The sequence below is a fragment of the Panthera pardus genome, unplaced genomic scaffold, assembly GCF_024362965.1.
Source record: "Panthera pardus isolate Hobbes unplaced genomic scaffold, ASM2436296v1 HiC_scaffold_9, whole genome shotgun sequence".
Taxonomy (NCBI): Eukaryota; Metazoa; Chordata; class Mammalia; order Carnivora; family Felidae; genus Panthera; species Panthera pardus.
This window is the reverse complement of record NW_026527024.1, coordinates 7658332-7780227: the sequence shown is the minus strand read 5'-3', so window position 1 is coordinate 7780227 and position 121896 is coordinate 7658332. Positions and strand designations below refer to the sequence as shown.

The window sequence follows — 121896 nt, the reverse complement described above, 5'->3', positions numbered from 1 at the left end:
CCGTGTGTTTGCATGTGCCTGTCACATGCATGTGTGTGCATACATATGTGTGCTATGCGTGTGCGCATGCACACACATTTGTATCTACGTCGTGTGTGTGCGTACGCCTGTGTATTATGTGTGCACATGCACACACGCGTTTGTATGTACATGTCGCATGTGCATACACATGTGTATTATGTGTGCACACACGTGTTTGTATGTGCATGCCACGTGCATGTGCGTACGTGTGTCTGCATACACGTGTATTGTGTGTGGGTGCACTTGCGTGTTTGTGTGTCATGTCACACACATGTGTGCGTATGTGTCTGCATACCCACGTGTGGATGTGCATGTGTGGGTACGTTTAGATCTTCCAAGATCATCTTCTCAAACTGAGTTTGAGCCTAGGTTCCCCTGAAAGCAGAGCCTGAGGCAAGGCTTGCGTGCACATGGTTTATTTGGGATTGTGGTCCCGTGAGGTGAGTCTTTTTTTCCTTTTGTTCTGTTCTCGGAAACAATTTGTATAGATAGCGATCATCTGTTTCTTGAAAAGCTGGTGAAACTTGCCTATAAAATTTTCTGAACCATTACCCTTTGAATAGGGAGATTTCGATTAAAATTTGTTTCAAAATTTTGTATTAGTTTATGTGTTTATTTCTTACCAAATCAGTTTTGAAGAGTATCCACTTTATGCTTTCAAATTTATTGCAAAAATATTTCTTATGAATTTAATATTTCTATTATATCATAGCTGCATTTTCTTTTAATTTCCTAATATTGTTTATTTGGTTTTTTTACTAACATTTTTTTAACATGAATTTATTTTTCAGAGACAGAAACAGAGCATGAGTGGGAGAGGGGCAGAGAGAGAGGGAGACACGGAACCCGAAGCAGGCTCCAGGATCCGAGCTGTCAGCACAGAGCCCGACACGGAGCTCGAACCCACAAACTGTGAGATCATGACCCGAACTGAAGTCAGACGCTTAACTGAATGAGCCACCATGCGCCCCTAATATTATTTATTTGTATCCTCTATTTTTTCTTGATTATGGAACCCTACTAGAAGTCAGTTTACTTTATTGGTTTTGTAAAGACCCTACTTTTTAGTTTATTACACCAACTGTTTCTCATTTTTGTATCAGAATCTGCTTGCTTCCTTTCTATCTACCTCAGGTTTCCTGAGCTGCTCTTTTCCTAGCTCCTAGAGTCAACATCGAACTTATTTTCAGTATTTCTTTTAAAAGGTTTATATTTATTCAGTGAAGCGAGCAACACCTGCTGTAGCTTCACTTCCCAAGTGTGTTAAGTACCTTCCCTGCCGTTTAGATCCAAGTGTGTTCTAATCTCCACTGGGACCGACTCTATTCCACGAGTTTTTCAGGACATTTTTAAGTGTCCAAGAATGTTTTCCCTTACCTTTTTGCTGTTGGTTACTAATTTAAATGCACTGAGGCCAGAGAAGATGGTCTACAGAATATTGATTATTTGGGGGGCAACTAAGCTCATCCTACCCCCTCCCCAATCTTTGCCCTCCTAATCCCTGGTCCGGAGCAGGTCTTAAAGGACATTCCGAGACCCCACTCCTTGGTGATACTTGAGATCTGAGACAACGGCTCCTGTATCCAAGTGAGAGGGGACTTGCTGTAGCTGCTGGTCCCAAGCTTACGTCTTGGCCCGTGGCTCCCTATTAACTGTGCCATAGGTACCAGCTTTCTGAGCTTGTCAGCGTCTTTTCCTGGACAAACAGGTCCAGCTGGCCCTTGGCTGTGGGCAGTGAGCCCAGACCTGGTCTCTGTTCTCTGTGGTGCACGAATAGCCCTTTTGCCCTCTGGACGCACCTGCCTGTCTGCTGACTGCAAACCCATGTCCTCAGGATCCTGTTCCACATATGCTCCGTGGGGCACAGCTATGCATTCTTTGTTTCCTCTTTAAATCTCATCTTTCAGAGCTGTGTGGAGTGGAGGAAGTGAGTGGAAGCACGCGTTGTGACCAAAATTGCCCTTCAAGTGTGTGTCTTCATGTGAGAAAGGAAATATGACATGAGAATCCGCTAGGGGTCACCTGGCCAGTCCTTGGACAGCAGGCTGACTGACGCCTTTTCTCACCTCAGGGGCCTCAGTCCCACCGGGCGGCACCGTAGCCACGGCAACACGCTGAGGCTTTTAGAGGTTTGATGTGCCGTTTCCTTCGTTTCGGCACATCTTGTACAAGTTTAGAGCTGGAAGGAGCCACTAGCGACCTTAGCGCTACCTCTCCCGCAGGAGAAGAACCAGGCTCTCAGAGAAAATGATTTACCCACGGTCTCAGGGCTGGTTATGAAGCCGGGGTGGCAGGAATATAGGCAGATCCCACCAGCATGTTCTACAGACTTCTCAGGATGAGGAAAGGACTGAGGTGATTTCTAAACCAGCACAGTTAAATGTAAAGACAGCAAAATAGGGGCGCCTGGGCGGCTCAGTCGGTTGGTGTCCGACCTCGGCTCGGGTCATGATCTTGCAGTTTGTGGGTTTGAGCCCCATGTCGGGCCGTTGGGCTGTCTGCTGTCAGCGCAGAGCCTGCTTCAGACCCTCCGTCTGCCCTCCTCTTTCTGCCCCTTCCCTGCCTGAGCACATGCACAGGCGTGTGCCTGCTCTCTCCCCCCTCTCTCAAAAATGAGCAAATTAAAATAAATAAATTAATTAATTAATACAGCAAAATAATTACTTTTAAACCATTGTTATTAAGGTTAAATGTGGGGTGCCTGGGTGGCTCAGTTGGTTGAGCCTGAGGCCCAGGTCACGATCTGGAGGTTTGTGAGTTCGAGCCCCGTGTCCCACTCTGTGCTGTCCGTGTGGAGCCTGGAGCCTGCTTCGGGTTCTGTGTCTCCCTCTCTCTCTGCCTTCCCCCCTCTCAAAAATAAACATTAAAAAAAAAAAAGATTAAATGTATTGGGGCGCCTGCGTGGCTCAGTCAGTTAAGTGCCCGACTCTTGGTTTCGGCTCAGGTCATGATCTCACGGTTCCTGAGATCGAGCCCCGCTGACAGCGAGGAACCTGCTTCAGCTTCTCTCTCTCCCTCTCTCTCTGCCCCACCCCTGCTCATGCTCTCTCTCTCTCACTGAATAAATAAGTAAATATTAAAAGGAAAGAAAGAAAGGAAAGGGCATTGGTTCCTGACTAAGGGGTCAGGGGCCACATGTTTTGTTTTTTTGTTTTTTTTTTTTGACATTTATTTATTTTTGAGACAGAGAGAGAGCATGAACGGGGGAGGGTCAGAGAGAGAGGGAGACACAGAATCTGAAACAGGATCCAGGCTCTAAGCGGTCAGCACAGAGCCTGACGCGGGGCTCGAACTCACGGACCGTGAGATCATGACCTGAGCCGAAGTCGGCCGCTCAACCGAATGAGCCACCCAGGTGCCCCAGGGGCCACATGTTTAATAGAAGTTGCCAAATGTGAATGACATCCTGGGGACACTCAAAAGGGTGGGCCCTGCTCATGATGACACCTTTCCTCCTGCGAATTGGACACCGGCTGTGTCTGATTTCTCTTTCAGCTCCACAAGGGGCCTCAGTAGGGTCACCGCCAAGCCCTGTGGACACACATTCTTCCATGCATTCAGTGAGCGCCTACTGTATGCTGTGTGCCGTGGGCGGAGTTCTGTGTCTAGGAGGAAATTACACTAGCTGAGCTCTGCAGGGCGTGTGAGCCATGGGCAGTGAGGGGGAAGGGAGGGTTCAGGCAGGTGGGGTGAAGGCACTGAGTGAGGGACCCTGCGGGGTCCCCAGGAACGGACAAGTCAGAAAGGGGCGCAGCCCAGGCTGAGGAGGCAGGCAAGGGCCGGGCACCCTGGTGTTTTTCCTAAAGCAAGGAGAAAGCACTGAAGGCTTGCAAGGAAAGGTTTGGTGATGGTCAGGGTCTCCTGAAGAGCAAATTGTTCCAGGGACATTGTTTAGAAGGAGAAGGAAGAGGAAAGACATATATAGACACTTTAGTTTTTGTTTGTCGTTTTTTAACAACAGGCCCAGCACGTGCTTCAGGCCCAGCACGGAGCCCAATGTGGGGCTTGAAGTCACGCCCCTGAGATCAAGACCTGAGCTGAGATCCAGAGTGGGAGACCAAAGGACAGAGCCACGCAGGCGCCCTCTATAGACATTTTATGGTTTTAGCTTTAATGGGGCTCTCTGATCGACTTTGAGTGAATTTCTGTGAATGGTATGAGGTGGGGTTCATACTTCTTTTTGTATGTGCACCCAGGAGCTTTCACAGCACGCATAGGGGCAGCCAGCTGTCCCCTGCCACCCCTAGGGCTCCCCTAAGGGGTCACTCAATCCAGGCCCGGCAGGTGCCCTGTGGGGCCTGTTGGCCCAGTTCCCACGGGTAGAGGGCAAGGGTGGGCCCTGAGCTTCCAATGACTTCTGCTTTTTCTTTAATTGTTGTTCGAATATCCACATCCACATTTCCCAAGTTCAACTTTTACTTTTAGAGACGCTATAGTATAAAACCACAAAAAGGAAGGAAATGTTTCTGCAGCTGCCTCTTGATTAGTCATGAACCCTCCCTCTTTCTTGGAATCAGTGACTCAGGGGCTGGAGGGCGTCCAGCTCTGAGGGCTGGCCCTGTGCTCTGCTCCACCCAGAACAACCGTGAAATGCTCCTTCTCATCAGCCCCATGTTCAAGTTCCTAGCCAGTGATGTCCTCTTGTTTAGGTTATTTTCCTGGTTATAAATATTATAATGAAGTGACAAATTTTGTGTTTTCTTCCAGAAATATTCTGGAAGGATACTCAGGAAAGTGGTAAGAGTGGTTTCCTTTGAATTTGAACAATGCGATTTGTGTTATTTGCCCAATACAAAATTAAAAAAAAAAAAAAACCCTGAATTTTACAGCTGGTCCTTTATTGAAATATTATTTTAGCCTATATGTTCCGTCCCAAACGGCTTCAGGCTTAGTTTATATTGCCTTGCCATGGGGCCTTAGAACCTTACCACGTGGGAAGGGAGATCACCCTCACACCTCATTCGTTCATTTATTCAGAAAACATTTTCTTCAAACATCTAAAATGTGCCAGGGGCAGCCTGGCTATCTCAGGCAGAACATGGGACTATTGGTCTTGAGGTTGTGAGTTCAAGCCCCATGTTGGGCGTGGAGCTTACAAACAAACAAACAAACAAACAAACAAAGTGCCAGACTTAGGACGTAGGGCTGAACAGGGCATAGTCTTGACACGGAGACGCAGACAGGGCTGGTGGAGAGGAGGGTTCAGAGGCTGCGTCACACGACAGGGTTGAAGACAGAGTGAAGTTGTACGGGGTTTGGAGGAGGCCTGGGATTCATTCTGTTGAGGAAAGGCACGTTCATGCATTGTGGGAATGGCCTCCCAGCACTTCACTCACTCAGACCATCCCAGCCCCCATTGTATGGATGAGGAAACTCCAAGGGAAAAATATGTAAATCAGGAGATAAAAGCTTTTATGTTAAAAAATAATATCAACAAAAACGCCTTTAAAATGAAAGAGTAAACAATACACTGTAATGAATAGTGACTGAATGTACGTGGGCAAAGATTTTTGGCAAACTTTCTAGAAACTAAGAAAGTGAATGACTCCAAGTGACTGGATAAAAACGTATTTTGAATTTCAGGTGTTGAAAGTCTTTGCTTTCACCAAAAATTGAAGGAAAGCCCAATCAACTTATTAGCTGATACAAATTAAAATAAAAGAATTGATGGGGGTAGAGCTCTGGGTCTGTGCGGATCTGACAAAATCAAAGCTTCCGGGGAGTGGACAGCGAGGTCCAGAGGGATGGCAGGGCCTTGATTTGATTGACGATGCTCAGCAACGAGCCGGGTGGTCCGAAGAGGACTTTGCGTTCACTGAATGAGGTTCCTGGACCTGACAGGACAAGCGTGGCACCGCAGAATCCATTAAAGAACAAGAAATGACGTCGGCCAGCTTAGCCTTAGGTTCCTCCATGAGAACATTCCCCCTGTAGGAAACCAACACCTGGCTCCTTTTTCACGGATGGATTTTTAAAAAATACATAGATATAAAATGTAAAGAAAAAAATTGATGATATGTTTGTGATCAGTATGTGACTTTTGGCATTTAACTAAAATATGTTCAAGGAATAGAGTGTCATTACTATTAATTTTTTTCATTTTTTTAAGTTTATTTATTTATTTTGAGAGAGAGCAGGAGGGGAGCAGAGAGAGAGAGAGAGAGAGAGAGAGAATCCCAAGCAGGCTCTGAACTGTCAGTACACAGCCCAACAAGGGGCTCAAACCCACAAACTACAAGATGATGACCTGAGCTAACACCAAGAGTTGGACACTTAACTGACCGAGCAACCCATTCATCCCATTTTTTTTTCATTTGTTTATGTGAACACATTTTCTCAATATTTATGTCTATAAACACAAAAAATCAGAATAGAATATTCATCCTTGGAAACATGAGTTAACTGAAAAAAGTCTTAACCATAGCATTAAGATGTGTTTCAACAAAATTGTATAGTTTTACAAGTACTTGTCAAAACTTTTATAATTTTTTATATGGTTTTGATCTCTTTGTATCCCTAATAAATGTAAAAGTTTTAAAATCTAGAGCTTTATGGCCACAAAATATTTAAGAAATCTGTATCTTGCTGGAGATGTGACCCACAGAAACTTCTAGCAAAAACAGATTTATGCTAGGATTGCCTAATTTGGGAGACTGGCTGTAAACACTTCAGGAAGACCAGGTGACCAGTTGCTATAGTATTGATTCCATTGGATATTTATAGTGATGTGACCGTTTCTAAAAGTCAATCTTTATAATTATGTTGATATTGCAGTCATTTCAGCCATTTAGGCCACATTTATTTTTCAGACTAAAAAAAGCCAGGGGTGCCTGGGTGGCTCATTCTGTTTAGAGTTGGACTCTTGATTTCTTCTCAGGTCATGATCTCACGGTTCCTGAGCCCCACATTGGGCTGGCTCCGTGCTGACAGTGCAGAGTCTGCTTGGGAGTTTCTCTCTCAAAATAAACACTTTTTAAAAATTAGCATACAGAGAGGCGCCTGGGTGGCTCAGTCAGTTAAGTGTCTGGTTCTTGATCTCAGCTCAGGTCATGATCTCACGGTTCCTGAGTCCCAGCCCTGTGTGGGGGCTCTGCGCTGACAGTGAGGAGCCTACTCTGGATTCTCGCTCTCTCTCCCTCTCTCTCTGTCCCTACCCGGCTCACGCTCTCTCTCAAAATAAACTTTAAAAAGTAAATAAATATAAAAACAAGCCAGATCTGCTCTCCCGTGGGAGGGGCGTGGCCCGGGCGGGCAGTGGCCTTCCAAGGCCTGGACCCGAGCTCGGAGCAAGAAAACGCAGGGCGGGACCGGGAGAGCGGGAGGGGCCTGGGGCGGGGCCCGGGCTCAGAGCAAGGCAGGGCGGGGCGGGGTATGCAGCGTAGGGCGTGGTCGGGACGCCGCTGGGCGGGGCGGGGCGGGGCGTGCAGCGTGCCCTCCGGCGGCCCCGCCCAGGTGTGCCCGGCTCTCGCGAGAGCGGCGCGTGATGACGCGCAGGCGGGCGGAGCGCGTCGCGGGCGCGGGCGGGCGGGTTTGAATCTGGTCCGAGCGCGGGAAACGGCGGGTTTCCGGGACGAGGTGAGCGCCGCGGTGCCGGCAGGCGAAGGGCTCCGGGCGGGGGCAGGGACCGGGAAGCGGCGGGGGTCGGTCAGGTGGAGCCCCCAGTCGCACAGCCTCCGCGTGGGCTCCACGGCCCGGCCGGTGGCTCTGCGGCGGTCCTGGGGCGGCGGGCACCGGGGCCTGAGCGCGCCGACGCCCCGACTCCGGGGCCGAGTTCACAGAGGACCCCGGCCCTGGACCCAGGCTGCCCGGGAACCTGTCCCCAAGCGTATGTCGTCGTTCTGACGGGAGTGCTTTGCTCCGGGCGGGGGCTTGTTCGTGGGGGGGGCTGGAGCGCAGCCCCACAGGTGGTGACAAGGCGACAGGCGCCTCCTTTGAACGCTCCTCCTAATTCGGTCCAGGCTCCTGTGTGAAGAGCGCCCTGCCGCCGTGGGGACGGATAACTGCGTGTGCGATGACGCCTCAGCCTGCAGGCAGCATCTGGCCGGACGGGCGCGGACGCGGGCACGAATAGTACGAGAAGCCGAAGGTGGCCCCTGCGGGGGGGGGGGGGGGGGGGGGGGGGAGTAGCCTGGGAGTTGGAAGCAGCTGCAGTCACGAGTGTCAGGAGATGGGGCGTTTGGTGGTGAACGCGGTCAGGACACGTAGATTGCCGTACTTGAGGCTGAGGTGCCGCGGGTGCCCTTGGGGGCGGAGCACGCCAGGGGCGTTCCCACGGGTCCACGGGAGGGGCAGAGTTCAGAGACCCGCGCGCAGGACGTGTGAGTCCGTGTCGCGAGCGCACCTTTTCGGAGTGTTTGTTTTTAAACCCATGGGCTGCTGCTGGCCATTATTAGTCGTCAAGCTTGTCGCCGGCCACCCTGCCTGCTGCCGGGCCAATCGGAAGTTCTGTTCTCTAGCTCAGCCCGCAGAGCCGAGGAGTGAGGTGGCCAGGCCCCAGTGGTACGCACTGGGCACACGTTATTTCCATTTTTGTGGGTTCAGCTTAGACGTTAAGACCTGGAACCCGAGGTTTGCGAGGACTTTCTGTCCCCGAAAGTGTTGTCATTGGTGCCAGTGACTTTCCAGATTGCTCTGTCTGTAAGGCCCGGGAGGTTCTCATTGGTTTCTGGAGCGAAGGGTCTGCTTGCATGTGTGCTCCATCACTTACCTTGCCCGTTGGCTGCTGGCTTTCGGCCCCGGGGTGCGAATGGGAAGTAGGGTTTCCCGGGGGAGCCGCCGCGGGCAGGGCGGTTGCACGCACTCCCTGGAGCTCTGGTCCCGGCGCGGGTGGGAGCGGGCTCCTGTGATTGGGCGCCTAACGGTCTGCTCTCCCTCCAGGCTCCCGGGGGGGCCCAGCGCCTCGCCCAGCAACGGGCGGCTGCGACTGCGTTGTTTTTGCGGAATGGCACTTCGGAGAGGCACAGTCTTCAGGATCTAGCGGCGGGGCTCCGCTTTCATTCTTTTTCTTCAGTACTTTCTTTGATTGTTCCCAAGGCACTTTGCCCCATGTTTTCATGGGATCAGCCTTTTGTTGAACTGACTCAGACCTGCCTGAGCATCTTGCTAAGGCACTAAAGGGAGAGGAGGCGAGCCTCCTCGAGCCGTTTGGATTTCTTTCCTTTGTTGGTAACTTCATTGACAATTGGTAATAACATAGTGTTATGTTGGTACTGTCCTCAGTAAAGAAAGTAAGGGAATTATTTTGTAGATGTAACTTGTTTTACGTCCGAATATTGTTAAAAACTGTCTACCATAGATGGCACAGGTTTTTGTTTTTTGTTTTGTTTTTTTGCAGTTTTGGATGTTAGTGCCAAATTATGTCGCGTAGGAAAAGATATATTTGCAAATTCAAGTTTCAGTATGACTGTGTTTTCTGCTTAGGGTTACAGAATAAATGCCATATGAAAAGCAGTTTCATCTGTCATGGAAAAACGAGAGACATTTGTACAAGCAGTGTCTAAGGAGCTGATTGGAGAATTTTTGCAGTTTATTCAACTTGATGTAAGTTTTATGTTTAGCTTCATTGTAATTCGGCTGTTAACATAAGACTTTTTTTAAAATCAGTACACAAATGAAATCTCGTAGTCTCAGTGAATCCTTAGGAACCAGGATTTATTTAAAAAAAACAGGACTCTACTCAAATAGACCTGCTGACGGCAGGTACTCACAAATGGTATTTCCCGCTTCTTTTAGGAGAGTTGTAAGAATGCTGAGTGATGTAACACAGTGTGTTTCTATACACTTAAATATTTAGAGATCTCTTGCTGTGTGGGTGGCATAGTGAGGAAGACATATTCTTTTGGTCCTCAAGTTATTTACAGTGTTGTTGTGGATTCAGGTCTGGAAATACAGCAGAGTAAAGACTCAGCTGGGGCAAGGGCATGGGAGGGTGCCCACATCCAGCCATGGACTCTTTCCTGTCCCAGTGGAAAGGCTATGGAGTAAACAGAAGTCAGCCAGTCAAGGAGGGATGTGGGGAAGGGTCTCAGAGTGAAGGGGATAACTTTACGGACCGGAGAAGGCACGTTGTGTTTGAACTTGAAGGCGTTCGGTAGGGCTAGGGTGCAGAAAGCCAGGTCAGGAAGACACAAGGGCTGACACTTGAATTACGTCAGACTTTCTTTATCATTTTAAGGAGCTGAGACTTTATCCTGAGAGGAGTGTGGGTTTGTATCCGAAGAATAGATGGAAGAGGGCCACATGAAAGCCTGGAGAGGAATGAAGAGGCCGTGCCCTGCGCGAGCTGTCAGTTGGGGGGGTGCTGTTGACTGGATGTGCGCCAAGGAAAGGGTGAAGGCAGATCCCAGGTTTTGACTTGTGGTGCCTTCCAGTGAGATCTTGGATGTGGGAGGAAGGCAGGTTTGAGTGGGAAGATAGGCTCAGTTTGGGACGTTCTGGATGACTGTCGGGGGGACAGGCACAAGTTGGTGTCCAGCAGGTGGATGGATAGTATCTGAGGCCCAGGAAAGAGGCCTGGGGAGAGACAGATTTGGGTGTCCCCAGTGGCACTTGGAAGCTTCAGTCATGGGAACACACGGGATCATCTGTAGTGTAATGAGAGAAGCCTTGGACAGAACTCTGAGGAACCCAACACTTGAGGCACCACCTCTAAAATGCTCGTGACGTTGGGGCAGGAGACACATACCTCATGCAGTGAAGATTAAGTTAGTAGTCACTGAGAAGTAGAGAGGAACCTAACAGTAAATTTGTTGCTAGCAACATTCATGAAGTTATTTTTCTTTATAGGAGAGAAATGAGCTTATGAGGTGATTTTGTATTGTAAAATGGTACCCTGTAAACTTACACATAACCAGCACACGTTCACGAGCAGCACATCACAGAAGTGTCTGTGAGAGCCAACTATTTAGATGTTACATTAATGTCTGCTTTAGTAGGAGTGTGGGTGATTTGTATTATATTAGATGTGCAGCACACATATAGTTTAAAGTTCGTAAGACTTGTTGCAAACTAGTATCGTAGTGTTAACTAAAATCACTAAATTGATGGTGATGAAGCTAAATGATAATGATCTGAAATCAAAAGGCAAAGCCAGCAACATTTGGGTGGCACAGTCCATGCAGGGTCACAGAGCACTCTCTGAGGTGCTTCCCTCCGGCTGTCCCCGTCACGTGCTGGAGAGCCTTGAATTGTCGCTCAGCAGCGGACATCTCAGTAGGATGCCGAGTTAGTCCTCGTATTAATAGCCATTAGTTTTAGTTCATGAATAGCACACCTTATTCACAGTAATTTAGTATGTCAATCACCACGTAGCTCTTAGTTAAACAAAAAAATGAAAATATGCAGGATTGTACATCACTTGTTTTCTTCAAGTTGAATGATACAAAGAGCCATTCTGTAGGTTTCACATGGTCAACCAAGCAGTTAAGTCTGTTGGAAGCCTGCTAGGTGGACCTCCCATCAATTCTGCTATAATCTCAGTTCTGCTATAATGCAGTATCACACATTGCTAAAAATCACGTACTCTGCCGAATGGGCAATAAACAGAAGGATTATGGGAAAAATGGGGGTAAGGGCAGAACACTCAAAAACCTCACCAGTGACACATTTAAAAAAAGAGATAGTGACCTAATAAAAAAACAGCATTTTATGCAAGTCAAATCACTAAGAAATACATAAATATGGGAGTAAACATGACATTTGCCTTGAAAAAGAGCCCGAGTTTGCGGGTGGAAGTGAGTTCCTGTGCTCCCCGGGGCTGGCCTGCTGACCCTGTGTGAGAGGAAGAGAACAGAGGAGAAAAGTACAGTCCAGGCTGGGAGGACTGGAAAGGTTGAAGAGAGGCCAGGTGGACAGAGAACTGGTCGGAGGGTTGCAGCACATGTGGGTTCCCAGGAGCTGGCTGGTGTCTGAGGTGTGTTTTGCGTGACTCAAGCTCTGCTCAGCAGGTGCGACTTTCTGCATTCACCTAGTGATGAAATCCCACATAGGCAAGCCAGAAATTTCCTTTTGCTCAAATTGTTCCCTTATGTATTAATTGCATTGGGACAAATCTGCATTTCAAAATAAGCATTGTGGAGCAGCACTGTCTGTGCTGTCAGTAGTTCTTTGAGATTGGAGGGTCAGCGTTTAAGGAGTTTGTCCTGAGTGCCGTCTGGATGCCAGGCTCTGCTCTTGGCCTTGGGACACAGCATATACCAAGTTTCTGCCCAGAGGGAGTTGGTTTTTGGTGGTGGAGGGAGAGGAGGAAGCAGGGTAGGGGATGGGTGTCCAGGTGTGATTTTGGTCAGAGATTGGAATGGGCCCTGTGGAGACTGAGGGAGGAGAACTCTGGACAAGAGGGATGGGGACGGGGAGGCCCTGAGGCAGGTGCACACCTGGACAGCCCAGGTGGGGCTTTCCTGGGAGAGGAGGGAAGGTGGTAGGAGTTAGGGTGGGGAGGTAGCCTTGTGGGGGGGGGCCCTGGAGGGGCTACCTGCTCTCCTCTTTGCTGCTGAAATGACTGCAGAGTTAAAGGAAGGTTACGGGAAGAATAAGAATCCTGAATCTCCTGCACTTAGACTTGCCACTTGTCACCTGCCACATTTTCTTTATCATGCCCCACTTTTGCCTCTTCTTTTTGAGTCATTTGAGAGTCCATTGCAGGCATTTGTCTCATCCCTGAATATTTCAGCGTGGTTTGCCTAGACAAAGATACCCTCTTACGTAATCACAGCAAAAATCCTACAAGGCTATTTGACATTGGCACAATGATACTGTTACCTACAGTACACGTTTGTGTTTTTTCCCTGATCCAGGACCCTGTTCATGGTCACACATTACATTGAGTTGTCATGACTTGTTAGCTTCTTTAATCTAGAGAGTTTCTCAGGCTTAGTTTACTTTTCATGACATCGATGGTTTTGAAGAGTGTAGGCAGCTATTTTGTGACATATCCTTCAGTTTGCCCTTACTTGATAGTTAGATACACTTGATACACCTTATGCATCTTGGCAGGAGCTGCATAAGTGGTGTTCTGTCTTCCTCAGTGGAGGCACATGGTGTCAGTTGGTCCTGTTATTGGTGAAGTTAGTTTTAATCAGCCACTCGCTCAGGTCGGGTGTCTGCCACATTTCTCTGTTGTGAAGCTGCTGTTGTACCTTCGTAATAAGTAATCGTAACTTGGGAAATAAGTTGTAATTAGGGAAATAGTCAAACTTCTCCTCATCAGACTTCTACCCACTGGTTTTAGTATCTGTTGATGATTCTTGCCTGGATCAATTATCACCACAATGTTGGTAACATTTGACTGTTTTGGTGATCACATTGGCTACAGGGAGTTCCTTTCAGATGGATCCTCTACCCTTTTGATAGTGGTTTCTATTTGCTGTATCAAAGAGTTGGTGAGGTCATCTGCTCAAAGTGAGACGAAGTGGTTGGCTCAGGGGTTTTAAGGATAGTTGAGAGGATCTGATGTAGTCTCATCGGCTAATGGGAGGATGATGTCTAGAGACGAATAAGAGGTTGAGGGCCCAAGTCAGGTTAGAGACCAGAAACTTCAAGTGCACTCAGTTGGCTTGGCTGCATTATTATTGTTGTTGTCGTTGTTATTGTATAGCATACTTTTGTAACCTGATTATAGGCGTGGAGATGGTGAACATCTGGATGGATTGATTTCAGAGAGGATTTTGCTAAGTGGGTGAAATTTTAAACTCCGAAGACTAGGATACTAGGGTGGAATAGGTAGAGGAGGAATCTGTTACTTTTTGTCTCATGATTCCTATACTTTTCCCTTTAGGAATGTATTTCACAAACTAAACCCAGCTCTTGAAATAATAATTAGCACTTAACCTTTTTTTTTTTTTTTTTAAACATTTATTCATTTTTGAGAGACAAAGTATGAGTGAGGGAGGGACAGAGAGAGAGAGAGGGAGATGCAGAATCTGAAGCAGGCTTCAGGCTCTGAGCTTTGTCAGCACTGAGCTGACGTGGGGTTCCAACTCATGGACCACAAGATCGTAACCTGAGCTGAAATCGGTTGCTTGACAGACTGAGCCACCCACGCGCCCCTAAACTTTTTTTGATGCCTGTTTTTAAAAAGGATGAAACTAAAATTTTGTATTTGAAATATAACAGTTGCTATTTATTTTTCAGAAAGATGCTTCTGACCCTTTCAGCCTAAGTGAATTGCTAGATGAATTATCAAGGAAACAGAAAGAAGAGTTATGGCAAAGGCTCAAGAATTTATTAACAGATGTGCTATTGGAAAGCCCGGTGGCTGGATGGCGGATGGTGGAAGTCCAGGGTGAAGACAATATGGAAACAGAGCAGGATTCAAAAATGGTAGTATTGGTCTTTCAGATATATAATTTGTTACCTTTTCTTTGTTAAAAAATAGTTATTGTATATAATTTTAAGTTAAAAAATTTAAAGCTAGAAGTCTGTTTATTATAGTTTTACCTTTTCCAATCTTACCATTATTAATCTGCCATTCAGTGTTGGGTGTTCTTTTTGGACAAGTGACCTGTATTCAATTTTAATTCACTTTTTAGAGTAAGCTAGAAGTGTGGGTTGATTTTTATAAAATTAGTAACCTTTTTATAAAATTAGTAACTAATTTTTATAAAATTAGTAACATTTAAAAAAAATGATATTTTTTGTTAGAGAGAGAGAGAGAGAGAGACAGAGAGAGACTGCACGCACAGGGGAGGGGCAAAGGGACAGAGAGAGAGAGAGAGGAGAGAGATGGAGAGAATCTTAATCAGGCTCCATGCTCAGTGAAAGGCCTGATGCAGGGCTTGTTACCATGACCCTGGGATCATGACCTGAGCTGAAATCAGGAGTCAGACACTCAACCGACTGAGCCACCCAGGTGCCCCTAAAAATTGTATTTTAAGTTGATTTTAATTCACTTGAAATTTGAATTTTCTCATTTGTAGAAGAAAAACCTAGAAATAATTCATGCAATTACATCTGTGATTCTTGCATCTGTATCTGTAATAAATGAAAGTGAGAACTACGAAGACTTATTGGAATGTGCAGTCGTGTTAAATGGTAAGTTGCATTTTTGATAATGTGGCATATTTAGAAGTGGGTATCAAATGATTCTCGGTAAAAGGAAGTTGGTCATCGTGTAGAAGCAGAAGGTGTTAAGGCATAACTTTGCATTCAAGCTCTTTTATTTAGCTAGATAAGGAGCAAAGAAGTACTCTTTTTAAAAAAAAAATTTTTTTTTAACGTTTATTTATTTTTGAGACAGAGAGAGACAGAGCATGAACGGGGGAGGGTCAGAGAGAGAGAGGGAGACACAGAATCTGAAGCAGGCTCCAGGCTCTGAGCCGTCAGCCCAGAGCCCGACGCGGGGCTCGAACTCACGGACCGCGAGATCGTGACCTGAGCTGAAGTCGGATGCTCAACCGACTGAGCCACCCAGGCGCCCCGCAAAAATAATTTTAATTAATGAGTTTTAAGACAAATCACCCAAGTGCCCTCACCCTCACTCTGTGAATAAATTAGTGACACGTGACACTTTCCTATCAGACTGTTCATTCTTAGTGTCTCTTGGATTTATGTATCTGTTTTATCCAGAATTCTTGCATGACATACAAGGTCTTACTAAGAAGTTCCCTCCTGGGGCGCCTGGGCGGCTCAGTCAGTTGGGCATCTGACTTCGGCTCAGGTCATGATCTCAAGGTTTGTGAGTTCGAGCGTCGGGCTCTGTGATGTCACTTCGGAGCCTGGAGCCTGCTTTGGATTCTGTGTCTCCCTCTCTCTCTGCCCCTCCCCCACTCACAGTGTCTCTTTCCGTCTCTCAAAAAATGAATAAATGTTTAAAAAAAAAAAAAGAAAGAAAAGAAGTTACCCCTAATCAGTATATAACTAGATCCGAAATTTTGTGAACGTTACTACAGTTTATTTTCAGTTCCCAAATAATTGTTGTATAAAATGAGTAGCACTAGTATTGTAGTTTCTCCTAACTTCCCATTAATTCAGGGATTGTACATGGATGTAATGGCATTCAGATATCTATGGATTATAATTATGAGCGTAATATTAGTATTTTAATTTTATTCTTGAGCTTTTCTTTTACTAAAAGCACTGAAGTTTTTATGTTCATTATACTAATTGCTTTTACTGTTTTTCACCAGTGAGCCAGAATTTGAGGCCAGCCTATCGAGGGACAGTTGTAGTGCATTCGTGGTCACTACCCCTGACCTGGCTTCAGTGTCGAGTGTTAATAACCGTGGGTGTCGTTGCACTTAGGTTCGGGTAGTTTTAGTACAAGTTTCTCTTAAATTACGGTTTGGGGCAGTGTGACCTGAGTCTTCCAGTTCTAAAATTCTGTATTCTGTTGGGTCTGCTCTCACAACAGTAGTAAACAGTTTTTTTAAGTTAACATCATTTGTCTTCTATAAATAATGTTTATAAATTTTGGCAACTTAAAGATAAACTGATACTTGCTTAGTGAACATTTGTAAGTCATAGTACCTTACAATTTAAAGTACATGATACTTTACGTAGTACTTTACACAAATACTGGTTTGCTGTACTAACTGGACATATCCTGTGCTCTGTGTTAGGTATTTTATATGCGTTACCTGAATCTGAAAGAAAGCTGCAGAACGCCATTCAGGATTTGTGTGTCATGTGGTGGGAGAAAGGCCTGCCTGCCAAGGAAGATATGGGAAAGACTGCTTTTATCATGCTATTAAAGAAGAGTCTGGAGACTAAAACAGTATGTTTACTTTTTAAAATGCATACCTTCCTGGGGTGCCTGGGTGACTCAGTTGGTTAGGCGTCTGACTTTGGCTCAGGTCATGATCTCACAGTTGGTGAGTTCGAGCCCCACATCGGGCTCTGTGCTGTCAGCTCACAGCCTGGAGCCTGCTTCAGATTCTCTCTCTCTCTTTCTGCCCCACCCCCGCTCGCACGCAGTCTCTCTCTCAAAAATAAACATTAAAAAAAAACAAACATACCTTTCTTTAAAAGCACATGTGTTCATATCAGTTAGGAATTATGTTTGCTTGTAAGTGGCCTGACTGCAGGTCCTTCCCAGTTAGGGTCTTGGTCTTTTTTTTTTTTTTTTTTTTTAATTTTTCATTTTTTTTATGTTTATTTTTAAGAGCAATAGAGACAGAGCATGAGCAGGGGAGGGGCAGGGAGAGAGGGAGATACAGAATCCGAAGCAGGCTCCAGGCTCTGAGCTTTCAGCACAGAGCCTGACGCGGGGCTTAAACCCACGAATCGTGAGATCATGATCTGAGCTGAAGTCAGACACCCAACCCACTGAACCACTCAGGTGCCCCCCACCCCAGATACTGTCTTTTTAACTTAGGATGTTCAGAGGTGGGCAGTCAAGGGTGGGCAGGGGTGGTGGCTCCACATATCGGTCTCATGCAGGCTTTGTCCATCTTCTGGGGTGTATGGCCCCCATCCTTCCTCTTACCACTGCATGGTTGCAAGGTGGCTGCTGCACCTCCACTTTCTGGTGTGAGTTCCAGGCAGGAAGAAGAGGCAGGGAAGCAGCAAGGCGAGATCTTCTCAGAAACTCTCAGCTTGTATCCAGCATACAGAACCTGGTCACATGGCCACATCTCTGCTGCAGATGGGGTTTTTGAAGGGATACATTGCCAATGTTAAAAGTAGAGATATTTTTAGTAGTGAAGAAGGGATGGGATGACAGATAGGTGAGTGGGAGTGGCTGCCTGTGTCAGTGCGGTCCCCTGAGAGGCAGACCCCACCACGGACTGCCCAGGACTGCATGTACGCAGTGAAGGAGGAAGGGGGCAGGAGTGGTAGGGAAAGCCTTCAGGCTTAGGTGCAGGTGCCACACCTGTGGGAGGTGGGGTGTCAGACTGCAACCTAGGCCTGAAGAGGTTTTGGGAACGCCAAGGGAGAGCAGGGTTGAGGATTGGATTGACTGAGTAGAACTTCCATACAGCACCCAGTGCTCCTCATAACAACTGCCCTCCTTATGTCTGTCACCATCTAGCCCATCCCCTGCCCACTCCACCAACTGAGGATTGAATTTAACTTGGTCCACTTCTCAGCCTTTAATCTTTGGTGTGCACTTAAGAAATCTAGAAAAAGAACAGTTTTTTCCCCTGATCAGAACAACAGATACTTAGGTTCATCTTAAGACAGTTGGGCAAGTGAATAAAAGGGAAAATGAGGAAGATAAAAATCACCCATAATTCCACTACCTAAGGTGATCATTGCTATTTGAGGGATATTTAGGAATTTCTCTTTGTCTTTCTCTCCCTCATATTTTTACTTTCTTATGACAGATTTCTAGAAATGTAATTCATAGGTCAATGGATTTGAGCTTGATGTACATTTGGAGCTCTTGGTACACATTGCCAACAGCTTTGTAGAAAGCTTGCACTTAATCACACTCTCCCTGTCCTTGTGTCTGTCCCACCATGGCCTCCAAGGATCCACCAGTTTGGTGACAGAAAAGACCCTTTGTGGTTGTGCCCTCAGCTTGCCATAGGATTGAAGAATGCTTGTTTGCATCAGGATTTATCCTTAAGCCGTTGTCGCTTTATCTTTTTAAAATCTGTTTTAAAAAAGATCCATTTTCACTGCCTTTTTATCTTTTTAATAAAAAAAATTTATTTGTTGATTCATTTATTTAAAGATTTTAAAGTAATCTATACACCCAATGTGGGGCTCAAACTCATAACCCCAAGATCCAAGAGTCACACGCTCTACCAACTGAGCGAGCCAGGTGCCCAATATGGGGCTATTTCAATTTAACTTGTAGTGAAGAAACTAAAAGCTGGGTCCCTCACCAGCTTGGTCCCTCACCAGTCATGGTTCTGTGCTCCGAAGCCCAATGGGGCTGGTGGTCGCCGCAGTGCTCGCTACAGACTAGGGCGTGCACAGCGCAGAAACTGGACGGCACTGCCTGTCAGTGCTTCCGTTTGCTTTTGCCATTTTTCCCTTTTTGATGAACAATCCAGAGTTGTAATAATTTATAATATAAGGGATTCTTATGACATATTTGAAATGTGACTTTATTTATTAAAAACTAACGTTTTTGTTTTTTATGTCATTCCTAGGGTGTAGACATATGTCGGCTTTGGCGTATTCATCAAGCTTTGTATTGCTTTGATTATGATTTAGAGGAAAGTAAAGAAATTAAAGATATGCTGCTTGAGTGTTTCATAAGTGTTAAGTATATCAAGAAAGAAGAGGTAACTGGGTTTTTCTTTTTTGGTGTTTTGTGAACTGCTTTTTAATGGATGTTTTTCCTAAGTTCATGTAGTTGATGATGTACCATGCTCAGTGTTTTAATGAAGGAGTCAGCCTAGCCATCAAGAGTTACTTTATTTATTGCACATTTTTACTGCATAGCAGTATGATGCAAACACTTTACAAATCATTGCTTATTTCATCATTAAATGAGACGGTGATAGGTGGCTGTGTGAATCGTGGGGGAACCATGGTTATAGTTTAAGTCACGAATGATTAAAAACAAGTTTGAGAATACACTTCCTGGTGCATCAGACCCGACCCTCTGCCCTAATTCCAGGTTATTGGCACATACTGAGAACTGTTGTCAAGTGGTATTCTTGATTTCTTCTTTCTAGCCATCCAGTAAATCCAAAGAGAGGCTTCTGTTCACTGCTGCACTGTCCATTTTGGTGGCCATTCCCCTATGTCACTACTGAGCACATGAAATACAGGCAGATTGTGGCATTAAGTGAAAAATATGTGGATTCAAAACTTAGTATGAAGAAAGAATGTAAAATAGCTCATTAATAATTTTTATATATTTATTATATATTTAAATGCTAATGTTTTGGTTGTACTGGTTTCCATAAATACATTATTAAAATCAATAATAGGGGCACCTGGGTGGCTCAGTTGCTTAAGCATCAGACTTCAGGTCATGATCTCATGGTTCATGAGTTTGAGATGCATCAGGCTCTGTACTGACAGAGCAGAGCCCATTTGGATTCTTTGTTTCTTGTGCGTGCGTGCGCACGCTCTCTCTCTCTCTCTCAGCCCCTCCCTCCACACTCATGCTCTCTCTCTCTCTCAAAAATATTTAAAAAAAAATTACTTTAGCCTTTTTTACTTTTATTAATGTGGCTATTAGAAGATTAAAAGTTACAGAGAGGCTTGCATGGTTTTATTGGACAGTTCTGATTTGTTATCTTAGTATTCTTCTGTCGTCTTATTTTATTAAACATTGACTATATTCCCATGCCAGAGGTGCAGAGAAGAATATTGTTTTTGTTGCAGAGTATAGCCTTTGTTTCTGTTTGCTTGTTGCTTGCAGACGTATATGAGGCAGAAGGAGGGAGTCCTCACTACTCCCTGAAGTAGGTGGGGAGGGACTCTCAGAGGAGGACGAGTACCAGTTCTGAGGCCCTTAAGTGAACAATTTTTTTCACGGTCTTGCAGCTAGTCAGGGGCAAAGACACGGTCTGACCCGATTTGCCCACTCCAGGACACCCTCTCCCGTCAGCTAGGTTAAAGGACCATATGTGATTACTGACTGTACTGACCAAGGGTCAGAAAGGCTGTTTTTAGATCCCTGTTTGTTCACTTACTAGGTGGTTGATCAGACTACCTGGAACCTCGTGTTTCCTTCTGTAAAATAGGAACAAGGGTGTTTCTCTCTCAGGATTCCTGAGGAGCACACGAGGTGATGTGCATAGAACCTTTAGCACAGGTGCTGGCAGGGACTGAGCACTTGGGAGGTTCCCTGACTGTGCTTACTGCTTTTACTGCATCATCGTTGTTGGAAAAGGCACTAGACCTGAGGCCTGTGCCCTCAGCATCTCCAGGACTGTGGTTAAAGTTAAGGACAGTAAAGCAGCTGAGAGTGGGTTCAGACAAGTAAACTCTATTTAGAGTGACTTGTATACAGTACACGGTGACCTGCACATCAGCTTATGTGTGTGTAAGTGCACGTAGGTAGTATAGACGTAAATTTTTGTGTATGTTAATGCTCCTCTTTTATTTAAATTGATGTCTTTTGGATTTACAATATCCAAACTTAGTTTCTTAATCAGTCATTGCTTTAGTTAGGTCAGTTTTGTCATTCTCAGTAAATGACAAATATCTTGTGCTATAATGGCAAATTACTTCCGGTAAATACTTTTTGTTTTTAACTTGCCTGTTGCAAGCATGGTCCCCTGCCATTTATATCAAAGTGTGTTGCATTGCCATAGGATTCCAGAGACAGTAGTGGTAGACTGGTAAGCAGTGAAGAGATGATGGTGCTGTTCACTGGGAAAATTCTTGGAGGATGTATTTTTTGTGCTCTATGGAGTACAAGTATCATTACTGCTTTTTGGGTCTACGTGTAATTTAGTAGTATGTGTATAAATTAACATGGGCAATGTGTGTATTTGAAAATTCTAGTTTGGTAGATACTTAGCCTCTTAACTTTACAGATCCTCACTTTTCTCATTTATAGAAGGTGATAGCAACTGATGTTCAATTCCCTCCCATCTCCAAATGCTAGATTTCAAGCGTACTTTGATTTTACGTTATGCAGACATCCGTGCCAGAGCCAGAATGAAATGTTTGTGGGCTAATTAGCTACTGGGCAGCATGGTAAACGCGGAATCCTGTGGTCCAGCAAAGGAGCTCAAGGGTGTCTTCTGGCTCTTGCCCTGCTGCTCAGCTGCTTCACTCCAGGGGCTTCCACTGCTGTCCTGAGTTACAGTTATGGATGCTTCCTTTGTTAGTGTTACTAAACATCCAAAGAATTATTTGTTTTTTAGTTACTGCAAAATTTTTACTTGGTTGCTATTTCAACATTATGTCTTTTGGTTGCAATTTCAACATTGTATCTTTTTTATCATTTACAGGGAAGAAGATTTCTTAGTTCTCTCTTCAGTTGGAATATACATTTTATTAAAATGATCCATGAGACCATTAAAAACCAGTTACAGGGATTACCAAAGTAAGTATGAAAGGTAATTAATATTTTGTGCTGTCTTTTTTTTTTTTAAATTTTTTTGTGTTTATTTTTAAGAGTGACGGAGAGCGTGAGCAGGGGAGGGGCAGAGAGAGAGGGAGACACAGAATTTGAAGCAGGCCCCAAGCTCCGAGCTGTCAGCACAGAGCCCGATGCGGGGCTTGAACTCATGAAACGTGAGATCATGACCTGAGCTGAAGTCAGACGCCCAACCGACTGAGCCACCCAGGCGCCCCAATATTTTGTGCTGTCTTAATCTGATTATGAAATCGTCAATTTGGCCTGACTTTTTTTTTTTTTTTTAACGTTTTTTATTTATTTTTGAGACAGAGAGAGACCGAGCATGAACGGGGAAGGGGCAGAGAGAGAGAGGGAGACACAGAATTGGAAACAGGCTCCAGGCTCTGAGCCATCAGCCTAGGGCCTGACGCGGGGCTCGAACTCACGGACCATGAGATTGTGACCTGAGCTGAAGTCGGACGCTTAACCGACTGAGCCACCCAGGTGCCCCTGGCCTGACTTTTTAAGTTATAGTACTGTATTGGAAACTTTAGAAACTATCTCTTATTTATTATGTACTGTTTTTATTGTGTACTGTTATTTTTTTTAATGTTTATTTACTTTTGGGGGGGGGGAGAGAGTGCACAGTGTGAGTGGGGAGAGGGGAAGAGAGAGGGAGACAGAGGATCCTAAGCAGGTCCCATGTTGCCAGTGCAGAGCTTGATGTGGGACTCAAACTCACGAACTGTGAGATCATGGTCTGAGCCGAAATCAAGAGTCAGACAGATGCTCAGCTGACTGGGTCAGCCAGGTGACCCTGTATTGTTATTTTAATTATGTGTTCATTATGTACTGTGGTATCACTGGATAGTTTTTTCCTTGCTATGGGAAATCATTCTTTTTCAGTAATGACGTTGAAATTAAGATTTTTTTTTTTTAATGTTTACTTATTTTTGAGATAGAGAGAGACAGAGCATGAACGGGGGAGGATCAGAGAGAGAGGGAGACACAGAATCTGAAGCAGGCTCCAGGCTCTGAGCTGTCAGCACAGAGCCCGACGTGGGGCTTGAACCCATGGACCATGAGATCATGACCTGAGCCAAAGTCGGACGCTTAACCGACTGAGCCACCCAGGCGCCCCTGAAATTAAGATTTTAATTTGTGTTCATTCTTTAGTAAATTATTTGCCAGTTAAATCTTAGCCTCATTCGCAGTAAATTCCACGTCACTTGCACTTCTGACACCATGAGTGTAACATCTGCTCCCCAGTTTACCGTGATTGAGCTTTGTAGTTTGGTGGGAAGGGTCCTGCAGGGTAAGAGTCTAGGCATACGTGCACGAGCCTGAGTGCCCAACATCTTGGAAACTAACAGCAGTCGAAACTGTCACGGCAAATGTTTGAATGTTTGCTGTGTGGCAGGTAAAGAGCTCAGTGCTTAATCTTCTCTGCAACTGAATACTTAGTGTGCGTTTTAAAACTGAATTCTTAAACCCTTGAGGTGGGCTTGGTTACTGAGTTTCCCTCTGTCAGGCAGCGTGTGCAAGTACTGAGCTGAGCTTTGACTCTGAATCCCTATCACAAAGCCCCTGATGTTCGCAAGAATGCTGTTTCCTCCTGTTTCCTCACTGGCAAAATATTTGGGTTGAACAGTAGATTTCTAAACTGTGATTCTAAAATCAACTCTGGTATTTTAGGGCTCCCTAAACTTGAGGGAATTAGTAGTCTGGAAAGTCCAAAATTGACTCCCAAGTCGAAATTTTATTTATATTTAAACATTCTTTACCAACCTTGACTGAGAAGGAAGAAAATTGATACTTCAATTCCCCTTCTCAAAATCCCTTCCCTTTTCTTCTCTCTACTGCAGGTAGATAACCTGTTCCTGCAGGTACTTTGCAGAGCACTAGTCTGTGGTGGGGTTCCTCCTGTTCTAGGATAGGAGGGGACCTGAAATGATACGTTAAAAGTGTGATTGTTTGGGGGGCGCCTGGCTGGCTCAGGTGGAAGAGCATGTGACTCCCCATTTCGGGCTCGTGAGTTCAAGCCCCACTTTGGGTGTAGAGACTACTAAAAAAAAAGAAATAAACTTAAAAAAAAAGTTTGAACTTTCACTAACTTTTTTTTTTTTTTTTAAATAGATCTTTGATGGTACACATTGCAGAAATTTATTTCAGAGCTTGGAAAAAGGCTTCAGGGAAAATATTGGAGGTATTTTCTTTCCATTTTATTAAATGTTAACATTTATTTTTGTCGTATTCTAGTTACCAAATAAGTCATCACAGATAGTCATTTAATATCTGTGTTGATGCTCTTTGTCAAAATAAAGGCAGATAATGAGACTTTATGTGATGGGGATTCACTCTCATTCCTATAAATTTTCGTGCTCAGCCACAGACCCAGGACTCTCGCCACCCACTGGGATGTGCAGTTTGAGTGAAGTCAAGATTTGCCGAGTAGCATTTTGGTAGCTTTGTTAGGTCTGTGCTGTCCAGCCACCTGTGGCTGCCATGCACTGGGAATGTGTCCAGTCCAAACGGAGACGTGCTGTGAGTGTCAGGTTCTGAAGATGTAGTGGGGAAAGAAGGACATGAAATATCTCATGAATGTGTTTTTGAAACATTGTTTGCAGGTTGAAATGATAGTGTTTTATTTATTTATTTAAAAAAAAATTTTTTTTAACATTTATCTATTTTTGAGACAGAGACAGAGCATGAACGGGGGGAGGGCCAGAGAGAGAGGGAGACACAGAATCCGAAGCAGGCTCCAGGCTCCAGGCTCCGAGCTGTCAGCACAGAGCCCGATGTGGGGCTCGTACTCATGGAGCGTGAGATCATGACCTGAGCCGAAGTTGGATGCTCAACCGACTGAGCCACCCAGGCGCCCCGAAATGATAGTGTTTTAAATATATTGGGCTGCACAAAATATATTGCTAAAATAATTATACCTGGGTTGTTTTGTTTTGTTTTTCTGTTTTTAATGTTGCCACTAGAAAATTTAAAATTGTGTTTGTGGTTAGGGTTCCCATTTCTGTGCCTATCTCAGACTACCTCATAGCTTTTAGTTACACTGTTTTTGAGAATTTAAAGACATTTGTTTTGAATATGGCTTCCCTTTAATGACGACATAATATCTGCATTGTGAAGATGTGGCTGTGTAATTCACAATTACAATAAGACATTCAAAGGCCTTTTTGAAAAAATATCAAAAGAAAGTGTTTTTGGCTGATATCCCTTATATTTTTCTCATACTGGGTTCTTAAATGTGTTTTTTTTCCTTCTGAGAATAAAATTTTTACTCTTGAGTCGAAGAGGGGTCTTTGCTTTTTGGGGAGCAGGCCCTGAGCTGGTGGGTAGGGAAGGTGTTTACTGATGTTTGGGCTGCTTTCTTTCTTTTTTTTTTTTTTTTAAATTTTTTTTTTTCAACTTTTTTTTTTTTTTATTCATTTTTGGGACAGAGAGAGACAGAGCATGAACGGGGGAGGGGCAGAGAGAGAGGGAGACACAGAATCGGAAGCAGGCTCCAGGTTCCGAGCCATCAGCCCAGAGCCTGACGCGGGGCTCGAACTCACGGACCGCGAGATCGTGACCTGGCTGAAGTCGGACGCTTAACCGACTGCGCCACCCAGGCGCCCTGGGCTGCTTTCTATCCACTCTGCTCCTGTGCAGCTTAAGCTTGGTTTATATTACTAGGGTTTGTCACTGACTTCTGGAAGATAAAAACTTACCGCTTACATTCCCCTGCCGACAATATCCACAGTCATTTTACAGTGTATTATTATTATTTTTTTAATATTTATTTATTTTTGAGACAGAGACAAACAGAGCATGAATGGAGGAGGGTCAGAGAGAGAGGGAGACACAGAATCCAAAGCAGGCTCCAGGCTCTGAGCTGTCAGCACAGAGCCCGACGTGGGGCTCAAACTCACAAACCGTGAGATCACGACCTGAGCCGAAGTCGGAGGCTCAACCGACTGAGCCACCCAGGTGCCCCTACAGTGTATTATTTTTTTTGAGGAAAAGGCAAAACCAGGACATTGGTATTCATTTTTGCATTGTTTTATTATTGCATAACACTTGTTCACAGGAAAGAATATTTGTTCCCCCTTTTTCCAGTAGTGGTTTTAAAAACAGGTGTTTGTAGGGGCGCCTGGCTGGCTTAGTTGGTAGAATGTGCGACTCTTCCATCTCCAGACGTGAGTTCCAGCCCTATGTTGGGTATAGAGATCTCAATCAGTCAATCCACATTAAAAAAAAAAAAAAATAGGTGTTTGTAGTTAAAAACATGATTGTTTGATTGAATCTGTACCAAATGAGTGCCAGCTTTTTACTTCTCAGGCTCTCTGCCCTCCCTCGCTTCCTCCCTCCATTCAGCTTTTTAAAGCCACCAAATGTGACATCTCATGTCCACGTACTGCAGTGTGTATCTCTAAGGAATGTAGGTATACAATGCCAGTAACATACTTAACAAAATTAACGATTTCTGGGTATTTTTGAAAATATTTACATTTCTCTGTTTTGTCTCAAAATGTCTTTTTACACCTTTCTTTGGAATCAGGATCCATTAAGTCTCCCGTGGCATTTGCTTGTTAACTCATTTAAATTTCTCAGAGCATTCCTCCCTCTCTCCTTTTCCGTTTTCAAAACCTGTGCCGTGCATGGGTGTGTTGAAGAGCCTGGGTCAGCTATCCTGTAGGATGCCCACATTCTGGTAGTTAGCTCTCCAGCTCCAGCTGTTGTGGCACAAACACTCCATAGGTAGCACCCCATATTGCATTTCGTCACAAGTCGGTGTGTGGGTCCCCACATACAGGATGCCAAGATGTATTAGTGGCTTCAGGTGAAGGAGGTATTTTCGGAGATAACGAAGGAGGCTGATAGTAGTAGCTTTCTTATGTCCTTCCCTAAAGCCGTGGAGCCCCAGGTGTGGGGACACAGTGCAGGGCAACACAACAGAGTCGTTGGGGATTCGGGCTGCCCCTGGTGGTTGGCTCTGCTTCCGTTGCCCAACTCTGAAGGTCCGTAGGTGGCATGGGCTAACTGAAGAGTTTCCCACACCCACAGCCCCACCTTGTCCTCTCCATGGAAGTCCTGGAAGATCTTCTTTTGGTCACTTTGGAGTCCCAGCCCCCATCTTTCAGGTGGTTCAGTATCAGTTCTGGGACAGATGCAGTCTGAGATCATCTGGGTCAGGAAGACTCAGAAGAGGGGCCCCCAGGCCACACTCAGTCCCTGAACCATCTGGCTTGAACCGGCCTCAAGGGGTAGGTAGAAGCTTGCTCCGCCATCTAGCACAGGCTTGGTATTTCACCAGAGAAAGAAGTAACGGAGTATCAAAGCTGAAGGGATGCTAAGAGGTGTGGACTCAAAGAAAAGCTGTCAACAGAGGACCTTGGTGCTTTCCCCCGTGAACTTGAAGAGGACAGAGCCGACTCCAGTGACTGCACCTCCTGCCCTGTCATCTGTCAGACCACACGCCGGTGCCAGGTGGTAACTCACGTTGTGTTTGCCGTTCCAGACAATCGAGCACGGGTGCATCCAGGACTTCATGCACCATGGGATTCACCTCCCTCGCAAGTCTCCAGTGCATTCCAGGGTGCGCGAGGTGAGCGAGGCGTGCGCCTTTCTTGGTGATGTTTTTATCACTAAGAATTAAGTTAATCCCCCACAGGCATCAGCTTAAAGGAGCTTTCTTAGAATCTTGATATTCGGTACCTGGCAGTTTTAACTAGGAAAAGAAAGGTATGTTAAGAGAACCAAACCTTACCCCCAAATTTTTTTAAATTCTTTGACATAAAAATATCCAGAATCCTTACTTTCTAAGTACCACTACCACTTTTCTCAAAAATGGATATTTGGGATTATTTTTATTATTTACTTTCATGCATTTTGATATTCTGTAAACAAATGGAATAAATGTTTTGATAGTTTCTTTTGATCAATTTTGTTTTTATTTTTTAAATTTTATTAAAATTTTTAAAAATGTTTTATTTATTTTTGAGAGAGAGAGAGAGTGTGAGTGGGGGAGGGGCTGAGAGAGAGGGAGACACAGAATCCGAAGCAGGCTCCAGGCTCTGAGTGTCAGCACAGAGCCCTGACATGGGGCTCGAACTCGCAAACCACGAGATCATGACCCGAGCCGAAGCCAGACGTTTAACCGACTGAGCCACCCAGGTGCCCCTATTTATTTTTATTATTATTTTATTTTATTTTATTTTGAGAGAGAGAGAGAGAGAACGTTTGTGCAGGCGGGGGAGGGGCAGAGAGAGAAGTGGAGCCAGAGGATCCGAAGCAGGCTCTGTGCTGACAATAGAGAGTCCGATGTGGGTCTTGAACTCGCAAACCTCAAGATCGTGACCTGAGCTGAAGTCTGATACTTAACTGACTGACCACCCAGGAGCCCCAAGATTTGTTTTTAAAAGCTAATTCTAGGGGTGGCTGGCTGGCTCAGTCAGTAGGGCATGCAACTCTTGGTTGCAGGTTCATGAGTTAGGGCCCCACATGTGGCACAGAGTTTACTTAAAAGAAACTTTTTTAAAATGCTAATTTTAGAATTTAGATGTGAATTTTATACTTATATTGTAAATGAGCTGACTAAATAATAAATAAGGCTTTATTTTATTATCAGTGTCATGATGACACTGATAGGTGTTTGATAATCATGACGATCTTGGCAGGAGGAATTGGAAAATGTGGTCTGTTTAGGACCCAAGATCACTGTCCTAAACCAGGAATAATGCCTTGTGTGCTTCATTTTGGCAACTGCATGTCAAGAAGCTAAATGAACAAAGACTATCTCTTTCCTTTTTTGTGTAAGGTATTACTATTATTTGTGGAGTGTAAATATATCAAGCTTGAAAGGATACAAAAACATCTTTACATTATTGGTATGTTAGTTTGAATTATCCATAGGTAAAATACCCAGAGATGAATATATCCAATTATCTCCTGCCTCCTGCCCCAACGACACTTAATCCTAGTGTGGTTTCATTAAATTGTAGGTCAGTTTGGGTCGTTTATTCTACGTATATGATTTGTATTTCAGATACATCATAAGGAATGGTAGCATGTTTATAAATTTGTGACATAATTGCTTCCTTTTTGGTAGAAAATAAAGACTTTTTTTTCATATTTGATTTCTGCTCTGGTAGTCTGAGTAATTAAGATATTATATGTATAGATACCACTATTTGATAAACTATGTCAAAATACACAGTTAAAAGGAAGAACATTAAATTTCACTTTTTTTAATTTCACTTTTTGAATGCAGTATATTCCTGGCCTTTAATTCTTATCATTGCTTATAATACATTATAGCTTCTTCCTCAAATCTGCTTTTTTGGTAAACATCACATTTATATGATAAATTATTTTACTGATATGTTGAAAGAAGCTTTAGGAAATGCTTCATATGTCATTTGAAAGTAAAAATCCCCAGGGTGCCTTGGTGGCTCAGTCGGTTAAGTAAGTGTCTGACTCTTGGTTTCAGCTCAGGTCATGATCTCACAGTGTGTGGGATCCACATCAGGCTCTGTGCTGACAGCATGGAGCCTGCTTGGGATTCTCTCTCTCCCTCTCTCTCTACCCCTCACCTGCTTACGAGTGCTCTCTTTCCCTCTAAATAAATAAATAAACTTAAAAAAAAAAAAAAAAGAAAGGAAGTAAAAATTCCCATATTGTTGTTGAAAATCTTCTAACATTAGGTAGTTGTAATGGTTGCCCAACTCTGTAAATATATTACAGTCCATTGAATTATATACTTTAAAAGAGCAGATTTTATGGTACATGATATACAACCTGATAAAGCTACTTAAAAATCTTTCTGTGTATAGCATTGATATCAAGACTTGATAATACTATACTCAAAAAAACTATAGGGATGCTTGTGTGGCTCAGTCAGTTAAGCATCCAACTTCTGCTCAGGTCATGATCTTGCGGTTCGTGCGTTCAAGCCCTGCATCGGGCTCTCCACTGTCAGTGTGGAGCCCGCCTGGGATCCTCTGTCCCCCTGTCTCTCTGCCTCTCCTCTGCTTGTTCTCCCTTTCTCTCTCAAAAATAAATAAAGTTAAAAAAAAAAAAAACAACCTATACACTAATATCACTTATCACCATCAGTAAAAATTCCTAAATAACTAGAAGTCAGAAAAAATAATCCCTAGACTGTGTGAAATTGATTCAGGTTCACTTAAAGTATAATCTCTTGTTTGATAGTCTGTTTTAATTTTTATTTTCCACTTTTCACTAATATAGTTTTAGTTCCAAGAGTGGTGAATTAAGGAAGTAAGGCAAAGCTGATAGTTGCTGGGGATGAGTCTGAAGAGTTGCAGAGAGATTCTGGCTGGTGAAAAGGGCAGTAGAAAAGGGACAAAGCAGTGGAAGCTGAGTGCACAGCCCCTTCTCTGATTGTTCCTCAGTTTGGGAAGGACTTGCCATCCAAATTAAGCTGACCTGGTGAGGGGCCACTGAACAGTGACACCCACTGTGAGATGTGTGCCTGTTTCGGAGGCTCATTATAGGTTTTTGGAACCACAGATGTGGGACCAGAAACAGGCTGTAGAAGCCATGTAGACTGACTCTTCCACACACTCTTTTTCCACTTCACCCCAAAGGGCTGAGGTCTCTGTGAACTTTTTCTGAGGTTATTTGGTTATTGCTAGAAGAGTAGAAACTACAACCGAAACCTTTTTGTAGCCCAAGATCATTGATCTTTGTTTCTGCCACTGGTTTCTTTCACGTGATCACCTTTACGCGTTGAGAACCAATAGCATATGTATCACTGTATCTTCTCCTCTTAGGAAAGAATTATCCAGACTTGTGAAGCAGGAAGGACAATTTTGGTGGAGAGAACAATCTGTCCTCTGTGTTGAAAATAGGATCTTAAGTGCTCTTTTTAAAAACATTACCTTTCTTTTCTTCTTTTCTTGACTCTTAGGTGCTGAGCTATTTTCATCATCAAAAGAAGGTTCGTCAGGGAGTGGAAGAGATGCTTTATAGATTATATAAACCCATCCTTTGGAGAGGACTAAAGGTACTGTTAGTCTGTCCATGTTTAGAACGTGCTAATTATGCTGTCGAACGTATCATGCTCTAGTTCAGAATTGTGATGACGTAGTAACGAAAACTGGAAGCTTTGTGAAATTTGGGGACATATGTTTTTTATTTTTTTATTAAGAAGATCTGAATTGGTTAAGTGCTGACTACACAGTAGGAAGGGGTTTGTCATGCTGTGTAAACCAGCAGAGGCGTTGGGAGTCTGCAGAGCTGAGCTTGGCCATCCTGGCCCTTCTGTTGATGACTGGGAGACAGGATGACACCCTTCCAGGGAGAGAACACTAGTACTTTTCAACATGGTAAATCTGGTCTTGGGAGGGATATAGTCACTGTTTCTTAGTGACATAAAGTGGACATTGAGTCTTTTAATATCTGTCAGTACTGAGCCAAGAGTTTGGTTTAGCTCACGGAAGGTCTTCTAGGTTTGGCCAGTTTTAAATACTGTAATTGTCTTTAATTTGTAAGTAAGTCTATACTGAGATACTTAGAAGCATTTAAGAAATCCACACTGAAGCCTTTGAATGCTTGCTCTTTGGATTCTGAAACACTGTTTCCTTATTCCAGGCCCGAAATTCTGAAGTCCGGTCCAATGCTGCCCTGTTGTTCATTGAAACATTTCCTATCAGAGACCCAAACTTCAATGCCATTGAAATGGATAGCGAAATCCAGAAACAGTTTGAAGAACTCTATGTACGTATTGCATGTGGCTGAGCCCCCTATGAGGTCAGCTCTGTCTGCGCCCAGTATGCATCCTGGCTTCTCCTGTCCTGCCTGTGTGCTGCCCTCGGATGGCAAGGTTTCCAGATCTTCACCTTCTTCTGAGAAACCCATTTTCTCCCTGGTGCCTTCTGTGACAGCTTGGACCCGATGGCGTTCTTTTCTTTTTCTCTTTGTCTCCTGTGGAACGTCTAATTATTTATTCTGTATATAGTTTTAAATGTTTTTTGTGTATTCTTGTCTCCCCAGCATAGAGGCAGTATGACATGTGGTTAAAGATCCCCAGATTTGATTCCACTTCACAGTTAAGAGTTGTGTAATTTTGGGCAGATCACTAACTTTTCTGTGTCTTTGCAAATTGGGGATGCTGATATTGCCTGCTCTAAGTGGTGGGGTCGTGTGCATGAACAAACCTGGTGATGTTTTAAGGCGAGTCTATAAATAATGCTTGTTGCAATGGAATTTTCACATGACTGCTTTTTCAGATGAGACATGAGAACATTAGGATGCCACGTTTATTTCCAAGGATGCTGCGGGTCTTTTTCAGGTGGCTGGAATGTGCTGGCTTCTGCTTATTTCTGTACATTGCCTTACATTTCCAGGGCTTCCTAACACAAGCTAAAAAGTGCTTCCTGGTCAGTAGAATAAAATTTTAGAAAGTGATAGCAAAAGTGTTCTGATAATGATGGTTACCCATGGCACTTTATTTTTTAACTTAATGAAAAATCTCAGGCATGCAGAAAGTTGAAACAGTAGTGTAAAGAATATGTGTAGATTCGGCTCTTTGTATGCAAATACACACACGTGCATGTGTATACACACACACACATACACACCCACACACACAGGCATACGCACTTACATACAGACACACGCATGCCTACAATGGACAGTTAGTAGTATTTATCCACGTATATTTGCCTAAAATTCCCTTTGAGAATCATTACTTTTGTGGGAATAATGGGCAAATCAAAATTAGATTTTGGTACTTTTAGCCAAAAAACTATGAAAAACTTTTGCTCTTTTTAACTCTGGTGTCCAAATCTATGAACTGTTGTTTTTACCTGAAATGTGTGTGTCTGCCTTGGACGTGGTGACCAACAGGGTGCTGCCAGTCCAGCCGGCACATGTCTCCTATTGTACCTCACGGAGTACACGTGGCCCTCCTGCTCCTGAGTGGAACGTACGAGCAGGCCGCCGCGGACAGCCTGACGGGGACCTCCTGAGGCCTTGTGCTGGGCGTCAGCATACATAGCAACTGAGAGCGTGCAGTCACATTTTGTTTCGGATTCCACTTCCCCCTTCATAAGTCTGGGCTTGACCAAATTACTTAATTTCTCTTGAGTCCCATTTCTTCTTTAAAACTGGGAATAATACTCAGTAGGATTGTGATAAGGTTTCAATGAAAAATTAAATATAAAGCATTTAGCATTACCATGACAGTGGTTATAGGTGAGATTGAAAGTGCACTTATCTCGAGAAGTACTGAGTAGAATAAGTGCTAATGTAAAATTGTTGAAACGCATATTGTGCACTTGAAATTAATTTAACACTGTATGTTAACTACAATGGAATTAAAATTTTAAAAACACGTAGAAAAAATAACTGGCTATTATTCTCCATAGGAACATTAAAAATAGGTAAAGTGATGTGATCACCTAATACAATATTAGGAACATATTGGTGAATCCTGTGTCTCTTGCACTAGAAACTGAAGTGAATTTCTGGAGATGAGTTTAGTACTCATTTACAAGGTGAAAGGTGTGTAGAGAGCTGTTGGTCTCTTGGAGATGGAGATGCTATCAATGGCTTGGTGGCTTGGATATTCTTAGAATATTGGCTAATGAGTGGTGTAACTGTATCTCTATTCCATTAAAAATCCTTTGTATTAGGGGCGCCTGGGTGGCTCAGTCGGTTGGGCGTCCGGCTTCGGCTCAGGTCACAATCTCGCGGTCCGTGAGTTCGAGCCCCGCGTCGGGCTCTGGGCTGATGGCTCAGAGCCTGGAGCCTGCTTCCAGTTCTGTGTCTCCCTCTCTCTCTGCCCCTCCCCCGTTCATGCTCTGTCTCTCTCTGTCTCAAAAATAAATACAAAACATTAAAAAAAAAAAATCCTTTGTATTATAAATTGAATGAGTCTTACTGTGAGGATATCACACTTGGTAGAAATACTATATGAATAAATATGTTTACAAGCTACAAAGTTTAGTGTAATTTTAGCAGTTGTGTAATATGTACATGTTAATAAGTTTAAGAAGCAGGACCTTATGAAATAAGGTGAAAATAAATTATGGTGAAAAATAAATTATGCATAGGAATGGCAAATTCTTATTAGAGAAAATACCTATAAGAGATGCCAAACCTTTGTTAGACTCGAGCTAATAGACCATATGAAGACTAGAACACAGAGGGGCACCTGGGTGGCTCAGTCGGTTAAGCGTCGACTCTTGATCTCTGCTCAGGTCATGATCTCAGAGTTTGTGGGTTTGTCGGGTTGTATGCCGACAGTGCGGAGCCTGCTTGGGATTTTCTCTCCCCCTCTCTCTGCCCCTCCCATGCTCGTACATTCTCTCTCCCTCTCTCAAAATAAATAAACGTTAAAAAAAAAGAGACTGGAATGCAGAGTAATCTATATTCAGATTAATCATTGTAAATTTTGTTTTTACTTTATTAACTTATTAAAAATAAAAATTATTAAATGATAGGGGCGTCTGGAGCATGTGACTTTTGATCTCAGGGTTGTGAGTTTGAGCCCTATGGTGTAAAGTTTACCAAAAAATGAGATCTTTAAAAAAATTATTAAGTAATATTTTATTTGAATATTAATTATTGAAGTTAAATGTTTTTTCAGAACAATAATTACATTCTACATCATTCCTCTAGAAAATAGTGGATTGTAGGGTCACCTGGGTGGCTCAGTCAGTTAAGTGACTGGCTCCTGGTGTCGGCTCAGGTCACGATCTCATGGTTTCGTGGGTTCAAGCTCTGCATTGGGCTCTGCGCTGGCAGCCTGGAGCCTGCTTGGGATTCTCTCTCTCCCCCCACCCCCTCTGTCTCTGTCTGTCCCTCCCCCCGCAACTTGTGCTTTCTCTGTCTCTCTCAAAATAAATAAACTTTAAATACATTAAAAAAAGATTGTAGAAAACATTGATGTTATAGTTGCTTAAGATTATGTATTAGTGGAGATAGGTTTATGTTTTTCAAGGATCAAAACTTACCAGTCTCATAAAAGTGAGATGTCAGTGTCTAAATGGAGTTTTAAAAGAATACTTTAAAAATTAAAAACAATAAGAGTTTCAGCTCTAATAGGGAAAGGCTTGTATGTAAGCACCATATCCTGTGGAGGCCGTGACTCCCTTTTGGGGGTGAAATGAACTCATGGGAAATCATCAAAGCCTATGAAATAGTTTCCGTCCATCCTTCTTTGTTTGCAGGGCATTTTTGGGGTGGTATGTGTCTCTGAGTGTTTGAATCCCAAAGTGTTATTTTTTTTCCCCTGGCACCTAATTTATAGTTTGGCCAGGTAGAAGAATTGTATGTTCAAAGTAATTTTTTTTCCCAGGACTGCTAAAATATTGTGCAGTGTTTTCTAGCATGAAGTGCTTTTGAAACTTTTAAGGATTTTTTCTATGCCTTGATTTTCCCCACCCCTGCTGGTTTACCAAGATATTCAGTCTGTTAGTTTGAATTTGCTTTTTCTCAATGCCTGTTCTTTCCTAACGCCTTTTAGGAGGCAGTGCAGTATAATAAAGAGCAGTCAGAAAACTGTCCCTGCAACAGGCCAGATGATAATGAATTTAAGTCCGTGGGCCACATGGTCACAGCTATTCTCCTCTGCCATTGTGGAACAGAAGCAGTCATGGACTGCACAGAAATGAGAGTGTGGTTTGTTCCAGTAAAACTGCATTTGAGGACACCAAAATTTGAATTTCATGGAATGTTCACATGTCACAAAATATTATTCTTTTGGTTTTTTCCAAGCATTTAGAAATGAAAAACCATTCTTAGGCATTGTGGGCCACACACAGATGAGCCTGGGCCAGATTTGGTCTGCAGGTCGGCTCAGAGTTCATGACCCTGTTGGACCAGGTACTGAGTAAATGAGAATGAGTTTTCATGGGGGTTGATAAAGGAGATAATCCAATAAATAAGAGTAATGGTTATATCCTGGTGTCCTCCTTGTGCCTCACCTGTTCTTTCATACTCTTGTTATGTTTGTGATTCTCGAACTTGAGTAGTGTGGAGACTTTCTTTTGGAGGTAAAACATGGAGGCCTCCTGTGAGTGTCTGTGGATGTCGAAATGGAGTGATTTTCCTTTGGAAGGAGCATCATGAGTTATGTGCCATTGCTTTGAGTGACTTTGTCGTCACGGCGATTGATTGGAAATCCGGATCTGGGCTCTGGACTCGTATGAGACTGTGTCCTTATAAGTTGATTATCCAGAATATATCTTTGAAGAATGATACTGAAAGTAATTCACAGAAAACAAAATCTATAAAACTTGTGAATAGTTCTTCAGATTCCAAAAGTTCTCTTATTTCTTTATTTTGCTGTTTGTTTTTTCCCTGATGACCTGTCATCTTGACTTTTCTATCTTATTGTTTTTCAATTTTTTAAAAAATTATTTTAGAGAGTGTGAGTTGGGGAGAGGGGCAGAGGGAAAGCAAGAGAATCCCAAGCAGGCTCCATGCTCAGTGCAGAGCCCGACGTGGGACTCAATCCCACGACCCTGGGATCATGACCTGAGGCGAAATCAAGAGTCTGATCCTCAACTGACTGAGCCATCCCGCACCCCTTGGGTAACATTTCAATGACCCTTTTAACAGTTTTGTTTGAATCTGTGTCTGAATAAGACCCATGCATGTGATCGGCCAATAGATTGATAAGACCCTGTCCAGTAACCTCAGTCTCTCATTTTTGCTTGCTAGTTGTTGAAGAAGCCAAATTATTCTTTTATTTCCTGAAGCCTGGGGACATATCCCTGTGGCATAATTGTTATGTTCCTTTGCCTCCTGTATATCCTGAGTATCATTAGGTGCAGAGTTGATCAGTTACTTTTGTGGGGGTTTTTGTTTGTTGTATCAGGTGGTTTTGTTTGTTTGTTTTTAGTGTTTATTTATTTTTGAGAGAGGAAGAGAGACAAAGCACGAGTGGGGAAGGGGCAGAGAGAGAGGAAGACACAGAACCTAAAGCAGTCTACAGGCTCTGGGCTGAGAGCAGAGAACCCGATGCGAGGCTTGAACCCACAAACCGTGAGATCATGACCTGAGCCGAAGTTGGATGCTCAACCAACTGAGCCACCCAGGTGCCCCAGTTGTTTCAGGTTCTTAGTGGTGCTGTTGTGTACTCCATCCAGAGATGACATCTTGTTTCTTTCTGTATTCAGAACGACTGATAACCATTTTGGCTAGGTCATAATCTCACGGTTCAGGTGAGTTTGAGCCCCGCGTCGGGCTCTGTGCTGACAGCTCAGAGCCTGGAGCCTCCTTGGGATTCTGTGTCTCCCCCTCTCTCTGCCTCTCCCCTGCTCGTGCTCTGTCTCTCTCTGTCTCTTGAAAATGAATAAAAATGTTAGAAAAAAAATTTTTAACGAGTAGAATTACTTTATTCTGGTCTTTCAGCCTTTTGGAAATTCAAGAGAGTGGTTTACATAGGCTGTGTCTGTAGGATCGACTCACATCTGCATACCTCGCTGAAGGTGGGGCTGGTGTTTGAGGCTCTACTGTCACAGAGTCCTGTAGATAGGATTGGCAGCTATGGTACCCATGTGTCTGGGTTGTCTTCTTTAAATGCACAATTATAGAAATGATAAATAGTAAGAGATGTGTAAGTCTGTATATGACCAGTATTTCTAGGACTTAAAATGTCTGTTGTGAATGCTGAGAGGGCTGATGTATAAAGCAAATATTGATATAAAGGCAGCTGATCTAAGATTTTTAAGTCTTTTTTCCCCCCTCCAATTTACAGAGCCTTTTAGAAGATCCTTATCCGATGGTCCGTTCTACAGGGATCCTTGGTGTTTGTAAAATAACTTCCAAATACTGGGAAATGATGCCTCCGACCATTCTTATTGATCTCCTCAAGAAAGTAACTGGGGAATTGGCATTTGACACAAGCTCAGCTGACGTGCGCTGTTCTGTCTTTAAGGTAGGATTTAAAATTATATAAGCAATATTTACTTACAGAATAATTAGAAAATACAGAGAAAGAACAATTTTTAAATAACCCATAATTCTTCCCAATTGATAAAGCACCACGGACATTTTTGTTGTACATCCAAAGTAACATTTTTAAAAACCAAATTGAAAGTGTTTTCTACAAAAAAGTCTTACTTGAAATAATACTGATTTTAGTGTATGGCCAGGGTGGGTGGTGCACATTTTTTTTTAAAGGAGGAACTATATATAGTACTTAATTTTTTATTTTAATTTCTTTTAATGTTTATTCATTTTTGAGAGAGAGGGAGGGAGGGGGAGAGAGAGAGAGAGAGAGAGAGGGAGAGAGAGGGAGAGAGGGAGACAGAGTGTGAAAGAGGGAGGGGCAGAGAGAGAGGGAGACACAGAATCCGAAGCAGCTCCAGGCTCCGAGCTGTCAGACACTTAACTGACTGAGCCACCCATGTGCCCCCAAGTTTTTAAAATTATATTAAAACTGACTTTTTTGGTATACCATATGTACTTTTAACAAGAACCTACAAAACTGTCCTTTCTCCCATCATCCAGTTTCAGCAGTTAATCAGGACACATTGGTCTTGCTCGTCTTTACAGTCCATTGTCTCCCACTGTCGATTAATTTGAAGCAAATCCAGGACTGCATATCAGCTCATCTGTAAATATTTCAGTGTGATGGTGAAAACATAAGGTCTCTTTATAGTTAATCGCAATAATACTGTAATAATATCGTGTGGTGACAGATGGTAACTGCACTTCTGGCGAACACAGCCTGATGTATGGAATTGTCGAACCACTGTGTCGTACATCTGAAACGAATAGGATATCGTATGTCTACTCTAATTCCAATAAAAAAGAAAAGAGGTCTCCTTAAAAAATCCTTTTTCCTAATAACTGGAAAGTAAAGGTGGAGCATATCAGATCTTTAGACTGGTACCTGGTCTGAGGTTGGGCAGGTCACTGGACCACCCATCTGAGGTATGTGTGACTGTCGCCATGTGTCGTGAGTCTCCCAGATGGGGGGCTCTGTTTTCTGTGCAGTATTGAGTCAAGAAATCTGAGAATTCATGGGCTATTAAAAAAACGTGAAAGGATTGTTAGGTCCCAGCTTTGGACACAAATTGACTCCGGAGCCTTCGCTACCACCAATTGTTCTGTGTTTCTTTCAGTTCTAAAAATCTTTTAAAATTTAGCTAAGAGAAACATTGAAGAATTATTTCATAACTGCTTTAAATCTGAAGAAATTATACTAATTCATTAGAAGTATGCTTTTCATTTATTTTATTTTGTTTTTATTTTATTTTTTTCTATGTTTGTTTATTTTTGAGAGAGAGACAGCGCGAACAGGGTAGGGGCGGAGAGAGAGGGAGACACAGAATCCGAAGCAGGCTCTAGGCTCTGAGCTGTCAGCACTCAGCCCAACGCGGGGCTCGAAGCCATGAACTGTGAGATCATGACCTGAGCCAAATTCGGACACTTAACTGACTGAACCACTCAGGCACCCCAGAAACATGCTTTTTATACGAAATTGTTTTAGAAAAGTGTTACTATCTGTAGGTATATTTATTTATTTCACTAGTAGTTCATTAGTAAGGATGGAACTGAATATTGTTTTAACTGTACTTTTCACTGTTTATGTTCTAAATTTGAACTGTTTATATTTCTCCTTTTTTGTAGTGTCTGCCAATAATTTTGGATAACAAATTAAGCCATCCGTTATTAGAACAGCTTCTGCCTGCACTAAAATACAGTCTCCATGACAATTCCGAGAAAGTGAGAGTGGCTTTTGTTGATATGCTGCTGAAAGTCAAAGCCGTGCGGGCTGCTAAGGTAGGACAGGCAGGATTTTATCATTGAGGGTGTGACATAAATAAGTACTTCGCTTTCGTCAGCAGAAAGACAAAGCAGTTTTAATTCTGAGAGTTTCAGTAATCACATTTAAACTACTCGATATCTGATATGTTCTACCAATTTGTGTCATAAAATTTTATTTGTTTTGTGATTTTCACTGAAGTTTCTAGAAATACCATTAATGTGTGTTTTCTTTTTGAAAGACATTAGTGCAAGCAGCTGCTACCTTAAATGATATTTTTATCATATACATGAAAGCTTTTGTTCAAATACTGAAATACTTGCCACATAGTAACTACTTATTTTTTTTTTATTTTTATTTTTTTAACGTTTATTTATTTTTGAGACAGAGAGAGAGCATGAGTGGGGGAGGGTCAGAGAGAGGGAGGGAGACACAGAATCTGAAACAGGCTCCAGGCTCTGCACTGTCAGCACAGAGCTCGACGCAGGGCTCGAACTCACGGACCGTGAGATCATGACCTGAGCCGAAGTCGGACGCTTAACCGACTGAGCCACCCAGGCGCCCCCATAGTAACTACTTAAATATTCCTGGGAAAATGATGAATGTGAGGCTTCCCCCCTTCACATTTTATAGGAAGAAGCAAAGAAGTGAGCATTGTGTCATGATGCATGTTGTGACGTGTGAACTTTGAAGGGAGGTTGTTTTCCTTTAGCTTGAGTCCTACTCAGTTTTTGGCTAAAAATTTCAGTTAGCAGCTTTTTAACTTCCTTTGGTAACACTGTGGCTTTTCTTCTCCATGTAATACTTGTCTGAAATTTACTTTAAAGTGCTGTTGTCACAGCACAGAATTTGGGAACAACCTGACCACACAGACGTGTGGTGTGCTCATGCGATGGGAGAGTGTCCTGTGGCCATGACAAGGGATGAGCTCACATGGAAATACCACTGAGACACGAGGAAAAGCAAGTGTAGGTGTGTGTGTAGTGTGCCGCCAGCTGTATAAAATGGGAAACATACATATGTATTTGTTCAGACAGGAAAATCTTCCTAGAGGAAAATAAGGAATTAATAATGGTTGCTTGAGGTGAGGGGGATTGGATGTCCAGGGATGGGGCACTGGAGAGGCCAGGATACTTACGGCTTTATGTTTCGTGAATTTTGAATTCTGAATTTCTGTTGTTCAAAAGAAAAAGGCACCAAAAACCAAAGACTGTTTTACATGACCTCCATAGCACGACTCCCCCATGTCCTACCCAGTCGCCCATCTGTGTGTGCTGTTTCTGACTCCGCTCTGGCCCTTTCATCTGTTTGCACATCCGTGGCCCTGGGACACACTGCTGTACTGCTAACAGTTCCCATGACGTCTTGGAGCGTGTCCTCCAGCTTTGTTCTTCTTTCAGAGGTTTTTGGCTGGTTTAGGTCCTTTGCATTTCCATATGTATTTAAGAGTCAGCATGTCTGTTTCAGCAAAAATGCTGGCTGCAGTTTTTACCCTGTTTGTTATAACAGCTTAATAAAACTGAGTAGTTCTGAATCTTTAACGTTTGGCCTAGTGTTGTTGGCCTCGTGTTGTTTGAAGTGTTGTTTGGCCTAGTGTTGTTTGAAGTGCAGACTTGTTTGCAGAGGAGTGTTGAGGTAGTGACTGGTGAGGAAATGGAGAGAATAGCTGGTTTTTCTTGATTACTGGGTCTACCCAAGAGAATATCGTAGAGACCAAGTAAGATGAAGACAAAAGTTCTTTGACCGGGGAGTTTGAATTTTTAGGAGAGTGGGAAGAGCAGAGAAAGAAAGCATAATGTTTTATTGAGATGCCTCTTCCATCTTGATCCTTAGCTCTGCAAAAGCCAGGCAGGGAGTGCCACAGCTGTGAGGTCTCTGGAAGGGTTTGTGGGGTGTCCATGCTAGGACTCCTGGAAGATCAAGGCCACCAGTCGGTAAGCATGTGGAGACGCAGCTAACAGGAAGCGGAAGTGGCTGATCGTCCACCATGTCAGGATGACCGGGGTCTGTTCTACTCTGTCAGACACTGGTCATGCCTGGTGTTAGTAATGGACACAATTAGCATTTTAGAAGCGAAAGACCAGTTACGGATTTGCTTGCTTTCGTGTCTGTTGCAGATATCAGCCTGCTGGTGATATGTTTGCATAAAATAAAACCTCAGGTAATCGAAACAAAATGAATCAGAATCCTAGGCTAATCAGAATTGTTCTGCATTTTATTTTTTTTTAATGTTTATTTTTTATTTATTTTGAGAAAGAGAGACAGAGCACGAACAGGGGAGGGGCAGAGAGAGAGGACCAAAGCAGGCTCCATGCTTAGCACAGAGCCTGGGCTGAAATCAAGAGCCAGACACTTAACCAACTGAGCCATCCAGGTACCCCTGCTCTGCATTTTATTTGAGAAAAGTGAATCAGAGAAAAACAAGCGAATATGGGGAGTTTCTGGAAAGGCAGACTTGCGGGAAATGTTAGTTTTAAGAGTCACACCTGGAACCTTGACATTTGGTAAAAGTGCTGATGGCTAGTTCCCATTCAAGATGGTCTAGTCTCCATGACGGCCCAGGAGTCAACTTTTTAATGTGAATGGGGACAGTCATGAAAGACCTCTCAGGTACTGGCTCTGTGGCTGGGCTGTTGTGCTGGGCTCTGGGATGTTTCTTGGTTGTATTCCTTGTAGCCGGGTTGGAGCTCTGAGGTTTTGAGTCTTGAAGAGCCCCTGCTTACCTGAGTTCTCAAGGTGAGGACTTCCTCTTTCCTCTTGGGTTTCCCCTCTTGGGAACTGTGTTGCTGTGCACGTTCTGAAGTTGACATTTACTAATGGCAGAATTATCTTGACCCGCAAGTTCTCACGTGGGGAAAGTGTGATGCTCCTGCTGAGGGTACTGTTGCCCAGAGGAAGTCAGCAATCTGGAGGTATCCGCTCTGTCCCTTAGGCTATCTGCTTCCATTCTGCATCAGTGTATGGCCTGCACACCACTCTCGCCTACCTTCCTGTGATGTTGCAGGCGGCTTAGTAGAGCAGGTGAACTGTCAGTCCATTCATTGGTTATTTTAGTCTTGGGTTGAATCTGCTTTTGCATGGTTGTGAAATTGCGCCGGATAGTTACGTGCACTTGAATGTTTTGGGAAGTGTTTTTTACTGGTGTCATTGTTACCCACAGATGTGCTGTTTAGGGCTGCACCTCAGTACATTCGCACTCAAAACCAGTGATCCATCTGGACTGACACTCAGGCAGGAAGGGAGCAGGGGAGGTGGTCAAAGCTGTCAGATCCTTGGACTCATTGCCACCTTCTTCTCTTGAACCTCGAAAGCACTGCCTTTCACTTTTGAGTAAGAGTCTCCAGTCACTCTCTGAGTCAGTGCTGGAGTTAGCTGGCAGTGGGCTCTCTTCTGTGAAGATGCCTGCCCCTGGCAGGACAAGGGCTGAGAACACTGTCGTCTCTGTGTGGCTTACTGCTGGAAGCACGGGGGTGCTATTTGCTTCCCCCGGTACCAGCGTGAGTAGAAGTGTTTGGTGTAGGGCTTGGGCTTAGTTATTGTCTTTACTCCAAAAACTTTTTCAGAAGTACCATGAGGTGTCTGAGCAGAAGTGTCCTCGGACATTTCTGGGAGAAGTGATCAGTAGCGTCAGATGCTCAGAGGTTTCCTGTAAGGGGAGGCGTGAATATGTTCATCTGGATTTTTAATAGGAGGTCATTATGATCTTGGCAAGAACAAGTTCAGTGAGGGTAGAAGCCATGTTTCTGTGGGTTGAGGTGTAGTGGGTAGGTAGAGGCGGGTTCCAGGGTGGGAGGTAAAGTGAGCTGCAAGAAGACAGGAAATTCAAGCAGAGTTTCATGGGGAGGCTTTTTGTTTTAGGGTTTGGAATGAGTTGAAAAATACTTAAATGCTGATGAGAAAGATCTAGCTGAAAATACTGGAAAGAGGGACTGGCTGTTGGAGGCAGGTCTTCGAGGAGCATGCATGTCATGGTGTCCCCACTAGACAGGTGAGGAGACCACCAGATGCCAGCTGAGAAGTGACTGGGACAGGATTTGAACATTTCACCATGAGAATCTATTTTCTGTCTACTAGTTTTTCTCTTGTCTGGAGTGTCTTGCTTACAAGTTTGGCCCTTTTCTGTAGGCGTTGGACAACTTTGAGGCTTTTGACTGGAGGGCTATGGGACAGTTGTGGCTGTGCAGCAGCTGTAAGGTGGGCTGGAGGAGGCCGGTGGTCATCTAGGCGAGCTGGCACTGCAGAGGGAGGCAGGGATGCGCCAGAGGGTGCTGCCCCCTGTGGGCAGTGGACCAGGTACCGCTGGGGTTCAGGGGTGATGCCTCTGTTCTCCACGGTACGGAATGGGGTGTCCACTTCAGCTTTCTGTGTCAAGACTGTTGTAAATTTTTCTATACACTTTTCACATTAATGGGCTAAAAGTTATGGTGTTTTAGGAAATTTTTAAATTATTAGACCGATAGTCATAGCTATCATTTGAGAGTTTATACCGAGCATGATACTGATTAGTTATGATTAACCCTCTCAACAGTGTTCTACTTGGCACCTTGTATGTCAGTGCTTCTTTTTATATTTTTTTAAGTATTTATTTTGAGAGAGGGGGAGAGAGCGAGCGGGGGCCGGGTGGGGGGGGAGGAGGAGTAGAGAGGGAGAGACAGAATCCCAAGCAGGCTCCACGTGGGGCTCAAACTCACAAACCGTGAGATCATGACCTGAGTGGAAATCAAGAGTTGGACACTCAACTGACTAAGCCACCCAGGTGCCCTTGTCAGTGCTTTTTTTTTTTTTTTTTTTAATGTTTGTTTATTTTTGAGAGAGTGCTAGTGGGGGAAGGGTGGGGGGACAGAAGATCCAAAGCAGACTCTGTGCTGACAGCAGAGAGCTTGATGTGGAGCTCAAACTAACCTAAACTGAAATCAAGAGTCAGATGCTTAACCATCTGAGCTGCCCAGGTGTTCCTGTCAGTGCTTTTTAAAATATTGGTTTATTCTAATTTCTGTACAGAAGAGTCACAGATTCTGGTGTAGTCATTTGAAATGAGTTTTTTTGGAATAGAAAAATTAGTTCCTTTTTGATTTTGCTCAGGAAATTTTGCTTAAAGTATTTTCAAGATTATAGGGACAATTGACCATTTTCCTTCTGTGTATGCTTTATATATAGTTTTGGAAAATATGCCCCATGGAGCATATTTTGGTTCGTCTGGAGTCAGATTCCCGGCCTGTGTCTCGACGCCTGGTGAACCTCATCTTCAACTCTTTCCTGCCTGTGAACCAGCCCGAGGAGGTATGGTGCGAGCGCTGCGTCACACTGGTCCAGATGAACCACGCAGCTGCCAGGAAGTTCTATCAGCACGCCCACGAGCACACGGCCTGCACTAATATAGGTGCTGGACATTCACTTCTCAGTACTTGTTATGTTGTCTGCCTGAAGCATAGTTAGTGTTACTTGTCTTCAGTGTTGGTCATTTTAACGAGCTTCACGCTTGAATGCATTTCTTAATGATTTCCGTTACAATAATACTTTTGATTGTTTGGGATTATAATTTTACTATTAGAAAGATGGTTTTGTTGAAGAAACACAAATTAATTATTGATTATCTTAAACATTTTAGCAAAGCTGATTCATGTGATTCGCCATTGCTTGAATGCCTGCATCCGGAGGGCAGCACAAGAGGGCCACGAGGGCCACGAGGAGAGGGAGAAGGAGAACGTGAGTGCAGTCAGCTTGCCCAGGCCCAGCCACAGCTGCGGCCGAGTTATCTCGGTGAAGACTAGGCCCCGGGACCCATGCTCAGAGAGAGGCAGAACACTGGATCAAAGCTGGCATTCCCATGGAGTGTCATGTTAACAATATTTTATTTTCCATTTATTCCTTTACTATTGATAGTTCAACTAATTATTTTGGAAGGTCATAATTAATGTTTTTGAAAGAATTGCTCTGTATCCTTTGTAGTTTGTTGTGGGATTTGGGTAGTATTTAATACACAGGGAAGTTTATTACTGGTAACACCCTATCCCACATTTTCTTTGCCTTAAGGTTCTCTGTATATTTTAATTCAATGTAGGTGTAACATACACCTGGATTGGATTCCGGATGTTACCATATTTTATAATTAATGGGTAGTAGTGTTCTTAAGGGTTTACTGCTAGCCATTGCTGTAACAGTCTACTAGAAACATCTTGGGGTTGAATTTCTAGGAACAATCTTTATTTAGAATTGTCTTTTAAACAGTAATTAATCAAAGGGACTCGTTAGCTGCTATTTACTCAGAATCCAGAGTGACCCGATAAAAGAAATTTAAGACTTAGACATGCATTACTTATAAGCAGTATCTTAAGCTTATAAACAACTTTCATGCTTAGGTACATCTAAAGTAAAATTTGGAGGTAGTTTTATAGTACCCACATAGGTGAGAAACTGGTCTTTAAAAAAAGTCACAGGCACCTGGGTGGCTCCGTCGGCTGTCCAACTTCGGCTCAGGTCATGCATGATCTCAGGGTTCATGGGTTTGAGCCCCACGTGGGCCTTTGTGCTGGCAGCATGGAGCCTGCTTCAGATCCTATCTCCCTCCTCTCTCTGCCCCTCCCTGGCTTCCCCGCTCATGTTCTCTCTCCCTCTCAAAAATAATAAACTTTAAAAAATAATAATGAAATAAAATAAATAAAAGTCCCAAAAGGGGCCTCTGGCTGGCTCAGTTAGGTGAGCATGTGACTCTTGATCTCAGGTTGTGAGTTTTTTTTTTTTTCTTCTTCTTCTTTTAACATTTATTTATTTTTGAGAGAGAGAGACAGACAGACAGAGTGTGAGCAGGGGAGGGGCAGAGAGAGAGAGGGAGACACAGAATCCGAAACAGGTTCCAGGCTCTGAGCTGTCAGTACAGAGCCTGACGCGGGGCTCAAACTCACAAACTGTGAGATCATGACTTGAGCTGAAGTCCGACACTTTAACCGACTGAGCCACCCAGGCGCCCCTAAGGGTTGTGAGTTCTAAGCCCCACATTGAGTGTGGAGCATACTTAAAAACAGGAAGTCCTAAAAGACAATCTGCCCTTTTGCTGAAACATGGTACTGCATATAGGCCGCGAGGAGAGGTCCGTGCATTGGTCTGACCCTGCCACACTCCCATCCTGTGTCTCACCACCTCTGAGACAGGCCTTTTTCTAGGAGAGGCTGACAGGTTTGCTTGGGGCTATAGCTGCAGCCTGGCCTGTTCGCTGGCCTAATATCTCCCGGATGCTCCCTGGGGCCTCCTGAGCCCATGCAGCTGGAGGCCCAGCACTCCAGCAGCCCAGTCCCTGCTTAAGCAAGTCGTCCTCAGTCCCAGTCAGGGAGGCAGATGTGGAATAAAGGAGAAAAGAGCAGAAAAGAGTGGGACTGGCTTTTATCCTGGCAGTGGGCCCTGACTAGCAGTTCCAGCCACTCACAGGCCTTCATGGCCTGGATTTGGGAAACCTTCAGCCCAGGGCATTGGAGTTGGTTCTGCTTTTATGTTCGGTGGAATTGGAGTTCCTGGCTTCAGAGCTTTTCCCTCAATATACAGATTGGGCAGAACTTTTCAGGAAAGTGATCCCATGTCTGCTCCTACATCTTCAGAACCCTCAGCTGGAGATGCCAGCATGGTGGCCTCACTCCACTTTTGCAGGGCACGTGGGGTCACAGGATGGGAAGTGGATGCAGTGATGCACAGGGAGCTGAGTGTCCTGGCCATGGAGCAAGCACAGCCTCTCTGTGGGCCACCCTCGCAAACTCACTCTGATGGTGGAAATGGTTTTGCAGAAGAGAAAAAACATGTTTGTGATGTATTAGTTGAGAGACTATTCCATTTTTTTTTTTTTTTTACATTTTATTTATTTATTTATATTTTTGAGAGAGAGAGAGAGAGAGAGCGAGCACGAGTTGGGGGAGAGGCAGACACAGAATCCAAAGCAGGCTCCAGGCTCTGAGCTGTCAGCACAGAGCCCGACGTAGGACTCGAACTCATGGACTGTGAGATCATGACGTGAGCTGAAGTAGGACGCTTAATCAACTGAGCCACCCAGGCGCCCTGAGACTATTAAGTTTTTTAAATATTGAAGGAACCCCATACCTCTGTTATTAGAAACCTAGGTATAACTGAGAAAGCTTGCATTTTACAACATTTTGGGTCAGTTTCTATATTAGTAGAAAACAGAAGAGTTTAGAAATATTTAGGACTGTTATAGTTTGTGCTAGACAAGAAGCACACTTTGTCATGTGGATATTCTCATTCTAAGAATATCTAGGTAGCTAAAAGCAAAATTTTTGAAGTCATTCTTTTACTCATTGCTAACTACTAACAATCAAAGATGTTCTCTGCTAAAATAAAAAATTGGCTTCCTATTTAATGAAATCTTACTTAGGAACTTAGCACATTTTTGTGAAAAAGCAGTGGTGGCTTTTTCTTGAGACTTTAATGATAAGGCTGCTATGCTAAACATTGGAATGGTAAAAAGTAAAGTTAAATACAGAATGGAATTTTGTCAATCTGTTATTTGTATCATTCTTTCAGTGGTTTCTCTAAGCCTTTAGTAGTTTGATTGCTTTTCAAATTTGGCCATAGCTTATTCGGAGTGTTAAGTGTGTAATGAAAAATCTAGATTTATGTAGAAGCCACTTTTGCTTTTTCTGTGTACCCTCCTTAAGTTTCTTTTCTTTTTTAAAGTTTATTTATTTATTTAAGTAATCTCTACACCCAACATGGGGCTTGACCTCATGACCCTGAGATTAAGAGTTGCATGCTCTTTTGACTGAGCCAGCCAGGCTCCCCAAGTTTTGTTTTCTTTTAAACTATCTTTTCCCATTGCATTTGAGTAGATAGCATAATACCAGTACCTGAAATGAATCCTCTTTTGTAGACCCTTTTCTGGAAATTGTCTGTAGTGGTTGTTGGCAAGTTATCAGACTGTGTTTGGTACAGTCCCATTCTAGGGCTGGCTAGCAGACCCCGTCAGTGTGTGTCCGAGCTGGTTGTGGCAGTGTGGGGCCTGTGTTCCGTACAGAAGAAGACGTACCCAGAGTGCATTTGTGGTTTCAGTGGAGCACTCAGAGGAACACAGCGGTGATTATTGCTTACAGCCAGCATAAGCTCAGAAGATGTGAAAGGTGTGTGAAGAAGTCCACGATCGAGTGGGAGTTGGTCATCATCAGCCCTTATACCAGAGTTCGGGAGCTGGACCTACCAGGCCCACAGAGTGGAGTGCCTGGCAGACAGCCTGGGGTGATCTGATAGGGCTGAGTTTGTAGTGGAGTCTCAGTAGCAATCACATCTAAGTAAATCACATTTTACAGTTCTTCCCTCCTCTCCCAGTCTGTTCACATCAAAGTTCATGGCGAGAAGTAACATCTTGCGACTTAGAAGATATAGTAAAAGAAAAATATGTTCTGTACTCACGTATTATGTCCTTAAAGATAATAGTTTACGTTTTTATTTTTAGAGGATTTTTTTTAATGTTTATTTTTGAGAGAGAGAGAGAGAGAGAGAGAGAGAGAGCATAAGCTGGGGAGGAGCAGAGAGAGAGGGAGACAGAGGATCTGAAGCAGGCTCCACACTGTCAGCATAGAGCCCAACTTGGAGCTCGAACCCCTGAACCGTGAGAAGATGACCTGAGCTGAGGCTGGACGCTTGACTGACTAAGCCCCCCAGGCGCCCCAAGGATTTTTAATTCATATAAACTGTTTATTGAAAGGATATAGTGTTAATTTAGCATTTACTTCTTGAATGGGTTTTTAAAGACCTTCACCTCTAGTAGAGATTTTCAAATAGAAGACAAAGTCCTTTTTAGGAAATGAAAATAGACTTGGTATACTTCACATTCTGCTTTAGGTCTGGAATTCTGGCATGTACTTTTAACGATAAAGCCGTTATCATAATGGTTGTTAAGATTTGATTCTGTCACAATCAGTTTATTTGTATCTTAGGTTCTGGACAAAACACTGTCTGTAAGTGATGTTGCATCCATGGCCGGTTTATTAGAAATCGTTGTAATTCTCTGGAAAAGTATTCATAGAAGTATGGAAAATAACAAAGAAGCCAGAGTTTACACCATTAACAAGTTTGCCTCTGTGCTCCCTGAGTACCTGAAAGTCTTTAAGGTAAGGCTGCTCACACAGCGGGCAGGCGTGTTAAGATTACATTTGTGCAGAATTAGCAGAAGTGCCTGGCACACTTACCTGTCTGGACCTAGTTTGTCATCTGTAAGTGAGGAATACTGACCCAGCTCTTACCTGGCAGGATAGGTGGCCTCTTGGCCTTTCTCGAGGGTGGAGGCCATATGTCTTTCAGCCTCATTTCCCCAGCACGGAGGGAAATGTGGGTGTAAGTGCTCAGCCTTTGTGTCTTTAATGGTCTGTAACACTATTTGGGAATCTAGTGTGGTTAGCAGGGATTGAGAAAGAGGAGTCTGCTAACACGATGCCATAGCCACGGAGTTTTGTGGGCACTTGTAGGCATTTGATGGCACACTGTAAGCAGATGGGTTTCTGAAGTGTTTGAGTTGTGTCTGCAAATAGAATCACATACATAACTTCTATTTTGATGAAGGAAACTCTTTTTATTTCTTGACTCTTTACTTCTTTTTTTAAAAAAATATTTTTTTAACACTTATTCATTTTTGAGAGACAGAGAGAGAGTATGAGTGGGGGAGGGCAGAGAGAGGGAGACACAGAATCTGAAGCAGGCTCCAGGCTCTGAGCCGTCAGCACAGAGCCCGACACAGGGCTCGAACCCACAAACTGTGAGATCGTGACCAGAGCCGAAGTTGGACACTTAACCAGCTGTGACTTTTTACTTCTGAGGGAAGTTTATTATTTCCAAAACAAAAATAAGATTGTGCTAGAAATACATATTTACTCCCAGTTATAAAGAAAGCATGATTTAAATATAGAAAGACCGTAGGTTTTATGAAACATCCTTCTCTTGCTAAATTTTACTTCTGGACTCTTCCAAAACTGCTTATGTGACCTTGACCTCTTAGCTTTTCTGAGCTACGCTTCTGTGACTGTCAAGTGTCTGAGCTTCATTGTGCCCCTGAAATGCAACTGTGACCTGTCAGGAAGGTAAATAATCTAAATTGCCAAAGTTATTAGTACATTTAAAAGCTCAAATAATTACATTGGGCCATGAAACCAGCATTATCTCTGAATTCTCAGCAGATAACACAGAGGCCCATAGGGTACAGGACGAGGTGACAAATGAGCACTGCGGCCTGCAGGTATATAGGGACCTAAGGAAGGCAGCTAATTAATTCAGTTCCAGATGATTCAGGCAAGAGAGCTTCTCTGCCCTCAGTTGCTCAGAGAACCTTGTGGGCATCCTTGTAAGTGAAAAAACAGCCTATTACTCAGAGTAGAATTAGCGGTAATTATCAGTCTACTTTTATAATATTAAGAAAATACTTTCTTCATTGGGAGTTGGGAGTAAGGGTGGGTTCACTCCAACTGAATGCAGATTATTTGCAGATCAAATTTTGATGTTGCCCTTGTTACCGTTTCATGTATATTTTCAGGAAAATTGTTTTTTTTTTTTTTTCTGTTAGGATCCATCATCTCTTATTCTCCCAGCCAACCAAGAATCTTTTTTATTAAGTGTTCTTGATTGGGCCTGGTCCACTTTTTGTTATGGTGTCATCACAGTAATACTGGTGTAGTTAGAGCTTATTAAGTGTCACCATGTACTGGGTGCTGTTGCTGGCTCTGCCCTGTGTGCCCTACCCGGTCCTCCCAACAGCCCTTTCCCCTTTGGCAGAGGAGGAAACAGACCTCAGAGGCTGCCTCCTTCTCTGTGCTGTTCCAGCTGGTAAAACTGTGGAGTCTGATTGCACCTAGATTTGGCTTGGTAACTCTAAAGCCTGTACATTTTCCATTAAACTATTCTGTCTTCCCAAATATATTCTGATTATTTTATGGAAAAATTATTTTCTGACTAGTTTCATTCTCTTGACATTTATTTTTAGGATTCTGAGTGTACAGAGTTAATTTTTTTTTCTCTCTCAACAGTATTGTGTTTAAAATAGAAGTATGTGCCTTGATAGCAAAGAATTTGTCTATTCTGGTTACCAGTGTATCCCTGGGATCTAGGTTGGCAACTCGTACGCAGTAGGTGCTTAATCAATATTTGCACAAATTAATACATCACACAAAGTGGTAAAATGTCACGTAAAACTTTGAAGCTGCTTATCAGACATGAGGCTGAGCAGTAGGTCTAAGTGTCCCCGTGAGCACTGAGAGGAATGCTTTGGTTCCTACTGAGCAGTCTGCAGACCCTTTACCAGGAAGTTGTACAGAGAGCCTTTCACAACGTCATCATGTTTAAGTACCTTTTTTCCCCTTTGTATGCTTTTAGGATGATCGCTGCAAGACTCCTTTGTTTATGCTCATGTCCTTTATGCCAGCCTCTGCTGTGCCCGCCTTCAGGTATCCTCTCTTGGGACGGTGGTGGGGCGGGAACCCTGCCAGTGTTGTGCTCTGTTATTCACGTGAGGCTCAGCACACGGCCCCACTTCAGCTTCAAGCTCACAGCGGTGGCGGGAGAGCCGCGGGATGCAGTCTCCACTGGGCTCTGCAGTCGCTGAGGGATCAGAGCCCACGTGGAACATAAGCTGTGGGCTCCACCGTGTGGGGGGTCTGTTTGTCAAGCCTGCATGAGGGGCTCTGGAGCTGCGAGGCCTGCACGTCTGCATGTGGCCGCCTGGGCGAGGTGTGCCGAGGGCGCGGAGTGCACGTGGGCTAGGGGCCTGGTGTGGACGGAGGGGCGTGAGGAGCTGGTAGTTTCCTGTCAGCTGTGCCGGAGGACAGCCCTGTGGAGGTGGTGGATCGGATAAGATAGGTTATGGAGATTAATCATGCCTGTTTTTCTTTACTTTTTTAAAGGCGGCTGTCAGAAAACTTGAAATGACCTAAGTGCTTGCTTTTGTGGCTCGTGCTGCATTTTCACTGGATAGCGTTGTTTTGGAGTGTCAGTTATTATCTCAGCAAAAATGACTCATGTTAATTCGTATTTGTGGAAAAATGGATGTTCTGATGCTAAACAAAAATTCTTTCCCAAGCACTAGGAATCTTTGCTCTAGGGTCTGAAAGAGCTGACAGAAAAGAAGGTCTGGGGGTCTCATGGCCCTGGCACGTCCTTGATAACTTAACACTTGTATCGGACAGCCTTGGCCTCCGTGTTCCTAAAGCTGTGTTCACATTCAGCCTTTTATGTTGGGACCGAGCCCGAGTAGTAACTGTGGGAAAGCTGTATTTACTCCTGCAGTGGAGAAGGTCTGAATGTTCTATGTTGGGAAGGCCTTATGTACCCTCACTTGTTTAACTTTATTTTTTTACCTTTTTGAAAAGTGGGAAATTGTTAGTGAATCAATATTAGGTCTGATTTTATGTATTTGGCATTTTCAGCTGTGGTGTGATTTCCACATTAAGAAACCAAGAGGAAGGAGGAGCAGACAAGCGCTATTGTACTTTGTTGGACTGTCTCTGCTCCTGGGGACAAGTGGGACACATTCTGGAACTCGTTTGTGACTGGCTGCCAGAACAGCCCCAGAGCAAGGTATATTTGTGTCTTGTTTCTTTAAAATTGCTGAATGAGGACACGTGTGTATTAGAAAATCATATGCTTTCCTGGGAACATGTGTTTTAATTGCCAGTTTATCGCTGTATTCTTTCAGAGTAACTCAGCATCTAAACGGAAAGTGCAGATCCACGATACACGCCCTGTAAAACCTGATTTGGCACTGGTTTACGTAGAGTATTTGCTCACCCATCCAAAGAATCGACAGTGCTTGCTCTCTGCTCCCCGGAAGAAACTTAACCACCTCTTGAAAGCACTTGAAATGTCAAAGGTAACTTTATAGAACAGATGAGGAAAGTTGAGGGAGCCCATGCAATTAGGAGTGAAAAATAAGATCCAGACTTTTCATACTTAGAGTGTAAAATTTTTCTAGCTGGAAAGGAGTTAAGAGTTATCTAAGCCCCTCCTTCAATTTGTAGATGAAGACATGAGAAGCAGATGACTAACGTGGCGGGGGGTGGGGGGGCAAGACGGGGGCCAGTCACAGTTCTGGGCCTTTGGAAAACCCTGTTTCTCAGAACATGCCAGTCCGTAGGAAGGCTTCTTCCTGCCCTTCTCTTGCTTTACCTACTCTTACGCATTGATGCCGGAATACTAGTTTACCCTCACAGTCCTTGGCAAGCTTTTCCAGGAATCTTTGGAGAGTGTTTCCTGTGAATTCAGCATTTCCTTCTTCCTTACTGGCTTCTGGCCATATCCTCCAGCACCAGCCCTCAGAGACAGCCTCTGGTACTGCTGTGGAGTTTGGTCGGGCCAGAGGCAGAGCCTCCAGTGCTCAGCATGGGCATCAGATGACGAAAGGGAGGGAGAGGTCTGAAGGAGGAAAAGGAGGCGCACAGTCATCCAGGGAAGGAGATGGACCACGGCTGATGCCCAGGCATGGGTAGGCAGTGCTGGGATTTTGCCCGTGGACTAAGCTGAGCACTGGCTGTGCTGCTGTCCAAAAATTAAGGCTGCCTATGGGTTCTGGGAAAGACGGGTGGGGGCATTCCCTACAGGCTTTGCTACTAGGGGCACAGAGGGTATCCCCACCTACTAACGCTGATGGAACCTTCTCCCTCTTCATGTGACAGCCAGACACAGACTCCCATAAGCTTCCCAGCACTAAGGCCTTGCTCCTTTAGGGTACAAGGTTAGGGAACTGTGGGCGTGCTAAGGCTCTGGCCCTTCCTGAGCACCGAGAGGATCATTCCTGGGAGGAGCTGCCTTTCTTCCTCTTTCCTCTGGCGGGCTGTCCTGTCCTGGTCAGGAGCAGGTCAGAATTTGCCCCAGGGGCAAACGCTTTGTGTGCTTGATCCTGACTGTTCTTGAGCAATGACTATTACGAGTTTTTACCTTGTTTTAGAAGGGGCAGGGGTGTTGGAAGGGAGAGAAGGGAAGACTACATTTCTCAGAAACTTCTGTTGTGTTATTAAAGCACCTCCACTGCTCCAGGGTGTCACCCTCCCACTGTAACTGTGTGTGAAGTTAGTCAGGTCGTCTTCACTTACACAGTGGAACGTGGCCACGGATTTTTTTTTTTGTCTTGCAGGCAGATCTGGAATCAATTTTGCAGTCGCCAGGTGGGAAACCTCACAACTTTAATGAAGCGATGGCTCTGCGAGCCTTCAGCCTCCACTGCCGGCTGAGTATTCATCTTCAGCACAAGGTGAGTGTGTGCCTGGCTGTGTCCCAGTACGAAGTGTGTTGGCAATACTGGTTCTGGTACTAATTTGTCTTTCTGTTGTTGGACAGTTCTGCTCAGAAGGAAAAGTTTACCTGTCCATTTTGGAAGACACTGGGTTTTGGTTAGAAAACAAAGTTCTATCTTTTATCCAAGATCAAGAAGAAGAATATCTCAAGCTTCACAGGGTTGTTTATCAGCAGATTATCCAGGTTAGAAGTCTTTAAACACGGAAACCTTCTCTTCAAGTTCGTGATGTGGTTTCAGATTTTATTTTCTATCTTAAAGTTGTAACTTGGATAGTAGTGTTGCTCTTCTTAAGTACTCACAGTGTCATTTCAGCATCTAGAGTTTGTCTTTTCCCAAAACATAAACCATGTAATTTTTATGTAATCTTATACATTGCATGTAATAGGTGTTTAGTAATGTTTATGGAATTACATAAAATGGGTTTCCAGATTTCTTATGGAAATAAAAATGAGAACTAAAGTATCTTTATGAAAATTTTTCTGTAAAACATCTTTATTAATACCTGCCTTAAGAGATCATTAGTAGTATAAGCAGATATTCGAAGCTTTGCAAGGCTGGATTTATTCCCCTTTTTAGGCTTTCAGTAGCCTCTGTTTAAGGTAAATCTGTGTGTCTTACAGACCTACCTGATGGTGTGTAAAGACGTTGTGATGGTCGGCCTTGGCGATTATAAGTTTCAGATACAACTTTTACAATGGAGTCTCGGAATCATGCAAACAGGTATACTTCATTCATTAAAGAACATCTTTAAAGCAATTAATAACCAAACCAGCCCCTCCCTTCGTCACTTTGCTGATCAGGACTCTTGCTTTCAGGTGACAGATAGGCAATGCAAACTAGCAGATGCCAAAAAAGGAATTTACAGACTGATGCAGCTAGGGGGTTCACACGTGTCAGGGCGCCTGGGTGGCTCCGTTAGTTAAGTGTCCGACTCTTTATCTCAGCCCAGGTCTTGATCTCAGGGCTGTGAGTTCAAGCCTCCCATTGGGTTCCACACGGGGTGTTGAAGCCTACTTAAAAAACAAACAAACAGAACAAAACAAAGGTGCTTCTGGTGTCAGACATGCCTGAGTCCACAGAGTTTTTCTCACGAGGGCCTTAGGATTCTCCTCCCTGTGGTTTGCCTAATTGTCAAGTGACTTTGCAGCATGGTGGGCTTGTGCAGTGGCAGCCCCCAGCCTGTTTGCTTGCCACATGGGGGATGTGAGTAGGGTTCTTTAATGCCCCCTCAGAACCACTGGGAAGTTGCTATTCCCCCAAGGACCTATAGTAACTAACACCGCGAGGTCTGTGCTTGCACACTGGGTACTAATTTAAATGTGTTTAGTGAGTGAGTGAGAGGTCGGCTTCCTTCCAGCTGGTCTGGGCGGAGCTGGACTGAGTGATTACCTGGAGGTCACAGCCCCATCACTTGATGGCATGAGGAGTGGTGCTATGATCCAGGCTTTCTCCCCTGCCTCTCATCAATGCGTAAGAGTAGGTAAAGCGAGAGAAGGGCAGGAAGAAGCCTTCCTACAGACTGGCATGTTCTGAGAAACAGGGTTTTCCGCAGGCCCAGAACTGTGACCTGGCCCCCGTCTCGCTTTATCAAATTAATGCAACACAGTAAAGGAAGTGATTTGGAAGAGAAAAACAACTGATAAACTACAGTGTTAGAAATTTAACAGAGTTGGCCTATGAGATTTGTAAATCACATTTTGAAAGTTCTTGGGCTGTCCCTCTCAGACTTAGAGCTGGTGTTAATGTTGCCATTACATGAGAAAATAAGACATGTTCTCTAATCCAGGTGTTCAGGGGACCAAGCTGTCTCCACGTGTAGTGAGCCTGGTTCTTAGTGGCTGAGTTAAATATGCTGTTACTGTTGTTGAAGGTATTGGCATTGTAATTAAAGGGAGTAAGTTTTTAAATTTATTTGTTAAATTTTATATGTATTCAAATTTAGAATAATCTGATCAACCTGGTATTGGCTTACCAGTAACAATTTTAAGTTACCGTAATATACACGTGTTGTGTGAAAAGCGTAGTAATCTCAGCTAAATTTTGTGGTTAGATAACTGCTTTTTTCTAATTTTCTTTCTAGTGAAGGGATTCTTTTATGTGTCATTACTTCTTGGCATTCTGAAAGAGGTAACTGGAAGTTCCTTGATACAGAAACCAGATTCAGATGAAGAAGTTGTGACGCTGTTCGATACGGTCCAGAAAGTATTTCAGAAAATGTTGGAATGTATGGCACGGAGCTTCAGGAAGCAGCCGGAAGAAGGCCTACGGGTACTCCTGCCTTCCCGGGCCGGGCTGTCGGTCAATAGACGGCCGGTGTTTGCCAGGCAGACAGGGGTGCATGGGGATGTGTCGTCTCACACACGGGCTCAGTTAGCATTCGCGGGTGCGGTTGGGCGGTTGGGTGGGGTGCAACTTGGTGTGGGAGGTAAGTTACAGGGCGCTGGCCTTCAGGTGCTGCCCCTGACCTCCTTCAGAGCATGGTGTGGTCAGAGAGGAGGTGCCGTGTCGTCTGTGCCTGGCGAGGGAGGTCCAAGAGCCCACCTCCGACTCTTAGTCTTGGAACAGGTTTTAATGAGCCCAGCTCAGCAGGCCAACAGCAAGAGAGGGAGTCCTCTGCCAGGCAGGACAGAAAGCCCAGAACTACTTGCAACGGGCTTGTGAATACTCCGTTGTTATTTCACAGAGTTTTCCAATTAAAATATACTTTTGAGAATGCTGGTTTTGATTATTTGTAGATGACGAGGACTTTCCTCAGATGAGATACTGATTTCCGTCATAGACTACCCTCTCATTACCTGTCAGTGTCCCCTCACTGGGAGTGAGAGTCACAGAGCTGGAAGGGCCTGGGGGTCCCTTGCTGGTAAAAGCTTTTGTGAAGTAGGGTTCTTGAGTAGCCAGTTCATGTGGGAAATACTGACCCATGTGCCACACTTGCTTTACTCCTAAAATCATACTGTCATTGGATGGGGCCAGTCTTTGTTTTCTTTCTTTCTTTTTTTTTTTTTTTAATGTTTATTTTTAAGAGAGAGAGCGTGAACGGGGGAGGGGCAGAGAGAGAGGGAGACACAGAATCCGAAGCAAGCTCCAGGCTCCGAGTAGTCAGCACCGAGCCTGACGTGGGGCTCGAATTCGCGAACTGTGAGATCATGACCTGAGCCGAAGTCAGATAATGGAGCCACTCAGGTGCCCCCAGTCTTTGTTTTCTAAGTAGTGGTTTAAAAATGCAAATTAGCTATTCTTTTTTTTTTTTTTTTTTTAAGATTTTACTTTTGTAAGTAATCTCTGCACCCACTGTGGGGCTTGAACTCACATCCCCAAGATCAAGAGTCCATGCTTCACTGACATGGCCACCCAGGTACTCCCCAGCTATTCTTTTAATTTTTTAATTTTATATATATATATAAGTTATATATATACATATAAAATATATATATATATATATATATCCACACACACATATATATATTTAATGTTTATTCATTTTTGAGAGATAGCACAAGCAGAGGAGGGGCAGAGAGAGAGAGTGAGAGGGAGACAGAGAATCTGAAGCAGGCTTCATGCTCAAAGCTGTCAGTTCAGAGCTCAACGCAGGGCTCGAACTCACCACCTGTGGGATCATGACCCGAGCCAAAGTCGGATGCTCAACTGACTGAGCCACACAGGCACCCTAAACGAAGTTTTAAAAAATGCTTAAATAGGAGGATGTTTATGAAGCATTGAAGAGTTTCATTTTTTTTCTGCTCTTTTCTGATAGAAAGTGATTGGTTTGTTGGCCACGTTTTCCCTAGCTTACCAGTTCATCTTTGAGTTAATTTGAAATGCTTCTTTTTTTTTTTGTAATGTTTATTTATTTATTTTTGAGAGAAAGAGAGCTCACAAGTGGGGAGGTGCAGAAAAAGAGAGAGAGAGAGAGAGAGAGAGACAGAATCCCAAGCAGGCCCTGCACTGTCAGCACAGAGCCTGAGGTAGAGATTGAACTCACAAGCTGTGAGATTATGCATGACCTGAGCCAAAATCAAGAGTCAGATGCTTAACTGCCTGAGCCACCCAGGCACCCCAAAATGCTTCTGTTTTTGATGAGTTGGTTCAAGTGCTGTGATCTGTTTGTGTAGTTTAGTTTGTGCCAGAATCTTTTATTTTCTCACCAAATCTTTTACCATTGACTGTGCTCCTTCTACCAGAACACATGGCCTCATGGTCTTCTTTCACTGTTGATGCTGTATCTTTACTTTTCCTTTATTTATGCTGTTGGTCCTTCTCTTCTTGGGGGTTTTTGCATTGCTTTTGTTGCTATTTCCAGTGGGCTTCACTGCTGTCTGTCCTTGTCTAGCTGTGGTGCCTGAGAGATCGGAGTCAGTAATGGGAAAGGAAGGAGTGGGTGCTGATAACGGGCAAACAAGATTTGGGACTCCTCGACCCCTAGGGAGGACAATAGGAATGTTTGTCCTGTAAAGTGTCTTTTTTTAACCCCTGAAAAATGACTAACTGGTGTGTTTTCTTGTAGCTTCTTTACTCAGTTCAGACCCCTCTTCATGAATTTCTAATGACCGTTCAGTCTTGGCATGCGGACACGCCCGTGCACCGTGGCGTACTTTCCACTGTGATCGCTGCATCTGTGGTGGAGATAAGTCACCGACTACGCAAGGTGAAGTCTGTTGATCCTGAAACTCTTGTGTCTGCTTTTGACTGTACAACATTCTATTTTCTACTGGCAGCACATTTTCATGTTTTTCCAAGTATTTTTTAAGAACTCAGAGTTTAGTAGGTAGCCTGCTTCTCCAGCCCTCTCCCCTCAGTTTCCTAGCAGGCTTATGACTAGAGTCATGTGACTTTTGGGATGTTGTCATCTTTGACTAAAACCAAGCTAGTCCTTCCACTGTGAACTTTTTTTTTTTTTTTTTTGCTGCATTTTAGAGATCTACGTGAGTTGATGTATTTCTTGAGATTCTTCTCTCCTCAGGGCGCCTGGGTGGCTCGGTTGATTAACCATCCAACTCTTGTTCTCAGCTCAGGTCTTGATCTCAGGGTTGTGAGTTCAAGCCCTGACTGGCCTCTCTGCTGGGCGTGAAGGCTACTTACAAAAAAAAAAAGAAAATCTCTCCTGACAAGGCAGAAGCAGCAGTGATCAGTGGTGAGCAGGAGACAGGACAGTTTGGGGTAGTTTGCATCTGACTGTATTGCTGTAGCATAAACCATACTTTTCTTTTTCATTTCTTAAATAGTTTTTTTTTTAATTTTTTTTTTTTAACGTTTATTTATTTTTGAGACAGAGAGAGACAGCATGAACGGGGGAGGGTCAGAGAGAGAGGGAGACACAGAATCTGAAACAGGCTCCAGGCTCTGAGCAGTCAGCACAGAGCCCGACGCGGGGCTCGAACTCACATACCGCGAGATCGTGACCTGAGCTGAAGTCGGACGCTTAACCGACTGAGCCACCCAGGCGCCCCTTCTTTTTCATTTCTAAGCACAGGAAATTTGAATTTCCGATATCATTTTAAACAGATAATGTATTTATTTCTACTCTGTAAGTGACTGGCTATGTTCCTAACAGTTGCAGATTTTTTACAGTTAGCCTTCTTGGGTAAAGATTGGCCTAACCAGGATGATAACTCCAGTCAGAACTGTTTCCCCAGAAAGACCCTCAAGGCATGGCGGGAGGGCATGGAACAGTGCCATAGAAGATAGAAAGGTGATGATAGATTTTCTCTGTATGAAAAGATGGGATCTGACAGTCAATGTTGTTAACTTATATAAATGTACATATATATAATTTATTTGAATTCTGTACTGTGAGGTCATGAGTGTGAAAAAAGCTAACTAAGTTCCTATAACAATAGATTTTAAGACCCTCCTTAAAGCTTTAAGGAAGGTCATTTTGGTTTAGGAAAGTGATAGCTAGATTATACATAGAATTAAGAGCTAGGATTTATTTACTCCATCGAGCTTTATAGCTGACAAGTATAGATCAATCGATTAATGGCCTATGGCCAAACCTGGCTCACCATCTGGTTTTGTAAATGAAGTTATATTGGAGCATAGCCACACCCACCGTTTACAGATTTTCTGTGGCTACTTCATCTGTAACTGCAGAGTTGAGTAGTTGTGACAGAGGTGGTTTGCCCACAGAGCTGATGTATTTCACTACCTTACAGGAGGTGTTCGCTGACCTCTCTTGTATCCTTACTGACTTGTCTGCATGTTCCATCAGTGAGAGGTTAGCGCTGCTGTGGATTTGTCTCTTCCCGTTGGTTTGCATGTATTTGGGAGCTTTGTTAGGTGTGCACATGGGACTACTATGTTGTTTTGATACACTGACTCTCTTTAGTTATGAGACATCTTGTCATCTCTGGTGATACTTCTCATTAGTCTGCTCTGGCATTTTTCATGTTTGCATAGCATATCTTTTTTTTTTTTTTTTTTTTTTTACCCTTTTGCTTTTGACCTGTTTTTCCTGTGTTTAAAGTGTTTCCTATAATCACTACATGGGTAGACTTGGTTTGTTTGTTTTTTTTTTTTTTTTTGGGTCTAGTTTACAATCTCTGCCTTTGACTTGGGGTGCTTAGCCCATTTGATTTTAATGACATAATGATATATATATATATATAGATATATTTTTTAAGTTTATTTATTTTGAGAGATTAAGAGCAGGAGCAGGGGAGGGACAGAGAGAGGGAGAGACAGAATCCCAAGCAGGCTCCCTCAGTGTCAGCACAGAGCCTGATGTGGGGCTTGATCTCATGAACCATGAGATCATGACCTGAGCTGAAATTAGGAGTTGGACACTTAACCGATTGAGCCACCCAGGTGCCCAATATATTTGGGTTTAATTTGACCGTTTTGATGTTTGTTTTCTATTAGTTCCCCTACTTCTTTTCCTGCCATTTCTTGATGAAATGGCAGTGTTTGCACTGTTCCATTTTATCTTCTCTGTTGACTTTATTTATTTTTTAACGTTTATTTATTTTTGAGACAGAGAGAGACAGAGCATGAACAGGGGAGGGTCAGAGAGAGAGGGAGACACAGAATCTGAAACAGGCTCCAGGCTCTGAGCGGTCAGCACAGAGCCTGACGCGGGGCTCGAACTCACGGACCGCGAGATCATGACCTGAGCCGAAGTCGGACGCTCAACTGACTGAGCCACCCAGGCGCCCCTCTTCTCTGTTGACCTTATATTGTCCTTTGTGTAACAGTTCTAGTGGTTTCTCTGGAGATTTTAATATGCATATTTAACTCATGAGTCTCCCTGCAGAAATTACAGTGTGCCTGTACATTTTAAGTCTTGTAACAATGTTCTTCCGATTAGCATTCTCCTGTTCTGTGCTCGTGTTATATATTTTACTGCTACATATGCTAAAAATCTCAAGATTTTTATTATAACCAGTCAATAATCATTTGTCTGTATCACAAATGCATTTACATTTAAGATGTACAGCATTTTAATGAGAAACAGCTATTTCATACATAAAGATGATTGACTTTAATATCCAAATTAGTATTATGAATCCTCCAGTGGGCGTATGGAAAGGCTGATTGAGGAGAGCTGTGTAGTCACACATGATAGCTAAGAAGTAGGTGAGAGCCAGTGGTGGGTGTATGAAGGTGAGATTTGAAATAAAAGCATAACCTCCCCCCACCCCGACTCCTCTCCAGAGCAGGGTTCTGGATTTAGTCTTTCCGGGGAGCCATTTGCACGTGCAGTTTATTCACCACTGATGGATGACTTTAAACTTGTAAGGTTGGTGATAAAGGGCATAAATCCAGGCAGAGTCCCCTTCATGCATCCAGACCAATGTTACTCCACTGCGGGTGGTTCTCTTCCTCTAGAGGACACTGGCCACGCCCGGGACCTGCTGGGTGGAGGCCTGGGATGCTGCTCAAAGCCCTGCAGTGCCAAGGACGTCCCACAGCAAGGAATTAGCCAGTCTGAGATGTCAGTTGCGCTGGGACTGAGAAATCCTGATTCTAGATGAGTAGGAATAGCAAGTTAGACTCACATAAAAACACATTATTTACAGAACATGATACCACATTAAAGGCTATTTGACAAAAGTTTTGTCCATTGATGTATGTATCTTTTTACTTCTGTCTGATGAATAATATGCACCTGAATATAAAATAGATTAATCATAATTACTGTAGACATTTGAACAGTTATTAAAAATTATTCTTTTGGGTTTCTGGATGAAAACCCATAGCAGTATAAAACAAGTAACTAGCCCTGTCTCCATTTCAATTTAGAAATTACTGATCTGTCTGGAACTTCTTTCTAGGTTTCTGATGTAGAAGAGCTCACCCCGCCCGAGGGTCTTTCAGACCTTCCGCCATTTTCAAGGTGTTTAATAGGAATAATAATGAAGTCTCCGATTGTGATCAGGTAACCATGCTCTCTTTATTGCCCTGATCTCCTCACTTGGACTGGGAGCTCTCAGTAGCTTCTGTCTATTCTTTGAGCTCTCAGAATTTCTCAAAGATGCATTTTTCCATGAGAAAAGTGTTTCATATAGTGTTCTCTAATCAGCAATTAAAACCAGTTGCGTTTTTTTAAAAATTTGCATTATACAAACAAATTCTAATTTTCTATAACATCCATCCATCCATCCATCCAAATAGTCCCTGTTTATGCTTTTCATAACTAAAATTCAGCTAGAGGGAAACATTTAAAATGTTAATGTGTAGCAAATACTTGTTCCTAAGTACACTCAGAACGCTTGACTAGGTTCAGCACTAGTGTGGTTCTTTGGGTACGTGCTGTCCCTGTGTCACTTGGCTGCAGTTCCGGGTTTGTTGTGGCCCAGGCAGGACTGATGGAGTATGGAAGGAGTGGTTTTGCACTTGCCTGATACCTGAGGGACTATAATAGCAGATACATTCAAAATGAAAACTTTAAAAAAAGCGTCATATTTAGCAGCCATAAATTATCTTTCAGTGACATTGAATCTTTTTTGTGTGCATTGTGGGTATACAGAGTAGCTTTTTTTCAATTACCAAAATGTCCCCATTCTCTTTCTGGCAACATCATGTGATGTTAATATCTTACCTGTGTGACTTGGCACATTTACAGCGAACGTATTAGAAGGTTTAATCCACGTTACCTGAAAGCTAGAATTCATGGTGGTTGATGAATCTTGGCTGTGTTAGTCCTCCTATAAAGTTTTAGGATATATACTATAGAATAATTCCAGATATTTATTAATTTTTTGCAGGTCATTTTTAGATGAATTAAAGGCGTGTGTTACTTCTGATGATATTGAAGGCATTGTGTGTCTCACAGCTGTTATGCATATTATTTTGGTTATTAACAAAGGTTGGTTAAATGTTCTCTCATACTGTCTGGGATATTGCTGGGTGTAATCTCATACAGAACTGTTATGGAATGTTTGGGAATTCGGTTCCATGTTTGTGGCATCCCCTTTCAGTCAGACCCTCCCAGCTCTTGTAGCCTGCTCTCCCATGCTCTGCACAAACAGTGTCTGCTGGGTTTCCTCTGCTCAGCTAACCCTGTACTAGCCTGGAAACCAGCTGGCTCACGCTTCCTAATGCAGTCCTGTTCACCTGTCACCTTTCCCCACTGGACCCATTACATGTCCCTCTTTGTGCCTCAGAATTGAATTCCTGTTGGTTTGTCATGTGTTACCTATGTTTAAAGTTCTGAATTTATTTTTGCTAATGATGGTATGTTTTGGTGTTAATACTTAATGAATGTATCTTCTGTTCTGCTTAAGCCTTGCACTTGCCTTTTCTGAATATCCCAGCCAGTTGAAATAGTACCGGAAAAATAATTGGAGATACTTATAAAATGCTCATCTCAGTATAAAATGCAGTAATCTCCCTGCAGGTTACCATTAAGTTTCTGAATTTTTTCTCAGCTTTACTAATGTTGAAATGATTTTCGAAGACATAACGTGTTACAGATAGAGAGTGCTTCTAGGGAGATAGGCACTCTCCGTAAGCTGAATGCATGGCGTGCCTACAGAATCATGATAACACTTTGTGACTAGCGTTACCCAGGCTGGGCATCAGAAAAGACTTCTAAGGGACTGTCACCCAAGTTGAGGCCTGGAGAATGAGGGGAAATTCTCCACGTGAGGGGGTGAGGACAGGGGCTGGGGTGCTGCTGAGCACCTAGTACTTAACAGGTGCTTAAATATTTGCCACACTGATGATGACTCTGAAATGTGGCAGTTGTCATCTCTGATGGAGGTACAGGTGATGGCATAGACAGAGCTCATGGAATTGTCCACTAGAGCTGTCCCTAAGGGCTGATGAAGTGCTTTCAAAAATGTCCACTTCATCTTTTCACATCCCTGTGAGGGGATGATTCCTGTTCCACAGGTCAGTGGGTAGATTAACTCGAAGGGTGGGGAGGCTCATTCTTCTGGAACTTGTGCCCATATCGATAGCAGAGTATGCTTACTTTTGTGTGCCAGTGTTAAAATCGTTGCTCTGTCTTTACTATAACTTCCTCTTAGGTAAACAGAGAAGTTCAAGAGTGAAGGATGTTGCAGCCACTGTTCACAGAAAACTGAAGACGTTTATGGAGATCACCCTGGATGAGGACAGCACGGAGAGGTAAAGCACTAGATGTGCTCCAGGCACGTTTGCTGAGAGCTGTGGGTTCCCTGCCCGTCCGTTTGAGATCACGTTTTCATTCCTGCTGCTTACAGCCAGGCCGTGAGGAAGAAGGCTTGCTTGGGAAACCCCTTGGACATATGTTTAATTTACTGCCTGATTTTGTCTTCAAAAAGAAAAACAAAATTGTCATCTCGTAAATTCTACTCCAGAAAAGTAAAGGCATACAGGCTTATTTTATATGTATATACAAACCAGACAGATTATTTTTGGTGGTTTGCTATGTTTTTGAAACTGTAGGCATTTCTCAGATATAATTGCTCAGTCCCCAAGCGTCCACAATGAGGATGGGAAAGGTCCCTCCATAACTTTGAAGAGATACTTGTCATTTCTTCATTCCTGGGGGGCTTGTTGGTGCCACAGGGACTGGTCTGAGGAAGGTGTTCATTGGGCTCCTGCAGCCGAGTGCCTTTGTTGTTACATACCGTTTTTGACATGCTCTGCAACTTGCTGTAAACTCTTGTTATTAGTTTAGTTGTTTGATTCTCCGGCCAACCACAAACACTGTTTTTCTTGCTGTTTTCTGAATTTCATAAGGTTAAATGTTAATAGAGCTCTGAACTTGGTAATAGTTTCACGCATGCCTGGGAAAGTACTTTTCTTAGTCACTTTCTCCTTTGCAAAAAGGCCTTGAAAACTCTAAATTGCTAAATTATGAACAAAGACAGTTTTATTTTTTTCTTCCTATCTGTATACCTTTGTACCCTTTCTTTCCTTCCCTTACTACATTAGCTAGGACTTCAGTGCTTTTCAGTTGAAAAGCAGTCATGAGAAGGGGCGTCCTTGCCTTGTTCCTGATCTTAGTGGGAAAGCTTCTATTTTCTCACCATTAAGTACGTTAACTGCAGATATTTTGTGGGTGTTCTTTACCAAGTTGAGGACGTTCCCTTCCTAGTTGACTGAGGGTTTTTATTCTGCATTGGTGTTTGATTTTGTCAAACACTTTTTCTGCATCTACTGATAGGATCATATGCTATCATATTCTTTTTTAGTCTGTTGATATGATGGATTACACTAAGCAATTTTTTTTAGTTTTTTTTTTTTTTTTTTTAAGTTTTTTTTTTTTTTTTTTTTTTTTTTCAGAGAGAGAGAGAGAGCAAGTGGGGAAGGGGCAGAGAGAGAGAGGGGGGACCGAGGATCTGAAGCAGACCCTTTACTGATAGGCTGACAGCAGTGAGCCTGATGTGGGGCTCGAACCCACAAACTGTGAGATCGTGACCTGAGCCGAAGTTAGACGCTTAACTGGCTGAGTCACCCAGGCTCTCCTATACTAAGTCATTTTTGAATGTTGAACCAGCCTTGCATACTTGGAATAAATCCCAGTTGGCCGTGGAGAAGTTTTTATACACTGTTGTTATTAATTGTATGCAGTCGATTGATGGTGCTGTTGAGTTCAACCATATTCTTAATGATTTTCTGCCTGCTGGATCTGTCCATTTCTGATAAGAGGGGTTGTGCTTTATATCTTTTGTGATCCTGATACTAGGTGCACATGAATTTAGAACTCCTACATCTTCGTAATAAATCGACCCTTTTATTTTTATGAAGGGTCTCTCTTTATCTCTGGTAATGCTTTCCCCATAAAGTCCATTTTGTCTGCTATTAAGACAATTGTACCAGCCTCCTTTGGTGTTTCCTGAGTGTTTGTGGCATTCCAGTCAGAAGGCAGAACCACACTGTGACCAGGACAGGGAGGTCTCCATGTCAGAAATCCTTCTCAGGGTGTTGGTCGAAGAGTTACTGGCTGGTGGGAGTTAAAGCGAACTCCAAAGCATAGAGGAAAGGCAGATGTGAGGAGCACCTTTGCCCCAGCGCTGAGACTGCTCCCCAGATGGAGTAGTCCTGAGGCCGTCTGGCAGAACTCACTGGAAATCCAAGCTCTGGGGGCAGGGGATCTGCTGGAACCAAAGCTGGAGCCCTCTCCCAGTCCCATGAGCTCGTGTGCTGCTCTGGTCAGGCGGATGCTGGCTGGGCGGCTGCTCTGTGGGGCCTGGTGGGGGCAGTGGGCTGAGGTGCCACTTGTGCCGTTGGGGTCTCCTGGAGGAGGCGGGGCTCTCTGCAGTGGTCAGAACCGGGAAGAGAAAGCCCCCATGGACCAGGCATACTAGCACCAGGCCTTGACAGGGTATGGAGCGGGGCACTGGAGTAGATGGGGATTTGCAAGACCTCGGTCATGAGCAAGGGGAATGCGTTCAATTATGTGCTTCATCCTAAAAACTATTGAATATTTACCATGTGTTTTAATAAGGTCGAGTTTGCAACTGTATATTTGAAGGAGAAACCCAACAGACTCTAGGTTTCATGAGCTTGTTTTATTTCTAGACACTTACGGGGAAGAGGGAATTGATCTTCGATTTGGAGGAAATGAGGAGTGTTTGTATATTTCAGAAAACACGTGGCAGCATAAATATTTTTACCAGGCGCATCAGAATTACAAACTGTAAATGTGATAAGGTATTTTCATAGGATGTGGTAACAATCTCAAGTCCAAGCATTTTACAAGATTTTTTTGCTTTTAGAAATAACATTTGCAAGGATAGGGTTTTTTTTTTAAATGTTTACTTATTTTGAGAGAGAGACAGAGCGTGAGCAGGGCAGGGGCAAAGAGAGAGGGAGAGAGAGAATCCCAAGCAGGCTCTGTGCTGTCAGTGCAGAGTCCAATGTGGGGCTTGATCCCACAACCATGAGATCATGGCTTGAGCTGAAATCAGGAGCTGGATGCTCAATTGACAGAGCCACCCAGGTGCCCCTAGAAATTTCTGAAATTTCCACTTGCACAGGGTTTTAAGGTGAGTATTTGTATCATGTTATATTGAGAGGAAAAAAAAAGCCTTAGAAATTCAAACTTCACACTGTGGAAAGTAAAGGATATTCAGAGCTGATAACTAACTGTTGGCAGAGTTCTTCCCGTTAAGGAGGAAACATCCTAAAAAAATAGGTATGGACTATGAAGCTTGGGCTTCTTAAATATGCAAGAAACACACTGTAGAAAAGCCAGTATCTTAAAAAAAAAAAAAAAAAATCAATGTAGGGGCACCTGGGTGGCTCAGTCAGTTGGGCATCTGACTTCAGCTCAGGTCATGATCTTGCTGTGTGTGGGTTCGAGTCCTGAGTTGGGCTCTGTGCTAACAGTGCAGAGCCTGGAGCCTGCTTTGGATTCTGTGTTTCCCTTTCTCTCTGCCCTTCCGCTGCTCATGCGCGCTCTCTCTCTCTCTCTCTCTCTCTCTCTCTCTCTCTCTCTCTCTCAAAAATAAATAAAACATTCCAAAAAAAAAATAAGTAAATGAAATCAGTCTAATGGAAAATAGACAAGATTTAAGACTAAATTTGAAAATGTTACTGATTTGATGTTGGGGTAGATACATTAAGACAAGTCAGTATCTTTAAGACTCTGGTGGAAACCACTGGTCCAGTTAATAATTTAATCAATGGGGCATTAATTCAGAAGTGAACATTTTCTTAGTGATTATACTACTTTTCTCTCTAACAGTGCTAGTATTTCGTTACCTGGTCTGTTGGGTACTAAATAAAAAATGCTTCTCATTGCACTGCACCTGCCTCCCCCAGAGTAGCATCCTGTAAATTGGACTTAGTCTCTCAGGAGGAACGGTGTACATTTGCCAGCATGCTGGTGCCTTTAAATGCCGAGTATGTTATTTTTATTACTTTCGTGAATAGTCTGAAAATAGCAATAAATATACAATTAGAAATTTTAGAAGTATAAAATTTCCTAGGATTCAGGCTATATCATGAATTTTCCCACTGAGTAAATGAATTGTAATCATATTATAAGCAAGTTATTTGCCATATTAATTATGCCCATATGTAGGCAACTTTGATAGTGTTATATGCAATCCCCAACATGAAATATTGTTATTAGACCTTGAAGGAAAGGAGTACTCCCTGAAAAAAATCACCTCTTTTTTGTTATCAAGTATTGATGAGTAATATTATTTTATTCTCCTGCATGAAATTTTAATAGTCTTTTTAAAATGATTTTGGGACTGGATGCTTTTTATAGCTCATTTAAAAGCATGCTTTTATCATCATCAATACCCAATGGACCTTGGTGTAGATAATTTAAAACTATACGTAAATAAAGACAGGCCTTGTTTGTCTTATTAATTGTTTTTCTCAGAAAATTGATTTTGTCTGTTCCTCCCATGGCTGTGGTCACATTGGACTTTCTTCAGCATGTGAACACAGCCTGCCGTAGTCAGTGGGGCCTGATGGTGGACAGGGTTGTGAAGACTCGGCTTCTGACATATGTTTAAAGACTATGGGACTCAGGTGGACGAGCACATCGCTTGGTTCATATGTTGTGTCACACCTGAGAACCCTGGCCCAGGGAGGTAATTTGACTAAGGCTTGCCACCATTCCTTCCAGCTTGCTACTGTGGTGGTGGCCTCCACAGGCCTGTGCCTCTCAACCGTTCACCGTCTCAGATCTATCTGCGGCGGCTGTGGGGCTCAGACATGAGGGTAGTGAGCATTGAGAAGCAATCAGAGCAGCCGTTACTCAAGTAACAGTGGTGGGCCAGCCGGCCAGTTAATAACAAGAGTCTTCAAAGAAAAACTCAGTTATACCCCAGAAGGAGGATGGAGAGTTGAAACCCCTAAATTTAAAATGTCCCTGACGTTGTGGAGAGACGTCACTGTTGAGACTCAGATTCAGATAGTCTAAAAGATGTGGGTGGCTCAGTCAGTTGAGCGTCCGACTTCAGCTCAGGTCGTGATCTCACGGTTCATGAGTTTGAGCCCCACATCAGGCTCTGTGCTGACAGCTCAGAGCCCATTTCAACACTCTGTCCCCCCTCTCTGCCCCTCCCCTGCTTGCGTTCTCCCAAATACAAATACATATTAAAATATCATGTTGGAGGAGTATCTCAGAACACAGACTAGATACTGAAGAAGATGAGTCATGGGTAAAGACAGATGAGAAATAAACCCAAGAAAAGCAGTAATTCAGCAAACAATAGAAGATTTCCCAGTGGAAGAAATGTGTAATTTTAAAAATTCTTTTTTTGTTTGTTTCACTAAATTCTGTGTGGAATAACACCTAAGTAAGTCTGAATAAAATTACTGAATTCCAGGGTAAAGAGAAAAACCTCAGAATTTCTCTAGATTTGTGCTGCCCCTGCACCGGCCACTTTGTTACTTGTGGAAATTGACAACATGAGATGTGGCGACTCTGAGCCGTGGCTCCGAAATGAGATACAAAGTAGGCCCTGGGTTCAGAAGATGGTGTGGAAAAAAAAACATTGTAAAATGTATCAGTGTGTGTGGCTTCAGAGTCAACGTGGGGCTTGAACCCACAACCCTGGGATCAAGAGTCGGATGCTTTGCTAACTGGGCCAGCCGGGCGCCCCCCTCCTTTGGGTATCTTGAGTTAAATAAAATATACTAAGATGAACTTTACCTTATTCTTTTGAGCTCTTTTAATGAGGCAACTAGAAAATTTAGTTATGTGCCTGTTTGTACTGATACTGGACGGGGCTGTTCTAGACCACGTGGTTGGTTAGTCTCCATGGAGAGTGGGACCCAGGCAGACGATAGCTGAACAATGAATCTGCTGAAATGTCACTGAGGCTAATGGTTGGTACTTGTGTCTGGGGCCCGCATACCCTCCGAGGGTAGTGCTTGGGACCCTCCAGGTTAGCAGGTGGCAAAGGAGGAAGGGAGCATACCTGTGTGAGGTCTGCCCGGTAAGGGCTCCCATGTGAAGTGGATCCTTGCAAGGCGTGGGGCAGTGTCTTGAGTGGGGTCAGCCCAAACCTGGCTCTGTTGGGTGGGGAGGAGTATATAAGGGAGGGCCTGAGGAAGTGAGGTGGGTCTAAGAGTGATTGGGTCTAAGTGTCATTGTAAGAGCAAGTCTTGGGGTAAATCGTTTTCATTTATCTTGTGCTTTTGTGGAAGGAAACAAAGCCCATGATTGTGAAAGGCACTTGACATGTTTATGAGTCTGCTGTGGATCCGAGTAGTGGTTTAGATGCTCACAAATGAGAGTACTTCTGAGTACATGAGAGTTCACCTATGGAAAACTTGGCCTGGTGAGCACATTTTATTGGGCTCTGAACTGCTGCTGGCTGTGGGAGCAGTGATGACGGCTCTAAGTGCTGATTCCTCGTGATGGGGATTCGTGCTCCATTTTACGTGAGAAGCAAGTAGCGGAAGTTACTGATTTATTTCACTCTCTCTGAGCATATATTCAGTTGCCAACCATTTCTAGTTTTATTTTGTAAAAGTGTATGTTTGGGTATTTTGGTCATTGATTTGTTATTAATTATCTTTCTTTGCGTTTCAGGTTTCTCTATGAATCGTCATCGAGGACTTTGGGAGCACTTCTGAATTCATAACCAACCTAACGTCTTTGGTCGGGTGAGAACAGAGGAAAAGGACTTCGTGAAAATGAACTGAATGTGTATTTTCCTAGTGTTTCTAATGTTGATAATCTGTGTCATAGGAGTGGGACTTACTTGGGGAGTTAGAAGTAGGAAATTCAAAGGTGGTTAGGTTTTTGCCTGGTGCCTGCATGAATAATATATTTAACGTTAAAGGACTCTAGGTATTAGTGGTGTGGAAACCCGTGGCGCAAAGGGGGAAAAAACACTTTTCTAGCAAACTTGGTTGTTTTAAAAATGACTTTTATATATATAATATTGCTTGAGACTATGACTAATAAAAGCAATGACAACATCTGTTTGTGTACTTTATTTAAAAATCTTAGTATGTGTCTTCCCCTTTAGAGACAAGGGTTGAATTGTGCCAAGAGTAGAAGGTGCTAAGAAGAGGGTGCCAGGTTCAGGGGGAGGAGCCATGGGGGTCCTGTAGAAGCCTCCTTTCCTCGTCTTGATGCTGCTTTGCTGGATGTCAAGACAGGCCGCTGGCTCTAAATATGAGTGACAGAGAACCGAGTCCTTCGGTCTGAAGGTGAATCACTGGTATCTTTTCTTTCTGAGAGCTGACATGGTGTCAGCAGAGGGCCAGGTCTGTGTCCATCTCCCTGTTAGCCACAATTTCTGCATTGTGACAAATGCAACGGGAGACCGTCTTCATTTGCTTACTTGTGTCCTCTGCCCCAGCTAAAAGGTAAAGAGCAAGTTCACTGCCTGTCTCTTGAAGAAGATCCAGAAACAGACTGTTAACCACAGTTATGAGCGGTCAGGGTAAGGGTTTTTTGAGGGATAATTGAGAAAGGGGAGTTAGGGGTGCTTATTTTAGCTAATTTTGAACATAAGACTTTCTAGACATCTTTGCCAACTAAGACATATTCTGTATTGGTGAATGTAATTTTTTTTTTTCTTTCTTGCCCTTGCCTGTGTTTGTTTTAGTATTAAGAAATGAGCCGAGGGGCGCCTGGCTGGCTCAGTTGGTGGAGCATGTGACTCTTGATCTCAGAGTTGAGTTTGGGCCCCACACTGGGGGAGATTACTTAAAAATCCTTTAAAAAAATGAATTGAAGAATGTTCTGTCTTTCTATATTCCTGGAAGAGTTTGTGTAAGATTAGAAGTAATTCCTTGGATTTGTTGTTAACACTCAACTCAATCTGTCTGAGCTGAGTGTTTTCTTTGTGGGAAGAGGTTAATTAGTTTTTTAAATTTATACATGAGTTTTCAGAATAGTCAGGTTTTTCTCTTTTATCTCGTGTCAGTCTTGATGGGAAAAATAATCCAATTTGTGAAAAAACATAATTCAGTTTTTATTGGGCCAAAATAGTTCATAAAATCCTCCTCTGGGCATACACCCTGGAGAAGTTCCTGTGCACAAGCACGAGGACCCTCGGAGCTCCAGTGTCTGCAGCAGCCGGGTGGAAATAGCGCCGACTCCCTTCTGGGGGTGGGGCAGCCGTTGCTCCTGCTCCATGGGGATGGCGGGACACGGCGGACGGCACCTCAGGGAGCGTGATGTCGAGGAAAAGAGCAAGTCATAGAAAAACAGTGTGATTTCCTTCTGGAAAGTTTAAAAACATGTAAAACTGAACACTCTATTGCCTATGTTCACACAACATCTCAATATACTATTATTAATATGTATTGATAATATATCAATAAGCAAGGGAAGATAACAAAATTCAGAACACAGTATGGCAGGGAAAGTTGGGAGGGTGTGTGAGATGCTTCAGAGGTTACAGTGGGAATAAACTGGAAGCAGGTATATTTGCGTGCTCATTTTACTGTTCATAACCTTATACATGTTATATTCTTTTGTATTTAATATTTAACGAAAATTTAATCAGCTGTGAGGAAGAGAGAGCATACACATCTTTGTCAAAGGATGTGTTTTCAACTTGGGAGCACTCAGACACGGATCTCGCCAGCTGTGAACACTCCACTAGGCCAGCTCCCAGGTGCGTGGAAGAAGTGATGGCCCCACGGAGTGAAGATGCCAGAACCACTGTGCAAACCGTGGAAGGAGGCTCAGAGAGGTGCATGTGCTGGTGCGGGCTCTACACAGGGCCACAAAACCCACTGCAGGGCTACGTTCCATGGGAGGACACTGCTCACTGAAGCCAGATGTCTACCCTGGGGACAGGCTGATGGTGAGACAGGCCGTTATGGAACTAAGCTCTTTGACAGCCATGAGATTACAGGGCCCTGACCAAGACAACCAGCTGGCGGGAAGTGAACGTCAGACGGGTGGAGGCAATAATCGAAAAGAAGACAAGGCCAGAGGTCTTGTCCCAGCCCAGGAGAGTCAGAGAGGGCTCTGGAATGCAGCGTCCCACAGTAGATGGGCAGTAAGGAGTCTGGTCAGTCTCTACCACCCAAGGAAGTCAAGTGGCCCCAGTGAGAATTCTCATTCTTTTGTCCGGGTTCCAGACCTGAGCTGTGAGTTACCAAGAGGCCAGGTACCCCAAAAGAAGGAAGTGTATGTAATTCTGTCCCCAAAGGGGCCTATGACCAGAGATCCTGGGGCTCTGGGAAAAGGTGATCCCCGAACATTGTAAAGACCCTGGGTGTGAGCTGACACGGGTGCGGGACGGCCCTGGGTTCCAGGTAATAAATGGAGACTGGCCCGCTGGCCTATGAGGACATGGTTGTGCAGAAGGCCACATGGAGGCCTCAGAAACAGCCCCGCCCTCCTGAGCCAGCAAGTGAAGCATGACATCACATCCAACAGGAGTGATGGAAACAGGTGCCACAGGGAAGAGCTGAGGAAAATAGGTGGGCGGAGCCATCTCCTTGCCTTCAGCTCATGGCTTGGCTCCCACAAAGCCAAATAGAGCCCGGAGGACGAGGTGGATGCTGCCACCCCAGGTGTTAGCAGCCGTGACATCTCTGCTCACGCAGGCCAACCTGGCCCCGGACTTGGAGTGGATGGTTTCTGAATGGGCAAACATCTTTTCCATCCTTGGAAAAGAATATTAGGGACATTTGGCATTCATATGAAATGAACAAAAATATATATAGTTTTTCCCCAAAGTCCTGTTAATCTTCTCATCTTCTGTCACAGTTCCGAAGAAATCCTGCTATCTGGACACCTTGCTGGAGGCCACCAGCTGGGGCATCATGCTGAATCAGGCCGTGTGAGCAAGAAGTGGCTGGGCATGGGGGTTTTGAAGTGTGCTGCGGATTGAGAGGTAAGCCTGGGTGGTCACTGTTGTTCATACACATTGGTCTGGACTCCTCATGGCCAGTGAATGGCCTGAGCTAGTGTCCTGGGTGGTCAGCCTGGTCAGTAGTATAGGCAAAACACGCAGGAAGGTTCCACAGCACAAGCCTCACAAAAGCGCCCTCCAGGGATGAGGCACCAAACAGCGGAGACATGGTGTGACCAAGTTGGTCATGGTTGGTGCCACCGCATCATCAGCCACACAGTGCTAGCTTGGTGGCATGAAACCCGCCACAGGGCAGGGGTGGGGGCTCCACGTGGGCCCAACACTAAGGGCTCCCACTTCCTGAGGCCTGTCTAGTGCCGCCACCACCCAGCGGGCCCCTGCCCACCTTAGAAACAAGGCCCTTGTTACGGGACTGTCTCTAGCAGACTAGTCAGCCCTTTGCTAACTGCAGAGCTGTGAAGAAGGGTGACTCTTTAAAAACTGTCCTAGCACAAAACATTTAAACTATAAGTTGTTTCTAAGGTGAGAACTATTTCTCGAGGTAACCCTCAGAATCGAATAATAAGAAAACGAGGAGGAAGGCTACACCACCTTGTTTAGTTTGAAAATATTCCGTGTAAAATGCAGTGCCCCTTTGGGACCACTGATGGCTAACTGGTGGTTTGTTCTTTGCATGAGAACTGAGAACTGGGGGCAGGGCACACGGCATTGGCTTTGGACAATGGGTCACGCTAAGTGTCAGTCGAAGGCCTGACAGAACGAAGGCCTCTCGTTCCCTGTGCTCCTGGAGCAGAGAGCGGCCGTGCATGGCGGGCTAGGGTTCAGCCTGCCTGGTCCCACGTGGAGCACGTCCTGTACACGTGTCCAGGAGCACATGCTTCCTGAGGTCTCTGTGGCTGCCTCTCACAGGCCCAGGTTCTCATGGATGTTCTGGCATCTTTTATAGCTAACTTGTGACTGAACCATGCTTCTTTCTAAAATAAAGGATATTTCCGAAGGATTGATTTCAGCAGAGATGTCTTAATTCTGCTGCTAATGTGTTGTAATAGGTGGCTTTTCTGTCATGTTGCAGCCTTTTTTTGGTATTTTTTCTAGGAAGGGAAATTTCCTGATTTACATTTCTCTAGATTCCTGGCACCAGCATCTGACAGGGAGTCCTGTGTCCCTTGGGGACATCTCTTCAGCCTCTGTCACTCATGGCACATGAAGCTCCTTCCACGGGTGACACAGCAAATGTAACAAATGTATTTGAGAAGCACACGCAGAACGGTTTCAAAAGGGTTCTGAATCTCCTGCCTCCCAGACGGACAGACAGACAGACGGGCGTGGCAAGGACAGGCGTACGAAAGAAAACATGAGTCAGGCTTCCAATTCTTGCCCGTAAATCAACTCTCACGATAGAACGGACTCAACACCACGGCCTCTCCAGGTTCAGCTGAGGCAGTGTTTAGCCCAGCTCCACGGTCGTCCCGTGAGTATCACACCTCACGGCGCGTGCTGGCCCTATCTGCACAGCAGCCCACGCTGATCACCCCCAAGTGGACTTAACACTGAGTGGTAGCTCTTGCTCTCCTTGTGGAAGAAAATGAGTTTTATGGATGATAGTTTCCACTCAAATGCACATTCTCCCGTCTTGCCAAAAGCCCATGTTGATAAGTCTCTAGGGTAGATCATTTTACGAGATTTTTCTGAGATAAACATGGCATGTGGGGTGCGTGCTCACTGAGGGACCCTGTGGTAGTCTGGGTAATGGCCCCCCAAAATATTTGTTACAGGTGCACCTGGCTGGCTCAGTTGGTGGGGCATGCACTCTTGATCTTGGGGCCATGAGTTTGAGCCCCACGATGAGTATAGAGATTACTTAAATAAATATATATGTTTATATATCTGTATATTACTTAAATGTATTTGTTATAATCCCTGGAATCTGTCAATATTACCTTATGTGGAAAAATAGATTTTGCAGATGTGATGAAGTTTAGGATCTTGAGTTGGGGGATATTACCCTGCTTTATCCGGTGGACCCTGGTGCCATCACAAGTGTCCTTATCAGGGAGCCGGGGGCTGATTGGTCACACGCACAGAAGGCAGATTTGACCACAGAGGTGGAGACTGGAGGGATGTGGCTGGGAGCCTTGAACTGCAGGCAGCTGCCAGAAGCTGGAGAAGGCACGCACGAATCCTCCCACTCAGGCTTCAGAGAGAGTGTGACCCCACAAAGCCTTTGTTTATGCCAGTGAGGCCGTGGACTGCTGGCCTCCAGAACTGAGAGAATGAGTTTGTGTTGTGTGAAACCCCAAAGTTTGTGGTCATTCCCGTTGCAGCAGCCACAGCAAGCATACTGACCCCATCTTCCACCAAGATTCATGCAAGTGTAGGAAACTCAGATGTTGGGCAACTTCCCTCGAAAAGCTCACACTTCCATTCTGGAGCACCTGCCCACAAGTGCTTTTCCGCTCAGTACACATGGGATACAGCAGAGCCTCCCGGCCAACAACATAACACAACCCAACACAACACAACCATTCCCAGCAGGGAGACCCTCCTGGAGTGAGTTTCTGATCCTCCTGTAGGGCTGCCTGGGTGTAGTCCGTGATCTGCAGTCCCAGTGGTACTCATGTCATTAAATAGCACAGCTGTGTTCAGTAGTGGGTGACAGGATGGGACCGTGAAATGAGCTGAAATGCATAACATGTACACCACAGAGACGGGAAAGGAACACGAGGGGAAATGGCCTGGGGCCAGTGCTGGTTGGTGGCTGGAGCTCTGTGACTCCCCCTTCTTGCCTCCCATTCCACATCCCCCTGGACATTTGGTGGAGGTCTTCTGCTGAGGTAACCCAAGCGTTCATTTCTAAGGGTCTGTAGCAAGCCAAGATAATTTTCTCAAGAAGAAAATGCCGCAAAGTGCCTGCCCATGCTTCAAAATCCAGGAGCTCACCCTGTGTTAACACTTTTCTACAGGAGAGTACAGGCCCCATCTGTATGGAAACTTTGGCCCTGCTTTATGACAAATGGCAAAGCAGCTTGCCCTGTAGTTGGAAAAGCTTTTGATTTGGGGCCTCACAAAATTGGCAGCTTGCAGGTCTATCCAGGAAATGGAAGAATGCACACCTCCCAATCCTGAGAGTTCCCAAAGACCACTCTTCTTTTTATTTTATTTTATTTTATTTATTTTTGTATGTTTGTTTATTTTGAGAGAGACTGTACACAGGGCAGGGCAGAGCTGGGGGGTGGGGGGAGAGAATCCCAAGCAGGCTCGCGTTGTTAGTGCAGAGGCCGAGGTGGGGTCCGTCTCCCCAACCGTGAGATCATGACCTGAGCCTAAGTCAGTAGTCAGACACTCAACCGACTGAGCCAACCAGGCGCCCGGGACTACTCTTCCTTCTTGGCAGTGGTGCTGCGCTAGGTCCCACATGTCCCCAGAACTTCCGTGCCATACGCAGGGCCCTCCCAATTCAGGGTCATGCTTGCCCCCTTCCTTGGTTGGTCCTGTAGTGAGCTCTGGCTATAGCAGAACTCGGGAGTGACAGCTGCCGAGTTCAGTCCCAGGCCTGGTATCTTCTTACATTTTTGCCATGGTCGTGACTTCTCCAAGACGCTTCTGCCTCCTTATGCAGGCCATGCTACGGTAAAGGCCATGTGATGGAAGTCAGTACCCGGCATTGTTCAAATCTTTGACAGGAGTACAGATCTCTGAAGTTCCAGAGAAATTCCTGTTTTTAAAAAAACTGAATAACTTGGGGCACCTGGGTAGCTCAGTCGGTTAAGCATCCGACTCTTGGTTTCAGCTCAGGTCATGATTTCAAGGTTTGTGAGATTGAGCCCCGAATCGGGCTGTGTGCTGACAGTGCGGAGCCTGCTTGGGATTCTCTCTCTTGCGCTCTGCCCCTCCCCGGCTTGTGTGTGTGCTCAAAAATAAACATTTAAAAACAAAACTTAATATCTTACATGTAATAAAACTCACTGATCTTAAGTTTATAGTTTGATGAGTTTTAAAAAGTATATTTAACCAAATAGCCCATAATACCCCAATCAAGATTAGAACATTTCCATCACCCTAGAAAGTTCTCTCCTGCCCTCACTCTTGTAGGAAGTAGCCGACTGTTCAGATTTCCGTCACCAGGGGGGTGTGTTGCTGGTTTATAAACTTCATGAAATGAAATCACACAGGTACTCTTCTGTGTCTGGCTTCTTCCATTTTTTTGTTTGTTTGTTTTTTTAGCATTTATTTATTGTTGAGAGACAGAGTATGAGCAGGGAAGGGGCAGAGAGAGGGAGATACAGAATCCAAAGCAGGCTCCAGGCTCTGAGCTGTCAGCACTGAGCCTGACGTGGGGCTTGAACCCATGAACCGCGAGATCATGACCTGAGGGGAAGTCAGATGCTTAACTGACTGAGCCACCCTGGTGCCCTTGTAGTTCATTCCTTATTGTTGAGTGGTATTCAGTTTTATTAATATACCAGCTTACTCATCCATAGTATTGGTTTGAATTTAATATCTTTGTAGGGACGGGGAGCTTAAAGACTTTCTCGTTTCTTCCATACTTCATTCCATGGTCAGGGACTAATCTATACCTCACATTACTGAGGCTGACATCCTAGGGTACACTCAGACACCAGGGGAAAGGCATGAGGTGTGTTTGGGGGCCCATGGTGACAGACCATAGTGACATTCTGGCTTGCAAAGGGTGAGCATTAGCCCACAGTCACTGCTCTGCTGTCCCTGAGAAGTGTTAGCATCTGCCTTTCTCAGGCCTGTGACTGGAGAATGGCTACAGTTCTCTGGGAGAAGGAAGGAAAGTGGCAAGAACACATGCTGGTGATATCTGCATCCTTCCTGAAGCCCCAGGCTCTGTGTATCTGGTGATTCATTAGGATTGGGAGAGAGGCCTTGATGTCATTGTGAAGTTCCAAGTTTGCTAGACCCAGAGTTATTTTGCTTAAATAAGCCAAGTATTTTAGAAGCTGCTTGTCTAGTTTGGTCCTAGAATTACCAGGATCAGTTAGTAACCACAAGGGCTGTGAGGGAGTTTGAGGTTTTCTCAGACCTTCTCTGTGGCTAAATAAGGCTGATCCACACTTGTGTTCTCTTGAGAAGGAATTCCCTTTTTTTGTTTTTTAAGTTTATTTATTTATTTTGAGAGAGAGAGTGAGGGAGGGGCAGAGAGAGAGGGAGAAACAGAGAATCCCAAGCAGGCTCCACACTGTCAATGCAGAGCCTGACACAGGACTTGAACCCACGAACCCTGAGATCATGACCTGAGCTGACACCAAGAGTCGGATGCTTAACTGACTGAGCCATCCAGGCGCCCTGAGAAGGAATTCTTTTTTTTTTTTTTTTTTTTTTAAATTTTTTTTCAATGTTTTTTATTTATTTTTGGGACAGAGAGAGACAGAGCATGAACGGGGGAGGGGCAGAGAGAGAGGGAGACACAGAATCGGAAGCAGGCTCCAGGCTCCGAGCCATCAGCCCAGAGCCTGATGCGGGGCTCGAACTCACAGACCGCGAGATCGTGACCTGGCTGAAGTCGGACGCTTAACCGACTGCGCCACCCAGGCGCCCCTGAGAAGGAATTCTTAAATGTCCTGCGGAAATGGGCCAGCCGCTGACAGCCTCCCTTTTGCTTTCTCTGGGAAAGTGCTGAATTTCTCAAGTTTGTGTGGTTTCTCCTGGTCTCAAAGTCTGGCTGGCTTTTCTGGGGTGCCTGGGTGGCTTAGTCGGTTAAGCATCTGACTTCGACTCAGGTCATGATCTCACAGTTTGTGGGTTTGGGCCCTGCGTGGGGCTCTGTGCTGACAGCTTGGAGCCTGGAGCCTGCTTCAGATTCTGTGTCTCCTCTCTCTCTGCCCCATCCTGCTCCCGCTTGCTCTCTCAAAAATAAATAAACATTAAAAAAAAAAACAACAAAAAAACCCAAAAAAGTCTGGCTAGCTTTTCTGCACAGGCTCACCAACCATCTGCAGAAGCTTGCTTCTGTGGGGGCACGCACAAGGAGCTGGTCATGGGGTTGGGAGGTGTGTGGGTGATGAATGGGGCAATAGGGGTACCTGTGGGTCATCTGGGGGGAATCAACAGGCAAGGTGACCCCAATGGCTCATTGGCAGGCCTTCAGGTACCCCTACCTCCTACACAGCTGGGGAAGCCGGATGCTCACTCACATGCTTGCACTGCCCGCCTCTACCCCATAGGAGAAGGGAGGGATCAAGAAGGACTCTTGACCCTGTGCTGTGCTGCCTTGGGGGTGGGGTGACATGAAACGGTCTTCCCCTTTACAGTGCACCCAGTCTTGAATTATCATCCTCATCATCCTCCTCCTCCTCATCATCATCAGTAGTAGTAGTAGCACGTGCTCCAACAAAATCCTCCATTAGACTCCGTTAGACTCCTGGACTTCCGCAGAGGCTGTCTCTTCTGTGGGCGATTTTCAAAATCTGTTTTCTTTTGAGGTAAGACGCTAGAAAACTCTGTTGCTGTATTGATGATGTCCTACCCCTCCCCCCGTTTTTTTTTTGAAGGTTTTTAATTTTAATTCCAGTACAGTTAACATACAGTGTTATATTAGTTTTGAGTGTACAATATAGTGATTCAACAATTCTATATATTACACAGTGCTCATCAGTAAAAATGCACTCCTTAATATCCATCACCTGTTTCCCCACCCACCTCTGGTAACCATCAGTGTGTTCTCTGTAGTTAAGAGTTTGTTTCTTGGTTTGTCTCTTTATTTTTTTTCCTTTGCTCATTTGTTTTGTTTAATTCCACATTTGAGTGAAATCGGATGGTATTGGTCATTCTCTAACTGACATTTCACATAGCATTAGCATTACACTCTCTAGTTCCATCCATGTTGTTGCAAATGGCAAGATATAATTTTTAATGGCTGAGTAATATTCCATTGTATATATACCACTTCTTTATCATTCATTAGTTGATGGACACTTGGGCTGCTTCCATAATTTGGCTACTGTAAATAATGCTGCAATAAACAAGGGTGTATGTATCCCTTTGAATGGGTGTGTTTGTGTTCTTTGGGTAACTACCCAGTAGTGAAATTACTGGATGGTAGGTAGTTCTATTTTTAATTTTTTGAGTAACCTCCATACTGTTCCTCAGTGGTTGCACCAGTTTGCGTTTGCACCAACGGTGCATGAAGATTCATTTTTCTCCACATCCTTGTCAACACTTATTTCTTGTGTGTTTTATTTTAGCCATTCTGCCAGGTGTGAGGTGATATCTCATTGTGGTTTTGACTTGCATTTCCCTGATGGTGAGTCATGTTGAGCATGTTTCCATGTGTCTGTTGGCCATCTGGATGTCTTCTTTGGAAAAATGTCTGTTCCTGTCTATCTTCTGTCCATTTTTAAATTGGGTTATTTGTTTTTTGGGTGTTGAGTTGTATCAGTTCTTTTTACATTTTGGATAGTAGCCCTTTATTAGATATGTCATTTGCAAATATCTTCTCCCATTCTGTACATTGTCTTTTAGTTTTTTGATTGTTTCCTTTGCTGTGCAGAAGCTTTTCTATTTTGATGTAGTCCCAATAGTTTATTTTTGCTTTTGTTTCCCTTGTCTCAGGAGACATATTAGAAAAGTGTTGCTACAGCCAATGTCAGAAATTACTGCCTGTGCTCTCTTCAAGGATTTTTATGGTTTCAGGTCCCACATTTAGGTCTTTAATCCATTTTGAGTTTATTTTTGTAGATGGTGAAAGAAAGTAGTCCAGTTTCACGGTTTTGCATGTAGCTCTCCGGTTTTCCCAATAGTATTTGTTGAAGAGACTCCCTTTTTCCCATTGGATGTTCTTTCCTGCTTTGTTGAAGATTAATTGACCTGATAATTGTGCGCTTATTTCTGGGTTTTCTATTCTGATCCATTCATCTATGTGCCTATTTTAGTGTGAGCACCATACTGTTTTGATCAATACAGCTTTGTGATATAACTTGAAGTCTGGGATTGTGATGCCTCCAGCTTTGCTTTGCTTTTTCAAAGTTGCTCTGGCTATTCGGGGTCTTATGTGGTTCCATATCTTAGGATTGCTCTAGTTTTGTGGAAAACGCCGTTGGTATTTCAATAGGGATTAAATGTGTAGATTGCTTTGGGTAGTATAGACATTTTAACAATATTTGTTCTTCCAGCCCGTGAGCATGGAATGTCTTTCCGTTTCTTTGGGTTGTCTTCAATTTCTTTCATCAGTGTTTTAAAGTTTTCAGATATGGATCTTTCATCTCTTTGGTTAAGTTTATTCCTGGGTATTTTATTTTTTTGGTGCAATTGCAAATGGGGTTGTTTTCTTAGTTTCTTTTTCTGTTGTTTCATTATTAGTGTAAATAAATACAACAGATCTCCATGTATTGATTTTACTGAACTCATTTATCAGTTCTAGTAGTGTTTTGGTGCAGTCTTCCAGGTTTTCTATATAGAGCATCATGCCATCTGCAAATAGTGCAGGTTTTACTTCTTCCTTATCAATTTGGATGCCTTTTATTTCTTTTTGTTGTTGATAGCTGTGGCAGTAGTATGCAGTATATATGTTGAATAAAAGTGGTGAGAGTGGCCATCCTTGTCTTGTTCCTGACCTTAGGGGAAAAGCTCTCAGTTTTTCCCCATTGAGGATGGTGTTAGTGGGGTTTTTCATATATGGCCTTTATTATGTTGACCTTTGTTGAGGGTTTTTATCATGAATGAATGTTGTACTTTGTCAAATGCTTTTTCTGCATCTATTTAAATGATTATATCATTTTTATCCTTTCTCTTATCGAGGTGATGTATCACATTGATTAATTTGTGAATATTGAACCACCCATGTGTCCCAGGAATAAATCCCTCTTGATTGTGGTGAATGATTTTTTTATATATATTGCTGGATTTGGTCTGCCAGTATTTTGTTGAGGATTTTTGCATCTATGTTCATCAGAGCTATTGGCTTGTAGTTTTCCTTTTTTGTGGTGTCTTTATCTGGTTTTGGTATTAGGGTAGTGCTGATCTCAGAGAATGAATTTGGAAGTTTTCCTTCCTCTTCTATTTTTTGGAGTAGTTTGAGAAGAATAGGTATTAACTCTTCTTTAAATGTTTGGTAGAATTCGCCTATGAAGCCATCTGACCCTGGACTTTTGTTTGTTGGGAGTTTTTTGATTACTTATTCAATTTCGTTGCTGGTTATCAGTCTGTTCACATTTTCTATTTCTTCCTGCTTCAGTTTTGGTAGGTTATATGTTTCTAGGAATTTGTATATTTCTTCTAGGTTGTCCAATTTGTTGGCATATAATTTTTCATAATAATCTATTACAAGCATTTGTATTTCTGTGGTGTTGGTTGTTATTTCTCCTTTTCCATTTGTGATTTTTATTTGAATTCTCTCTCCCTCCCTCTTTCTCTTTCATCTGGCTAGAGGGTTATTAATTTTGTTGGTCTTATCACAGAACCAGTTACTGGTTTTGTTGATCTGTTCTATTTGTTTTTTAGTTTATTTTTATTTTTTATTATACTGGGAGAGAGAACATGTGTGATCAGGGGAGGGGCTAAGGGAGAAAGAGAGAGAATCCTGATGCAGGGCTCGATCCTGTAACCCTGGAATCATGACCCAAGCCAAAATTAAGGGTCAGATGCTCAAATAACTGAGCCACCCAAGCACCCCTGTTTTTTAGTTTCTACTAGGTTTATTCTCTAATCTTTATTATATCCTTCCTTCTGCTGATTTTGGGTTGTTTCTTTTTTTTTTCTTTTTTCTTTTTCTAGTTCCTTTAAGTGTAAGTTTATGTTGTTTATATGAGATTTTTCTTGCTTCTTGAGGTAGGCCTGTATTGCTATAAACTTCCTCCCTCTTAGAACCCTTTTTGCTGCATCCCAAAGATTTTAGACCATTTTGTTTTCATTTTCATTTGTTTCCATGTAATTTTTCATTTCTTTGATTTCTTGGTTGACCCATTCATTGTTGAGTAGATGTTATTTAACCTCCATATATTTTGTTCCTTCCAGATTTTTTCCTGTGGCTGATTTCTACTTTCATAGTGTTGTGGTCAGAAAAGATGCATGGTACGACTTTGGTCTTTTTAAATTCATTGACACTGGTTTTATGATCTATTCTGGAGAATGTTCCATGTGCACTTGAAAAAAAATGTGTATTCTGCTGTTTTAGATGGAATGTTCTGACTGTATCTGTTAAGCCCATCTTCTCCTGTACTTTAATTATCCACATTTGATTATTGTTATCTGGATCTATTATTTTACTAGGAATTGCAAAATGGTGATTTTCTAACTGTCACTCTTTTGTTTTGGTCACCTGGACTTTTTCTGCAAAGAAGAACTTTCCTTCAAAAATCATCCTGAAATGTTATTCATGCAGAAAAGTCAGGATAAATGCTTTGATTCTTTATTTTCCAGTTTTTAGAAGAATGAATTCATGCCCTAGCAACTATTGAAGACTACTAATATTCTCTTAGTTTTATTATGAACAGTATACATTTTTATAAGTCTGGTGAATTTTAATCCATTGCACTCATTTTGTTAATGCTCAGATTTCCCTGTCTTTGGGAGCCTTTGTGGGAGCCGTTTTCGAGTTTATTCATGTGGCCCTTTGACAAGACCCTTGTCTCATCTACAAGTTTCTACACTAGGAGCATCTCAGTTCTGGAGTTCTGTGATAAACCCTTTGGGACATTCTGTGTGGCTTTGAGATTAAATCTGGCTTCACATTTTGGTGTAGCCTCTGTGAGGCTGGGGCAGGTTATGAAAACTCTCAGAGTATCACTTTATTTCTAAAATCTGGATAATAACACTCATCTCACATTAGTGAGGTATCAGATAGATATGAAGCACCTCTGAATATTTCCCTTTTCCTTATTTCAGAGAATATTTCTCGACATTCCTCTTATGCACACAGCATTTTGCTGAGTAGGTGGTAGCTGTGTAATGAAGCTTACCCACTGATAGTTTACACACGGTGAGGGCACTAAGGTGGTACTCGGGGGAGGCATCATTAATATCTTAAAGTGTTGTATGAGTGCATGGCGTTCAAATTGGGATTTCCTCTCTATCCCATCCTCACAGCTACTCGGTTTTCAGAAGTTGCCTGTTGGGAATTAGAGTCCAAATCAGATGTCAGGCTGTGTTGGTTTGGATCTGCCAATAAAAATCATCTGAATTCTGATTTGGAACTAATCTACCGTCCCATGTGGTCTTAGCTCTGCTCCATTTGGTCAGAGAGATACTTGCCTTTCCAAAGGGAACTATAGTTTAATTAATTGAGGCTTGTTGGGTCCTCTATAATCCCCAGGTTGAAACATAAATTATAAACGAGGAGGCTCTCTTACTGCAAATGAATGAATGGAGTCTTGCTTTGTGGGAACTTGAGTTCTGAAATCCAAATGGCAACACTCTTGGTTACTCTGATTGAAAGTGGCCACTCAAGTTGGCACATCTAAGACACATCGGAATGCAGATGGTTGGCTTGCAACCTTGCCCACAGCAGAGCTGTTCAGAGAACTGACAGGAGGCTGAGGCTGTTTGCAGCCTTGGTCTGAAGGACTTGGTTCTCGGCAGGGCAGACCTTTTCTTTGGCACGGTGGTCCCTGTGGGTCCAGGGGCATGAATGCTGGCTGATAACCTGGGGGAAAGCAGATGATAGGAGGGGGTGTCCCAGATAGGAGGGGGTGAGGCAGTGCCCAAGGTTGGCTTCGTCTTTTTCTGCGGCTTTGCCGGGAGACTTTCAGCCTGGTCCTTGTACCACTTGTCCATCTAGAACATTCTCGGAAAGCACCATAGGATATGAATATCTTTCAAGACTGATAAGCCAGCTTGTTGGGAGAGTGTGACTTTGTATGAGGTTTACCTTTTGGTGAAGTACACGAAAGGCACATCTTCAGGTTTTCCCTGATGTATACCTCCTTCTGACTCTAAGTGAAAGAAACAACACCGATTTAATTGTGCCAAATACCTCTGGCATCACCACTCTAAACAGCAACCAGCAACAGCCTGTTGAGCAAGCTGACCCCTGCTCTGGAGACATGACAAGGACTGGCTTCTAGAGCTTTCTCACCAAACTGGGATGGTGAACCAGGGAGGACTGGCAATTGTGGGATGTTGGGACTCTGCAGCGACACCATGGCTTTGAATCCTGATTCTGCTGCTTAAACTGGCTATAGGATCTTGGAAAGATGGTTTGAATCTCCTCATCTTGGTCCCCTCACTTGTAGAACAGGGATACCAGTGCCCATCCGTCGCTGCAATCATTGTCTGGCACCTTGCCAGTGCTTTATAAAGTTAGGCATTTCTCTCATTATTAACAGTTCATGACTGTTTATTAGTAATAAAGAATCCGGAGCCAGTTGACTTAAAAGCCTGCAATTTGTCTGCAAGCCTGTGAACAGAGTGACTGAGGCATCGACAAACCTGGCAAAGCAAAGGGCTGCCTAGGAGGCAGGGAGCCTGCCAAGCCAAGGAAGACAGAGATGCAGGGCAGGGAGTGGCACCTGTCCTCAGGAAGGGTCATACCCAGGGACCAGCACCGAACATTTTCGGCGCATTCACTCCCATGACCCACGTTCCGGGATAGAGGATCTGCCTGGGCTTGTTCAAGCCCAAGTCTGTACCTGGTGGCGCATCTTGACAGACATGTGTTTTGAGGGGAGAAGGCCCACAAACAGGGGTGCTGTTGGCCATAGGGGAGCAGTGCCTGCGGACAACAGCTCCGCACCGTGCAGGGTCAGCTGCACCCTCCTGCCCCCTTGGCCTCTGATGACTGGCAAAAGGCCAATAACACAGCATCCAACACGCTCAGCCTAATTCTTCTAAGTGTGGGGGTCCAGGAACAATATTAGGGATGCAGTCTCCCCCCCTCTCTCTCTCTGGGGCTGTCACTATCTAGTTGTGCCGCAGAGGTGGGAGGAAGCTGGTGCCCTTGGAACAAGACCTCAAGGAGTGGCAGGTGATTTCTCGGTGACGAAGTGCTGGGGCTGCCTTATCTGCAGCCACGGGGTAGAGGCGGTTCGCTCCTGGCCTACACAAACCTCTCTGGGGCCTGGCAGCGTGCTTGCTTCTCAGGTGGAACCGGACCATCAGGTAACTCACACCCCGGGTCACTGTTCAAAGAGACACCCAGGCAGCTGTGTTTAAATGATGAAAAATAGCCAATTAAAAATGGCCAATCTGGCAGTTTCGACTGTTTTAGTCAATAATTCCGATTTCATCGCAGCTAAGCATACTACGATGACATTGAGCCAGGGCCAAATTGTTTGTCTAACAATTTGAGGATGCTCATGACCACATATTCAAGTGCCCCTGTTCACACGGAGTGGGCAAAAGCTGTCTGTGCTGACCCTGAATCTCATCACAAATCTCTCCTCCTTGAGAAAACTATTGCTGATCGAGGGGGAGCCCAGTGAGCATTTCCAGCCTGGCATGCTGAACGCGCAGCTCCCGCCTGAAGGGGAGTGCGAAGCAGCGCTCAGGGCGCTGTTGACATCGCGAGGCAGCTTCCTCTGGCTCTCCCCATGCCACCGGACCCCCTACAGCTGGCCGCCTCCTCCATACAGCCCAGCCACCCCATCGTGAATACTTTCTGGTCTGTTAGGTGTCACAGTTCTGCAATGTCAGCCCCGATGTTTCCCAGAGCGCCGAATGATGCAGTCAAAACCGTCAGGTTGGCCAAGAGTTTGGTCTGTCACTGCTCCGCGACATTCAAGGCCACAGAGCTGACATGCACTGCATCAGAACTGAGCCCTGACCTTCTGACCCCACGTCCTGCGTCTTTCCTGGGAGTTCCACCCCACTCACCTACTCAGCCTCACAGGACGTCCTCGGAGAAAGATAAGGCTCAAGGGCTGTGTCTGACCTTGAAAATCTCCTTGGATGAGGTTGACCAAGTATGCTCTTCTGTGAATGTAAGATTGCATCACATACAGACCAGACCTTGGCACGCTATGGGTGCGTATCATGAATATGAATAAGTGTGACAATAGTGAATCAAGTAAGGTCGTAAGTGAATGGCCTAAAGCGTAAATACATGTGGGAGACACTTATCTAAGGGGCTCAGGGAATAAGCATGTTTTGTAGTGTTTGGGTGCTATACACACAGCAGACAGATGTATACACGTGCCTTCTATAGCACCAAACATTCTTACACACAGGCTCATGCACACATAGCATACACGAATACATACACATATACTTCCACACGGTGCAGTCATACATGCAGATACCTGTGCACACACATGTGCAGTTCCCACATGAGGCACAAGGACACGCCTCCTTGTGTGTGGGGGCCATTCACTGGGGATTCCTGTCATGACAATCTGTCTGGCCAGTGCTCCAGAAAGAGCCATGCCCAGTCTTTTTTATTTTATTTTATTTTTTTATTTTTGAGATGGAGAGAGTGAGGGAGAGAGGGGCAGAGAGAGAGAGGGAGAGAGAATCCCAAGAAGGGTCTGCACTGACAAACTGTGAGATCATGACTTGAGCCAAGATTGAGTAGGACACTTAACCAGCTGAACTACCTCGGTGCCCCCACAGCCTCTTCTTAGATCAGAAAGCCAGGCTACCTCAGCCTGGGCTCTGGAACCTGGTCCTGCTCTTCATAAACCAGATGTTCCTGCCTTCCCCCCTCTCTTCCATGTGCTCCCTTTTCTGCCTTTAGCTGCTTGTGTCCTTTCAGCAGAGCTGAGATCTTGTGGCACTGGTGAAGCCATCCACACCTTTGTGGGTTTTGTGCTTCTTTCCAGTGTTTCTGTTACTGTCATTTCCTTGCAGTCCTTCTGGTGCCTCTGCCAGAGCCCTCGGGGTGAAGCAGGCCCAGGCTCAGTAGACTAGTCAAGAGCCAGCAAACAATGGAAGCGACCCCATGCGCTTTCTGGGAGACCTGTTTACCAAGGCCAAGGAGCAGTATGGCCCCAGAGTAAACAGTCCTCCAGGACGCAGCCTCAGGAGGGGCCCGGAGCTCTTCCAGGTCCTTGAGAGGGACCTTGCCCTCTGTGAGGGCCCCAGTGACGTCCATGTCCTGGCGGGCACAGCCAGCTCCCTCTGTAGCCAGGGTGTGGTGACCAGCATCGACAGCAGAGAAATAGGGCTAGATATCTGGCTCCGGGTCCCTGGGCATCACACAGTGATGGCAGGCACTGTCCTGCCCTCATGTTTCTGCATCACCTGAGGGCCTGTCACGAACAAGCTTTACCTTCTAGCCCATCTAGACCCTACTTTTTTTCTTTTCCTGTTGTTTCTGTCACCCAATTTATCACCAGCCAGCTCTGTGGTAGTCGGGATGGCCTCACCCGTGCTCATGCCCGCATGAGTGCTGTCGCACCCTGTCTGGCCTGCACCCTCACTGAGGTGGATCCCTACATGCACACACGGTGGTGTGCGGGGTGCGGAAATGGAGCAGAGGAACAGCTGTCTTCAGGCCTTCCTCAGAGAGTCTGTGGATGAATCATCTCACCATCGAATTCTACTCGGCCAGCAGTGTGGTGTGAACCCAGGGTCCGAATACTAAGTGCTAAGAACACACAATGAGTAAAGAACCCCAGGTCACCTGTTTGGCCATCCTCTGGGAGGGGGGCTGCATGTACAAAGTGCAGATCTGTGGGCAAGTGCGGAGCAGGACCATGGTTGCTCCTGCTGTGTCCCCACAGGGTGGACAAGTGCTCTCTCTGGAGGGGCAGTTCCCTGGGCCTTTGGGTGACAGAACTCCTTGCACACAGATGGGCGGACAAGGAGGGCCTACTTTCTTGGGCACAGGGACAGAGGGTGTTGAGCAGGACCGGGTAAGGGAGGGACCTGGTGGGGAGGACAGGCATCAGCGAGGAGGTGATCGCCAGGGCGATCAGGCCCAATATTCAGTTCCAATTGTTGATGGCCTGCGCTGAGCTGTAGCCCCTTCACCATCTACCCTACCCCAAAGTGTGCACAGGCCAGCCCCACCGCACCGGGGCGGTAAGGGGCCAGGAGGGAGAGGACTTGGGAAGGCTAGCTGATGAGCGCCACGCAGCAAGGAGAGATCTGCAGGCGCAGGCACAGCAGGAACCAGACTTCATCTAGGGCAGCCGGACCCACAGGGGTGAGGCCAGGCCACTGCCCAATGCTGAATGAAGCAGGCGAGGGGCCGAGGGGATGGACACACTCACGCTCAGAGCCTGCATTCTCTCTCACACAGCTCCGATTCCTCGAACGCCCCCGGCCCAGGACCCCTGCAGCCATACCCTGCTTTTTAGGAAGAAGTCTCCCTGAGAGGTCCGCAAGGTCCCCAGGGCCCCCCGCGGACCCCTGGACAGTGGCCAGGGAGGGACACCAGGGCCGCGTCCGCACCGTGGATCCTGATCTCGCCGCGTAGAATTCGGAACTCGGAAGGCGCTGATCCTCCAGGCTGGGCTCCCACAGTTTCCTCTTCCTCAGGCTGAGGACCTCCCACACTTTCACACACCCCCACTCCCCCGCTCTGGGCCCCCTTCTGATGGATCCACAACACGTCTGGTCACATTAAAATTAAATAAAACTAAGAGCCGGCGATCGGCTCCTGGGCGGCCTCAGCCCCAAGTCAATGGCCGCCGGCCCCGCGTGCTCACGGACGCCGCGTGGGACCACGCGGGTGGGCGCCCTGCCCGGGGTCTGAGCAAAAAGGGTCGGGCCTTTCCCCCGCCTGGCCAAAAGGGAGGGCGAACTCCCCGCGGCCAGAGGGCCACGTCCCGGGCGGGCCAGTGCGACCACGGGGGACCCGGGACCCCCGGGCCGGGCGAGGACTGGGCGCGCTCGGCTCACCCCAGCCCCCTGGGGGAGGGCGGAACCACAAGGATGGGACGGGGGCGCGCTGGGGCGGCCGCGCGCCGGCAGGTGGGGCGGGCCGGGGGTGGGGGTGGGGGGCGCCGTGGGCGGGGCCGGCGGGCGCGCGGCTGGGCGGGGCCTGGGTGTGGGCGGGGCCGGAGGCGCTGTCCGGTGCTGAAGCGGCGGCGGGCGCGGGCAGCGCGGGGAGGAGCGGTGCTCGCCAGAGTCGGTCCCGCCGCCCCCGCCGCGCCGCCATGGACTGAGCGCCGCTCGCCCGGCCGCAGACATGGGGCCGCTGCTCGCGCTCCTGCTGCTGCTGCTGCTGCCGCCGCCGCGCACCGCGCCCGCGCCCCGCGCCCGGCAGCTTCCGGGGCTTCTCGGTGAGTGGGGAGGGGGGTGTCGGGGGAGGAGAGGGCGCCTGAGGGAGGGAGAGGGCGGGGGTGGGGTTGCTCGATGATTTTGGGGGCGAGGGGAGGGGGCTTCGCGGTGAATATGAGGGGCAGGGGGAGGGGGGCTTCTCGGTGAGTGAGGGGGGCGAGGGTAGGGAGGCTTCTCGGTTTGGGAGGGGGCGGGGGAGAGGGCTTCCCGGTGAATGAGGTGGGCGGGGGGAGGGGGCTTCTCGGCGAGTGAGGGGGCGGGGGTGGGGGACTTCCGGGTATGTTTGGGGGAGGGGGGTGCTTCTCGGTGTGTGAGGGGGAGGGGGTGGGGGGCTTCCCGGTGTGAGGGGGCAGGGGGAGCTTCCCGGTGTGTGAGGGGGTGGGGGCTCTCGGGTGTGTGAGGGGGCGGGGGTGGAGGGGCTGCCTGGTGTGTGAGGGGGAGGGGGTGGGGGCTTCCGGGTGTGTGGGGGCGGGGGTGGGGGGGGCTGCCCGGTATGTGAGGGGGCGGGGGTGGGGGCTCTCGGGTGTGTGGGGGGTGGGGGTGGGGGGTCTGCCCGGTGTGTGAGGGGGCGGGGGTGGGGGGGCTGCCCGGTGTGTGGGGGGCGGGGGTGAGGGGTTTCCGGGTGTGTGAGGGGGGCGGGGGTGGGGGGGGCTGCCCGGTGTGTGGGGGGCGGGGGTGAGGGGTTTCCGGGTGTGTGAGGGGGGCGGGGGTGGGGGGGGCTGCCCGGTGTGTGGGGGGCGGGGGTGAGGGGTTTCCGGGTGTGTGAGGGGGGCGGGGGTGGGGGGGGCTGCCCGGTGTGTGGGGGGCGGGGGTGAGGGGTTTCCGGTTGTGTGAGGGGGCGGGGGCGGGGGGGCTTCCGGGTGTGTGAGGGGGCGGGGGTGGGGGGGGTCTGCCCGGTGTGTGAGGGGGCGGGGGTGAGGGGTTTCCGGTTGTGTGAGGGGGCGGGGGCGGGGGGGCTTCCGGGTGTGTGAGGGGGCGGGGGCGGGGGGGGCTGCCCGGTGTGTGAGGGGGCGGGGGGCTTCCGGGTGTGTGAGGGGGTCTTCTCAGGGAGTGACGGGGGCAGAGAGGAGGTTTGTCGGTGCGCCGGGGGGGAGGGGCTTCTCGGTGAGTGCGGGGCGGGGTCCGGGCGCGGTGCCTCGCGGGGTCCCTGCTCTCCCCCGGGTGCCTCTCTGTCCTCGCCGCAGGGCCAGGCAGGATTCGCACCCTGCCTCAGTTTCCTCCCGGGCGCCCCTCCTCCCCGCCCAGGACTCCGGCTCAGGGCGGCCCCGGCGACGGGGCGTCCCGTGCGTGCGTGCGTGAGGCTGTAGGGCTGGGGCGACGGGCAGGCGCGCCGCGGCCGTGGCGCCCCTCGCACCCGCGCCTCGGACTCCTGCCTGCGCGGTCAGCACGTGAAGCCCGCTAGCAGCCGCCTCTCGGCAGACGGACATTTTCCTTCCGCGGCCGGGGTCCGCCTCCGCGAGATCGCCTTTCGCCGTGTTTACCCAGGAAACGTGCCGGGCCCCGCGCCCCGCTCCGCGCCTCCCTCCGCGCCGGCCCTTCGGTGGAGGAGACTCACCTTAAAGCTTCAAGGCCCGGATGGCCCAGCGCGGCAGACTAGATAATAGGGGGTTGCTAGGTGTCCAAAGGGAGGGCAGAAACCTGTCCTGGGCGGTGCCGGGGGGGGGGGGGGGTCGCTTGGCCACCTGGCCCCCTCCGCCCCTGGCCTGGCCCTTCTGGAACCCCGAACAAAGAGGTGGCACGGAGAGGTCAGTCTCCCCAGATTCCTGGCTACTGCAGACCGCGACCCAGTTAGAGGGACAGCCGGTGATTTGAAGGGAGGTCCTCGCGCCTGGGGTGGAGGGCTGTGACCGCTGCCCACGTCCCGGGGTGCTGCTATCCAAGTCACCACGCACAGATAGTCCTTGTTAGGTAGGGACAAGCTTGGGAAGGCCTGGGGGCCTGGCCCGCCCTGCCTAGATCTCCAGGACCTTGCCTCAAACTGGTGATGACGGTTGAGCCGTGGACCCGTCTACAGGCCTACCACCTCCAGTGAGAGCTGTTCGCTCAGCTGGCCAGATGCAGCCCTGCGGGTCAGGGGGACCCAGGGTCAGCCGATGTTGCTCTAGGGAAGGCAGTTTCTATGGGCTGAGTGGGAGGCTGGTCCTGGACTACTGTCTTTCCATTACAATTGCCGGTTCCTAGCATTTTGCCTAAGTCACAGAAGGAAGAAGTGGCTGACAGAGGGAGCAAAGGAAAACCCAAAAATGGAAGGGTATGAAGAGAAGAAAATCACCACGCTGTCCTGGACAATACTGCCTGACAAAGCAATGATCTTTCGACTGTAAACTTGAATCCTATTAAAAAAGGGTGCCTCATTTCTCCTCTGTTTACACCTCCTGGATAGTGGATGGTCTTTATGTGGGGCGTTAGGGGCCCAGAATCACTCAGACAGGCTCAAGGATTCCAGGTGCATTAACCTGGAAATTGCTTGGCAGTGTCTACAGATGACGAGACGTAAGCGTGGTCTTCTTATCTGGGGGCCCAATCTGGAATAGCGTGTAGCCTTGTCTACCTATATAAGCTCCCTACATCCTGCCCGCCAGCCTTCTATCCCTACCCTGTCCTCACCCAGAATGCTGCTGCCATATTCTCAGAATTCGAGTACCCAGTCTTCAGAAAGTGCAGGGAGAACCGGGGTCACCTATGAAAGGTATATGCTGCCATCTTTCTCTTTCTCAACCATTGGGATCTTGTTTGATATTTGGTCGCACATTGTTCCAAATAATGATGCACAATGTACGATCACCTAGAGACCTTAGTTTCGGCCCTAGCCATGTCACTTGTATTCTTCTTACTTACTTAGCTCAGGTTGTTGTCTAAAGAACACAGCTCAAGGAGATCTGAGTTTTTCTCCTTGCTGGTATCATAAAGTAGGTTAGAATGACTCTGATACTACCAAGACCTAAGACCAGTTCTTTCTGTATAGACTGCCTCGACTGAGCCAGGGGCCTGTTCAGATTTAGTCAGTGAAGGAGTTCTTAATGAAAACCAGAGTCAACAAAGGTACCAGTATCTCCTTGTTCTGAGGCACATTCCATGAAACCACCGTATTTTCACAGCAGCTGTTGGCAGCATCCCAATGGCAGTGGATGTCTCTCACCTTTCCCTTTCTTCAAGGGTACCCTTTCCCCCTTAATCACTTTAGCTTCCTGCCCTGTCACCACCTGTTCTCTCCATGTCTTTCTGGTTCCAAAGGCTCCTTTATGACACATAGTTTCCCATTATTTTTGACACTAGTATCAGAGCTGAACAGGGAGGGAATAATGGCACCCCCATCTATGATATGATTCAACTTTGTTTCTAGTCAAAATACTATTGCTGCATCAGGCAGCATTGTCCAGGATGGTTTAGTAATTTTGTTTTCTTCATCTAGTCCTGTCTTTGGATTTTCCTTTGCTCCCTCCCTTTGCCTTTCTTTGTGATTTCAGGACATCCTTTTGTTCGTGTGCTCAGTACTATATGAATCTGATTTGACTGCAAGGTGCTTGTCTTTAAGCTATTTTTAGTTATAGGGAGGCCAGTTTGTGAGCCTGCTCAAATAGCCCCCACATTTAAGGGCAATCATATAAAAGGCCCTTCTTTTGCTAAAGAAATACGAATTTTATTTGCCAAAGGACAGAGTCAACCTTTCATGAAAATTTGGCTTGGAGAATCTGAAAGTCAAAGCTAGCCCGTTCACCTAGCTCTGAGATAGGTGAGTGTTTATTTTCCTTCCTTGTTTTTTGCTTCCTGATTTGCCCACACATGTTTTTCATTCACCAGTGAGCCCACATGGAACTGAGGAGACAGCAGCCAGGAGCAGGAGTCGGCTTGTTTTGTGAACTAGATGGCGTGATTGTTTATTTTTAAATCAAAGCATCCTTTCTGCCACAAAAGCACACGTCCATCTTTGCTTCTTAGGGTCCATAGCTCTTGATTTTGTTGGGTGCATGGTAACGAGCAGCCTGCCCTTCCCCTAGAGCAAAAACCCTGCTACCCCCTCTCAGGCTGTGAGCCTTTCTTTGCCTGTCTCCTGCCCCGTGTTCTGGCTCCTTCAGCATCAGGTGCTGATGTCCCCATGCAGAAGGATGGGGGTGCATGCCAAACTCTGGGCTTCTGTGGAAGGGAGGTGACAGTGGGCTTATCCATGAAACCAGATGCATTGGGTGGAACTGTGGCGCTGCTGTCTCCTGTGTCCAGAGATGGCAGTTAAATGTGTCAGACTCAGAAGGAATGTGTGGGGAATAAAAAAGGTTTTTAGATGGCTTCCTCTTGGTGCTAAGCTTCGTTCTGCTTCTCAACATCTTGCAGCTCTTTTAAAAGCCGATCTGTTTTTGTACCTGGTTATCAAGATCATCCTCAGTTGTGCCCACCAAATAGGTGTAGGAGGTGTGCTAAATTTTGCATAGTCTGCTTTCTGCCTTCCTCTGCGGTGGTGTTGGGTCCCATCGTGGTTGTGTGCCAGGAATTTCGGTATGCCATGAAATGTGCAGACTCCTTGGGTTCCTGGCTTCCTGTGCGCAAGGGCAATAGCAGTGTGGTGAATCTGCAGTCAGGCTGAGAAAAGCAACCAGGATGATCACCCAGGGTGATGTCTTGATGAGTTCTATAGTGGTCATTGTTTCTTTTACATGATAATTCTGCATTTCTGAGTTTCTTTTGTTGTTGCTGGTTTTTGTTTTGTTTTTTTTTTTTTTTTTTATGTAGGCAGGCAGTATTACCTAATTTGTGAATGCAGTTATTCACCCTTTATTTTATTTTATTTTATTTTATTTTATTTTATTTTATTTTATTTTATTTTATTTTTTAAGTGAGGAATATGGGTTCAGGAAGAGGGGAAGTTTGAAGGAGGGATGGAGTTAGCTGAGCTGTCCTTATACTTGATCTTATTAAGAAAGGTTTCTATTACCATGATCTCCTGGAGCATTACCTTAGAATTTCAAAATTCCTTATGAAAAGGTGTTTGTAACTGAATGTAACTGTGACCAAAAAAAAAAATAATCCTCTGGCTTTGAGTGGCATATATTTAAATGCCTAGGTATGTGTAAATACTGCTAGTTTAAGGATTCTTGATGTGTGGAGAGGCAAACAAACAAACAACCCCCCCCAAAACAAACAAACAAACAAACAAACAAACAACAACTTAAGAAATGGGCAGAAAGGATTTGAATCTAGATTTATCCCAGCAAATGCAGGCCCAGTGAGGCTCGGTTAACCAAGAACCTGTCTTATCTCTACTGACAAGATGTTCCATTTCTTGAGAAAACAAACAGCTGAATTCATGGCTGATAACTCTCTGCTCCAGATAAAAGCACCTGGCAGCTGTTTCCACATTAGTCTAAATTGACCTTCATGAATATGGACCCAGCTGGACTTAAGTTTTTAATCTTGGTTGATAGGGGCCGAGAAAACCCAAGAAGCCGAAAATAATCAGTGTACTTTTCTGCTGGCTGGAAACAGTTTGTGGGGGGAAGAAGGAAGCTTTTTCCTTTAATTTGTGCTATCTCCAACGACTCTGCCACAACCACTATTTAAATACATAGGCAGGAAGTGAAAAGGGGTGCGGTTCTCCTGGAAACACTTATGTTCACATATTAAGTGACTTTTTTGTTTGTTAGTTGGCTTCTGTGCTGATAAGTGGATGACTCCCCTGTAGGTGTAAGGCACTGAACTTTGGACTAGAGGTGTTGATGTGTGGAACATCAGGATCCTGTCTTTAAAATGGCCCTTGTGTATGTGGTGTGAAGAAATAAGGAAGTTGTTCAGGGTTTTGTGACGATCGCTTGGTGTTAACTGTCCAGTGTGGAGGTGGATAACAGGGTGTTTTAGTTAATTTTGTTTTCATCTGTTCCTTCCAATCCTACTGACTGTGGTTCAGAAAACACAAGGACACTCCCAGTATATGGGACTAGAAATGGTTTCTGGGAGGGCAGTTCAACAGGCAGGAAGAGAATATTCGTAAAACAGATAGGGGCAGTGTCTCTTTATTAAATTTAATTAAAAATTAATCATACAGCAAGACTGAGTTTTTTATTTTGGTACATCATCCTAGGTATAGATTCTGATGACAGGTAATAGAATAGTTCCTTGTCCCAAACATTGCCCTGTGCTCTCCATTTGTAGTGATAGCCTACCCTGTCCCCTGAGCCCCTGGCAACTCCTGGAAGACTCTACGTGTGGTTACATGAACTCCCTGTAAGGCGAGCATTTATATCTCCATTTCTCAGATGGAAAGACTGAGGCTTTGAGTGCTTAAGAAGAGTGCTATAAGATAGTCAGTGCTGGGATTGGGTCCTAGGTCTCTGGTCTTCAGAGTCTCCTTTTCTCTCCAGCAGGTGACCCCAGGATGGGGCAGGGATAGCTCTGTGGGCTGCAGGTCCCAGCAGAAGGAATCTATGCACTGTTAGAACATATCTCTGCAACCCCACAAGAACAGGGATGTCTTCCTGTTACTACTACAGGGACAGAGGTGATTTTCACTTGTCAGGTTGCCTTTCCCTAAGGAGCTTCAGAGCCTCTAGGCTCGACAGGCCTGTTTCAGAGAGAATTTGAAAATGCTCTTTGGTCTGTGGCAGGGAATGTTGATTTTCTGAGTTGGGTTTTGTTCTGGGTCTCAGACTCAGTTATTTGGTTAGGCTCTCTGAGTGAATCTTGATGTTTGGAAATGAATAACTTGCTTTTGGACACCTTTAGCCTTACCTCATGGCAGGAATGCAGGTGCCACTATAGAATTCATGGCTTACTGTGTTCATAAACACTCTGTTCAGAATGCTTCTGTGCTTCCATGAGATTTTTAAGTGTGATAATACAAACATCAAAGACACTAGCTCTCATTTCAGACCTGTTGGAAGAAAAAGCCCACTTCAGAGTAAGGAATGAAGGAGGGATTACTCTCACAAGAAAATTTCAAGAGTATATTTGGTCTAAGCTTGGCATTTAGAGTGGCAAACAAGCGAAGGGATGGCTCATTCTAGTCACTTATTATTTTCTGAGGCATTTGGTAGAGGAAAGAGTGAAACTTCCCCTCACATGACATGGGCATTCTGTGTCACTGTGTGTTCTGAAGGTCCATTTTGGCTTCTGATGCAATGTCCTACATACAGTACAAAAGATGTTTGGAAATAGTTTGTTTGGTGGAAGGAATTTTCAGAAGAAAGGCTGACCTGGTTTCCAAAGGGAAAAGGACTTTATATTAATGGTGCAAGTTGGTTCTGATTCCAACAGCAAAATATAGTCAACTTGTAATTGGACAGAGCAGCCAATAAAATTGGCCGTGAAGGCTGATGCTTTTTCCATTTGGAGTTGTGGCTTTAATCCAGTTCAAAGCAGTAATTAACCTGTTGTAGGGCTTGAAGCCAATTCAGTGCTTTGTATATTCTGTGATAGCTGGTATTATAATGGCAGCAGATGAGGCATACAGTGAAAGCTTGATTTCTCAGTGGTGGGCTGGGAATGGGAAACGGGGTGAGGAAGCAGCATGGACTGCCATCTACCCACCTTCCCACCTCAAGGCATGTTCTGTCCTGCAAAGGCACATCTGCTTTCACCAAAATATACTTGAGGACTTCTTCAATCTTCTTCTATGTTTTTGCCTGAAAATAGGTCACCAATCTTCCATCTGATTTAAGTGTTGTCAATGAGCAGCACACAGATGAGATTATAAGCTCCTTCCCATGCGCTCTCCCTGCTTCACCAGGGTGTTGTGGTCCTTGATTCCATGAAATAATAAACACGGAAAAAAAAACCAGATCCTGTAGGTGATTTCTGAAAGCACGGTAGGGAGTGAGTGGATATGGGTCTGGAACACAAATTGGATGGCAAAAGATACTGTTTCTGTGCAGCATGTTGACAGAGAGATTGCCTTCTCTCTCCAATCACTTAATCTTTACAGTTTGCGCTTATCCTCCTATTAGAAGTCAAGGAAAATGAAAGGACTTTACCTGTAATCTTTTTGAATTTAAACCATGAGCAAAGTACCAAATTCTTCATGTTTTTGAGAGGATTATATGAGATGGTGGAGGGTCTTTGGTAATGGAAGTCCTGGTTGTTACACTCCTGGAAGCTCCATTTTTTTCCAGTTAATGTGGGAGTTCGGTGGCCAGATAGGGTGGAATGTTGTTATTATTGAAAATATTACTATTTTAGTGAGTCCAAGTCTCAGCCAAATTGACTATTGAGATTTTTGCTAAAAGCATTACCATTACATTTTAAATAGTAATATTATTCATGTTTTTTGATAAGCATATTTAAAAATAGTTATACATAATTAGGATGCAGACCTAATTATGTTGTAATGAGAATAATTAATGGTGAGAGCACCGTCTGGATTTATTTCACTTCATCCCTTCAAAGAGATTAAAGCCCTTGAATAAAAGAAATTGGACTTAAAAATAGTTATGCACGTTTATTACATGTATGAGTGGGAAGTGTAATAAAGAGATAGGACATACTCTTTTTCAGATACACTAAGCATTTTCTTTTGGAGTCTTATGTAATATTTGATAAATGCAAAAATCAGAGCACTTTTTTAGTGTATTTGATGTCTCTAGGTTGCAATGTTTTTAGGTGTCTGGATTTTTGTCTTGTCACTGAGGCATGAAAAATATCTGATGATAGAGTCCAAAGGCCACACATACTCTTGTAAAAGTGTTGAGGATCACACACAGCATTGGCTGCACCTGGGACCCAACAGTGCTGTGCACGTCTGTCTTCCACAGCCTGACACAGAAGACAGCACATCACTGTGAGGGCATGACACGGATAGCACCCTCCGCACCCCGAGTGAGGGCTGAGTGAGGGAAACATTCTCTTAACCCCCAGGCAGGGCTCCCAGATCCACTACCTTCCATGCCGTTCGCCTGAGGACTTTGGGGTGTGAGAACATGCACATGCTGGGCAACTGTGCCCTTTCAGAAAAGACTGCGGTGTCTATGATGGTAGCATCAGAAGGGGTGGGGTAACTGCCTTCAGGAGGTCTGACTTTGTTAGCATCTCTCACTGTGGGCCTGGGCTCAGACTTTCTGATTTGGGGCTCTGGGTGTGTGGGCCCGGCAGGACCAAGTCCTCCTTTGTAGGGAGGGGGCGGTGACCTCCAGACCCTGCCTTGTTGGTGTGCAGCAGTCACTATAGTTTGTCCTTTTCTGCTTGTCACTGTGCCTCTGCGGGCCACTCTTCCGCTCTCCCAAAGCTTGGTCACTCTGTGGCCTGTTGCTGGCCTTCTGAGCTGCTGTTGCAGGGGATGGTTCTTGTGGCTCAGTGTTTGGCTGGCCTGACTGTGGGAATGGCAAGGAGAGAGGGGCAGCCCGGTGGGTTGGGTGTGTTAGAATCGTGTGCACTCTTTGACGTGCTTGGGGTTGTGTCCTGTGCCTCAGGGAAGATCTGCAGGCTCTGGATATATGCCTCATTCCATAGTTTGCTCCCCATAGTTGACCTGTCTCTTCCCAGCAACCTCTCTCTCCGAGAGGAAAAGATAAGGACACACTCCCCTTGCTCTAACGGTTTTTGTGAGGTTCCCTGGGTTCTGCAGACCCCTGGACTGTTTGTAGAATGTGGGGAGCGGTAGGATCTGAGCCATCTGTGCCTTCCACCTTGCCCCGGCTGTTTCTGTGTTGACCACCAACATTTATGCCCATGTGTAAGGGATGGTGGTGTACTTGTGTTTTGTTGTTCTTGGTGAGCTTCTGTATTGTGTGACTCATGTCCGCAGCACGTCACTCCCCAGAAAAAACCTGGCAGAGATATCTGTGGGATGGGGTAAGCAGAAGTGCCAGTGGGATGCTGTGTACAGGGTGGCAGGCAGGGAAGGCGGGGCATCCTCACTTGAAGCCCTTGTGCTGTGGGGGGCACACTCTGGGGCTCGCCCAGCAAGAACTTCCATGTTCTGAGACTGTAGTACCTATTAATATCTATTTCTATTCTTGTGGCCTGGAATATGCTTTTTAAAAGAGGCTTTGCAGCAGAGTTGAGTTGGAATAGAGAAACTGTGATGTCAAGAGCAAAACTGCAGAGACTTTCATTTCTTGCAGAACCGGGTTTGGGCTAAAATGCCTCTACTGGCAGGAGGCTGGCATGGTCCTTGGGCACAATGGACCTGCTGGTTACTCCACGTGTTCACTGAGCACTCTCCTTGGGAGTGACCACACTAGGCCTTGGGTTTTCGCTTTGCTTATGTCTGGTTTGGGGCAAGAAACAAGTACTTCAAGAGGGCACATTAAATGGGGATGTTGAAAACCCAGAGAATACTCTTTAAAAAAAATTAATTTATTTTATTAAAAAATTTTTTTAGCATTTATTTATTTTTGAGAGAGAGAGGGACAGAGCATGAGGGGCAGAGAGAGAGGGAGACACAGAATCTGACACAGAATCTGAAGCAGACTCCAGGCTCTGACCTGTCAGCACAGAGCCTGATGTGGGGCTCGAACTCATGAACTGAGAGATCATGACCTGAGATGAAGTTGGACGCTTAACTGACTGAGCCACCCGGGCACCCCAATTTATTTCATTTTTATTTTATTTATTTATTTATTGTTTTTAATGTTTATTTATTTTTGAGAGAGAGAGAGAGAGGGGCAGAGAGAGACAGAGAGACACAGAATCAGAAACAGCCTCTAGGATCTGAGCTGTCAGCACAGAGCCTGATGTGGGGCTCGAACTTGGGAAGGGCAAGATAATGACCTAGGCCAAAGACAGATGCTTAACCGACTGAACCACCCAGGCGCCCCTATTTTGTTTGTTTGTTTATTTATTTATTTATTTATTTATCAATCTATTTATTATTTAAAAAAATAATTTATTTTTTAATTTGCATCCAAGTTACTTACCATATAGTGCAACAATGATTTCAGGAGTAGATTCCTTAATGCTCCTTACCCACTTAGCCCATCCCCCCTCCCACAACCCTCCAGCAACCCTCTGTTTGTTCTCTATATTTAAGAGTCTTTTGTGTTTTGTCCCCCTCCCTGTTTTTATCTTATTTTTGCTTCCCTTCCCTTATGTTCATCTGTTTTGGATCTTAAAGTCCTCATAAGAGTGAAGTCATATGATATTTGTCTTTCTGTGACTAATTTCGCTTAGCATAATATCCTCTGGTTCCATCCATATAGTTGCAAATGGCAAGATTGCATTCTTTTGGATTGTCTTGTAATACTCTAGTGTGTGTGTGTGTGTGTGTGTGTGTGTATACATATATATACATATATATATATGTATATATATGTATATACTACATCTTTTTTATTCATTCATCCATTGATGGAAATTTGGACTCTTTCCATACTTTGGCTACTGTTGATAGTGCTGATATAAACATTGGGGTGCCTGTGCCCCTTCGAAACAGCATGCCTGTATTCCTTGGATAAATACCTAATAGTGCAGTTGCTGGGTCATAGGGTAGTTGTATTTTTAATTTTTTGGGGAACCTCCATACTGTTTTCCAGAGTGGCTGCACCAGCTTGCATTCCCACCAACAATGTAAAAGAGATACTCTTTCTCTGCATCCTCGCCAACATCTGTTGTTGCCTGAGTTGTTAATGTTAGCCATTCTGACAGGTGTAAGGTGGTATCTCATTGTGGTTTTGATTTGTATTTCCCTGATGATGAGTGATGTTGAGCATTTTCTCATGTGTCGGTTGGCCATCTGGATGTCTTTTGGAGAAGTGTCTATTCATGTCTTTTGCCCATTTCTTCACTGGATTATTTGTTTTTTGGGTGTTGAGTTTGATAAGTTCTTTATAGATTTTGGATACTAACCCTTTATCTGATATGTTGTTTGCAAATATCTTCTCCCATTCTGTCAGTTGCCTTTAGTTTTGCTGATTGTTTCCTTCACTGTGCAGACGCTTTTTATTTTGATGAGGTCCCAATAGTTCATTTTTGCTTTTGTTTTCCTTGCCCATGGAGATGTGTTGAGTAAGAAGTTGCTGCTGCCGAGGTCAAAGTGGTTTTTGCCTGCTTTCCCCTCTGGGATTTTGATGGCTTCCTGTCTTACATTTAGGTCTTTCATCCATTTTGAGTTTATTTTTGTGTATGGTGTAAGAAAGTGGTCCAGGTTCATTGTTCTGCATGTCGCTGTCCAGTTTTCCCAGCACCATTTGCTGAAGAGACTGTCTTTATTCCATTGGATATTCTTTCTTGCTTTGTCAAAGATTAGTTGGCCATACATTTGGGGTCCGTTTCTGGTTCTCTATTCTGTTCCATTGATCTGAGTGTCTGTTTTTGTGCCAGTACCATACCGTCTTCATTATTACAGCTTTGTCATACAACTTAAAGTCTGAGATTGTGATGCCTTCAGCTTTGGTTTTCTTTTTCAAGATTGCTTTGGCTATTTGGGGTCTTTTCTGGTTCCATACAAATTTTAGGATTGTTTGTTCTAGCTCTGTGAAGAATGCTGGTGTCATTTTGACAGGGATTGCCCAAGCGCCACTATTTTTTTTTTAAAGATCTACACCCACTGTGGGGCTTGAACTCACCAACCCTGAGATCAAGAGTTGCACTGACTGAGCCAGCCAAGTGCCCTGAAAATACTCTTTTACATGAATTTTTCATTGCTTAGAGTGTAAACAGAGGGAAGCATTTTGACAATTTGAATAAAGAAGCCTTTTTTAAGTGGAAAAATTATTTTTCAGAATAAAGATTAGATTTTTAGTTTAGTCCCCTAAGAAGTGAGATCTAATTTTCTAATTTCTGTGATGATTTTTAATGATTGTGTCTTCCTAATGTATAGTGAAGGTAGATTTTAATTTACTGTTATCATAGAGGATGTGATTGCATACATGCAGATCAAGTAACAAGAAAGGTGCCAATTACATTGCTGGTGTGCTGAAAACCATCTTATGGAATTCATGTATGGAAAGCAAATGTCTAGGAAAATGGACCAAGACGATGTCAAAATAACAGTCTGGGAATGAATAATTATTAGTAAAAAAATGAGAAGTGTAGAAGGGACAAAGAGACTACTGAATGTTAGCAGTGAAATTAGATTTTGCTTGGTTATATGTATTTTGTCTCTTTGAGAAGTAAAATGTATTTCTGAAAGAACATCTTGATTTAGTGCTATTCTGAGAAGATAAAAATGTGCAATCAAGCTGAAAATTTGGATATTTATATAGATATGCCTGTTCTCATTTTTCAAAGGTTTTGAGGGATTGAAATATAGATGTTAAACCCATTTTAGGACAGTATCAGTACATTAATGAAGAAGTCTATTAGTGATGTTAAAAAGTGATATTTTTGGTCTAAATACTGTTGAAGAATATATAGCATTTGTTTCATGATTACATGTTTTTCATAGGAACTCTGAAAGAACATCAGATATCCAGGGTGAATTTAAAGTCAAGCACTATGAAAAAAAGAATGTTCCAGACTGTTAGAGGCAATCTTACATAAAATAACATGTGTCACAAAGATTGTAATTAAATGGGCTAATTCCAAAATCAAAACCTTATTTTGAAAGATTCTACCCAAGTCTGGATATATTGTTATGTTGATGTAGTAGTTCCTCCAGAATATCAAAATATGCTGCTTTGCTGTGTGAAATAAATGAAGAATGGGAGGAAGAATACGCTCTCAGAAGAAAGGGCAAAAGGTTGTTTTAACTTGCATCCTGGAGCAGAAGCAGGTGATGGGTTCCTTCATGTAACCCAGTGGTTCTCAACTGTGGTCTCAACTGTCTTTTGCTTGACCCAGCTGGGTGGGAGGTATGCCAATGGGCCCTAGAGAGTGCAGGTAGGGATGCTGCTGACCGTCCTATAGTGCACAGAGTGCCCCCACCCCAGAGAACCCCAGAGAAACAAAGAATTGGTCCTAATTCCAGCCATGCTGAGCTTGAGAAGACCTGATGTAGATGGAGGGTTTTGGGAGGAAGCTCCTGGCCATGTGCTTTCGTGTGGGGGAGTAAGAGATGGGCTTAAATATGGCAGCACAAAGTGTCATAGAAAGAAGTCTTGCTCTCCTCCAGTTCAGGAATATCTGACCACCAGGAAGGAATATCTGACCCTGTCAGTCTTCTGTTTGAAACCTCCCCAAACCTTGTGGATGAGGCCCCACGTCCCCCACTTCACACCTGTCCTCCATACTGCACATGCTCTCCTCTCCACCTCTGCACAGAGATGTGTGTGTGTGTGTGTGTGTGTGTGTGTGTGTGTATTTACAAATTATACATATACTCTATTGAAATAATGATTATAAAATAAGTTTAAAAATTAATGTAAAAGAATGATGTATTAGTAATCATTAAAGTAATTATTAATCATTAAAATATTGTTGCAGGTACAAAAACTTCTCTGTACTCACCAAAATTATTAGTAATGTTTCAGGTGCTTGGTTTTTATTTTTAAATTTTATTTATTTTTATTTTAGAGAGAGAGAATGCGTGTGTGTGCAGGGAAGAGGGGCAGAGAGAAAGAATCTCAAGCAGGCTCCATGCTCAGCATAGAACCTGAAATGGGGCTCAGTCCCATGACCCTGGGATCATGACCTCAGCTGAAATCACGAGTCGGAAGCTTAACTAACTGAGCCACCCAGGCATCTCCAGATGCTTAATTTTCAAATGTCTTTAATCTTGATGGTTTCAGGCTGTCATTATCTACTATCTCAAGGCACAATATGCAGTTAGAACAGTGTCCACTGTTGATGACAATATATGTAAATCCACATTTAGAAAAATCTGAAGAACGAATTTTAATCTTTTCAGCTGCCTTCTTGTTGGGTCTAATTAAATTGCTATGCCTTTGACCTCAGAAGGTGTCTGAAGGACAGTTTCCGCTGGGAGAAGTGTCAGCATTGCAACCCCATTTTCTGTGTTTGTGTGGTCATTAACAATGTATGATTTCTTTGCAAGAACCCTTCAAGTATCTGGTTTCATATTGTGTTGGTTAAAATGGGCCATCTAGTCCATAAATCACATCACCGGGCACAATGCATTGGAGTGGGCTGCAGTGCATCGTGAGAACCAGTGGCGGGTCGTTTACCCTTCTTCACCAGAACTCATAGGGCCGTTTGCCACTGGCCTCTTGAGGCTGCAGAATTAGCCCATATATCAAATACACATAGTTGTGAATTGGTATCAATATGGGCACATATCCCAATATATATACTCAGTAATTTTTGCTGAATAAATAAAACAATTACAGGCTTATGGAGCTGGAAAAGGTTCCCTGGTCCAGTTTCAGCAATTTATAAATACAATATAATCTTATCTTGAAAATTTCTTGATGTTATCTGGCCTCTTCTGCATTTCTAGGGCACAGGTTCCCTTTCTCATCCCCTAGTCCATTTCTCTGGTGGTCAGCATAAAATGTTAATGAAATACAAAGGAATGTCAGTTCTCAGTTGAAGTTATCTGTAGCAGAACAGTCATTCAGTCCTATCAGGTAATTTTTATAAAAGTAAGGTGAGGGCAGGAAGTACATTTCTGCATCAGATTTTCTTGCTACTGTTCACTGTGTGTCACTCTAAAATCGAAATTCTCACCCTAAGAACATTTCCAAATGAATTAGTGACAATTCTTCAGACTAGACAATGTCACGGAGTGAGATTCACTTATTCAGTTGGAATAAAATGTAGATAATTCAGAGAATACAAATTCATATTTGCGCACTTACTGTACTGGCGACTGTCAGCTGAATGATATATATCAAACTTTCATTTTCATTTAGAAACTGTTGTTTCAATATGAGCTTCAGCTTTGCTGGCTAAAGCCATTTCAGTGCCAAAGATCTTGGATAGAGTTCTGTGTCCAGTGGTGGTGGACTGAGTCGTTTGACTAATCCACTGAGAACACAAGAGAACCTGGACAAAAAGTAGGAAATATAAGAAGGATCAGAGTGAAGAGTTGGTGGTTGAGATCCAAGAGAGGAAAGTCAGCCAGTTCTGGGGGGGGACTGTAGGGGTTCTCTGGTGTGCCTTCCACATCAGAGTTGGGACCCCAGGAGGCTGCACACTAGGAGAAATGGTTCAACAGAGACAGGCAACCCTCCCTGCAGGGACAGAGACCCAGCGGTGAATCATCTCAGCTTCTGGTTGGATAAAGCTGTTGGGGGTCCTGGGATCCTTAACCACCAGGGGAGAAGCAAGAGCCCGTTTTCTTTGGAGGAAGGTGGCATCATTAGAATTTGGGGATAGCTCCATAGTTTCTCACATTGATGCCCAGAACCAAACAAAATGACATTTTCAGGGAAATTCAGACATTTATCCCTTGTCTGGTTTCTTCATTCTCGCTATGAATAAAGAGTACTAGTTTTCCCACTGAACTATAAAATTAAGCAAGTAAGGAAACCTTTGGTCAGTACCATGGATTGAGTACCTGCTATGTACTGTGGACTATACTGGGCACTGGGTATGAAACGTGAACAAGACAGTGTTGCTGCCTTCCAGAACCTTCCCTGCCTCCAAAACTTTCCCCGGATTTCCTCCCTCCAGAACCTCCCCTCCCTCCAGAACCTCCCCTCCCTCCAGAATCTTCCCTGCCTCCTGGAACCTTCCCTGCCTCCAGAACAATTTCTGTCTTCTAGAACCTTCCTGCCCTCCAGAACCTTCTTTGTCTTTCAGAATTTTCTCTGCCTTCCAAAACCTTCCCAAACCTTTCATGCCTTCCCATAACATCCCTGCCTTTAAGAACCTTCTTGCCTCCAAAAGACCACACCAGGACCTTTTCCTGTTCATTCCCAGTGCTTGTTCTACAGTAAAAAAAAAAATGTAAAGTTAATTTACTTAATAACTCTAGAGAATATTCCGTGCCATATACACTGCTCTTGGGTTGGGAAGCTCTTATCTGTAGAAGATTTTGGTGAGTAGGTACTAACTTTTTTATTCCATGTACATCTATTTCATTGTTTTCTAATTCTTGCCAGGAAATGGAGGCAGTGCCTATGAAGCTGGCTTTTTACCTTTTGGGAACCTTAAGAAATAGATGTTTTCCATTAGATGTGCTGAAAAATACAGGCTTTATTACAAAATAGCAACATGCAAAAACAAAACAATCACAGAACAAAATGACATGAAATAGGGAAAACTGAGTAAAAACTGAAGACTCATTAGGTGGAGTGTTAGGTACAGCTTGAAAACACACCACACAGAGTGCTTGCAAATGTAGTGGCTCCAGGGCAAAGGGTATCTTGGGAAGGGTCCTGTGGCGTGCATGGCCTTCCTCCCCTCCTCCTCCTTGTTCATAGTGCTTGTGACTTTGCTGTCTGGGTTGTGTGGGGCTTTGCATGGGGTGGCTGCCACCGCAGGTTCAGTGCTATGAATTGTTTCCTCAGCCGCAAAGTACAGTTGACCTCAATCTACCAGTTTATAAAGTGTTCCATAGATCAGCATGGAAAGGCTAAAACGTGACCTATCATCTTTAGGTGCCTTTGCCAGTCAGGGTTCTGGGGTTATTTTCTTTCTCTGCTCTGTCTCTGCGTGGCTTGGTTGTGGAATTGACCTTTGGCTTCTTCTCTGGGCTATGTCATGAATTACCAGCTGGGAAAAGCAGAAGGTGAAGTGTTCATGGAACGAAAATGAGAGTGAGAAAGAAGAGCTCTTGTCTAGATTTGGCGTATGCTTGGCTCTGTGGTGTGCAGGGGTGTGAGTGCTCAGCTGTTGTCCTGACTGCACAGACCAGCTTGTGACTCTGGGTGAGTCGTGACCTTCTGGGCCCACGGTCCAGCCTGTGAGTGAGTGGAGGGCAACACTTGATTTTGTGTGAGATTTGGGGCCCAAGTTTCCTCCTTGATGACTTCGGTTTGCTTCACAGCCCCTGTGCTCATTGTTCCAGAGTCTCCCTGTGTTTCTAATAGGTGGGTCCCAGGTCTGGGGCAGCACCCCTGCCCTAAGACCTAATGGAGGGGCACGAGTCCTGGGACCTGAAGTGGGTGAAGCCCCAAGGGGAAGTGGAGGGAGAGGAGGGAAGAGTAGGACCACCTGTGTTATGATGAGTGAAGGCCCTGGAAATCGGGGTCATCATACACTCTTTCTAACCCAAGCACAGGAAGGAAACATCACTCTAAGCTGGATGCTCTTCCATCTTTTGAAGCAGGGCTTTTCCCTCATCAGTTTTGTGTAGGGGTCTGGTGCTCTGCATTTTCTAACAGGGCTGCGGGAGGGGTTCAGTGGCAGTAGAGGCGTTAGAAGTTAGATTGACAACGTGTTACTGTTGCCGGTGTACTCAGATGCTCAGGAAAACAAAGAGGGAGCGTGGCAGGCAGCAGCAGAGGATAAATCTTGCGAGAAGGACAGCCAGTTCTCTGAGAGGCTTTGGAAAAGATGAGGCACTCCATTCTCATGGCTTTCGATGGTGAGATTATGGCTTTTCCAGCAGGGAGAATGACAGATAGGTTTGCATTGCGTGAGCCTTTCCCGTTCCTCCGTCTCCTGGACAGGGTGATCGAGTGTATGTCCTTTTACAGTGAACAGCCAGGCATCTTCCTTGTGGGAAGTGGGGTCAGATGGGTGCATACACAATGCAGTACCCTTAGGCTTACTGAACTGTCCTGTGTCTGTCTCTCTGCCCCAAAGTGCAGTGACGAATGTTGTGTTAGGTCCTCAAGCACCAGGGAAGTAGAGCATAGGGCATCTGGATTTGCCTTGGGTTTTGTGGAGGCCCAAACTTGATTTCTTTCTAGATTGCTTAGCGATGATCTGGTTCTTGGTATCCAGTCCACACTCCCTTAGGAAGCCTGACTCATAACCCAGAAGTCAGTGTAGTACCTGGGGGTGTGCACCCAAGGAGTAACTAGTGTGGATTATTTCCCCTGAGCTGCCTGGAGGACCAAACCTGGTCACCTGGTGAGTTTGGAGCGGATGTAGTGTCGCTAACACTGCAGGACGATGAGTGGCTCCTCCCATCAGGTCACATCTTCTCACTTTTTTTTTTTTTTTTAAAATTTTTTTTTTTCAACGTTTATTTATTTTTGGGACAGAGAGAGACAGAGCATGAACGGGGGAGGGACAGAGAGAGAGGGAGACACAGAATCGGAAACAGGCTCCAGGCTCTGAGCCATCAGCCCAGAGCCTGACGCGGGGCTCGAACTCACGGACCGTGAGATCGTGACCTGGCTGAAGTCGGACGCTTAACCGACTGCGCCACCCAGGCGCCCCAGGTCACATCTTCTCACTTTTAAGACTTGTTTAAATTCTGAGACTTTGTTTATTTGTTTATTAGTTAGTGATTATTGATACCAGGTGGTAGTTTTTTTTTTTAAAGCATTTTAAATCGGAAACCTAAAGATTCAGAGACTTTCTGTAGGTTCTCCTGAAATTAAAAGAAAAACATGGCTTGCTAAGTCTATGAAATAAAAAAAACAGAAACCACTATTTTATGGAGTATTTACTTTTTTTCCTTCAGTTTTATTGAAGTACAGTTAACATACAGTACACATACGTGTAAGTTTAAGGTGTTGTACAGCATAATGACTGTGAATTGATGGCCACATGAAGTTTAGTTAGCATCCTTAATCTTATCAGATACAAGACAAAAAAAAAAGAAGGAAAAAGAAAAATGTTTTTTTCCTTGTGTTGAGAACTTTTAGAATTTACTCTCTTAGCAACTTTTAAACATACCATGCAGCAGTGTTAACTGTAGTCATCGTATTGAAGGGATATTTCTATGAAGTGTTATAGGTGAGTGAGATCTGCGCCAGAAGTGTGTTTAGAGTATTTGTGGTAAATATCACAATTTCATGCAGTATAAATCAAGCACATGATTGACACCAGTATTTGAAGAACTTGTTTCCCTACATGTTTCCTCAGTGTGTTGGAAAAAGGAAATGTAGTCTAAAAGTTGTTGGTTTTTCTTCCAAGCCAACAACCCTGGAAGGAATCGTTTAATGTTCTACCCTCTCTGGGAGTAACAAAAAAAATAAAGGGGTTCCTTATGTTATGAGTGACCAAATTCTCTACTTTCTCTGGACCTCATTTCCCCCATCTATAAAATAAAAAGCTGAACTAAATATATTCATAGGTATGCAGTTTCTAATAGACGAGAGTCACCTTCCTGTATGTGTGTCTTAGCAGCAGCAATGGGCATAGCTAACAGCACGCTGGTCATTTCTTCCTCCACGATGGCCTGCAGCTCTGTTCTGCATGTCTGGGATAGGGCGTGGTGCCTGTGTCCTGGGCCAGGACCCTCTCCAGAGTCTTTCCTTCCCCCAAAGCCCCCTAACATTTCCCTGCTCCTCATTATCTGACTGCTTTCAGCACGACACCCTGCCTCTTTCCTCCATCCTGGATATGACGCCCCACCTCTTGCCTGGTTCTGGAGGGCTGTGTCCGTGTTAGATTCCTCCTTCCTTCAGCACTTCCCATTGGTTGATTAACTTGGATGTTGGGTTGCCTCCTTTGAGGGGTGGGCCAGCTCACTCATCACATGGCAGGAACTTGTGCATTTGTCAGATAATGAGGGAGCCTGCAGGTCTGGAAAGAGCCCGCTGTGTCTCAGCCTTGACATTTTACATCGCCATAATGAAAAGCCTTCCTAAAATAAATGCTGCCTGCGTAATGTCTAATATATTCTGTTTGGAGGGTGGAAAATGCAATCGCAGGCACAGCCTGGTCTCAGCCAGCTTGTTTGTCATGGTGACAGGACGGCCTGTCGTGAGCTCAGGAATTTTCTGGCCTAGAAAAGATTGGAATAAACACCATAAATATCCAGGGAAGTGCAGTGCAAGATACATTTCATTCATTGACTTGGATAAAAGCCATTTAGCTTCCTTTAATTTTTTTGATCATTTCTGTAGTTTTAGTGTTTGCCATGGGACTGGCCATGATGACAGGACTGTCAGGTAATCTGTGATAATGAGGACAGCTGACTTGAGGAGGACAGGTGTGACACCTCCTTTGGGGGTTGTTCTCACTCTCCTTCCACCAGATGAAATGATAAAGAAGATGAAAATCCTTTTCTTCTTTGGAGATGCTTAAAGAAGGAGAAAAAAAACCCAGTAGCTCAGAAAGTCCAGGGCCCCCTCACTTTTATTAAAAAAAAAATTTTTAATGTTTGTTTATTTTTGAGACAGAGAGAGAGACAGAGCGTGGCCAGGGGAGGGGCAGAGAGAAAGGAAGACACAGAATCCGAAGCAGGTTCCAGGCTCTGTGCTGTCAGCGCAGAGCCAGATGTGGGGCTCGAACCCATGAACTGTGAGATCATGACCTGAGCCGAAGTTGGATGCTTAACCAACTGAGCCACCCAGGGCCCAGAGGTTACAGACCTGGGCTGGCCCAGGCTCAGGGAAGGCGGGTGGTGGGGTTGTGCCACTGGCCTGGAGAAGGGTCTGCAGTGTCACTGGTGACCCTCTGACTACCGTTTTCATCTCAAAATGCTTAGGAGCTGACAGGACCTTCTGATTTTTGTGGATAAAGCAAGTAATTTGATCTCCATTGTCATCAAAACCATTCATAACCTCAGAGAGAGGTTTTATAAGAGGAGAATGGCTAAGACAAAGGAAATGACTTAGAGGATAGAGCTATGGTTAGTAAGTGGGTCCAGAGTCTGGTGACTGTGGAAGTCCCTTAGCACCTCCATGCCACAGCCTCCTCATGTGTAGGGGGGACAGTTGTGTTAAGGCTTGAGTCAGAGCATTTCTGTCCATTATGTGGAGAGTGACATGACAGAGGGGCGTCCTGGCCCTCCAGCGCCCACGTGTCTACCCCCAGTGGGTTCTACCAGGACTGTCTATGAGCTGAGGCCGCATATCCCACATGGGGACTTTGATGTTGACTTGCGGACCCTCACCACACTGGAATTCCAAGGGAAGCCGCACTTCTGTGAACACAGCCACTTAGTGCTGGACCAGGTGGAGTGGTGGGGCCGGGGTGGCTCTGTCTTCCCCTCAGGATGGGTCTTGGCTCTCTGAAGAGTGCCCTGACATATGGCTTATTTAAAAGTCACTCACTTAGCTCTGTTATGACAGTCGATGTCAGGCAGCCACACATACTGGCCCCACGAGCTGCAGATCTGCTGCATGTCTAGTCGGATCCTGGTGTCTGGACCCAGGTGTAGCCTGGGCTGCCTTCTGTTCTGGGGCCCTCATGGCTTTATAGACGAGAAGGTTCATGCTTGTCTGTCCTGTCCTTCCCCCTCTCCCTATGATGTCATTTTCTAAGCCACCTCAGCATCCCTGGGGCTGTGTACGATTTGTATAAAGGCCGCATATAGGGCAGGGTCTGGACCATGGGCCTGCCTATAGCTTCTCACGAATACCCATTCCATTAAGAAGCAAGTGTGTGCACAAAGGGATGATTTAGGTCCCTGTGTGTCCCCTGGTGTCATCCTTGGGCCTGCACACACTTCTCTTTGCTCTAGAAAGGCCTTTATACCCCATCGTGTTCCTGGCTAATTTACGCCAAGGAGCCTTTCCTGGGGCTGAAGGACATCCTCCCTGCTGGTTGAGCCAGGTGCTCTCTGGGCCTTACCTTTCAGCCTCTTACCTGCCCTAAAACTGATGTGTGCCTGGTGAAGCTACAGCAGAACGGGTCTAAACAGAGATGGGGACTTAGTGGGGATGAGTGGATTAAGTAAGGCAGGTGATCCCAGGAGTGTGCAGGTGGACAGCTGGGATCAGGACACCTACCGCCTGGCTCCCTGCTGATGTGCCGTCCTGGGGCTGAGTGCCGTTTGTGTTCCTGTGTGGTCTCCAGGCCTCACAGAGCACTGGGGTGAGTGGCGAGGGCCCAGGGTGTCCCACCCCGTGCCCTCTTGGTGGGAGTAGAGTCACCTCAGCCTCTTCCAGGGTGATTAGCCATATTCATCACAAAAAACACAGCCATATGACCTGAAATGCCACTTTCTAGGAATTTGCCCTACAACCTACTTGCACACACGTGAAGAGATGTTTGTGCAGTCATCTTCATTGCTACCTTTTTTTTTTTTTTTTTGGTTATAATCCTAGGAACAACTTAATTTTTGTAACAAGAGACTGATTAAATGTGTCATATCTATACTGTAGAGTCTTGCAGTTGTTGAAAAGAATGAGGTAGAACAATCTCCAGAGATCTGGTTATTAATACTTATAGTGATGGTTAACTCCCATTGGGAGCTTGCTGTGTGCCTGGCACCACTCCGTGCCCTTTGTGCCCTTTGTCTCATGTAGCCCTCACACTGCCCTATGGTGCAGGAGACACACTCAGGCACTGGCTTCAGAGCCCGAGCTCTTAACACCACAATAAACATGCAGGTGTGAAAAATGACCCCATTGGCAGGTTTTAAAAATATATACTGGATCCTGTAAATAAAAAAGGCCATTTATTAAAAAACAGGAATCTTATCGAAGATCCCACCAACTTTTCAAAGTTTATTAGGGGATAAGATGAAGGTGGGTGAGATTGGACCTATAGAGTCCCTTATGGGGTCTTGGGGTCCCCTTCCTCTCTCTCAGGCCCTAGGGTTCACAGAAGGGGTATGGCCAGAGCCTACAAGGATGCCCAAATGTTGGAAGCAGGAATGCATGTCCGGCGTTCCTATTCGAGCTACCAGGAGCAGCTGAATCCTGTGTAATTAGCTCTGTTTGGGAGAAATGTTTGTTGTAATCAAGTCGTATTTCCAGGGTTTTACAGCCCAGTTGTTTTCTCAGCTTGTACCAGCTGGGTGTTGGCACCGCCTCACCCAAACTTCAGATTATGAAACATCATCATTTGCAAACTGCTGTATGAACAGGCTTGTATTTTGTTGTGCTTTTGGTTCTTCCTGATCCCCCTTGTGTCCATTCCCTTTGGATCTTTGCAGTGTTGAGGTTCAGGAATAGGCCATTGGTGAATAGTTGATGCTGGATGATCAGTCATAGAGATTCTGCCTTTCCACCTCAGGACCCTCCCCTTGCCCAGGTCTTTAGCTGCGAGTTTGCAGTCCTGTTTTGCTGGCAAGCTCTCAGGTCCCTCTGTGCTGGTGGATGCCTTCTTTGTCTGCACAAAGCAGAGGGGGTTCTCTGTGCATGAGGGTTGGCCATGGTGGGCAGTTCCTCTGCAGCCAGGAGGACCACTCTTTTCTGAGGGGACATTTATGTGGGAAAGACTGAGCTTCCAGCCTCTGCTATCTGCTGATGCTGGCAAGGATCAGGGAGACATTCTGTGCTTTTGAAGGACCTGTACTCAGTATAAAGAAGGCTTTTTATGTCTTTGGTTTGGTATTTAGTTAATCCACTTCCGTCCACATGTGGGATTTTGAGCCTACTCCCATTATGTTTTGGCACGGGCTGCTGGCAGTGTTCATCCCATCATCGATCCTGAATTGCTTGCTGTGAGCCTTCCAAGTCTGTGTAACCCGTGGGGTTGGTGGTACAACAGAAGATGCACTTCATGAATTATTAAGACCAGTGGTAATCGAAGAGCTTCACTCTCATGGTATATTACTCAACACATTCTTCTTTAGGCATCTAGAGCAAGTGTACAGGGCATCCACACGAGGATCAGCGGTGCTGCTTTTAAAGTGCTAAATGGACTATTAATAATCAGGAGCTTTAACATATCGCTGACTTTATTTGTGGGAGATGGAGGGGGTGTCGTAATGCAGACAGGCCCTGGGTGTCGCTGCACTGACTTCGATTTTGTTTGTTGCTGTTGTCACTGTTGATTTCATGGTCACTTCTCACGGGAAGGGAAGGTGGACGTAGGGCTATATACCCCTGTCCCCACCTCGGAAGACTTGTACGGGGGGTCATGAAATCCTAAGACATGTGTCCATTGGTTTGTTTGCTAATCCATTTGGCACCAGGGAGAGGGAGATTTGAGGGTCTCCCCCCTGTTGAAACATATCTAAAGGGACTTTGGTCTGTGAGCTTCTTTCAGGCTCCTTTCTTGTGACCATGATCACCCACACTGTGGAGTTTCAGCCAAGTGTTGGCAGTGGGGACGTCGATGATTTCAGAAGTGGCTGTCTGCCCCTTGAGAGTGTCTTGTCTTGCATAGGGATTCTCCAATTGAGAGCTGGTGGGGTGGGGGGCATGTTAAAATGCAGTTTCTGATTCAAGTTTGGACTTTCAAGTTTGCATTTCTGGGGCCACATTTAAGAAAGTGAGGTCTGAAACAGTGTTAGAACTGATAAACTAAGCAATAAAACCCTTGTTACTTGGGAATCAGGAAAAAGTTTCAGCCTGCTTTAAAAGAAAAAACGAAGTAACACTAAAACCTGCTGGTGTGCGTGTAAGACCATTTGGCCTTTTCTTTAAAAAAGCCTTTTGTATTCAAAGAAAATGTACAGGTATTGGAGGTTGCCATAGTCCACAGAAGCATACGTTCCCGTGTTAAAAAAGAAGGCTTGTGTGGAGAACCCCTTCCCCAAATGGCTGCCAGGGACCTGTTTCCCAGGCAGGTGTTTACCTCTTAGACCTGAGTCATTAGCTTTTCTATAGTGATAGGTGTTGCAAGATTTGTAATTTTGAAAGATACCCTGAAATGTCAAGAGAATTGTTGGGGTTGTTACTTCTAGAACCATTAGACTGTTCTGGCTTCAAGGAACTACAGGAATAATTATGGATGCCCTGATCCACTTAATCTCTGAATTTCTGAGATTTGTTGACTTGGTCAAGTTTACAAGGGTGGGGGAATTTAAAATTAGAACCCAGGGCTCATGACTCCTAGACCCTGCCCATTCACCACTAACAGAGCAACTCCCACTTACGGAATGCCTACTGCATGTCGGGATCAGTGAACCTTTTTGACCTGGATGCATCAAACATCAAGTCAATTAATCGATGCCCAGTCACACCTGAAGGAACACTGTGTGGGCAAGATTTCTAATGGAATGCAAATTCTGAGTTCTTATGATAGTTGTTTGCCCCTTAGAAGGATACAAGAGTTAAGACAGCTGACTTCTCTTAAGGACATTTGGTGCAGCTTTCCATTCATTTTTTGTCAAGCCAGATATTTTTAGCTCTACCTTCAGGGATAACAGTTTGTGCCTGTCGATTTCTGTTCTCGAAGGGCTTCATATACAGAGCTCTGTCCTCTTTACTGCTGCATATGGTAAGTTTCTTCATATGAAAGCCAGGCAAGTGGCTTGACCTACATCAAAGGGTCATTGGATGAACTGCCTCATCCCAAACATGCAGTGAGCAAGGCCACCTATTCTCATTGTTAAGCTGAGAGTTCTGCTCTTATTTGGTTCACAATAAATATCAGTTCCACTTTCATCTAACAATCAATGAGGAAAAAAAAACACCTTTGTTTTGTCGCTTGGCTAGGTCAAGACATTTACTTGTTACTCTGAGTGTCTCACAAATCATTAGAAACCACACAATGGAAAATCAACATATGCCCATTTCCGGGTATATACCCCGAAGAACTGAAGGCAGGATATCTTGCCCCCATACTCATAGCAGCACTATTCACAGTAGCTAAAATGTGGGAGTAACCCAAGTGTCCATCCACAGATGCATTGATTGTTCTATGCAAACAGTATGATCTGTACAAACAATGGAATGTTATTCAGCCTTAAAAAGGAAGGAAATTCTCACATCTGCTACAACATAGATGAACCTTGAGGACATTATACTAAGTGAGATAAGCCAATCACAAAAGGTCAAGTACTGTGTTATTCCACTTTTATGAGGTCCCTAAAGTTGTCAGATTCTTAGAGACAGAAAGGAGAGGGTGGGCACTGGGGGCTGAGGGAGGGGGACAGAGTTCCATGTCTGCAAGATGGAAAAAAGGTTTTGGAGATCTGTTGTACAACAATATGCGTAGAGTTAACATTACTGGACTGTACACTTAAACATGGTTAAGATGGTAACTTTTATGTTATGTGTTCTTTAACACAATAAAAAATTAAAATATGTAAATGGAAAGAAAGCAGCAAGGTGAGTTTAGTTTTATAACATATCCCTGTTGCTTGGATGTCCTTGTAGAGTCTATCTTGACTTGCAGGCCTTGTGGGGTTCTGGGGACCTAGATTCCTAGCAGCGGGTTAGTTGGCCCACACACATTCTCTGTTGATGTCCCTCAAGTGTGAGAACATGGGGATGTGGGGCCATGGGAACCTGGTGTGGGAGGTTCCCCAGAAGGAGGTCTTAGTCGTAAAGGCCTGACAATACATGCCCTGGAGGGCCAGGCATTCCCTCCCCCTGGACCACATTCCAAAACAGAAGCCTAGTTAAGTTCTATGTCAAGACTTTTCTCGTGTCTGTACGATGTGTTGTGTGGTTGTTTGGTGGCCTTCCAACAATGGAACAGCCATGATTGTCATTGGAAATGAATGCTCAGTTAGAGAGAATGGGGTAAATGAATGGACATACCTATGTAATGGAGTCCTGTTTGGCTATTTATTGGCCTGAAAGGTGGGATTATGTTGTTCTGAAGAGGGAAAAAACCAGGTCTCAAAAAAATCTGACCCAGTCTGGTTTAAAAAATATATATATTCATGGTGTCTTGTGTATCTGTATATGAGCGGGACTTGGGAGTGCATTTTGTTATCTTCTTTTTACTTCTCTTTATTTTATTTATTTACTTATTTGTTAAAATGTATGTTTGTATGTATTTTTTATTTTAAGTAAACTCTACTCCCAATGTGGGGCTTAAACTCATGACCCTGAGATTAAGAGAGGCATGCTCTACCTACTGAGCCAGCCAGGTGCCCTTACTTCTGTTTACTTGAGGAAAACACTGTGTAATGAGAGCAATAAAAATTAGTTTCTAATGTAAAATATGTAACTTATCTTTTTAAATTCTTTTTTAACATTTATTTATTTTGGAGAGAGACAGAGAGATACAGAGCATGAGCAGGGGAGAGGCAGAGAGAAAGGGAGACACAGAATCTGAAGCAGGCTTCAGGCTCTGAGCTGTCAGCACAGAGCCTGATGTGGGGTTCGAACTCACAAACCATGAGATCATGACCTGAGCCGAAGTCGGAAGTTTAATCGACTCAGGCACCCCATGACTTATTTCTTTTTAAATGCGTTAATGAAGAACAAAGAAAACGTGAGAGAAAAATCTTATCTCAGAACCAGACCTTATTCCCATGGGTGGTTCTGGGGAGTCGGTCCCTCAGCCCTCAGTGCCTCTGCCCTGTTGGGCCTGTGGTCAGCATCAGGGGTCTGGGTTTGAGCTGTTCTGGGCCTTGGGACCTATACTGCTTTGATGTATTGGCTGATCTCAGCATGAGGTTCCTCTTCTGATTACAGAATAACAGTAGTAAGGAAATCCCCATTTGTCATGAAGATTAATGAGCAATGCAAGAGAAGATGTCCTCTTCCTCCTCCTGGGCCTGGTGTCTTTGCTTATGCTATGGGAGCTTCCTGCCTCTGGTCGGGGAGCCTTCCGCCCATGGAAGTTGAGAGCCCTTCAGAGGATTCCAGAACTGCTTTTTTCTTGTCTTGTATTGATGTGTAGAGAGGGTCCAGAACCCATCCTTGACTGGCCTGAGTGAGGGGAAGAACCTGTTCATCTCTGTGCTGGATTATGGACACTGCTCCTCACCTTGCCTTCATGGCCTCTGTTGGCATCTCTGCTTTAACAAGCTCCTTTGGTTCAGACCCACTTACATTGTTTTTGGTGCCTGAAAACATTAGTGGAGATGGCCCTCTGGGTGCCCATGCTGAACCTCATCCCTGGGGCCCACTGATGGTATTTGTTGCCCAGACACCCCCCAGGGGCAGTACACTAAAGACAAAGGCTAATGCTGGAAGGCTGTGACCTTGGGCCTCAGCATCTATACTCAGGGGACCAAGCTGAATGGGGTGAGTCTTGGTTAAAGGTGATCGATCAAACACATCAGCTTGGACTCTAAGAATGCAGCATTAGCACTGGGCTGAAGGTGACTGTCCTGTAGGAGTTATTTAAGAGGGGCATTGCCAGGTGGACAGTAGTAAGGCCTAGGCGGGGTGGGTGATTAGTGATGAAGCTTTGGGGTGATGGTGGGGTTCGTGGGGTCTGGAACTGATGGCCGAGAAATAATTTGTGGAGACATGTTTGGTGCAAAAAGGTGATTTTATTAAAGCCTGGGGACAGGACCCGTGGGCAGGAAGAGCTGCCCAGTAAGTGTGTGTGTGGGGGGTGACCATTTTATGGAGTCGAGGGAGATAAAGCCAAGAGGGAGTTTTCAAAGAGACTGTCACATGCTGAAGACTTACTGGAGGCCTAGCTTTTGTCAAGCTAAGGTTGTTTTTCCCTCTAGCAAAGTATTAACATTAAGACAGTAGGGATTTTCTGGACTTCAGGGTATGATGGGATTGCCTTTTTCTGGTAAACTGGTAGAAGCTCTTATCAGTTTAGCCATTTGTTTGTTTGTTTGTCTTGTCCTTTTCTGTTTTGGGGTAGCTGGGAGTGTCCAAGGAATATCACACAGATCCCACCTGGGCTGGGAGGGGGTGCTAGCTTTTGCTTTGCCCCCCAAGCTTGCCTCACGCTCCCTCATCTTTAGTGCCTCACCAAGAGAACAGACTGATGAGGTTTTCATCCACAGAAGACATGGGAAAAACAACTCAACTTGCTTTGCTTCTGTTAAGTGGTTAGCCTGATGCCAGGCGTTGCACAGTTCCGGGAATGCTAACTCTGGATCTCTAGGGGAGGACGGTCCAAAGTGCTCACTCATAGAGTACCTTCCTATGGTGCTCCCAAGGGGCTGGGGAATCAGGGCTGAGGATTCTGCTTTCCAGGGCAGGACCACAGTTTCTTCCCATAATAGGTTCTTTGGAAGAGAATAAAAACAAGGAAA

General features: G+C 44.9%; 2 protein-coding genes across 7 annotated transcripts in view; both read left to right on the top strand.

Annotated features, from left to right (window-relative positions):
• The first annotated feature begins 7534 nt into the window (after positions 1-7534).
• On the top strand, positions 7535-72276 carry NCAPG2 (non-SMC condensin II complex subunit G2). Of its 5 annotated transcripts, none has more exons than XM_019424955.2 (28): positions 7648-8091; positions 9442-9561; positions 14152-14340; positions 14937-15051; positions 16578-16732; positions 19062-19196; positions 21831-21925; positions 24077-24146; positions 27453-27539; positions 30867-30962; positions 31550-31675; positions 37668-37847; positions 39548-39700; positions 44841-45063; positions 45292-45389; positions 49616-49789; positions 52038-52108; positions 53087-53237; positions 53356-53529; positions 54790-54906; positions 54993-55133; positions 55572-55671; positions 57032-57219; positions 59456-59596; positions 63222-63325; positions 64155-64255; positions 65421-65520; positions 71885-72276. In XM_019424955.2, the coding sequence occupies exons 2-28, from the start codon at positions 9484-9486 to the stop codon at positions 71934-71936; spliced, it is 3414 nt and encodes a 1137-aa protein (XP_019280500.2). In that variant the 5' UTR covers positions 7648-8091; positions 9442-9483; the 3' UTR covers positions 71937-72276. The 5 variants fall into 5 exon arrangements, with proteins under 5 accessions (XP_019280503.2, XP_019280500.2, XP_019280497.2 ...); XM_019424952.2 differs by lacking the exon at positions 7648-8091 and adding an exon at positions 8899-9030; XM_019424958.2 differs by lacking the exons at positions 7648-8091; positions 9442-9561 and adding an exon at positions 7535-7596.
• Positions 72277-92025: 19749 nt separating this feature from the next.
• The window catches only part of PTPRN2 (protein tyrosine phosphatase receptor type N2), an 814681-nt gene continuing 784810 nt past the window's right edge, over positions 92026-121896 (top strand). The window contains exon 1 of one of the 2 annotated variants that reach the window (XM_053898672.1): positions 92026-92266. In XM_053898672.1, coding sequence (XP_053754647.1) covers positions 92173-92266 — 94 coding nt within the window. In that variant the 5' untranslated portion in view covers positions 92026-92172. The remainder of the gene's footprint in view (positions 92267-121896) is intronic. The other variant, XM_053898673.1, reaches the window with a different exon arrangement.

What these genes read in the sequence shown, in the direction of transcription:
- NCAPG2 (XM_019424955.2), top strand. Translation starts at nt 9,484, where the DNA reads ATGGAAAAACGAGAGACATTTGTACAAGCAGTGTCTAAGGAGCTGATT. An exon ending in CAGAGCAGGATTCAAAAATG is followed by an intron (nt 14,341 to 14,936) that starts GTAGTATTGGTC and finishes TCTCATTTGTAG; the next exon opens with AAGAAAAACCTAGAAATAAT. An exon ending in GATGAGGACAGCACGGAGAG is followed by an intron (nt 65,521 to 71,884) that starts GTAAAGCACTAG and finishes TTTGCGTTTCAG; the next exon opens with GTTTCTCTATGAATCGTCAT.